The sequence below is a fragment of the Vipera berus genome (genome assembly GCF_964194415.1).
Source record: "Vipera berus genome assembly, chromosome: Z".
Classification (NCBI taxonomy): Eukaryota; Metazoa; Chordata; class Lepidosauria; order Squamata; family Viperidae; genus Vipera; species Vipera berus.
This window is the reverse complement of record NC_138205.1, coordinates 41,258,117-41,402,295: the sequence shown is the minus strand read 5'-3', so window position 1 is coordinate 41,402,295 and position 144,179 is coordinate 41,258,117. Positions and strand designations below refer to the sequence as shown.

Sequence of the window (144,179 nt, the reverse complement as noted above, 5' to 3'; positions counted from 1 at the left end):
AATTTTGATCATCTGACCACAGGGATTCTGCAACAGTGAAAACAGTGGAATGCAGTCATAGGTCACTTTTTTGAGTGCCGTTGTAACTTTGAACAGTTGTTAAATGAATGGTTGTAAGTCAAGGACTACCTGTACTAGCATTAATGGCAGTTTAACATGAATCATTCAATATTAAGCTATCTTTTTAAAAATATTTAATAAAATGGACTGATTAGGATTTGTGTTTCAAATAATGAATTAAAGCACTATACATATATTATTTTGGGTGATAAAACAAAGAAAGCAACAAATCAAAAAAGGAAAATAATTGTACACAAGGGAGCTTTTCACCAACACAAGACTTCTTTCATTGAGACAAGGCCAAATCACATAAATTACCTTCCCAGGCTGTGTCCTTGATAAACTGGGTATTAATGTCTCTCCCCCTGTCATACACAGTTATGTGGACATTGTAGGTAACATTAGGCTTCCTGCCAAAACATGGATAGAAATTTGATTATCATTATAACCTCTGCTTATTATCATTATAACCTTTGCCCTGTACACCGCCCTGAGTCCTTCGGGAGAAGGGCGGTATAAAAATTAAATTAAATTATTATTATTATTATTATTATTATTATTATTATTATTATTATTATTATTATTATTATTATTATTATTATTATTATTATTATTATTATTATTATTATTATTATTATTATCTTTGACCTCAAGGCTGGTGTCTCCTAAATCAAGTTTAAAATCTTTCATATCTAGAAGCAAGTCACTACAGATAGTCTCTAAATTATGACAGTAATTAAGGGTGGAATTCCTGTCCTTAACTTATGCAATCATAAAATGCGACGTCATGTGACCACATTTTTAGCAGCAGCAATCTCCACAATCTCTACTGCTGTCATTAACTGAATCTTAATAGTCATTATGTGAGGACCCACCCTGCTTCATGTCATTCTCAGCTCGTCCCTTTCAGCCATGAACTTTGGTAAGATGAGGGACTGCCTCATCAGCCTCCCCTTTTTTCTCTCCCCCTGCCTATCTTCCCCCCCCCTAACCCTTTTGTACAGTGGCATTCCTTAGTGGTAATAGTGCTGGAGCTGAAGTAGAAGCCTGGGGAGGGTGGAGGTGGCTGGCTGAGACTGCTGAAGGTCCCAGGCCTCTGCCGCACTGCTGCCAAGGAGTGCTGCTGTGCAAGATGGTCAAAAGGCAGAAATGTGTTTATGTGTGGAGGGGAGAGAGGCAGGTGGGAGTACATGAAGTATTCTGCAGGCTGCCAAGCCCTGGAATTTTGATCACATGACTCTGCAGATGCTGCAATGGCCATGCAGGTGACCTGGTGTAAGTGAGATACCAAAGGCTCTCTGGATGAGTTTGGTCTTTAAAAGCTTCTGGAAAGCAGTCAAGAGTAGGGCAAGTCTGACTTATGGATGAAGACAGTTCTATAGAACTGGGGGCCATGAACAGGGTTTTCTGGACTTGACTTCCTTGATATGTGGAGGTGGAGAATCATCAAGTGATTTTCCGCAGTACATCAGTTTTTGAACCATTATTGACTGTTCCTAACCATAAAGACCCAAAGTAATAAATGTAGGGCATTAAGACACAATCCAAACTCTGCCGTTTTTACTTGCATTGCAACACTGCATACAAATAGATAAGGGATAAAGTTTGCATTACAATGCCTTAACACTTGCCCCTTGCCATCTCCTCCTCTTAATTTATATGCTCAACACCTCAGCTTTCATATGTCCCTCCACTATGCACACACACACACACACACACACACAAACACACACACACACACACACACACACACACACACAGCTATATTCATGTACTACACCTCAGTACTGCTTCATCTTTGCAAACCATCATTATTAGGATCACAGACAGGCATAATGACATTTTCTTTCTTTCCTTACCCACTAGGTATATCTTATTATTTCTTTGCTGCCCATCCAAACCTTTATAGTTTTGATCTTGAGAGCTATTGACGCATGCATGCAGAATACATTAACACGCAAATTCCATGAATGGAAATAATAATAAAACCTTTATTGTCAAAGTACAACATGTGTACATTGAGATTAGCTGAGCCTCCCCCCGTGCTCCCTCCCCCCGACACACAGTGACAACAAACCCTCCATCCTACCACACCATGTGAACCAACTACACCACACACCGGCCTCCCAAGTCAATTCTGCATAAGTTCACAGAGATTATATCCCATTCAAAAGCCTAACAGCCCACGGATAAAAGCTGTTTTTCAGCCTGTTAGTACGGCTGGCTATACTCCTATATCTCCTACCCAATTGTAGGAGAGTAAAGAGATACCGTCCAGGGTGTGAGTCATCCCTGAGAATCTTCCTCACTCTTCCAAGGCAATGAGCCCTGGCGATGTCATCCAATGGTGTCAGGGGACAGCCCACAATGTCTTGTGCTGTGCTCACCACAAGACTTTCCTGTCTGCGGCTGTCAGACCAGCATACCAAACCACAATACCATACGAGAGGACGCTCTCTATAGTAGACCGGTAAAAGAGGGTCATAAGCTGTTGTTCTACCCTGTTCTTCCGCAAGACCCTAAGAAAGTTAAGCCTTTGTTGGGCCTTTCTAGCCACCTGGGTTGTATTAACTTTCCAGGTCAGATCTTCACAGAGGTAGACACCCAGAAATTTAAAGGAGGAAACTGTCTCCACACAGTCCTCCCCGATGTAAAGTGGGGCAGGTTTCTCCTTTTTTCACCGGAAGTCTAACACCATCTGTTTCATCTTGCCGATGTTTAGGTGCAAGTTGTTGTTACTACACCATATGAGAGATCATAGAGCCCCAAAACTGAGAAAGCCAAAACAGGGAGAAACAGAAAGAACATCACAGAGGAAAAAATAAATAAAAGGAGGTAGTATGGAGCATAAGCAAGAGGCCACTCACTTGCTCTTTTTTGTTGGCACAGATCGTGAGACATGGCTGTAGAGAGAATAAAAATTATTATTGAGCTGCCACTCACAGTTCATCATTCAAGTACTTTTATGTAGAACATGGAATAACAGGCCCAGAGCAATTACTGTGCCACAATTATTAAACGGCAGCTTTAAAGTTGGTAGTAAATCAAATGTTCGTCTGTCTTTTGACTTAGCGTGTTCTGTGAATCCAACCATTTTGGGTTGTTTTTCTCCCCAGCATTTGTTGGTTAAGCAAATCATGGCATTGCTTGATGTGAAACTCCAACCAATGCATGAAATATGTGAAATATGATTATAGGAGTTTTTGTTGCATGCTTAAAGATGTCTAAGAGAACGAGTAATCCTGCAGGCTACTTTAACTATGCAGATAAAAAAAAATCCTGTTAAGAATTACAGAAATGGCATAGGAACAATTTCAAGGGGGCAGGAGGCTGACTTGAGTTCCTCCTCTTTTCTGTATGCACCACTAATCTTGCAGATTATTGTGCAAAATTAATTATGGAGGAAACATTAAAGAAGGGAAGAAAATTGCCAACCAGGATGTTTTAAAATGAAAAGAAAAAATAGACATACACCAGATACATTGATGAAATTGCAAAATATTTTTGAAGGAAGATTTTTTTCCCACTGATAGAAATTTAAAAAGCAAACAATCCTCCATCCCCTACACATGTTACATTTACTCTCCATATTTACGGTAAATGTTCAAAGGTTTCTCCTTCTGCCAATGAAAATCTGCAGCAGAAAAAGGATTAGGCACAGTAGAAGGAAGAAAGAATGGCTGATTTGGCCCATTACAAGCTGAAAAAGAATTTTTACCTGCCAGAAGAGCTGGCGCTTTTTCTGCGTGAAGGGGACGGTCGGGTTTTGCTTGGAGAAGCTTGCTTTGAAGAGACTTTGGGAACTGTCTTATTCTTATTCTCTTTTTTCTTCTTTTCTACTGAAGTTAGTGGTCTCCTCAACAATGTTTCAAAGGAAGTAGTAATCTGATAGTGAGGACAGCAGGATTGTGATAATGCACGTTACTTTATACACTGTCAACACACATAGTATAGTAGTATAAAGGAAAACTTTTATTGGCACTTGGCCAATAAACATTGTTAACATTGTTAACATTGGTAACATTGTTAAAGATGGAATAGTCTGGTTAACCCGAGATGCCGGTATGCACAGCCACTCAGTCTTGGCAGGATTGAGTCGAAGCCTGTTTCTCCCCATCCAGACCTGGACCGCTTCCAGGCAACGGGACATCACGGCGAGGGCATCACTGGGTTGTTTCGGGGTGGAGAAAAAAAGTTGGGTATCATCAGCGTACTGATGATACCCCACCCCGAAACCACGAATGATCTCGCCCAGCGGCTTCATATAGATGTTGAACAGGAGGGGTGAGAGAAACGACCCCTGAGGAACTCCACAAGCGAGAGGCCTAAGGGCGGACCTCTGCCCTCCCGTCAACACCGACTGCGAGTGGCCCAGGAGATAGGAGGAGAACCACTGCAAAACAGTGCCTCCCACTCCCAACCCCCTGAGATGCCGCAGTAGGATACCATGGTCAATGGTATCGAAAGCCGCTGAGAGATCTAATAGGACTAGGACAGAGGAACAACCCCTGTCCCGAGCCCGCCAGAGATCATTCACCAGCACGACCAATGCCATCTCCGTGCTGTGCCCAGGCCTGAAACCCGATTGGTACGGGTCCAGATAATCAGTTTCATCCAGGAACAGAGGAAGCTGATGCGCCACCACACTCTCAACAACCTTCACCAGAAAGCGAAGGTTGGAGACCGGACGATAGTTATTTAAAACTGCCGGGTTCAGGGCAGGCTTCTTGAGGAGGGGTCTCACCACCGCCTATTTCAGGGTGGCGGGGAAGACACCCTCCTTCAAGGAAGTAGTTATTACTGCCTGGAACCAGCCTCGTGTCTCCTCCCAAGCCGCATAAACCAGCCAGGATGGGCACGGGTCCAACAAACAGGTGGTGGAGCTCAGCCTCCTCATCATCCTGTCCACATCATCAGGGGAAACAGGATCGAACTCAGTCCAGATAACATGCTCAATATTAGAAAGCCCGTGAACTACTTCTGCAAAAGCATTTGCCCATGAGAGGGGCTATGGTAGAAAATAGTTCTTTACATTCGGAATGTTCCTGCATCTTTTCCAAGGCTGTATCAGCACACTAGCCAATCTTTTGGCCCTATTAAGTAATGGAAGGCTGGATCTCACTCTTCTGTGTTATTTTTCTCCTCCTTGTAACAGGAGGTCGAAAGGAAGACTCAAAAGAAAGCAGGCAGGGGCAAAGAACTGGAGACATTATGTGATAGAAACATTCATGGAAACCTAATGGGGAAAACCTTTTCAGAACTGCAGAATCAGTTTAAAGTTTTTGTTCACTTGTAATAAAAAAAGCACTTGTTGGAGTTAGAAAACCAGTGGGTGGAAAGTTCTTCAAAGATAATTTATCCAAGGAGTTGTTTTAGGAAGACAACCACTTTGCACACATGGATAAGAGAGTCCTCACCTGGGTGTCTTTATCTTTGGTTTGTGTGCTTGTTCTTGGGGTGGTGACTTTCGGAGGGGACGGCTTCCTAAGTGGTGTCAGGCGTCGCATGAGCATCTTATTACACTGTCCAATTCAAAATAAATGTCAGTTCCAAAGTGGAAAAATAGTACCAAAATACACCTCATTGTTTAACATGGGAAGAGCATTGCTACTTGGTTTTAATCTCTCAGTCTTTCCCATGACTATTATGTGTTTTGAGGGTAAAGTCAATATTGCATTATTTATTTCTTAAATTTATTATCCTTCAGGAGCTCAAAGCAACATATACAGCAACCCATCTACCCCCCCTTGCCTGTTTTCTCAAAGCAATTCTGAAAGGTCAGGTGGGCTGAGAGAGAATTCTGCCCCAAAGTCACCCAGTAAGCATTCATGCCTGAGGGTAGACTTCATCCGGGGTATTCTCCAAATCATTGTTTATCAAATTTGGCAACTTTTAAGATTTTTAGACTATCAGCTCCCAGAATTCCACAGCCAGTAATTCTGAGTTGGTCCGGGCATCTTAAATTTGCCAAGTGTGAAAAAACACTGCCCTAGATCATATGTACAAACGTGTTCATCTAAAGGAATTCCACTATGAATTCTACTAGAAATAATTTAGAAATATTCCCAGCAGATTTCACAGTGGCATGAAACTAGCAATGTTACTCAGTCTACATCCATTTACTTTTCCCCAAATAAAAACATCTCTGCCCCCTGAAAGACAGAAAAAATATTATTAACAAATAATGTTTTTGGAAATAATTTAATATATCTTAATGAATCAATTCATTAAAGTAGCTGCATCTTTACAACTACTTAGTAAAGCACCTGTGCTTTTTATAGGTTTTCATAAAAAACTGGAAAAAAATGTGGTTACTTTAAAGAGGGGCTATACATATGCCCTAGCACATTCCAAATAGTCTTTTAAATTTTGTAGCATCCGTAGCCTAGAAAAGAATAAAATCTCTAATATTTAATAGCCATTGTTACGCTTATGTTCCACAGAATCTTAAATTATTATCTGAGTCACAAAGTAAAGGTTTGAAATTGGCCAATGTCACAGAAGTATGACTACTGAAAGGAATGTTTTCCTATAAACCTTTTCATAGTAACATGTGAGAAAATAAGGCTTGTTTATACATCTGAATAAACTTGTTCCTGTACCTGTTTATGCTTAAATACATCCAGATTTCCAAATCATTTATGCAAAATACTTCCAATATTGCTTGCAGGGAACACAGGCAAAAGACTGGATGCTTTGTGGAGTTATCTGTCTGTTACTGTGAGAAGGTCATGTGAGACTAAGTTTAGCATGACTCTTTCAAAATTCTCAGTGTTTATGTAAACCTGAATGTTTCTGCAAGCACATTCAGATAAGGATTAAACGAAAACCGCATTTAATTTATTCATGATTCTTTTTACTTTTACCTAAAGTTGCCCTAAAATTCAATGTTGCTAATTGCAGTTGGTGTTCAGTGAACATTCAGTGATATTTCAGAATCATTATTTTTTCTTTATTTACATTGATCCCTCTGGTTTAATTTCTTTAATTGTGAGGACATTGTGATGCCATTCATTGCTATAGAACAACTGTCCTCAAAGCATATGCTATGTATTGATGATGTATGGACCTATGTGCAGTGGCTAAAGACACTGAGCTTGTCAGCTGATTCAAGTGCTGTGCAACAGGGTGAGCTCCTGTTCTTACCCCAGTTCCTGCCTGGTTTGAAAACATGCAAATGTGAAATAAGTATTACTTTGGTGGGAAGGTAACAGCATTACATGCACCTTGGTGTACAATCATGCTGGCCACATACAGTAACCATGGAAATGTCTTTGGACAATGCTGGCTCCCTTGGCTAATAAACAGAGATGAGCACTGCCCTCTAGAGTCGGACATGACTGGATTGGGGAAATCTTTACCTTTAATCTTACTGCAAAGATCATGATTCTCACCTGAATTGCTTTATCAGATGTTTGAGGCAGGGTAATTCTGGGAACCACTGGCCTATAGGAAATAAAGAAGGCAATCCATGAGATCATGACCTCTGTCCACCTTTTTGTGCAATAAATTGAATTCTTTCAAGAATAACTCCAATAAAGTAATTAAATAGCTAGCTGAGAAAATGAATAGATATTTGAGACTGGGGAGCTTCCAAGACTGAGAATACATTGTTGAGGCAGCCCTAATTATGAATGCTGGGCAACTGGACCTAGCCACAATTTAATCTCCAGCAGGCTTGTAATAAATGGGCAATCCTCCATTCCCAATTCCTTCTTTTCCCCACATTAAGAAACAGAGACTCTAAGTGGATATAAAAGCAGAGCTACATGTCTGGAGGCGATAAAGATGCTGAAGTGTGACCCTGAAATCTTTAAGGGAATTTGCAGGAGCTAAACCAAAATAGTCATAAAGCTTTATTTGAAGATTTTAGCCTAGGGGAGTCAGGGGAGAAATTCATTTTCTGAGAGGTAAACTTTCTAGAAGATATTTTGCCCAGCATCCTTCATATATGGAGGCCACCATCCTTAGATGTTTATACTGGATATACATATTGAAATGAGCAACCTGCTGTGTACAAGACACAAGGTATCCTAAGATTATGATACCAAAAGATGTTAATTTTCAGTGATACTCTTATTTTGTTACAATACATCCTAAAAGAGGACCTCATGTAAGTTTAATGAAGCTATTTTGTATAGCACTTCCCCAAACTCAGAAAACATCGCCATCATATTCTGAGGATTTTTTGTAAGTTCCTGTCTATAAAAAGGTAAGTCATGTTTGGTTTTCATTTCTATGCCAGTTTGTCAACAGGAATCTTTAGTTTCAAATATATCACATTGTGGAATTCATCTAGTAGCCTAACTCTAGTTTTATGACAAGGGCAGACAGATAAGTGGAGAGTCTTTTGGTCTTTTGTACCCAGTGCTTTTTTTGTAAAAGAAAAAGGTGCCGGAACTCACACATGTTATACAACCCGCCTACCCTACCCTATAAGGTTCTATCCAAAAAAGGTGCCGGAACTCCGTTCTGAGCGTTCTATGACAAAAAAAGCCCTGTTTGTACCAAATGCTAGCAAGAAGCCCATGGTACCGGCCCATGTTGTGACCTCAATCAGAATGTCGCATATTCAGAGATGGGAAAGAGGCTTTATAATTTGAAGCCAAAAGTCCTATTAATACAAGTGATAGCTGATGGCTCACATTACTATTATGTCCCTCAAGTGAATATAAATTCTATTTCGTGTATCCCAAACTCAATATTTTCCAGATTTGAGATTACAGTTCCTATGATTCCTACCCAGTACCATCATTGGATAGGTTGTTATATTCAGTTGCGGTAATGTAGCTGTTCGTACACTTGATAAAGAGAGTTCAGGGACAAAAGCTTGCTTGCTTGTTATTTAGTCTGTTATACTGTACTTAAAGTATATCCCACCTTTTCTTCAAGAACTCCAAGTGTCTTACAAGGCAGGTTCTGTTCATTTTATTACCACCGCAACAGCTCCGTGAGATATGATAGATTGAAATAGTGTAGCTAGCCAACTGAGTTTCCATACCTGAGAGTGGATTTGACCCTGAATTTCCCCACTGCCACTAGGTGTTGATGACGGGGGAGATACTGAGTCCAAAACTCTGCTTTGAAGTGGGGCTACAGGGCTGTCCCCATTTCTAACATTTATATGAAGCCACTGGATGAAATCATCAGACTTCATGTGAAGCATTATAGGTCTTGTCTCAATTTCTACAAGGGTCTGAACAGAAAAGAAGAAGCTTCACCGTAACCTCAGCAAGACTGGAATGGCTTTAGATTTTTAGGGACTCCTAAATCCATCTTTTCTGGATAGGTAAACAATTTTGGAGTCCTCCTGACTCCTCTTTGAAGAGTTGGTGACATGACCAGGAAAACCTTTGCACTTCAACATGTGTGCCTGTTGCTTTTTTCCTGCACTGGGAAGCTCTGCTCATGGTCAGCCATGTTTTAATCACCTCTGAAGTGAATTACTGCATTGCGCTCTATATGGGCTACCCTTGAAGAGAATCCAGAAGCTACAGCTGGTGAAGAATGCAATGATGCTGGCAGTTATGAATATTAACAAGTTGTTGCAGTTCCACAAACTGCATTGGCTTCCAGGAACGTCAGCGTGCACCTCAAAATACTATTTGTTACCCATAAGGTGCTTTATGGCTTAGGGCAGGCCTCTTCCTGATTACTGGGATATAAGAGAGAAGGAAAGTAAAGCATAATTAGGCTTGCAAGTTTTATTATTATTATAGCCTATCTCATTAAAATATAGTTCTAGGCTTCCTTCTAGTCTGGTCTACCCTGAAGGCTGGCATAATTTTAGAAGGAGAATATGCTGTGGATCCTGTCAATAAAGGAGGTTATCTTGCAGAACCCAGGAAGTGCGCCTTTGTCCTTGCTCTGTAGAACACTGTTTCCATGAGATTAGATGGGTCCCTATCCTGCTGGCCTTTGAAAGGGATGTGTGCTCACCTTGGATGGTGATCAGAGAGTTAGTTCAGGAATCTTGGTGTGCTTTTTGTTTCAACTGGTTTCGTTCTCAGCTGCTGCATCTGCTGCTGATGCCAGCATCCCAAGGAATACCAGACCATGAACACAACTCCAGACAAAGGCTCAAATTACTATTGAGATTGACTGGAATAGCAGAACTTGCAAGTCTAACAGGGAGTATAAGTAAGAGAGGCATCTGTCTTAGCTGTTTCTAAATGTTATCTGAAATAATAAACAAATAATAGCTCCTTTTGCTAGACATTGATTCCTTGACATGTATCTATCAAGGCCATCTCCCGTACTCTCTATGCCTGTGTTTTATATTATGTTTTGTACTGTTTTAAAATGTAAGCTATCCATGTATGCTATTGTGAAATGAGCAGCCATATAAATCAAATCAATGAATAAACTATCCAACCTGAAGTCAGTTTTCATAATGAACAAGAAACTACATACTGAGGATGCTTAACAAAGAGCCAGCATCTTCAACAAACCCTTCGCAAACATTATTATCTTAATTGACAAGATGCTTGTATGCTGTCTCACATGTAATCTGCCTCTGCATAATTATCCCAATTGAAATCCTCTACCAAACCTCTCCATTGCATCTAATGAAATGAGTTGCTGCTCTTGAAAGCACATACCTTTTAATAAAATTGGTTAGTTTGAAAATTTGCTACTGGATTCCTTCTGATTTCTGAGCTTCACTGGGAAGCCATCTTAACTCAAAACTCATTTGTTTGCTTGCTTACTTGGTATGGTGATAGTAACTTCTGGGAATAGGAGTACAGCTTTCACTTTTAGTAGTAACAGATTTCCTTTTGGGTTTTAGTGATGAAGTTTCAATGGCAGGTTGATAATGCTCCCTCTCCTTAGTTATTTCTGAGAAAATCTTACTTCTCTCAATTTTCTTTATATCTTGGATTTTGCTGTCTGTTCTTTCAAGTCGAGTACTAGTGTAAGAGAGGAACAAATCATTTTTCAGAGGGGGCAATAATATATTTAGAAAATATATAAAAAGAAATCTAAATACACTATATTAAACAAGTATCTTATACTTTAAAATGTTCTTTTTCAAGTTGTTTTGCTTTCCTTTTCAAAACATTGCAAATGATGTAATTATTTAATACCATCCAATGCTGAAGATGAATTCTTCACTCCACCCAGGCTAATTATCTGAGAAAGAGTTTAAATATAATATATGCATCAATCTATCCATATACTGCAAGCTTTCAAATTCACTTGTATTTTAGGACTGAGCCTTTAAAAAAAATAAAAATCAAAGAACAACATTCTACCTGACTTCTGAAGGGAGGAGAAAAACAAAAATTTACTTCAATAAATTTCCTTTAAGCCAGAAGTGGGCAGCATGCAGTTCTACAAATTTTGTTAAATTTTCTCTCTCAGATTCCCTCCACATTGGCTATGTTGGTTAAACGTATGGATGGTGTTATGTATGGGGTTTAATAACACTGCTAGCAACGGCTCTACCGATACCACCAGGTGGCGCTCGGCCAAAACTGCTGTGGCCGGGGAGCAGCGTTTTGGCAGGAAAGCCAGGTTTAAATCTATTGGCTGGAAGTGTACCTGGACTCTCGGCAAGAAAGCCAGGTTTAAATCTATTGGCTGGAAGTGTACCTGGACAGGTACAAATAGGGCTCAGGTAACCCCTATTTCCCCAGTACAATCTACCTCCTAATAAAGACGGTTATGCTGTACTCCTGTGCCTGGCATCATCCATGCATTCCAGAACCCACTACACAATAGATGGACTTCAGTCTTATGCCTTAAAATATGCTTCAATGGGACAGTTCCAAAACCACTCCTTGCATTTCTATGTGCAAAACCTGGCTAGTGTTAAGCTTAGTCAGGTGGTTTTCTTTTGGTGGTTTAGTGTCTCAGGTGAATACAATACCAGACTTTGCTGAATTGCTTCAGTACATTAGATAAATGAGTTAATTCAGGAACCAAGTTAAATATGTTCTTTTTAAAAAGTCAATCTTTACTATATCATTACCAGAAAACATGAAGAGGAATAAATGAAATATTTTGAAACAAGGTTAAGAAAATTTTGGATGAATAAATTAAAGTGGGAGGTTGCACTGAAAACTTGAGTACATGTTCTCCCTCAGCTGTAGAAATTCATTCAGCAACCTTCTCTCCACCAATCTGTTGTATTCCACAGAGCTCCTAGAGCATGGTTGGCTGGAAAATTCTGGGAGTTGAAGTCTTTAAAGTTTCTGAGACTGAGAAACACTTTTCTGGAGAAGAGGTAGGATATAAAAGTTATTACCTATCTCTCTCTTTCCCTCTGCCCCCACCTATCTATCCATGCACCATAGGGGGGGGGGGAAATGAAAACAGAAGTAGGTAAACACTTTTCAAAAGATCATGGACCAGAGTGGTAAGTGGGAAGACATTTTAGTATTGCATTAACTATCCTACTGACTACCAAGCTCCATGAATAAATAATTCTTTATTTTTGCTTTTTGCTTGTCCCTCTGCCTGTCTATGAAATTGCTAATTTCAGGCTACTTGCTTTTGTTTTTGTTCTCAAGCAGACGTGCACAGAGTTTTTACTTTCTGATTCTTTCTCATAGGGTATGGTCAGCTCAGGCTTTGCTTATTCCTATCAAGTATTTTCTTAATTAATCCCCCTTCTGTTACACTTATAAAATCTCTTTCATTACAGTAGTGATCAGTTAGATTTTCTCTCCAGGTTTGCTTATATCAGAGGTCCCCAACCTTTTGGGCACCAGGGACCAGTTCCATGGAGAAAAGTTTTCCCACAGACTGGAGAGTGTGTGGGTTTGTGTGCAGCCTGCATTCCATGGATGGGGCTTTGCTTGTTTGTGTGGACCAGTTGCTGGCATGCTGCAGCCCCGTACCAGTCCATGGACCGGGCATTGGGGATCTCTGACTTATATGCATCCACAAATGCCATTCTTTCTTCTTAGCAACCAGATATTAAGGCTAAAATCTTAATTTTGCAATGCCAGAGGATTACTTACATATCTAATATGGATTCTGGGGCAGCTGATCTGCCCTGTTCATCCTGCCTTCCAGTAATAGAAATAGCTAGGTAATCAATAAAAGAGGGTGGGGCTGGCTGATCATAAGGGATTGTCTGTTCTTGTAGCCTTATTGGTTCCACAGCCAAATATGTGAACTCTTGGGGCTCATTGTCCTTGACTTGCTCACTTAAATCTTCTACTTTGCTACTTTCATCTAGCTCACTTATATCTGAAGGCTTGCCCTCTTCATCTGTCTCACTCAGTTCTTGAAGTTGATTGTCTTCAGTTGTTTCACTCAATTCCTCAAGTTGTTTCTCTTCAACCTGCTGTCTTTGTCCTTGAAATTGGCTCTCTTCACCCTGCTCACTCAGGTCTTGAAGTTGGTTTTCCTCACTCTGCTCAGTCAGGTCTTGAAGTTGGCTTTCCTCACCCTGCTCAGTCAGGTCTTGAAGTTGGCTTTCCTCACCCTGCTCAGTCAGGTCTTGAAGTTGGCTTTCCTCACCCTGCTCAGTCAGGTCTTGAAGTTGGTTTTCCTCACCCTGTTCAGTCAGATCTTGAAGTTGGTTTTCCTCATCCTGCTCGCTCAGGTCTTGAAGTTGGCTTCCTTCACTCAGTTCACTTAGCTCTTGGGGTTGGTTCTTTTCCTCTTGCTCTGTTAGTTTTTCAGTTATGCTATCGCTAAGCGGCTCATCTGGGCCTTGGTTTTCATTTTCCTCAGTTTGTTCATTTGGGCCTTGGAGATGGATGATCTCTTCAGCCTGCTCATTTAAGTCTTCGACTGTGTTGTTATCAGGTTGTTCATCTGGGCCTGTAGGCGTGATGTTTTCAGCCTGCACAATCTCATTTTTGGATTCTCTATGAGAAAGTAAGCATAGCGCAGATTCAGAAGAAAATACAACAAATAGATAATAATAGAGGCATCTTTGTTTCTCTTATAGGAAATGTAAATAAATAAATAGGTACAAATAAATGAATTGATAAAAACATGGTTTAGAAATGCACAGGATGCTTCAATTATCCTTTAAATTTTTAGTTTATTTATTCATTTCTTTAGAGTAACAGCTCAACAGCTTTAATAACTCAAAGTGCCTTACAAAAATACAATTAAAAAAGGAAGTAATTAAAACAAAACCTAAATAATAATAAAGCAAAAAAATACCTTTGTGATTTAAAATGTTAAATACGAAGACAGATAAACTGAAATTAAAAACCTGGGTTTTAAAAAAGTACAATTTGAACTTTTTCCACAAATCTTTTGTTTATTCCGGAATATGGATCTTGAACAGAGAAGGCAGAATTAATTGTAGATGTCAAATATACACATACTGTATTTCAATATCTATATATTATACCTATCATCTATCTATCTATCTATCTATCTATCTATCTATCTATCTATCTATCTATCTATCTATCTATCTATCTATCTATCTATCTATATGTCAAATAAAAAGGTAAATGTTCCCCCACACATGCGTGCTAGTCGTTTCCAACTCTAGGGGCCGGTGCTTATCTCCGTTTCAAAGCCGAAGAGCCAGTGTTTGTCCAAGGACATCTCCGTGGTCATGTGGCCGGCATGACTAGACACCAAAGGCGCATGAAACGCTGTTACCTTCCCACTGCAGTGGTCCCTATTTTTCTACTTGCATTTTTACGTCCTTTTGAACTGCTAGGTTGGCAGAAGCTGGGACGAGTAACAGGTGCTCACTCTGTTACGCGGCACTCGGGATTCGACCCGCCAAACTGCCAAACTTCTGATCGACAAGCTCAGTGTCCTAACCCACTGAGCCACATCAAATATAACTCACTAGCAGTAACTGTAAAAGGGATCTAGATGTCTTAGTGGACAACCACCTAAATACCCTTACTCAATAGAGGGAATAGTATTAATAGTATTAAGATCTGGCAAGACCACACTTGGAGTATTCTGTTCAGTTCTGGTGACCACAATGCTAAAAGATGTTGACTCTAGAAATAGTGCAGAGATGAGCAACAAAGATGATTTAGGGGACTGGAGGCTAAAGTGCATAATAAACGATTGTAGAAACTAGGTATGTCTAACCTACCAAAGAGAAGGATTAGGGGTGACATGATAGCAGTTTCCCATATTTGGGGGCTGTCACAGAGAAGAGAGAGTTGACCTACTCTCCAAATCAGCTGAGGGCAGGACAAGAAGTAATGGATGAAAGGTTATCAAAGAGAGATCCAACAAAGTATTATGGAGAAACCTCTTGGCAGTGAGAACAATTAATCAATGGAATAGTTTGCCTCCAGAAATTGGAGGCAACAGGCCTATAAAAAGCATCACACTGTTTCTTTCATATAACTTTCCACTAGGGTATTCTACATATGGGCAGAAGAACTTGCTTCTGCTGGCTCCAATCTTTAAATACAAGGAAGGATGGACATCTTCCTTGCAACATCTTCCTAGCAACTGTTTCCATGAAGAATAACTTATGGGTAGTCAGCAACTTTCAGGCAATTAAAAAAAATGATAGGGACAGTGGCAAGCAATGTAGAGTGCAACACCTCTGTATTTATTTATTCAGATCAGCTATAAAATGACTTGAATCTTGGATTTCAATTGATAAACCCAGTTAAGAGTCTGTGCTTTTGAGAAACTTCTTAATCATCTGGGCAAAATTTAGATTACCTTCCAAGTTCGTCCTCCATTTCTCAAGAATTGCAAGTGAGATTCACTCTTTCCATAAGAGCACAGGTGCAAACGTCAAGAAGATTGCATAAAGATCCTTGCTGGAAGAGGGAAAGAAATAATGCTAACAACCGATCAAACAGAGCCGTGCCCTCCCAGCTGAGGGAAAAGAATACGAAAAGATGCCCAACAGTGCCTTGCTCTTTTTCTAAACCCCTTCCCTGTATGACTCATTTATGACGCTGTAGGGACCAGCAGTACAGTTGGCAATGCCAGAGGACCTGGGATGAAATAGCCAGGCTGGGAGAAGGCGCAGCTAGAATCACAAACATAGAGAAGGACAATCGTTCAGGACTTCCATTTTTTCAGCTGAGCCACAGAAACAGCTGTTGTTTTAGATCTGCTAAGGGGAGGGCTTCAGTTGTTAGGAGAGGGGGAAATGGTTCTCAGGTGAATTGAAGAACCATCTCTTCCCTTTGCCGGGGTCTTCCTCCTCTGCCTGGATAGCGATTGTTGTATGAGAAGTTCCAGCTTGATGATGTCACAGAGCAGCTGGTGATTCTAAACAAAGATTACACTGTAGAAAACAACTCCCCACACCCGCCCCAAAGGTGCAGGTTTCTGCCAAGATGCCGATTACCATCCTGGGAAACAAAGCAGTACAGAGGGACCAAATAGGGCCTCCTCCGCTGTCTGACAAGGCCAGCATTGTTACTTGATCCCACACATTAACACACGTGCCTGTTCTAACCAAAAACATTAGTGGACCTTAAAATAAATGAAAAAGCTTGGGACCAATGAGAAGAAAACAGCTAGCAATGAAATTGTAATTTAATTAATTGTTCTCATTCTCAACATCTTTCAGGATCTTTGTAATAGCAGTGGCAGAACAACTCCTAGCATTTAATTAACAAAGAATGTCACACTGGATGTCTTTGAAGGTTGCAACCTAGTGGAACTTTTGCCTGGATAGATTTCTGGCAACTACAATTATTATAACTGTGACTAAAGTTCAGTAAAGGATAAACATATGTGTCACATGGAGGTCGGAACAACTGCAACACAGCGTTTAAGAATTTTGGGCAGAAAACAAAATATCTCTGCAACTGTGATTTGAATCTCCTCCTACATGCTCCCCTTCCCCATCTGTAGTGCAATTATGCAGCAGAAAACAGTAGCTTAGCTTTTTCTAATTTAGGACTTACATATATGCTAAGACTTTGACGCCCATTATTCTCAACTAACACATCTAAGAAGGATATAGGTTCCAATTTACGTGAGGTCAGTAGGTTGGAAAAACTCTGCATACCAGTATATGGTGGGATGCTCTATGTACGTCAGTTCTTCAATTTTAATATTTTTTAAGTGCCCAAAATAAAACTACGTGGTTCTTTTCTGTAATGATCCAGCTGAGGCCTGGGTTTCCCCTTTTTCATCTCTAACTCAAAGGCAAGGATCTGGGCATTGTTATAGAACAACCATAATGTTATATTTGGAGCCCATTTATTGCCAAGCATGTGTACAGTATGCCCCACACGCTTATATTTTTGTTTAATATTGATCATGCAATGTACCTTTTATATCCTGAATCTGATCTTTAAATAAGTTCTGTAGCACTCATCTTTCCATTGCATTTTCATGTTACGCAGGTTGCTGCACTTCCAATTGTTCTTAAGTTTTCCATTTTATAGACATAGGTCATTGCTGGTACCCTACAACTATGGTGTTGAAAACACTGCTCTAGCTTTGACATTTCCCATGTGCTGTGGTAGCTACCTATATTTTTGATGTAGTCCTAAAAAGGGCCTCTAGATGTCACTGTCCACCCAGCACTAGATGTTTAAAAATCTATCTGGCTTCAGCTAACAGCCGGTGCTTGCTAAAAGAAGGCATCTGAAATGCTATGAAAAAGGGGCCCATGTAAGAAATGAGCTAAGTTTCATGCTGATCTTTAATCACTTTATGACTGCCATGGAGAACATGGGTTGTGTGTTCTGTGGGAGTGGGGCATTTATTTCCTTTGATAGCTATCAGTTCAGATTTCTTTCTAGGTTTATATTACAGTACAGGGAAGTCATAGGGAAAACAAAGAAGTACATACAAAAATTGATGATATATTCCTGCCACCTTTAATCATTGTGCTAAAAGAAATGATTTGATCAGGGCATCATATCAAGAAGAAAAGGAAAAAATAAAATGTATTTCAAAAAAGTCCTTCTCCTAGATAGCTGTAACATGCAAAGGATTGCCCTCTCTTTCTGTAGCTGGCTGACTCTTCCATGTAAACAATAATACAGGATTACTTTCTAATTTCAGCTAGGGAATCTCACCATTTCATGTAACAAATTTTGTAAATATATGCCATAAATAAATTTTCCAGTATAAAAAAAATGCTGAATGTTTCTACTAAATAAGCCCAAGTTCTAGTATTATAAGAAGGAAAAAATACTCATTATTTGTACAAAAAACATATATGGATTCAGGCTTTATTTCTCATTTTTCTCTAATACAGGCAAATCAGTCCATGTTCTAGAGCAGACATGTCAAACTTGCGACATCATGTGATGTGCAACATATCGGGACAGTTTTGCTATTGCTGGCAATGGGATGGGTGTGGCTTCCGGATGATGCATCCGGCCCACAGGCCGGCAGTTTGACATCCCTGTTCTAGAGCAAGGGTCTCCAAACTTGGCAACTTTAAGACTTGTGGACTTCAAGTCCCAGAATTCCACAGCCAGCCACACTGCCTGAGCAATTCTGGGAATTGAAGTCCACAAGTCTTAAAGTTGACAAGTTTGAAGACCCCTGTTCTAGAGGGATAATAGAGGGGCAAGCGGCTAAATTGAGGCTCAGTCCAGACAAGGCAGAGATATTGCCTATGTGTGGCTCATCAGTCCAACTCAGTAGTGTCCATTCTGTTCTGGAATGATGCTAACACAAAATTAGCACCAGAAAATTAAGAGGCCTTGTTGAGTGCTTAAGCTGACCTTACCTTGACAAAGGTATCTTATAACCATTATTCATGCTCTGGTAAAGAAATTTAGAACTCATCCTGGGAAAAATCTGAGGGGGTGGAGAGGGAATGGGGGAAGGTGTAAGATGTTAATGTACGCTTGAATGAGTCCAGGCGTAGAAGGAAGCCTGTGAGGCAAACTAATCCCATCCCGATTTTTGTTGTTGTTAGCACAAGATGGAATATAAAGAAAATGAAAAAGGTTTTTCAAGATTGATGTCTACATTTCGAAGTATACCAGATCACAGGAATTCCAGAAATACTGCCTTGTTGTAGATTATGAGAGAATCTTGAAAGCCTGTTGAATCTTTTTCTCCGCCACATTTTTACAGTAAACAAAAGAAAGGTATATTTAGAGTTTGTTTCTCATGCTCCTTCAGTCCCTCCTTAACAGCTGACTCCCTATTGCACCACCCCCATGGTTCTCACTCCATCCCCAAGGTCAGCCCCATGTTCCTTTACTGATGATCTCCCATTGGATTACTGTAATGAATTAGAGAAATATTTCCTTTGGAAAATGATTTGGACAATTTAGATAGTTCACAATAGACAGATAGGCCATTGGGTTTCACCAGTCCAAGAGTATTTGGCCAACAGGCTATCAGACCAGTTTCAGGCCTAATTTAAAATATGGGTACAGTCTATGACACACAAATGACTTGGGGAGAGGTCACTCAAAGGAACATCTCCTCAGGTATTATCCTACTTTGATTCTGAAATGTTCAGCAGAGGCAATCATTCAATCTCCTCTTGAATGGTTACCCCCCCAAAAAAGGGGGGGGTGTCTTTTTGGTGATGGCAGCACTAGGAACCTTAGAAGTAATTAACTGCTGTTATTAATGATGATTTTATATTGAATATGCTATGCTATTCTCTGTGTTAGTGTTAGTATTATTTAAATCATTTCCCTCCATGATTTATATAGTTTTTATATTTTAACTGAACTAAAATAAAACTTCTATCATTTTTACAATAAAGTAAAAGCAAATACTACGATGAAGTAAAAGCAAATACAATAAATATAAAACTGAGAAAGATTAATTAAACAAGTCAAATAAGTTAGTGAGACTCTTTATTTGTATGTGCCAAAGGCACTCTTTTACTTATACAAATGGCCACATTGGCCTTACTTTTAACCAACACTACTCAAAATAATTCTGTCCTTCATTATGATCTCAGTTCAGGAAAGAGTAGCCTCACTTCTTGACCTCTTTCCTTTTTTTTCTTTTTTTGAATCAACATAGTTAGGATTCAACAACTTTGGAGACGAGAATACATTGACTTTGGGATAAGGGAACTAGAAGAATGACTGGAGAAAATAATAAAAGGAATACCTCAGAGTTGGTTCAGTGCAAATCACCATTCCAGAGAATATCTTAAGAAAAAGTCTTTTTACGAAAATCTTTCTAGTATTTCTAGCAACAAATTTGTTTTCAACACTTATTAATAGGAGAATGAAATCTCATTTTCTTAATTGTGGAAGCACCTATTTCTAATGGAAAAGTGCTACTCTTCAGCAGACAGATCTATGGATGCTATGCATATCTATAGGAAGTGTTAGAGCAGTGAAGGTCCTAACACAGTTGCAGAAAACAAAAGAGAAAGGAAAGGCACATTTATATTATTCTGCTCCTGAGTTTAGATATGGCCATGAGTCTCTAGATGGAAAAATCCACAAGATGGAGTGAGCCGCTGAAAGTCAGATATGACAATACTTCATCCTGCCAAATATCTTCCATGCTTTACCTACATTAGAGACTCTATGATACAAAACCCCTTCATGGATTACTGCCTTGTCGTGGCGAAGGGGCTTGCGTAATTCAATGAAGCTATGAGCTATGCCGTGCAGGGCCACCCAAGACGGACAGGTCATAGCTGAGAGTTCTGACAAAACGTGATCCACTGGAGAAGGAAATGGCAAACCACTCCAGTATCTTTGCCATGAAAACCCTATGGACAGTACCAAAAGGCAAAACGATATGACGCTGGAAGATGAGCCCCTCAGGTTGGAAGGCGTCCAATATGCTACTGGGGAAGAGCAGAGGGCTAGTACTAGTAGCGCCAGAAAGAATGAAGCGACTGGGCCAAAGCCGAAAGGACGCTCAGCTGTGGATGTGTCTGGTGGTGAAAGGAAAGTCCGATGCTGTAAAGATTTTTTCTCCATAGGAACCTGGAATGTAAGATCCATGAATCAAGGAAAGCTGGACGTGGTCAAACAAGAGATGACAAGACTGAACATCGACATCTTAGGTATCAGCGAACTAAAATGGACAGGAATGGGTGAATTTAATTCAGATGACCACCAGGTATACTACTGCGGGCAAGAATCCCTCAGAAGAAATGGAGTAGCCTTCATAGTCAATAAAAGAGTAGGAAAATCAATACTGGGATACAATCCTCAAAATGACAGAATGATCTCAGTTTGAATCCAAGGCAAACCATTCAATATCACAGTAGTCCAAGTCTATGCCCCAACCACCAGTGCTGAAGAGGATGAAATTGACCGGTTCTATGAAGCCCTACAGCACCTTATAGAACTAACACCAAAAAATGATGTCCTTATCATCATGGGGGATTGGAATGCTAAAGTAGGAAGCCAAAAGACAACTGGAATAACAGGCAAGTTTGGCCTTGGAGTACAAAATGAAGCAGGGCACAGGCTGATAGAATTTTGTCAAGAGAATACGATGGTCATAGCAAACACACTTTTCCAACAACCCAAGAGACGGCTCTACACATGGACATCACCAGACGGTCATCACAAAAATCAGATTGACTATATGCTCTGCAGCCAAAGATGGAGAAGCTCTATACAGTCAGTAAAAACAAGACCAGGAGCTGACTGTGGCTCAGACCATGAGCTTCTCCTTGCAAAGTTTAAGCTTAAACTGAAGAAAGTAGGGAAAAGCACTAGGCCACTCAGGTATGAATTAAATCATATCCCTGTTGAATATACAGTAGAGGTGACAAATAGATTTAAGGAATTAGATCTGATAGACAGAGTGCCTGAAGAACTATGGACAGAGGTTCGCGACATTGTACAACAGGTAGCAACCAAAACCATCCCAAAGAAAAAGAAATGCAAGAAAGCAAAATGGCTGTCTGAGGAAGCTTTGCAAATAGCTAAGGAAAGGAGGGAAGTGAAAGGCAAGGGAGAAAAACATAGATATGCCCAATTGAATGCAGAATTCCAGAGAATAGCTAGAAGAGATAAGAATGCCTTCTTAAATGAACAGTGCAAAGAAATAGAAGAAAACCATAGAATAGGGAGGACCAGAGATCTTTTCAAGAAAATTGGAGAGATGAAGGGAACGTTTCATGCAAAAATGGGCATGATAAAGGACCAAAATGGCAGGGACCTAACAGAGGCAGAAGAGATTAAGAAGAGGTGGCAAAATTACACAGAAGAACTATACAAGAATGAGCTTAATGTCCCTGATAATCACAATGAGGTGGTCACTGACCTCGAGCCAGACATCCTAGAATGTGAAGTGAAGTGGGCCTTAAAAAAGCTGAGCAACAACAAAGCTAGTGGAGGTGACAGTATTCCAGCTGAGCTATTCAAAATCTTAAAAGACAGTGCAGTAAAAGTGCTACACTCAATTTGCCAGCAAATTTGGAAAACTCAACAGTGGCCACAGGATTGGAAAAGATCAGTTTACATTCCAATTCCAAAGAAAGGCAGTGCCAAAGAATGTTCAAACTATCGCACCATTGCACTCATTTCTCATGCTAGTAAAGTCATGCTTAAAATCCTACAAGCTAGACTTCAGCAGTATGTGGATCGAGAACTACCAGAAGTACAGGCAGGATTTCGAAGAGGCAGAGGAACTAGAGATCAAATTGCCAACATATGCTGGATCATGGAGAAAGCTAGGGAGTTCCAGAAAAACATCTACTTCTGCTTCATTGACTATGCTAAAGCCTTTGATTGTGTGGATCATAACAAACTGTGGCAAGTTCTTAAAGAGATGGGAGTACCAGACCATCTTATTTGTCTCTTGAGAAACCTATATGCGGGCCAAGAAGCAACAGTGAGAACTGGACACGGAACCACTGATTGGTTCAAAATTGGGAAAGGAGTCCGGCAAGGCTGTATACTGTCGCCCTGCCTATTTAACTTATATGCAGAGCACATCATGAGAAAGGCAGGGCTAGATGAATCAAAAGTTGGAATTAAGATTGCCGGAAGAAATATCAACAACCTAAGATACACAGATGATACCACTCTAATGGCAGAAAGTGAAGAAGAACTAAAGAGCCTCTTGTTGCGGGTGAAGAAGGAGAGTGCAAAACTTGGGTTGAAACTTAACATTAAGAAAACCAAGATCATGGCATCTGGCCCTCTCAATTCCTGGCAAATAGATGGGGAAGAAATGGAGGTAGTGACAGATTTTATTTTCCTGGGCTCCAAGATCAATGCAGATGGGGACTGTAGCCAAGAAATTAAAAGACGCTTGCTCCTGGGGAGGAAAGCCATGACAAATCTAGACAGCACACTAAAAAGCAGAGACATCACCCTGTCAACAAAAGTGCGTATAGTCAAGGCTATGGTCTTCCCAGTTGCAATGTATGGCAGTGAAAGTTGGACCATAAGAAAGGCTGAGCGCCAAAGAATTGAGGCCTTTGAACTATGGTGCTGGAGAAGACTCCTGCGAGTCCCTTGGACTGCAAGGCGATCAAACCGGTCAGTCCTAGAGGAGATCAATCCTGACTGCTCTTTAGAAGGCCAGATCCTGAAGCTAAAACTCAAATACTTTGGCCACCTAATGAGAAGGAAGGACTCACTGGAGAAAAGCCTAATGCTGGGAAAGTTCGAGGGCAATAGAAGAAGGGGACGACAGAGAATGAGGTGGCTGGATGGAGTCACTGAAGCAGTAGGCGTGAGCTTAAATGGACTCCAGAAGATGGTAGAGGACAGAAAGGCCTGGAGAAATGTTGTCCATGGGGTCGCGATGGGTCGGACACGACTTCGCAGCTAACAACAACAACAATGATACAAAAGGTCTCAAGAATTTAATCAGGTTGTTTCAGCAAGTCCCCCCTGCTTCAGAAAACTTGAGGGAGTGTTTTCTGGTCATCTAGGACACTTACCTAGGTGAACATTGATTCCCTGAGTGAAGAGCAGGACCTGAGAAGAACTTATCCCAAAGCTTAGGGTGAAGCATTGTTAAGCAAGTGGCAAATCCTAGCTAATATGTCATTTACTGATGAGGAGATTTCTGGGTTACCTTGCACTGTACTTGTAGGCAGCAATGTTCAAAGGGCTCACTCTTGCTGGACAACAGATTTCTAGACTGACATGCTGGGGATTAAACATGGGACCTCTGGTACGTAAAGCATATGTTTCTTCCTCAGCCTCCCCCAAGAAGATCAAGTACTTATATACTCATGCACTCAGGTGCTGAAGTCCACATGTTGCAGTAAGGATTTTAAAATTACGGTTTGTTGACCAGAAGCATAGGCTATAAAGTGTGAAAGGCCCTTTGGACATCATCTAGTGCAACTCCCTATCCAGTGCTATTTCTATAGAAAAGATTAAATTACAGCGGCCAGTTTATATACAATATCAATAGAGTGAATGGATTTGTACATGACGCTAAGCCAATAATAAAAATTCTACACTAGAGCTTGTTATCATGTGTGAACCTACCAAGGTATTAATGTTATGCGAAATATTATCTAGGAGGAACATAATCTGAGCTAGAGGCCTAGAAATATGTGAAGTCAGCATGCAAAAGAGATTAATACTGAGTGCTTTTTTTTCACTAGCGAAAGCAAATCAACTATACACACTAGGAACTCTTTCCTTCTAAAAAATTAAACACAAGCAATTTATTATATCATAATCTTGGGATAAATATAACAAAAAGAATAGTCTAAAAATATTGGATATAATATATAAAATGTTGGATTTCAAAATGTATTTTTCTTTAAGCCTCCAACAGAACATGCCTTATTTCTGAATTCATTTGGAAGTTCAAGTTCGCAATTGCAGTGACAGTAAAAATAGAACTGGACAGGTTCCTAAGCCTCATAATGAACTCCCTTTCCTGTAGTCCCTTCCCCCAAGCTATCTTTATTAGGAGCAGTGCTTTTTTTGTAAAAGAAAAAGGTGCCAGAACTCACACATGTCATACAACCCGCCTTGCCAACCCTACAAGGTTCCATCCAAAAAAGGTGCTGGAACTCCGTTCTGAGCGTTCTATGACAAAAAAAGCCCTGATTAGGAGCAAGGATTTTTGAAGAAAGTATCTCTCTTGCTTCCTTGCACTATCCATGTTAGACAGCAGTGTGCAAAGTGTAATGAAAGACCTTCAGCACACTGCTCCCTTGACCAACCCAACCAGTGCCTTGTATGTTTGGAAAGTTAAAGGAAAGGGGCAGTAGCAGCAGCACCAGCAACCACCTGAAACTCTGCCTGGGTGAGGGACTTTGGGTTCAGCTTGCAATAGGCTTAGCTAACATGAATCTTTCAAAGCTCCTCTACCCCAAATTTCACTAGTTCACATCTGAGTTAGATTATAAAGCTCAATAATTATGACCCCTGATTTTGTTCAAATAGAATCTTCTTTTAACTCTGGATTTATGCATTGCTGTTCATACTGAAGAGCAAGTCCTGCTTTCTTCTTCAGTATATGCGTCCAGGCCATAGCTCTGGGTGAGCTGAGGTAAAAAAGAGAGTCTTGGAAGAATCACAGTGCAGATATTTTCTTGTGACAGCAGAACAATGAAGGCTCTTGAGCAATGGCTGTTTTGTTTGTTTTTTTGTTTTTGTTTTTTTAAAAAAATCTCTCACACCCATAACAGAGACTGTTCTGTAAACATGAATGGAGAAGACCTTGGAAGACTGTAATCTCATGAATTCCCACGGTATGTAATGTTGGTAAAGGTGGAAGTAGCTCCTTTGTACAGGGGATTGTTGGCCTAAAAGACAAAACAGAGTGTAAAAATATCAAGAAGAATAATTGTACCTGTTACTTAATAGATACATGGTGATGCGTGTATACTTGGCAACTGATTTAACAGTTGCCAAGGCATCCTCGTAACTCAAAGTAGGATTCTTTAACAGGTAGGGGATTCCTGGTGCTCTCAAAAGACATAACTCCAGGATTATTTAAGAAATTGCAACAGTCATACAGGTCCATGGTGAAATTGTATATTTCCTAGGAAGATGTAAAAAAAGACATTTCTCCATAGTGTGTGTGTGTGTGTGTTTCCATAATCACTTCTGTGCAACCATTAACCAATAAAGCAAGAAGAGGGCAGGAAAATGCTGATGCAATGACATTCAGACATCAGGTTTTTTTTAAATTAACAACATACTATTGGGAGAATGCTAACAACACACTCTCAACAACACACATTATAAAACTGATATATATTGTAGTACGGATGATTCAGAGTCAACAATAAGCTGCTATGTCAGGGAAATAATAAGTCATTGCAACCTCCCCTCCTCTTAGAATGAAGCAAAATATTTGCTCTTTCTGTCCCATCACACCACTATAATATTTCTTACCGTGTCCCATCTAGCCTTGGCTCGCTCTTCTTCAAATTTGGCAAATTCTCGTCGGTCATGGATGGTAATAAGCAGTTTCCAGATGAGCAAAGCAGCCAAGCCAATAAGTAAGATGGCTCCAGTTACCGAAAGGAGAACTACCAAGACATCAGGTCCCTTGGGGCAATCTGTAGAAAACATCATAAAACAGAACTGCAAAGCTATAAATTACTGCTCTGACCATTAAATTCTTAACTTTAGTTCACCTAAAGACATTCACCCATGCATTTGATCAAGCTGCTGTGCCAAAGGAAATCCCTACTAAGTGGTTGTTGTTGTTGTTAGTTGCGAAGTTGTGTCCGACCCATCGCGACCCTATGGACAATGTTCCTCCAGGCTTTCCTGTCCTCCACCATCTTCTGGAGTCCATCTAAGCTCACGCCTACTGCTTCAGTGACTCCATCCAGCCACCTAATTCTCTGTCGTCCCATTCTTCTGTTGCCCTCAATCTTTCCCAACATTAGGCTCTTCTCCAGTGAGTCCTTCCTTCTCATTAGGTGGCCAAAGTATTTGAGTTTTAGCTTCAGGATCTGGCCTTCTAAAGAGCAGTCAGGGTTGATCTCCTCTAGGACTGACCGGTTTGATTGCCTTGCAGTCCAAGGAACTCGCAGGAGTCTTCTCCAGCACCATAGTTCAAAGGCTTCAATTCTTTGGCGCTCAGCCTTTCTTATGGTCCAGCTTTCACTGCCATACATTGCAACTGGGAAGACCATAGCCTTGACTATACGCACTTTTGTTGACAGGGTGATGTCTCTGCTTTTTAGTGTGCTGTCTAGATTTGCCATGGCTTTCCTCCCAAGGAGCAAGCGTCTTTTAATTTCTTGGCTAGAGTCCCCATCTGCAGTGATCTTGGAGCCCAGGAAAATAAAATCTGTCACTACCTCCATTTCTTCCCCATCTATTTGCCAGGAATTGAGAGGGCCAGATGCCATGATCTTGGTTTTCTTAATGTTTAGTTTCAACCCAAGTTTTGCACTCTCCTTCTTCACCCGCAACAAGAGGCTCTTTAGTTCTTCTTCACTTTCTGCCATTAGAGTGGTATCATCTGCATATCTTAGGTTGTTGATGTTTCTTCCGGCAATCTTAATTCCAACTTTTGATTCATCTAGCCCTGCCTTTCTCATGAAGTGCTCTGCATATAAGTTAAATAGGCAGGGCGACAGTATACAGCCTTGCCGGACTCCTTTCCCAATTTTGAACCAATCAGTGGTTCCGTGTCCAGTTCTCACTGTTGCTTCTTGGCCCGCATATAGATTTCTCAAGAGGCAAATAAGATGGTCTGGTATGCCCATTTCTTTAAGGACTTGCCAGAGTTTGTTATGATCCACACAATCAAAGGCTTTAGCATAGTCAATGAAGCAGAAGTAGATGTTTTTCTGGAACTCTCTAGCTTTCTCCATGATCCAGCGTATGTTAGCAATTTGATCTCTAGTTCCTCTGCCTCTTCAAAATCCTGCCTGTACTTCTGGTAGTTCTCGATCCACATACTGCTGGAGTCTAGCTTGTAGAATTTTAAGCATAACTTTACTAGCATGAGAAATGAGTGCAATGGTGCAATAGTTTGAACATTCTTTGGCACTGCCTTTCTTTGGAATTGGAATGTAAACTGATCTTTTCCAAACCTGTGGCCACTGTTGATTTTTCCAAATTTGCTGGCAAATTGAGTGTAGCACTTTTATTGCATCGTCTTTTAAGATTTTGAATAGCTCAGCTGGAATACTGTCACCTCCACTAGCTTTGTTGTTGCTCAGCTTTTCTAAGGCCCACTTCACTTCACATTCTAGGATGTCTGGCTCGAGGTCAGTGACCACCTCATTGTGATTATCAGGGACGTTAAGCTCATTCTTGTATAGTTCTTCTGTGTAATTTTGCCACCTCTTCTTAATCTCTTCTGCCTCTGTTAGGTCCCTGCCATTTTGGTCCTTTATCATGCCCATTTTTGCATGCAACGTTCCTTTCATCTCTCCAATTTTCTTAAAAAGATCTCTGGTCCTCCCTATTCTATTGTTTTCTTCTATTTCTTTGCATTGTTCATTTAAGAAGGCATTCTTATCTCTTCTAGCTATTCTTTGGAATTCTGCATTTAATTGGGCATATCTTTCTTTTTCTCCCTTGCCTTTCGCTTCCCTCCTTTCCTCAGCTATTTGCAAAGCTTCCTCAGACAGCCATTTTGCTTTCTTGCATTTCTTTTTCTTTGGGATGGTTTTGCTTGCTACCTGTTGTACAATGTTGCGAACCTCTGTCCATAGTTCTTCAGGCACTCTATCTATCAGATCTAATTCCTTAAATCTATTTGTCACCTCTACTGTATATTCAACAGGGATATGATTTAATTCATACCTGACTGGCCTAGCGCTTTTCCCTACTTTCTTTAATTTAAGCCTAAACTTTGCAACAAGAAGCTCCTGGTCTGAGCCACAGTCAGCTCCTGGTCTTGTTTTTACTGACTGTATAGAGCTTCTCCATCTTTGGCTGCAGAGCATATAGTCAATCTGATTTCTGTGTTGACCGTCTGGTGATGTCCATGTGTAAAGCCATCTCTTGGGTTGTTGGAAAAGAGTGTTTGCTATGACCATCGTATTCTCTTGACAAAATTCTATCAGCCTGTGCCCTGCTTCATTTTGTACTCCAAGGCCAAACTTGCCTGTTATTCCAGTTATCTTTTGGCTTCCTACTTTAGCATTCCAATCCCCCATGATGATAAGGACATCATTTATGGGTGTTAGTTCTATAAGGTGCTGTAGGGCTTCATAAAACCGGTCAATTTCATCCTCTTCAGCACCGGTGGTTGGGGCATAGACTTGGACTACTGTGATATTGAATGGTTTGCCTTGGATTCGAACTGAGATCATTCTGTCATTTTGAGGATTGTATCCCAGTATTGCTTTTCCTATTTTTTTATTGACTATGAAGGCTACTCCATTTCTTCTGAGGGATTCTTGCCCGCAGTGGTATACCTGATGGTCATCTGAATTAAATTCACCCATTCCTGTCCATTTTAGTTCGCTGATACCTAAGATGTCAATGTTTAGTCTTGTCATTTCTTGTTTGACCACGTCCAGCTTTCCTTGATTCATGGATCTTACATTCCAGGTTCCTATGGAGAAAAAAATCTTTACAGCATTGGACTTTCCTTTCACCACCAGACACATCCACAGCTGAGCGTCCTTTCGGCTTTGGCCCAGTCGCTTCATTCTTTCTGGCGCTACTAGTACTAGCCCTCTGCTCTTCCCCAGTAGCATATTGGATGCCTTCCGACCTGAGGGGCTCATCTTCCAGCGTCATATCGTTTTGCCTTTTGGTACTGTCCATAGGGTTTTCATGGCAAAGATACTGGAGTGGTTTGCCATTTCCTTCTCCAGTGGATCACGTTTTGTCAGAACTCTCTGCTATGACCTTTCCGTCTTGGGTGGCCCTGCACGGCATAGCTCATAGCTTCATTGAATTACGTAAGCCCCTTCGCCACGACAAGGCAGTAATCCATGAAGGGGTCCCTACTAAGTAGCAGCAGTCAAAGATTACTGTTGGATTTATGAGCATATAACTAGTCAGAAACAACCAGAGGAGTTATTTTGCAAGCATCTTTTTGGAGCACTTGTTCTCTAATTAGTGCCATGAATACCTGACACATAATTGTTATTGTGGAAAGATGGATGTTTCGTAGCAACAATGAATCATTTATAAAAATTCTTTGTGTTCAGCTTACATGTCAGAACTTTCTTCATGCTAAGTGCCACCTAATAGGAATAACAGCTGCACAATTATTCAGGAGATAGCCACTATAAGATGTACAATTTAAGTACATTAGTTTTAACATCTTTTTTTAATGAAATGTTATTCTAGAGCCATCTGCTCTTCAGCCTAAAGAGACCCTTATAGAGTAGTTTGACAAAAGAGAGCATATCTTTGATCTGATCCTCAAAACACAGTTGGAGAAAACTTCCAATTTTGATATTAGCAAACTCTTTCTGACAGCAAAGTCAATACAACAACAGAAAAAAAATATGTCCAAGATGACAGCAGCACATACTTCTTGTGAGAATTTAAAGCCGAGTTGGGAAAATCATAAAGTTTCAATGACCCAGGACGTTTTCAGGTCCTAACAGTTTGGATCCTGTCAAACAAGTTTTGACAAATCAATTTCTTCCACCACTTCATTTCCAGAATTTTTTTCCTAGTTTCTGAAATATCTCCTACTCTCCTAATTACATCATTCTTTTTAATATTCGCTTTAGAGAGGGATTAAAGGCCTTAGGCTGTGATAAGAAGTGTGGCAGCTTTTATGGTTCCCCATGAGGTATTAGCTGGATTCAAATTGCTGTCCAAGGAGGTCTGGGTAAGGTCCTTCAAAATCTGCCTGATACTCCATTGTTGTCAACCTTTTAAGTGCAGTCTGAGTCATCGGCCAAGTTAATACTCTGTGGTGAGGGTATATCATTTATTGCATGCTTTTGGCAACTAATGAGAGCTTTATCACCCTCTTTGGGTTTAGAACACACTCTTTGAAGGTTTCTAGTGTCCCCTTCATGCTCCCAAGCATGCAGAAAGAAATATTGTCTTATTGGGGTTTATGGCAGAGTCAGTGTCTGCGGTCCTGTTTGCTCATCTCTCAGCAAGTAGAGACAGGACCCGCATTTAGTCACTTAAGTCAAATATCAAAGCAGACAAATCCAGCAGCCTGCTTAAATCCATGAATAACAAATGATATTTTTAAGTCTGAACTGAATGTTGCCAGATTGAATCACTGCTCTTTAGTCAGAACCATATTCACTAATATAGTGAACTAAAAAAATGTTGCAATAAGAAATACAGAATCCTGCCATCTTTATGAATTTTTAAATCAGACGTGTTGCTTAGGTAAATCTTGTTTAAAACATCCAGTAATTCAGATTTTTTTCAATATGAGTTCAGGTTGGGGAATGAGATTGCCTCATTGCCATTAATTTACCTTGATGTCCTAGGCTAAGGGAAAATATCTCTTCCAAAAAAATCTAGCAATGATCTCTTTCTGAATTGATTGTCTACAATTAAGAATGATTGGATCTGTCTCTTCTTAATCCTTTTGTTCTGCATATATTAATTCATGAACCATTCTTATATTGCTCTCACATGATTATGTACTTTGCCAAAAAAATAATCTGAATGTGAGTTTACTGATTTCTAATGAGATAGCAAGGAAAATGGCGGGAGAAAACTCATTATATAAAGAAATAACTGCCCATAATAAAGATGAGTAGTTTTCTTTTTCATCCCTAAAAATCTCTAAAGTTCCTCCTCCAGTGAAAATGGGGGATGGGTCTGGTGAAAGTTGGGGCTGAAGAAAGGAAGGAGCTAGCTCTTATCTTATTATAACATGAACCACTTTCAGTTTTTGTATTCATATTGAGCTTGTACAGTTATGTCCATAATTAGTCTTGAAGGTACTTCCAGCATCCCGTGTCTCAAAATATGGGTTTTTTCCATAACCATATACTGTTCTCAAATAATGTACCTCTAAACATGAATTTAAGAACCTCACCTTGTCACTGTAATTATGATCGTCTCTCATACATTCCAAATTAATATGGAATACCTAGCATTTCTCATCCTGCAAAGTATCAACTGGTCATCCAAAATGAAGACTTATTTTAGTGGCCCTTGACCCTCACCTGGTTCCTCAATAACATAGAGAATAGATTTGCCACTGGAGTCCTCGTAATATTGGAAGTACACTACACAGTCATTCTCATCCTTGTATGTACAGTTCACAGCATCTTTCCCCTTGTCTCCTGCACAAGAGGACAAAGGAAAGAACATTTAGTTCCCTGACACTATTCAAGAAATTGTTAGCATTTAGAAATGTCACCAGGGGTGTTAAAAAACAGGGTGACTCTGACAAATCTCACCACCTATGTAAAGACTGTTTTGCCAGACATGTGTCCATTATCATTGATCCATGCGGCACAACACATTTTGCATCTGCTATTCTCAAAAGAAGTGAGAAAATACCGATTTTTTTAAAAACTCCTTCTCATGTTGCAGATCTTCAGCCATCATTCACTTCTCCCAAGGCGATGGGCCCATTAGGATGCTTCACCCATAGGCCAATTAAATCCAATGTATTCCTGTGTGCTATTGGAACAGTCAACATTATAGGTACTAATATCAAAGCTCCAGTTTTGCTACAAAATATGAAGCTGAATTAATAGGATTAGCCTGAATTTCTTCTTGTGTTCTGCAAAGCTAGGATAGCTTTCTGGTTTTCCAAAATGCAGACTGAAAATGAAAGAAGTTAAGAGTAGATCGAAATTCTCAGGAAATTATATTCATTATATAGTTTACTTTCCAGCAACAATAATTGTGAATGCTTCACCGACATCCTTTCCTTCTTACACAGTAATATTTTCTAATAGTGTTTTCTCAATAATTTTGCCCTTACTCTGGGTAGATAGAGTAAGGTATTATTAAGAAACCTTCAATAAGTGGGCAGTGACATGTATGAAGAAAAAAATCATGCATATCTGCCGCATCGGACCTCCGAACTTTCCGTCGTGGCCTGAAGACCCATTTGTTTGAATTGGCCGGTCTGGCCTGATGGGGGAGCTGGGTTTTAAATTGTCATTTTAGATTGCATTATTGTTTTTTTTAATTGGGCACTGATTTAATCTTTGTTTTAACTTTTGTATAGTACTGTATTTTTATTTATATGCCCTGTGAACCGCCCTGAGTCCCTAGGGAGAAGGGCGGTATATAAATTAAATAAAACTAAACTAAACTAAACAAGCAAAATGTAACACCATTATTTATTTAATCCAATAGTATGTCTAGAACATAAACATTTCACCCTTTGTGGGGTTATTTATTTTATTCTTGGTTGCTACAGCACTGTGGCCTAATTCCTGACTTTTAAAACCTTTCTTGACTAATTACATGTAGCTGAAGGGGACTGGTTGACTGCTTCCAACAGGCAGTTAAAATGCCTGTAAATTTATTTCTTGAAACAGCCTCCCTTTATTTTAATGTTCATCAGCTAATGTGTACTGTTTTATTTTTAGTAAACTTCTCAGGCATTTTCTTGTAGACTAGACCATTTATCTGGATCCATTACCAGTTGGCTTCAGGCTGGATTCTAGCATGAAAGTTGCTGGAGTTGTCTTAATGAATAACCTTTTGTTGGAAGATAACAAAAATGTATTTGGGTGGGTGCCAGTTCCATGTTTCAGCCTCCTATGCATTGGATTTCAGGTGGTTCTGGGTTCTGCTGCTGCTTTTTAATGCCAAGTCAGCCTGTAATAAAGCCTAGCCCATTCACAACTTAATCACAGAAGGGAGCCAACTTGGTAAGTTCTACAAAGATCTATTTGTTGGACATGAGGAGCCGGGATCTTCTTCTCTGAAATGCGCCCAGCTAGTTTTGGGTAAGGCATCAGCCATTGGCACCTTTGAGGGGCAGGCCAGATAGGAAACACACAGCCAGATGAGCTAATTATATTTTATTGTAAAGCTATATTAACAGAATCTTGCAAGTCTGAAAGTACATCCCCCCCTCCCAAGCCCACTGAGAGTGAATTCTACTCAACGTGGAGAAAAGCCTTTATTGATAGCTTCAGGGCAATGGAGAGAGTGAAACTGAGTATTTCTTCACCCTTATTGTTTCCCCATATTACTGGGTGGTGACCAATTTATTGCTAGGGAGGGAGGGAGTAGGAAGCACCTGCAAAGCCATGAGGTCTATTCCAGGCATCATTCAGATAAAATTGCTCTGAGAGTCAGGCAGCCTATTAATCAATCAAATAAATAAATAAATTGGGGAGCCATCTCTCCCAGTCAACTTTGCCCATCTCATGAGGCTACACAGGCTTGGCATACTCTGGTTCCCTCTCTGACCTAGGAGGCATGCCTTCCCTGTTGTGGCATCTGATCTTTGGAGTGAGCTTCACCCACGGTTCTAATAGTACTACGTGTCTTTTGGCCTTTGGTACATCTGTAAAGACCTGGCTCTCCTTTGCATTTGGGCCAGGATGGTAGATGAGCCTGTTCTGTTACATGTGTGCATATTTTTATTGTGGGCCTCAATCAGGGTCTTATGTTTTTGATTTAGTTGTTTTGGGGATAGCTTATCATTGTATTTATTCTTTTTTAAAATGAATTACCTTTTGCATTTCACCCAGAGGTCACAAATTATGAGAAAGGCACCTTTATAAATCTTTTGATTATTTTTTAAAAAAATAATAACTCCTGTTGAGTCTGCTCAGTTTTCAGTGATCTCTGCTACTATATATTATGTTATCCTTCTGAATAGGTTCTGGAGGTGGGAACTGATGGAATAATGACTCTCAAACTAGCTATGAAGTCCGAAGATAAAAGACTGTAAGATCATTTTAAAAATCCTTATTTCTGATGCAATTTAATATCTCTATGGGGAGCTGATGTGACATTACTGTTCTATTTTTCCTTAATTATGAACAAGGAAGAAAGACACGCTGGTGAGAGTTTTCTAATATTAATAAAAGAAACAGTGGTTGCCAAAACAAGCTACATATGGAAAATGCCCCTCCTTCATGAAAAAAGACAAACCTCTTCCTTTATTATGTAAAAAAGCAAAGGGAAACAGACCAAGCTCTGCTGAGATAGTTTGCCTATTTATAGGTGTCTCATTTAAAATAGAGTTCTTGTTTGAATTCTTGTTTTAAAAAACTTTAATTTTCTATAATGATAAATTTTCTGAGATTAACTGCTTCCAGATCCAGATAAAACAGAAGCCTGGCATATGCATGGTTTATTGTTGGGTAGATGGTACTGAATCTATGTTGAACACTACAGATAGTCTTCAACGTACAACCACAATTGGGATAAAAGTTCCATTGTTAAGTGATGTAGTTTTTAAGTGAGTCCTCATGTGACCATGCCTGATTTTACAACTCTGTTTTGCCGTGGTGATTAAACAAATAATTTGGTTGTTAAGCAAATCTGGCTCCCCTCCCTCCAATGACTTTGGTTGTTGGAAGCTAGTTGGGAAGGTCAAAAGTATCAATCATGTGATCTTGGGACACTGCAGCCCCCATAAATACATGCCACTTGCCAACCACCTGAATTGTGATCATGTTGTCATGGGAACATTGGGTCAGTTGTAAGTCCAAAGACTGGTCAGAACTCAGTTTTTTCAGCATGATTGTACCTTAGAACAGTCATTAATCAAATGACTGTAAGTTGATGACTACCTGTATCTCAAGCAGGCAATATTCACAGATTAGACTTGGCTTTGTCATTGGGGATCTAAATGCTCTCAGTGATAAGAGTGCATTCCTTTAACTTAGCAAATGAATCATCTGGAAAGTTTCTAAATCAGAAAAGGGAGGAGGAGGAAGATGAGTTTAGAAAAAAAACAACAGTTCTTGCAAAAAAACAAAACACCCACCATTACTCTTACATACCAAGTTCCTGAACCAACTCAATTTCATCCCGGCAATTGCGGTTGCAGGTGTCTTGTTCTATCAGGATTCCTCTCTCAAATTTCTTACATTCTACACATTCCCTGTGCAAAAGAAAGAGTCAAGAAAAGGGAGATATAGTGATTATTGCTGCCATGCCCTATCCCTATAAAACCAGGAATGTGATGTCTTCTCTTTAGCCTAGATTTACTCCTCTCACAACTCTATCATGTCTTACTCTGTTACCTGCTAGTTTCCTGGTTCCACATGACTAGGTGGGCATGCATTTTATTTTATTGACGATGCACTCTTTATTTGAAGGGTAACCCAATCAAACCTGGTTAAAGAACTTTTTGAAAGAACACAAGAAATCACTGGGTTACATTCCAATAGCATTTGCACAGCAGTAGCCACATTTTCTCTCTTTCTCAGTATGGTTAGATGTAGTTACAGTACAGTTAAGTCATTACTTCTGAATGTGCACCATATATATAGTTCAAATTGTTATTGTTGTTGTTCCATGATTCTTAGGCTATTGGCTAGATATTTTCAATTATCCCAATTTAAAAATTGTGATATCTAATTCAACAGTAATAAAAATATAGAGTTCCTGCTACACTTGACTAATTTGCCTCATTTTTTCTGGTGAGGTAGCATCTATTTAGTTTTATCATTGCAAAATCTGGGAGAGAAGCAGCGTATTGAAATGAAGATGGGAAATACAAGTAATAGCCACATAAAGAATGGCTACCAAATTTAAAAAAAGAATTACGGCACAGAAAGCTCAGAACTAGATGCTCTGAGCCACTCAGAACAAAGGAATTGTTTCATTTAGAATGAAAAATGAGTTGCAGCTTTTTTATTTGTGAACAGTTTGCACTACTAGACTGGGATGGTGAAAAGCCATCATTCCTGAAGAATGAAGAACAACAAATGAAGACAATATCCATTGGTTAAACTCAGATTTTTTGGCTTAACACTGTTTATTAACATTGTTATCTCACTTTTTCACCAACCCAAAAACACTGATAACAAAATAGATGAGTTTGTGGGGAAAACATACTGGAGGATAAATTATAGGAGAATGAGAATTATAGCTAATATAATGAAAAGATCTGACCTGGGGAAATCTAGGTTGGGAATAAAAAAAGTTACCAATAAAGAATGAAAACAATTATCCCACAATGTCTCTTCTGATACTCAAAGATTGCAATTCACATTCCTGAAATGAGTATGTAAATATCAGAATAAAGTAACTCTAAATGCTGCATTCGAACAGCATCAAACTACAGATTGTCAAATTTCAGGTATTAATAAGGTCAAATTGCACAATAAATTTGCATTAACAAACAGGTAGTCTTGTTTAAAGACCTTTCAAAGTTAGGGTGGTGTCTAAAAAGTAATTTTACAACTGGTTATTAAAACACTTGCAGCACCTCTGAGGTTTGTGAATGTTGTTTGCACTCTTCATAGCCAGCTTCTGACCAGCAGAGTCCATGAAGAAGCAGGCAGAAAGCCATAAGCCATGTTCATGGGATGTCTCCAGGGCTTTTTTTCTCATAGAACACTCAGAACGGAGTTCCGGCACCTTTTTTGGATGGAACCTTGTAGGGTAGGCAAGATGGGCTGTATGACATGTGTGAGTTCCATCACCTTTTTCTTTTACAAAAAAAGCACTGGATGTCTCCATTAATGACTGTGAATGATTTGCTTAATCATCATGAGGTCGTGAGTTCTTTATGGTCATGTCTTGTTTAACAATTTTGTCACTTTGTGACAAGGTTATCAGTCCCAATTGTAGTTATTAAGTGAGGACCCTCTTTATCATGGTTATCATGCCAATTTATCATGGTTATCCGAGAGGAATGCCTTGGCTTCCCATAGAGTCCATTAAAGAATTGTATTAACTTTTAAATGTCCTCCTCTACCATTGAGGTTGCTTGTTTCCTAAGGGGATTGGCAGATAACTATATACTTTCTTTTATTGAAGCATGAAAGTGGTGGAGATGACATATGAAACAATAAATGATATCTTATCAGGTTGAGTTAAGATATGGGCTATAGTCACCCTCAAGGTCATATAAATAGAAGCCTGAACAGAAAAGGAAGGGGTAAGAAGAAGCAAAAGAAACAGATGAAAATCCACTTTCAAAATTCTTTCCCACTTTGAACAGGAACAATAATAAAAAAATCTTCGTGAGTAGAGGCACTAAAAATTATGCTGACTCTAGTTGCAACTGCAACAAAATCATTCTAAAAATTTTGTAGCAACAAGAAAAGAAATAAATCAGTGACAACACTCAATGATTATTAAAACTCTGAGTCAGCATGCAGGATATGGCTTCCTTCAATTAAAAGGAGCAGATAATATCCCAATGCAATCCAGTGGAGAACTTGACAAAGGGCAGACAGACATGGAACAGGAAATAGAACAGAAAATAATGAGCATTCAGATTCATCCAGAGGATGTTGTTAGTTGCGAAGTCGTGTCCGACCCATCGCGACCCTATGGACAATGTTCCTCCAGGCCTTCCTGTCCTCTACCATCTTCTGAGTCCATTTAAGCTCACGCCTACTGCTTCAATGACTCCATCCAGCCACCTCATTCTCTGTCATCCCCTTCTTCTCTTGCCCTCGATCTTTCCCAGCATTAGGCTCTTCTCCAGTGAGTCCTTCCTTCTCATTAGATGGCCAAAGTATTTGAGTTTTAGCTTCAGGATCTGGCCTTCTAAAGAGCAGTCAGGGTTGATCTCCTCTAGGACTGACCGGTTTGATCGCCTTGCAGTCCAAGGAACTCGCAGGAGTCTTCTCCAGCACCACAGTTCAAAGGCTTCAATTCTTTGGCGCCACAAGATAATGATTCTGATTCAGCAGCCATAATTAAGGGATGGGAAAACCCAGGTAAGAATCAGGTGATGTGATCAGACCCCATTTGTCATACAATTTGACTAGTTATGCAGCCAGCTCAAGTCCTATGAAAGGGCAGTCGATATGGTAGTAACGCACTGAGGCACCAATTACTTGGAGAACAGATCTGCATGCATGGAGCAAGAAAGCCTAACAGACAATCCTAACCAAGATGAGAATGAGGATAAGAGCAGCAGGTTACCAGTGTACCTACTGAAGCGCACTGCTGCAGCCACATGTCCAGCAAACAAGCCAATCTCTGTTTAAGTTACAACTGACACATGTAACATATGGATTTAAACTTTCTGAATTTAAACATCCAGTCCAGAGATGAATTATGAAGATCTTATACTTACCATCAAGAATGGTTCTGTATCATAAAACATTACTGAAATAAACTTTGATAATAATTTCATTTAGGCAAGCATCCCCCTCCCCCACACACTTTGATCAACAAAAGTAACAAAATCATTGACTGACTGAAGAGGGATGGGCTGCCACTGCTCACCAATTTTCGTCTCCTCCCCCAGCCTCGGGACAGCCCAGCTGCCGATCAAGCAGCAGAAGCCAGGGAGAGAGAGGGACAAAATTTCTATTTTAGAGCTTAATAGTCTCAGCCACAGAATGAACAGACAGAATAAACAGATTGTTTAAACAGAATAAACAGAAACCAAAACGCCCAGGGAATAAAAGTAAACTAGCCAGAAATAATCAAGTAGAAAAAGTGACTGAATAGTAAAGACTCTGATGGAGTAGAAATAGAAAATGGAAAAGATAAAAGATAATTTGAACTCCATACAGCTTTGTAGAAAGTGACAATAGAGATACCATTCAGAGCTGATTATATCAGAGAGAGAGAGAGAGAGAGAGAGAGAGAGAGAGAGAGAGAGAGAGAGAGAGAGACAGACAGACAGACAGACAGACAGACAGACAGACAGACAGACAGACAGACAGACAGACAGACAGACAGTGATCCCTTTAAAAACTAAACAGTTTGAACCATGGGGCTCAGGTTTATGATGAAATCTTTTATCAACTTTATTTTTTTCCCCCCAGCAGAAACCAACAATTGTTCCTCCATGGGGACAAAGTAATTGCAGACTGTATTATTTCAGGACATTTCCAAAAGTTCCTATCTTTCTCTGCTTTCAGCAGAACTTCCTGTTTCCATGTGTAGCAAGACAGTGTAAGGATTACAAAAAAAAAACACAAAACCCCAAAACCAAAAAAACACCAAAAAACCGTTTAACCTATTTAACTTAACATTGCTAATTTTCTCTAAATTGTGTGTTGAGCAAAAACAGAAAAGCCAAAAAAGAGCTTTTGCCAGCTATAATTATAGTGACCTCACACAATTTCCCCCCCAAAACGTTTTTCCTTTATTTTGGTCATTTAACTTATACTGTAGATAGAAACCACAATGCACATCCTTTCACACTCAGATGAAAAATATAGAAATTGAATTGTATTTTAAAAAATATTTACCTATACTTTCTGAGATTAGATATCCATTTTATATATTTTTTTCTTGGTTTTGCTCCAGAATTTTCCTTTGTAAAGCATTGCCGGAGACGGCATTGGTCGCTCTGGTGAATGATCTCTGGAGGGCCCGGGACAGGGGATATTCCTCTGTCCTAGTCCTATTAGACCTCTCAGCGGCTTTCGATACCATCGACCATGGTATCCTGCTGCGGCGTCTCAGGGGATTGGGAGTGGGAGGCACAGTTTTTCAGTGGTTCTCCTCCTATCTCCTGGGACGTTCGCAGTCGGTGTTGGCAGGGGGGCAGAGGTCGACCTCGAGGTCTCTCGTTTGTGGAGTTCCTCAGGGGTCGGTCCTCTCGCCTCTCCTGTTCAACATCTATATGAAACTGCTGGGTGAGATCATTCGTGGTTTTGGAGTTGGGTATCATCAGCATACTGATGATACCCAGCTTTTCATTTTGACCCCAAACCACCCGTGATGCCCTCGACGTGATGTCCCGTTGCCTGGAAGCGGTTCGGGTCTGGATGGGGAGGAACAGACTTCAACTCAACCCCGACAAGACTGAGTGGCTGTGCATACTGGCATCCCAGGATATTCAGAATATTCCACCTCTTTCCATGGGGGGTGAGTTATTACCCCCCGTAGATAGGGCTCGCAACTTGGGAGTCCTCCTAGATTCACGGCTTACTTTGGAAGACCATATAGTGGCGGTGACTAGGGGGGCCTTCGCCCAGGTTCGCCTGGTGCACCAGTTGCGGCCCTATCTAGACCGGGATGCCCTGTGTACGGTCACTCATGCGCTCGTGACCTCTCGTCTGGACTACTGCAACGCTCTCTACATGGGGCTTCCCTTGAAGACCACTCGGAGGCTCCAACTGGTACAGAATGCAGCCGCGAGAGTTGTCTTGGGAGTCTCCCGATACTCCCATGTTACACCTCTTCTCCGCAAGCTGCATTGGCTACCAGTTGTCTTCCGAGTGAGATTCAAGGTTTTGGTAATGGTTTTCAAGGCCCTACATGGCATGGGTCCGGAGTACCTCGGGGATCACCTGCTGCCGGCGTCAACTTCCCTCCACCCTGTACTTTCTCACAGAGAGGGCCTCCTCAGGGTGCCACCGGTCAGAGAATGTCGTCTGGTGGCCCCCAGGGGGAGGGCCTTCTCTGTGGGTGCCCCGGACTTATGGAATCAGTTGCTGGTTGAGCTCCGGACGGCGCCTGACCTTCGCTCCTTCCGACGCGATCTGAAGACCTATTTATTTGAACAAGCCGGCCTGGCCTGATGGGGGATGTGTTGGGGTTTTTATTGCGGTTTTTTATACTATTATTTATTGTTTTAGCTCGGGCTTATATTTAATTCTCTTTTAACTTTTGTACTTTGTATTTTATATGTGCCCTGTTCACTGCCCTGAGTCCTTCGGGAGTAGGGCGGTATACAAATATAATAAACTTAAACTTAATCATAAAGAAACAGTTTAAAATTTTGATTCTTTGAGATTTGCCCCCTTTTCATTTCCCCCCCCCTTTATTTTTTGCCAAGAAAATATGGTCATCATAGCTTGTTAGGCATGTGTAAAGAACACAAGAATAACGTACTACCTGCTCAGAATCTTCTTAAGTAAAACAAAAAGCTATTTAAAAAATTGCTTCACTGCTAGGAAAGAAATACTATGAAACACAATTGGCACAGAACTTTTTCAGACAGTCAGACAAAATTCCCAGCCCTATTTTAGTACCTCACTATAGAAAATCTGGGTTATGGGTGACAAAGACAGTTTCATTGTTATATAGTCATTTTACAGTGAGATGGGTGGCAAACAAATTTAATATCAAATTATATTACCAGAAACTTGAGGAAGACATTTCAGTTAATTCTACAAGGAGGAGATGCTGACTTATGAATGTTCCTGGTAGGATTTAGACAACTTTCCTGAGTGGCCACTAGTAATGTCATCACAGGCTAGGAATTTAATTAAGATTGTTAAGACTTTGGAAGGCTCCTGGGATATGATCTAACCCGATTTGAGCAGATAAAACACAATTCACAAAGTGCACTCCAATTTGTCCTTGCTGTTCACAAATATTGACATTCACAAGCATGGCCAGATCCTTGATGATTTGGAAATAGCAGTCATTGTTTTAAAAAGATCTAAGGGATGACCCTACAGATTTTATTCCCATTGGCCTGTCAAGTACAGGCAGCGAGCTTCATCCCAGGCACTCGTATGTCAAATTTAGGGAGAGGTGTAAACACAATCTTTTAGCAGAACAGGTCAGTTTTAGGGCAAATTGATACACCATTAATCAGCACCTTGTTCTCCAATTTTTGACAAATATTCTAGAGCACCACAGTTTCCTTAAATGCAGATTTTGGAGACGATGACAGGAATTCATTTTATTTGCTCAGTCACCTTATGGAAAAAGTTAAAAGTCTCCACAACTTGCTATTATGCATTTAACCTACAGCTCACTATTGCCACATTTAAAGGAAGAAGAAGAGGTACAGAATGAAAGCGGTATTGCATCATTGCAATGCAAAGCCAGTATTTGGTTTTTTTGCACACATGTTTGCATCTATGTATGATAAGGTTTGACTTGCAGCCTAACTGTGCAACATTGCTTTCCTCATTTTGACAAAAGCACCAAGATGCTACAGATTCCATGTGTCAATACAGTATATCCTTGAAAATCAGACACAATCTTCAAAGAGGTCTATTAACTGCCATTTTAACTTATAACGGTTATCCTGGGAAGGTACTTGATCTTATTAAATGCTGATATTACTAACCCGTGGGTGCATCACTGTTCCTGATTCTGAAAAGAATTATTGCTAAAAGATCAGAAAGAAGTTTTCTGTGCTCACTTCAGCAGCACACACACTAAAATAAGAAACAGGCTTGTAACCCACATCTCATCAGACAATGCATAATATTTAGGACTTTGCAGCTATAGGACATGTGAAAATTTGAATTTCAAGGAGTTTTGCTGGCCATGCATCATCATTTATTATATCACTGCCACTGGATTTCTCCCTTCCTGATTTTGAACTGTCAGTGGAGAGGGGGAAAAAAGTGAAGAGGAATGCAGGTACCATTTACCGAGGATTATGAATAATTAACCCAAGATTCAGGAGTGGAAGTAGATCCTATGGCTCAGACCCCCCCAAGAACTGGCTTCTTTCTCATGAAACCAAATAGGAATTTGGCACTCACTTTTTGATGGTGCAGGCATCAGGGCAGGTTGGGCACTTCTCACAGGTATCTCCAAAAGAGCCAGGCTGAGTACAGACACATTTCCCACAGGCACAGTATCCTCGGCCTTGCCCGCTGCACACCAGCCCATTGCTGGACATGCAGGTGTCTGTCCGAGTTGTACAGTTACAATACGTTCCAGTCCAGTCAGGGTTGCAGGCACAGTCCCCACAGATGCATTTCCCATGTCCTACAGGCAAACAATTGTAAGAAAATAGGTCTTTATTTTTAATGCTAAGATGTCAATTTTAGCATTAAAGGAGCCAGTCCCCTTCTACCTTCTCAATCTCTCTCGCCAAACACATGGAAAACAAATACAAAGGTTAAACAGGGTAACATATTTTCTGGAGATCACTGGCTGATTTTAGGGAAGTGGTTCTTATTTTCTGATCCCCTTTTGTCATTCAAATGTTAATAACCAGAAAGTTTTCATACTTTGTATTACTTTATTATAGGCGATTTCTCCCCATTTTCTCCAAAGAACTCAAGGCTTCTTCCAAAGATTGGCTTCAAAGCCTGTGGGAATTCCCTTCAGACATTCCAAGCAGGACCGAACAAGTTTCCCCAGGGATCTGGAGAAAGATTTCTGGTATTTCACCAACTCCTCTTCATTTTATGCATATAGTTACATCAGAGTCATACTGTATGTATATATGCACAATTAATTAAAAATTCAAAAAGGCTGAAAAGTCAGATTCTCAAATTTATAGGGGAGACCTCATTGGAGACTCACCAGACCACAAGATATGACTGTCAACTTCTACTCACCAAAACATCTGTAATGATACAATAAGATCACTTCTTTTAACAGTTCTGATACCATCCCAGAAAGGTTGAAATGTAATTGTTAATTTAACCATTGTAGATAGCACAGATGGTGTCTCTAGAACAGTGTTTCATAACTTCCTCAGCAATTTTAAAATGTGCAGACTTCAGATCCCAGAATTCATCAGCCAGCACACTGTTCTAGGATAAGGAAAGCTAAAGGCAACGAAGTTTCTGCTCTTAATACTTTACTTCAATGTAACCAAATAACTAGGACTTGTCCTTGCATACACTTTGTTCAGATGTGCACTGACCCTTGAAACTACTGGAGCAGTGAAGTCATTAGAATCTGATGATTGTTGCCTTATGAGAGAAAAGCTTAGTGGCCTCAAAAAAGCTGCCATGGAAATAACCAGCAGATGTATTTTTCTATAGTATTGACCTACCTTCTAATACAAATTCATGAACAGAGGGGAGGGAGGGAGAGACATATAGACAAATAGACAGACAGACAGCAGCCCCTTTTGCAGAGGATGAATGATAATGAAGACTAGTTGAGAAATTCCAGTGAATCATGGGGGTGATGAGCTGCATGAGGAGCTGGCTGGAACAAAATCTCTAGCAATACCAGGAAAATATATACAATATTAGGAAACAGTTTGTGAATTTGTCACATGGCTAAGAAATAATTACTTGTCTGGAAAAAACAAGTAATGGCTTCATCAAAGGGTATTGAAGGGGATGGCTGGAGTAAGTAGAACAACAAAAAAAGAAATGGTTCTTGGAACAATTACAGATGTCCGATTAGATTTTGGATCTTCATGCTAAACTCCACATCTCAGAATTAATTTGCAAGCCATCTCATCTCATACACAACATTAATTAAAGTCCCATGTCACAAAGAAATGTAATATGGTAGGGAAATCTTCCCAATTCCTTGTTGAGGAACATCTTCATCTGGATGTCAGGTTACTCTTAGAAGTATACAGTAACAGCAGGGCCAGTAAGGGATATGGCAAAACTATTCAGAATACACATTCACTTTTGAGCAGATTCCACTTCCTACTAGTACTGGTGATGTTATCTAGTTGGGTAATGAAATGTTTGCAGGAAAACAAACAAGTTCTGAGAGCATTAAGAACCCCACATTCATTTTTTAATCATATTTCTATGACAACTAGTGCCCTTTAGCATCTTTGTCAGAGCAAGTTAGAAATGGTTGCACAAAGAGTTCTCGAGAAAAGCAACTACCTTCCTTCCCCTTATAGTACCAAGTTGAAATCCTGAAATTACTGTGTATAAAACTGTGCCCTCTAGTTGCGTCCTGGCTGTTTATTATTAAGCAGAAGCAGCCACATCTGTGTTTCTCAAGTGGAAAATTAGGCCAAATGAGAAGATTGCAATCCAGATTAATTCTAACTATCCTGGTGGCCACTGAACAGAACAATAGCAGTACAATAAGTTTTTTTTAAGAAAAAACACAGTGATTCAGTTGTGTGATGAGTACCTGGCTAGCTTGTTTTATCAATGTTTCAGGAACATCCTGACATCCCACATTGCACAATAGTTGTATTTTGTAGCACGTACAGAAATTTCCCTGGAATTGAATGAGTTGTTGTTCTAGACACAAGCAAGTACAATTCCTCCACTTCTCATAATCAAATCACAGCAATTGTTTCCTTTAATACTGAGTCACACACACACAGCAGTCATGAGGTCCTTACAGATAGCTGCTCCTAAACTTTTCTCCTCTTTCATGAAAGTGAATTGAGTCCTATTTGGACTCAAGTTAATGGTTAATGGTTATATTGTAGGAAAGTGTTTAACTGTTCTTTTTCCTAAGCAGCAAGTTTTAGCTTGCTTTTGGAGGCATGCAAATACAAATGCTTATTGCTTACTATACCACGGTTGTGATTTAATTCTTTCCTAAAGAACAGATTTTTCAGTTCTTGCTCCAGCAGTTTTAGTAAAGCACAAGCTTGACAAATTATACATGTTTATAGTTATTCCAACTTGCTCTGGCAAACATAAATAACTTTGCATCTGTATGTTTACAATTCCAATGGTAATTAAATATATGAGTTAACCTTTAGCCAGAAGGAGAATGAATAATCTGTGATATATTTACACTCCTGCACTGACTCACAGCCTAGACAAAAATAGAGAAATAACAAGATAGCACCTTCCCTTATTTTTTAAACCACATATGATTATGCCATAAAACACCTGAAATATACCCCAGAAATGAAGCACTTTAGTGCTCCAAATGTTGCTGAATTATCCCTCTCAGCAGTTGTTATGAATTGGTTATATTAGCTGCTGAGGATGCTGTGAGAGATTGCTGTTCCTTAATAAAAATGTAAGTGCCTATGTATTGGAAAGGTGTAATATTTTTCCCCTTTATGCTATCTTATCTTTAAAGATAAATTATTATATTTAAAGATTATATTGTCGTCTTCTTCTTCTTCTTCTTCTTCTTCTTCTTCTTCTTCTTCTTCTTCTTCTTCTTCTTCTTCTTCTTCTTCTTCTTCTTCTTCTTCTTCTTCTTCTTCTTCTTGTTATTGGTTTTTTTTTAAACATTCCAGTTTTTTTTAAAGAATGGAGACAGAAAGGGGAGTTGCATTCCCTGAAATAATCATTCTTCTTTGCAGGTATGTACAGCTCTTAGAAGGCCATCTCACTCCCTCTGGCTGATACCACTCACCTGAGCATAATTCTCCTTTGTAGCGAACACAGGAGAAGTCATCGCATTCACAGTATTTGCCTGATATCTTGCCAAAGTCACTGGTGTAGCAAACACATTGGCCACAGATGCATTCTCCCCGCTGGCTGCAAAGGGGTTGTCCCTGACCTGGGCTGCAATTGTCTTGGTGGGAGGGGCCATATTCTTCCTCAGAGCACTCGCACTGGGAACCTAGCCGGCCTGGGTAGCAACGGCAAACTCCACATTCAAAAGTGCCATTCCCATTGTTACATTTATTGCTGTAAGGATCAGCATCCTTCTGGCAAACACAGTCACAGTCGAAGTTCAACAGGACAGTCAGGCTGTCTTCAAAGCCTACTGGCTTAATGGTGAAAGAGGTCTGCTGGTTCTTTGGACAACCGCGGACCTTTGCTTCCACACTGAAGCTCACCTGGAAAGAGAGTTAAGAGGAAGAATTGCTCAGGTTAAGGAAATATCCGAAATATGTCACATTCAGTTTAGATGCATACATAGAGAAAGAGAGAGAAAAACCAATCAGAATAATGTATAACTGTTTGGTAGATTTACTGGTTGCAAAATCAGCATGGGGATAGTTTCCTTGTAATGCCGATGTACCTGCAGCAGGCAATAGTATGTATCAGTTTGGATTATCTGTGCAGGGTTAAACCTGCACAGTATTTTAATGAGAGACCACTAAGAAATCTAGGGCTGCAGGCTATACAGTAAAGTTCAGAAACAACAACAAATCCTCAAGAAACAATTCCACACTATTGCAAAGATAACTATATGGATATCTTCACAGGTTTGTCTTTAATTAACCTAGTAATAATAAAAAGGGAGAGATATAATCATTAATTTCAGGGGGGAAATTTGTAGATGGAAGAAAAATGTTCAACTATTGTTCATCTTCCTCAAATCATTTTCAATTTCTTTTTCATCTTTTTTCCTAAGTTGGTCTCCAAGATCATAAACAACCTGGGTTGAGATAATGAGGAAACTGGCTTTAGTAAAGGGTTATGTAGTGGAGAGCAAAAAACTAACATAAAAACCCCGTTAAATATTTCTATTCCTGTAATAAGCACTGATTTATTTTATTTTGTAAATTTAGACACTACCCATCTCACTATCCAAGTGACTCTGGGTTGTTTACAAATACAAACCATAAAACCAATTAAAAGTGACATAATTAAAAGCAATATTAAAAACAAGTAAAGAACAAAATAAAAACAAAGTTTAAAAGGCAATCTAAAAGGTGGAGGGAGTATCCTTAGGCTAGCAACCAACCCCAAATTTACCTGCTATTCTTTAATCCTTGCACTGATTGACAGAGCCAATTGTGTCTCTTTCAGAATGCCAAAAGAGTGGGGGCCAACCTCATTTCTGGGAGAAGATATTAATTAAATGTATTTACTGCCCATCTCACTATCAAGTGATTCTAGGTAGTTTACAATGTGATACAAACATTAAAACGTTAAATATTAAATTTTAAATGAACAAAAATTAGCTAACGTAGGAACCAGTATACAATGGGATAGAGATGAATCTTTTTCTTAATCCGCTAGCCACCTCCGGTATGGAATTCCCTCATTGGAGGCCCAGGCCAATCAAAAGAGCCAGGTTTCAAGAGCCTTTCAGAAGGCCAAGAGCTGGGGGCAGCAGCAGAGAACACTTTCTTCTTAGATGTTGCCAATTCTTTTTTTAAAAAACAAGTTTTATTGGTTTTTCAGTTAAAATCTACATGTTTAGAAAGCATCATGATGACTGGGTAATCAGAGATTCAGTAACAGAGTTTTCAGTACATAATTCAGGTTATATTATCAAAACATCCTTCTCAATTTCCCTTAACATTTCATACAACCAGTTTAAACTAGTAAATTTCTAGAAATAGCATGGTCAGTTGAAAAATTTGTCAAATCAATTTCATTGAAATATATCTATGTCCTGTTATTAAAGTTTACCTAATTTTAATTTTAATTATATTATTCGAATTTAGCCTTTAACATCCCAAATAATATTCACAACCCAAATTTCCCTTATTTCATTACAGCAAAAACTATAGCATCTAACATGTTGTTGTTGTTGTTAGCTGCGAAGTTGTGTCCGACCCATCGCGACCCTATGGACAACGTTCCTCCAGGCTTTCCTGTCCTCTACCATCTTCTGGAGTCCATTTAAGCTCACGCCTACTGCTTCAGTGACTACATCCAGCCACCTAATTCTCTGTCTTCCCCTTCTTCTATTGCCCTCAATCTTTCCCAGCATTAGGCTCTTCTCCAGTGAGTCCTTCCTTCTCATTAGGTGACCAAAGTATTTGAGTTTTAGCTTCAGGATCTGGCCTTCTAAAGAGCAGTTAGGGTTGATCTCCTCTAGGACTGACCGTTTTGATCGCCTTTCAGTCCAAGTGACTCGCAGGAGTCTTCTCCAGCACCATAGTTCAAAGGCTTCAATTCTTTGGCGCTCAGCCTTTCTTATGGTCCAGCTTTCACTGCCATACATTGCAACTGGGAAGACCATAGCCTTGACTGTACACACTTTTGTTGACAGCGTGATGTCTCTGCTTTTTAGTGTGCTGTCTAGATTTGCCATGGCTTTCCTCCCAAGGAGCAAGTGTCTTTTAATTTCTTGGCTACAGTCACCATCTGCAGTGATCTTGGAGCCCAGGAAAATAAAATCTGTCACTGCCTCCAATTCTTCCCCATCTATTTGCCAGGAATTGAGAGGGCCAGATGCCATGATCTTGGTTTTCTTAATGTTAAGTTTCAACCCAACTTTTGCACTCTCCTTCTTCACTCGCAACAAGAGGCTCTTTAATTCTTCTTCACTTTCTGCCATTAGAGTGGTATCATCTGTATTCCTTAGGTTGTTGATATTTCTTCCGGCAATCTTAATTCCAATTTTTGATTCATCTAGCCCTGCCTTTCTCATGATGTGCTCTGCATATAAGTTAAATAGGCAGGGTGACAGTATACAGCCTTGGCGGACTCCTTTCCCAATTTTGAACCAATCAGTGGTTCCGTGTCCAGTTCTCACTTTTGCTTCTTGGCCCACATATAGGTTTCTCAAGAGACAAATAAGATGGTCTGGTACGCCCATCTCTTTAAGAACTTGCCACAGTTTGTTATGATCCACACAATCAAAGGCTTTAACATAGTCAATGAAGCAGAAGTAGATGTTTTTCTGGAACTCTCTAGCTTTCTCCATGATCCAGAGTATGTTGGCAATTTGATCTCTAGTTCCTCTGCCTCTTCGAAATCCTGCCTGTACTTCTGGTAGTTCTTGATCCACATACTGCTGGAGTCTAGCTTGTAGGATTTTAAGCATAACTTTACTAGCATGAGAAATGAGTGCAATGGTGCGATAGTCTGAACATTCTTTGGCACTGCCTTTCTTTGGAATTGGAATGTAAACTGATCTTTTCCAATCCTGTGGCCATCTAACATGTACACAGTGGCTGAGTAGCTATGTTCTACCTAATAAACATCATCTGTTTCACATCCTAATACATCACACGTTACTGACAGGACCACAGCCTATGTTTATCAATCTACAACTATTTATACACAACCAGATTCTGTTTTAAATTTTAGCTAATTCTTAATTCTTAAATAGAATAATCAAATGTCTATAAACCAAATTTCCATTATGTCAGTGCACAAATTATAATGTCTAAAATAAGCCTAATAGATACATAAACACGTTCTAGTTCTATCTCATAAACATTTTCTAGTTTAGATCCTAATAGATCACTGTTTACTAAAAGGATAACCTTTAATGGTTCTCTAAGAACTCACTTTTTAAATCTAACTTTGGGTTTCTTTTTTTTGCCAATCAGGTTTCCAAACCAAGGCCTTTGAATTGCCAGATTGGTCTCCCCTTGCTCCAATACATATTATTTGAATCGAAGGAGGCCATCTAGCCATCAGTGATCCACAAAAACCAAACCATTTGTAATCATGTTATTGCCCTGTTAGTTCTAGTCTGTATTTGCTCTAAAAACTTTATCTTCTGTTCGGTCTGTATTCCTCTTCCATCTGGGTTCATCTGCTTTAAGTAGAGTCTTATCCAATTTTGTAATTAATGCTTGGCTATCCAGGCTTTCAGGAAACTGTCTTTGTTGATCTTCCACATCCTCTATGTTAGCATCACTATCTTGTACATAGTGTACTTCTAAAGTTATAGGCTCTTTTGATGGAGTCAAAAGTTGAATATTGAGTTTTCCCATAGTTTGTTGTTGGTCCTTAAGGTTATTTGACATAGTGATAGTTCCTTGTACTTTTAGAGTTGTCAGTTCTTTGGATAGTTGTTGCTTATATTTCCTCTGTCTCAATAGTAATATCTTCCAATTTTGTTATATTCTGAAGTATAAATTCTTTAGTTGCAGTCTGGGTTTCAATTTGTGACTTAAGGTTGGCATGTAAATTATTAAATCTGGAGATAGACATCCCAGTGACTCTGTAGATTGTTTCAAGTATGAGGTTATAATCAAGCAAGGTTTGTGGCTGATCCTTCTCCATTTTGTAATAATTATAGATAGTCCTTGGTGGAGGCTATGTTTCAAACAAAAATCAGTAAGTGTCCACCTCCACAAGTCTAAGCCAAATTTATCTCCAGCTGTTTCAGGTTTTTATCTTAATGCCAAGGTCAGTCCAAAATGTAAGCAAGCTTGTTTGCCAATAGTATTCACTAGATGTCTCCAGAATACTTCAACCTTTTCAGACAGTATCTTTTTATTTATTTCTTTTTTGTCCCCTTTTTAGACTAATAGGTAGAATAGTCCATTTCTGTAAATATAGGAACTTTGGACCAAAAGTAGAAAGGCAGTAAGTCCAATAAATCAGTATAATTTAGTAGAAGGCTCCCTTCCCTGTCTCCTCACAGTGGGAAGCAAATTCAAGAAGCTTTTGACAGGGAAAGTAGACAATTAGGAAAACAAGAAGGTAATTCTCACCCAGTTTTCAACTGCTTTCAAGTGCTTTGTTGTGCTTTTGGCTTCAGCAGGAAACGGCTAAATGATGGGCCATGGGAGTGGCCGATCTTTTCTTCTTCGGTTCAGAGAGTAGCTCCAGGCTGACAGGAAGGCTGCTGTCCTTCTACCAGCAACTGGAGAGATCTCTCCCCCACTCATCACCCCTCCAGGGTGACTTTTGACCCCTTTACAGGGGGCCCCCAATGAAGAAATCCAGGTGACATGAGGAGCGATTCCCTCACGCGTCTGGGAGCACCGAAAGTCCAAAACTGGAAGCACCAATGGAAATTCTTTAACCAGCACTGTCCATACATAACTTCCCTGCCTGACTGGGTGAGATGGATTAATGTAATTGGAACAGCACAGTTTCTCAGGTAGTCTGGTTCCACGCCATGAAGGGCTTTAAATTCAATATTTTGAATTGGACCCAGAACCAAACTGGCATCCAATGCAGCACATCCAGCAAAGGTATCTTCAGAGTGTGCAAAATTGTTAGTGTGGCCATATTCTGCGCCAGCTGCAACTTCCAGCTACTCTCCAACTATCTGTCCCATTGTAGAACATCTTGCAGTAGCCCATGTGGGAAATGATCAGGGTATGAGTGACTGAGAGAAGGGCCTTCTAAGCCATGATTGCCACCTGCTCCTTGAGCAGGATTCATGAGTACAATGGTGAATTCTAAGGGACCCCCAAATTACTCACTGGCTCCATATGTGGCAGCACAACCCCTTCCAAGACCAAACATGGTAAACTGTCAGATACAGAGAAGCAGCCCCACATAGCCAATCTATCTTATCAGGATTCAATTGATGCCAGTTGTTCCTCATCCAGAACTCCCCCATCCAGACTCCCAGAGCCTCTGGACACTGCAAAAAACATCCACAATGTCATTTAATTCACCTGAAATGTGGATGTACAACTGGTATCATCTGCATAGTGTTGATATTCATCCCTTGGTGATAGATGATCTCATCCAGTAATTTCATGTAGATGCTAAGCAAGAGCAGAGAGAACCTTTAGCCTTGTGGCATCCCACAAAGCTAGACCTCTTGCTCATGACTAAGATTGGGACTGGCCTTAGAGGAAGGAAATGAACCAGCAGAAAACTATGCCTCCATACCGCTAGTTCCCTAAACTGACTACAAAAGATACCATGACTAATGGTATAAAAGAGGTAAAAAAGAGTAACTATGGACACATGAATGGGACGCGGTGGCTCAGTGGGTTAGGACACTGAGCTTGTCGATCTGAAGGTCGGCAGTTTGGCGGGTCGAATCCCGAGTGCTGTGTAACAGAGTGAGTGCCTGTTACTTGTCCCAGCTTCTGCCAACCTAGCAGTTCGAAAGCATGTAAAAATGCAAGTAGAAAAATAGGGACCACTACGGTGGGAAGGTAATGTTTTGCTAATGCTTTTGCAGTCGGGATTTTTTGGCAAGGTATGAAATGTACTTGCTTAGAGAACAGATCTGTGACAGTCCAGACTACGGTGTTTCCATTACTTTCTGGCAGTTCTACAATAAAATCCATGGCTATTTCTTTCCATGGGGCTGAGGGGTTTGCCACCGGTTGTAACAGACCTGGCGGTTTCCCTTGCAGTCTTTTGGCCATTGCGCAAATTTGACAGCTACCCACATAGCTTTCTATGTCCTTTTTCATAGATGGCCACCAAAATTGCCTTTTAGTTAAGTGTAAGGTTTTTACAAAGCCAAAGTGTCCTGCTGATTTTGTATCATGGCACAGTTGCATGAAATTGATTCTCTGTGTGGCAGGTATATATAGCTTCTCCCCCACCCACGGCAGTCCATCTTTAATTGTGCACACATGTTTATTTTTCTGGAACCATTCATCACTTTCCAAAGATTTCCTGAATTCTATTCCAGTTTGGCTATCTACCTTCGGCTTCATTTTTTCTTATGCCCTGGTGGTGACTGGTGCTGCCAGTTGTTGTTCCGGTACAAGTGGTTTAAAGTCAGTAACTCTTGTGCTGTTATATTGGGGCATGCGGGATAATGCATCTGCCAGGAAGTTCTTTCCCCCCGGTAAGTGTTTGAGAGTGAAATTGAATCGGTGAAAATGTTGGGACCAGCGGGCTTGCTTAGAAGTGAGCTTCCTGGGTGTTAGTGCTTCCAAATTTTTGTGGTCTGTCCAGACCTGGAAAGGTATTTTATTTCCTTCTAAAAATTGGCGCCATGTTAGTAATGCCCACCTCAACGAGAATGCCTCTTTTTCCCATATTGGCCAGCGTTGTTCTGTTTCTGTGAGTTTTCTGGATGTGTATGCGCATGGTTGCAATGTCCCCCCATCATTTTCTTGTAATAGTACGGCTCCTACCGCTACATCACTCGCATCTGCCTGTATTACAAAAGGTTTGTCGGGATCTGGGTGTTTTAGGACAGGTTCAGCAGAAAAAAGTCACTTTAGCCTCTCAAATGCTGCTTGACATTCCATTGACCATTTCAGAGGCTGGCTGGATTTCACAGGTGACCCCCCCTTCGTTTTCAACAAATTTGTGAGGGGCATGGCTATTTGGCCAAATGCGGGGATGAATTGGCGGTAGAAGTTTGCAAACCCCAGGAAACTTTGCAATTGCTTCCGTGTGCGGGGGGGTGCCCACTCTAGTACTGCCCTGACCTTCTCAGGGTCCATTTCGATGCCCTCTGGAGATATGTGATATCCCAGGTAGTCGATTTTTTCCTGATGGAATTCACACTTCGATAATTTAGCATATAAGTGGGCAGCTCGCAACTTCTTCAGGACTGCTCTGACTAGTTTGATATGTTCCTCTTTGGTTTCTGTGAAGATAAGGATGTCATCGAGGTAAACCAGGACCCCCTTATATAGGTGCTCTCTCAGCACGTCATTAATTAATTGCATAAAGACTGCGGGGGCCCCTTGCAGTCCGAATGGCAATACTTTGAATTGATAGCACCCCATTGGGCAGTTGAATGCAGTCTTCCATTCGTCTCCTTCCTTAATCCTAATACGGTAATATGCTTCCCTCAGGTCTAGTTTGGTAAAAATCTTTCCTTTTGATAGGTGGGATAACATATCCTTCATTAGGGGAAGGGGGTACAGATTACATTCACTAATTGTGTTCAAATTTCTATAGTCCACAACCAAACGAAAGGACCCATCCTTCTTCTCCCTGAACAGAACCGGGGCGGCCACTTTGGGTTTGGCAGGCTCAATAAATCCTCTTTCTAAGTTTTTCTTTATGAATCTCTCCATTTGTGCCATTTCCCTTGGGCTCATGGCATACATCCTGGGTTTTGGGAGTTTTGCCCCAGGTTTGAATTCTATGGTGCAGTCTGTGGGGCGGTGGGGGGGAAGCTCATCTGCTCTTTCCTCACTGAAAACCTCAGTCAGGTCCCTGTATTCCTCCGGTATCTCTGGTAATCCCTTCTCTTTCCCCACTGCTGCTGTCTCCTCCCTCTGGGTTGGGGGGGTACTTTTGGAGTCTAAGTTCTTCTGCCCCCCCTTTGGGAAATTGAGTTCTGCTGTCCTCCAGTTTATCCCGGGGTTCCATTTCTTCAGCCATTCCAGTCCTAGGATCATTGGGCATTCCATGCCTGGGGCCACTATAAACGTTATGTCCTCCTCATGGGGCCCCAGTGATAGGTGGATTGGTAAAGTGGCTAGGGTGGCTGGTCCTCCCCCTGCTATTGTCCCATCTAATTGACTAAAAGAGATTGGTTGTTTTAGCCTCCTCACTGGGATGCTCAATCTCTCCACCAGCGTTGGGCTGATAAGGCAGCGGATGCACCCAGAGTCTATCAGAGCTTTTATTTTGGCTGCTTCAGGCATAGGGGAAGCTAATATAGTCACTGTCTTAAGTATGGGTGGAAGGGGTCCACTTACCAATGGTTCTCCCTCTGAGCTGTCTTCCGAGTTGTCCACCGTCCCTGCGGTGCAGGCCGGAGTCCAGTCCCAGTTCCTGGCAGGAATTGTGGACTCTACAGCCTCTGTCCCCTTCATGGAAGATTCTTTTGTGTTGCCTTGGGGCTTCCCCGGCTTCTTGGAGGATGATGCCTCTGGTTTTCGTGGGGGGGCTTTTGAACGACATTCTGCAGCACGGTGGCCCTCTCTCCCGCAGTTGAAGCAACTTGTTGATTTTTTGGCTGTGGCTGGTGGTTTTTCCCCCTCGCGTGTTTGCTCGGGTGGCAGGCGGCCCCATGGTTTTCCTCTGCGGTGTCTCTTCAGTAGGTCTATTTCCACTTCCTCTGCCAGGATGTACCAGTCGTCGAGGTGGGGTGGGTCTCCTCGAGGCAGGCAAGCATCATACAGGTCGTAGTTCAGACCGTCTTTGAAGTGGCTAAGGAGGATGTCTTCTGGCCAGTTCAGCTTGCTGGCAATGGCTCAGAATTCTTGGGTATAATCAGCCACTGCTCGCCTGCCCTGCCTCACCGTTTTGATTCTCTCCCGGGCCTTACGGTCAGCCAAAGGATCCTTGAACCGTCGCCTCAAAGATGACATGAATCGGTTGAAGTCATTGAGTTCTGGGGCGTTGGAGTCATGCAAGTTCACCACCCAGTCTGCAGCCGTCCCCTCCAGGGCAGATTGCACAATTCGGATGCGTGTTTTGTCACTGGGGATGTCCCGTCCGTACTCTTCCATGCAGCTGAGGACTTGGGTTAGGAAAAATCCCAGTCGTGATGGCTCCCCCTTGAATTTGACTTCCAGGGGCGGGAGTCTTTGGCTGGAGCATTGTCTGCGCCGTGGCCGGTATCGCTCCTCATCCTGGTCCCCATCTGTGATTCTGGGGGTGGGTGGGTACTGCTGAGGCAGCAATTCCTGTTCCATTGGATGGCCCCAGGGTTTCAGGTGTTGGATCCCCTCCGTTACCTTTCCAGTTGCGTCCCCAGGCGCTGCCTCGGTTGCGATTTTCAGCTCTCTCCTCCCTCAGTGAACTCAGGGTTGCTTTCATCAGATCAATGGCCTTTTCCAGGATCCGCTCCTCCTCGCTGGCGTGCAGGGAACTCTCCATCTCTTGCCTCCATTCCGGTTGGTGGTTACTACGCCTCAGGGTCGTTTCTCCCGAAGCCTTTTCCCACTCACTTTTCCTTCCAACGCCCATCGACCACCGGGGTTTTCGGTCGTACTGCTCCACCGCTTCTTCCCCGGGGGAATATGCTGCTTCAGCTTCCCATTGTCTCTGGGATTCCATTTGGGGGGAAGACTCCCCCTCCATGGGGCTTCCCTCCTCTCTTGCTTCGTCGCCAGACATTGTATTTGTTGCAAAGTCCCCCGGTAAGGTTTTCCCTTCCAGGTTGACTCTTAAAGCAGATTCCGTCTACTGTCAGGACCCACCCCAATCCACATCTTAGGAAATAAGAACTCTTGGATGCAAGTTTAGTCCAAAAGGAAAATGTTTACTAGGATGGAATCGATTGTGGGAATACAAGACGGAATCTGACAAATGTTACATTTCAATCCTATATAAACCATTCCCATTTCAGCCCCTCCCCTCATCCATTTGGTCAGGCTGTCGTCAGTTGCTAGGTGTCAGGTCCTTCCATGGGAAAGGGAACTCTCCTTGGTTTTATGGTTATTGCTTTCCTTTTCAGTTGTAAATGAAGATACAATCCAGACCTGTCTGTCCCCCCTCCCTTCCCCAGTAAAACATCCCCTGTTGTTTGAAAATCACTTTAGTAACCATCCTCTCCCCCCCCCCTCGGAGAGATGGCAGAATCCCCAGAAATAGCACGTTGTTCTACCTATACAATTATGAAATGTGATATAAATGGATTCTGACATTCGGCTCTCCTTTCAGAAAAGGAGACTAGACGCCTTTGGCGTCTAGTCATGCCGGCCACATGACCACGGAGACGTCCTCGGACAAGTGCTGGCTCTTCGGCTTTGAAACGGAGATGAGCACCGGCCCCTAGAGTCGGAAACGACTAGCACGCATGTGCGGGGGAACCTTTACCTTTACCTTATGGACACATGATCCCTATCCTGCTCCTGCCAGAGATAATCCAAAACCATGACCAATGTTGTTTTTGTTCCGTATCTGGGCCTGAAACCTGACTGAATGGGGTCCAAATAGTTTATTTTATTCAGGATTCTCAGCAGCTGCAGACCCTCCACCTTCTCAACTATTTTTTCTAAAAAGAGGGAAAGATGAGAGATTGAATGAAAAGCACCTAGTATGATGGTAGGTGACAACTTCTTAAAGAGAGGACACACCACAACTGCATTAAAAACTGCTGGCAACACCCCTCTGTCAAGAATTAATTAACAATCGTTAAGACTCAGCCATATGTCACCTTCCAAGTAATCATGAAACAGCCAGGAAGGGGCATGGATCTAGTTCACAGTTGGTCATGGTTACTGCCTTGAGTACCCTGTCCAATTCCTTGGGTACAACAGGATCAAACTGTTCCCAGGTGACCTGGTAAGTCCACACCACAGGACTGCACTACACTCTACATCCAAATGGGAACATAATGTTGCATTTATTCCCATTACTCACTTCAATCCATAGAAATTAGTGAATAAATATGTGCTGGGTAATATGAAATCTTGGCTTTTCTTCTGCTATAGCCACTTTCTACTACTGCTATCTTTGTCTAGCATAGCTCAGACAGAGACAATGTACAGAATTTCTGAATTTGCAGAAAAGAATTTTCTCTTCACTATCTGCCCACAGCAAACTTTTCCTCTCACTTTGTGTCCCACAGGTGTCCCAAGGCAAAAGCCACATACTGAAGGAGAAACTAAGATGCTACTGACACAAGTGAATGTCTTTTCTCTAGCATAATTCAACCTCTCCAACAGGAAGAGATTGGATTCTTAAAGTGTGCATTCACCCTTGGAAGAAGAGACAACATGCCGAGGAATTTAAGATTCATATAGCTCATTCAAACAACAAATGCTTATTCATTTTAGCTTTGACCACTACACAGACAAGAGTCTTTGTGGAAATAGATTATTTGGCTGCCCAAGCCCAAAATGGCCATGAGGGGCACTACTAGTGCATAGAAGGCAGCCTAAAGTAACCAACAGGAGCTAGGCAGATCACAGTTGGACATTGGCGTATCACCAGCCTCATTGTCAATGAAACACCCTACATTCTTTCCAATAACAATTGTGTCAGGAGAAGAAAGAAACTGCTTTAAAACTAAAGTAGCTACATATTACTTTAGGCTGCCTTGAGTGTAAAGGAGAGGAGATGAAGGCACAAACAAACATTCAAAGTATGTTTTAAATTGCCCAGATTCGAAGTCCATTCTATATACAACTTTTCCAGAAATGAATATATTGTGGGTCTAATTGTGCTCCTCTCAAATCTCTGAATTAAAAAAGTTACCTTGTGGGTCTTCTTGCAAAACTTCAGAAATGTCAAAGTATTATTGGTTCTTTAAAAACAGGTTGTTCATAAAGAAAGAAGGAAACAGGTGTATTTTAATTGTTGTAATAAAAGAAAGTACTGTCCTATAATTGAGATCTTTTTGACCCATGATTCCTTGGCACTTATTTCTATTTTTTGCTTCTTCCTTGTGTCTATTTTGTGTGACTGCAAGAGTTGAAATGGTGCTTCTTGTTATAGAAGTACATTATAGTGACACATTTGCTGCCTAGTCATCTAGAAAAACATGAATTTTCAGATTGGTGACTCAGGAAATAGAGACAAAAACCCAGCTTGAAAATGGAAAGATGTATATTCTATTCAGGAAAGGTTCCTTTAAAAAATACCGTGGAGCAAAGCTTTTAATAAATGTTTCTCAAAGCTGTTGTGGAGTTAGTATTTAACCCTATAGCACAGACATGTCAAACACAAGGCCCGGGGGCCGGATCCGGCCCGCGAAGTGGTTTCATGTGGCCCCCGAAGCCATCCTGGAAACAGTGAGGGAACGGCCCCCGCTGCCTTGGCCCTGGCCCAGAGACCCTCCTCCTGCCAGAGACCCCCAGATCTGTCCCACTCCTGCCCAGGCCCCCATAGGCACCCTTGATGCCAATGATGTAGAGCTGGCCATGCCCACCTAGTAGGCCATACGCACTCTAGCCACACCCACCCAGTAGGCCACGCCCACCCTGGCCATACCCACCTGGCCCTCCAAGGGCAACCACAATGCTGATGTGGCCCTCAATAAAATTGAGTTTGACACCCCTGCGATAGCATGTTTGCTGTACTGGTAGTAGAATGTGACATTCCTTTTAAAAGTGATGGGAAACCACCATATTAATTGTAGCTTTAATTGCAACTCTCTATGATTATTTTTGCCTTAATATGGAACCCCCATAACTTACTGTATCGCCGATTTTGAGTCCAACACAAGACTTAACTCCAGGAATGACTTCATTATTCAGGCAGGTGGCATTAAATGAGAGGGACAATTCCTCTGGGAGATTACGGACTTCTAGTTCAACTTTGGAACGGATTTTCTGAGGAAGGACAGGAAGAAAAAGAAAATCAGCCTCCATCCAGTTGTGGAGTGGCACCTCATCTAAAAACCCAACTAATCTTCCCAATTTAAATTTCTCAGGCTCCAACTCACTTTAAAATAATAATAATAATAATAATAATAATAATAATAATAATAATAATAATAATAATAATAATAATAATAATAATAATAATAATAATAATAATAATAATAATAATAATAATAATAATAATAATAATAATAATAATAGTTCCAGTATCTCCTTCAATCTACCTAAATTAGTTAGAGTCAATGTAGATCAGTTAGGAAGAGTGGTTCAGTTGAGCTTGAATCTAAGAAAAAATTAATAGCATTCCACGGCAGGAAAAGCTAATGGGAAAAGCAATTAAATATGGATGGGGGTTTCTAAAATAAGGCAGTAACAAGTCCAGTGAGAAAAATACTGGGGACAGTAGAAAAATCCTGGTATGGTAAAAGAATGGAAAACAAGAGTGGCATCTAAGTGGCCCAGAACTGTAGACATGGACTTGAGGAGATTAAAGCTCAGCAGGATATTGGCAAAGGATGCTAAGAATAACAAAAAGAGCTTCTTCAATATACTCACAAGAAAAGAATTAGTACAACAGCTGCTCAGTAAAGAATGCAAAATGCTAACAAATAGCAAAGAAAAGGCAGAACTACTCAATTACTATTTTGGTTCAGTGAAAAACATCTTGGAATAGAAGTTGTTTATAAACTGAATATGTGTCAGCAGTGTAACGTTGCTGCAAAAAAAAAAAGGCAACTGCAATTTAATACTGCATTAACAGAAGGAGTATTTCCAAATCACAGGAGACAATAAAGGTAAAGGTAAAGGTAAAGGTTCCCCTGCACATGCGCATGTGCTAGTTGTTTCCGACTCTAGGGGCCGGTGCTCATCTCTGTTTCAAAGCCAAAGAGCCAGCGCTTGTCTGAGGACGTCTCCGTGGTCATGTGGCCGGCATGACTAGACGCCAAAGGCGCACGGAACGCTGTTACCTTCCCACCGTAGTGGTCCCTATTTTTCTACTTGCATTTTTACGTGCTTTTGAATAGCTTTCCCTTAACCTATGACAATCAAACCCTTAATACAGTGTTCCATTCTGAGTAGATGGAGTGGGATTGAGATGGGGGATGGGATGAATAGGTAGCATATGGGGCAAGGAAAGCCAAATGACATGTGTATCATGTTATAATGCAATGGCATGACACCTATTAGCAGTCAGAGGGAATAACATGATTGACAGAATCACATTATTGTTTCCTTTGCTTAGTGATGTCATGATGCACATGTTATCATTTTGTGGCCATCATGGCTTATAGCAGAGCCTTATGGTTCAGTCAAACTCTAGAATGGATTCAGTGAAAAGCACTGAGGGATGGTCAGCGGTCTGAGAACTAAGTCTCGTGAATAGAGACGGAAGTCAATGGGGATATATGACCTTGAGAAGAGAAGGCTGAGGATATATATGATAGCGTTCTTTCAAAGGCCTTACAAGATTTCAAAGAAGAGTCTGTTGAAAAGTCTGCTCAGAGCATAGAACAATGAATAATAGATTTATATTACTGGGGATACAGATTATATCTGAATGTAAGGAAAATCTTTCTACCAATAAAAACATTTCAGCATGGAACCAATTATCCAAAGACATGCTAGACTGCTCTTCACTGAATATGTTGAAATAGATTGCTAGTTATCTGCTCAGGATGTTTTGAATTCCTGTACTAAGTAGGGATTGGATTCATTACCTAAATGGCTCCTTCCAGTTCTATGTTCTTATGAAATCAGGGATCAGATTGCTCAGCCATAAAGTTCCTAATGTAACTTTCTGTAAGTATCTGTCAGCTGACCACTAAGGGATAGGAATCTTAACTATTAAAAGAAACAGTTCAGTTGATTCACTCAATGTAAAACAAACAAAGAAAAAACAGTTTTTTGATTAAAGCATCAGCTAGAACTCAGGAAAATGTGAGTTCTAGTCCTGCCATAGGCACAAAGCCAGCTGGATGAGCTTGTACCAGTCACGCTCTTTCTCTCAACCTAGGAAGAAGGCAATGACAAACCACTTCTGAAATCTTGCCACGAAAACTGCATAGGCATGCCAGCCAGTTGCCAGGAGTCCAAAGGAACTCAAAGACACTCTCCAAAGCAAGAGATGGATTCAATGCTAATAGAAAAGATAACAAATATAAAGGACAGCTTTGCTTTGAAAGCTTTAATGTGAAACTAGGTTTTTATGCTAACTGCAACTATATATTTAGACTCAGATTGGCCTAAATAAATGAATAGCCATGAGAGCTGCTGCTATACTCAAAAGAAAGCAATGCCAGAAGTTTTGTTGAAGGAAAACAACCCAAAGCCCTTAATAAGACTTCATTGTCCACAGTAGATATATTGGTAACATAATTTTGTTTTAGCAAATAAATTTAAGAAGGCCACAATTCAGGAACAGAGGAAGAGAATGCATGGGGGACAATGCAAGAAAAAAGAAAGAAAGAAAGAAAGAAAGAAAGAAAGAAAGAAAGAAAGAAAGAAAGAAAGAAAGAAAGAAAGAAAGAAAGGAAGGAAGGAAGGAAGGAAGGAAGGAAGGAAGGAAGAAAGAAAGAAAGAAAGAAAGAAAGAAAGAAAGAAAGAAAGAAAGAAAGAAAGAAAGAAAGAAAGAAAGAAAGAAAACCAAGCCCCAAGTGCAGTGATTTATCTATTATTTGATCTGGTTTTTCTTTTAAAAAAATTCCAAATAAAATTATTTCAGTTTTTCAGAAATTAACCCCCTATTTGCACCTCCATTCATCCTCTAAATTAGAAAGCTCTATGTTGTATCTTTGGTACATGACAAATGTTAGTCAAGCAGTGGGCTGAGAAGTACAAGCTATTGCTTTAAATTCCTAGTTATGGCTAAGAACATGTCAAAAAGGTCAAAAAATTCAAGATGGTATCTGTGATCATGTGATCAAAGTTGCCATTCTTTTTCATGTATATCACAATTATAATACTCATCAAATAAGCAGGGTTTCAGTTACATAGTTGTGCTCCTTCCCCATAGGCATTCTTTTTAACCACCCCCCCTCCCCACCAATTTGATATTTTGGTATCTACAGAAGTTACCTTTTGCATTTAGTGTCATACAAATTCTCACAATAACCTGGTGAAACTTTTAGACATTCCTATTCATGGACTCACCCCATAGGAATCCAAAATGAGCTGTAAAACATTGCTTGAGTCCTTTGACAAGGTCCCTACGGTAGTGCCTGGGAGCAGCTCGCTGTAGTTCTGAAAAGAAAACAGCACAGATTTCCCTTAAATGGACAAATACAAGCTAAGAAAATTGGGATACAGTTTTTCTACGTCAGACTGATTTTTAATTTTTTTTAAAGAGAGCCAGCACTACTCTCTTCATATCTCTGGTTTAGTTCTTTGATTTCTTTTTCTAATAAAGAACACCAAATGGGAAACAGCAACCCAACATCTAGACAAACTTTTTTTTGTTTCGACTTTCCAGTCCCACAATATTCCCTATACATAATGTCGAACCATGTGGCTTCTTACCTGGTAGAGACCAACTATGTTCTGAGTCACTGCAAAAATCAAGTTAATGTTTTTCTGTGAGAGTTTGTCTGTCAACAGACCAAGGGATGGATAATCCTTGGGAAGAAAAATCAAGAGAGGCAAATGAATAATCTGCTTGCCTATACTGCATAGGGGAAAAAATCATAGCTTATAATTGATTGAACATAAAAATATGCCACTTACTAGTTATTTTATGTACTGTACCTAATTAAAACATTGGAATCTCATCTTTCTTCCAAATCTTCAAGACATTTACAGTAAACCTACCAGCATGCTAAAGATATTCCCATAAATGTTATCTATGAAAAAGCCAGATCTCAAGACCTCTTTCCAATCTACAATTGCCTTTTACAATATTATAAGCACATCAGAGTATCTAGGATGGTGCTACAGGAATTAAGGGATTTGGAAAGAATTATTAGGAACAGAACATACTGTAAATAAGACTACATCTAGCATTGTTTTTAGGCACACCACCTTTACTTTCTTCCAAATTAGTGTAAAAATGCAATTTATTCCAAATGGGAAATTACAGCTCTTGAGAACATTGTTAAAGTTAGGGCAAAGCTTTCTTTCTTCATGGGACAATGAATGATCTAGTCTCAATTACAGGGTACCTACACTGAGGGTGCAGTGCACAATATACACTTCAGAAAAAAGCTTCAGACTGTAACATTGTTCAGAATTTGCTGAGAACCTAGGCCAGCACTGGACCAGCATCTCACTTTCATTAGAGAATCTAGGGGTCTTGGGTGCTGTCTGAGCTTGATGGTTTTCTTGTAGACATTTCATTGCCCAAATTATGTAACATCATCAGTGATAGTAAGGAGTGGGGTTTGCTCTCAATTTATATTATGTACTAATGAATTTTGTTCTGGCAGAGCAAGCCACTAGGACAGGGGTAGGCAACCTTGGCTCTTTTATGACTCATGGACTTCAGCTCCCAGAATTCCTGAGCCAGCATGGCTCAGCTTGGCAACCTCTCCCTTTCCCCTCAGCACAGCTGGCTCAGGAATTCTGGGAGTTGAAGTCCACAAGTCATAATAGAGCCAAGGTTGCCTACCCCTGCACTAGAATATAAACTGAGAGCAAACCCCATTCTTTACCAACATTGATTATGTTACCTAGTTTGGGTAATGAAACAAAGAAAACAAACAAATCCAGGCAGCACCAAGGACCCCTCATTTCAAACCCAAGCTACAAATATCCTCCTTTATTGGTACAGAAAATCTAAGAAGGCCAAAAGCAGTGGGAAGAGTCTGGGATTTACATGTCCTTTTCTTTCAAATTACAGAGCCCCACTGACTACCTAAACACTCTGCATTCTCATGCTATCTTTCTTTTCATCTTCCTCTCCTTCACTAATGCTGTTGTCCTTCTGAAAGCCCAAAACACCCTAAGCCAAATTTTCTTTATCATCACTGGGAGAAAAAAAGCTAAAGGAGCATGTACTTTGGGGTAGCTAATGAAGGAGGAACAGCAATACCTTTACTGAGTAAGAATTAATTAATTAATTAATTAATTAATTAATTAATTATGCTGCTTCACTCATCAATAAGATGACTCTGACTGAAAGTTCAGATAGTTCAGTTGAAAGTTATTCAAAATGGCAAAAGCGCCATTGTTTAACAGGACTAAACACATGGACAAACATGGAGTCACATTATTTCAGCACTTGTAATCTAGCTTATCTGGAGGACACCAGGCTAGGGAAGGCTAAACTAACTTTTAACTTAGATAACATGGAGAAAGTAAACCTAAAGTTCATGGAATTCTAGCCATGTGTATCATTAGCTATAATGGAACAATTTTTGTAGCTATATTAATCCTAATCCTGTGGTTACGACATGAAATACACTCACCAGTGTGGTAGAAGCTTCATAATAGTTATTGCTATTCATGTGGCAATTCCCATCATTGGGTATTACAATTCCAGCCAGTCTCCCATCTAAAGCAATATGTGTCTTGGCATCTGTAGTGAAGACCAACAAGTGGGAGGCATCAGGTCTCCAGCCAATTTTGTCCTGTAAGAAAATAGTCTCCATTATATGTTCAAAACAAAATCAAAACCTCATAAAGAAGTCCACAAAGATATTCACAGCACCAATCAGAGGAAATTAGTTAACTCTTTTTGTTGTTAGCTGCGAAGTCGTGTCCGACCCATCGCGACCCTATGGACAACATTCCTCCAGGCCTTCCTGTCCTCTACCATCTTCTGGAGTCCATTTAAGCTCACGCCTACTGCTTCAGTGACTCCATCCAGCCACCTCATTCTCTGTCGTCCCCTTCTTCTATTGCCCTCGATCTTTCCCAGCATTAGGCTCTTCTCCAGTGAGTCCTTCCTTCTCATTAGGTGGCCAAAGTATTTGAGTTTTAGCTTCAGGATCTGGCCTTCTAAAGAGCAGTCAGGATTGATCTCCTCTAGGACTGACTGGTTTGATCGCCTTGCAGTCCAAGGGACTCGCAGGAGTCTTCTCCAGCACCATAGTTCAAAGGCCTCAATTCTTTGGCGCTCAGCCTTTCTTATGGTCCAGCTTTCACTGCCATACATTGCAACTGGGAAGACCATAGCCTTGACTATATGCACTTTTGTTGACAGGGTGATGTCTCTGCTTTTTAGTGTGTTGTCTAGATTTGCCATGGCTTTCCTCCCAAGGAGCAAGTGTCTTTTAATTTCTTGGCTACAGTCCCCATCTGCAGTGATCTTGGAGCCCAGGAAAATAAAATCTGTCACTACCTCCATTTCTTCCCCATCTATTTGCCAGGAATTGAGAGGGCCAGATGCCATGATCTTGGTTTTCTTAATGTTAAGTTTCAACCCAAGTTTTGCACTCTCCTTCTTCACCTGCAACAAGAGGCTCTTTAGTTCTTCTTCACTTTCTGCCATTAGAGTGGTATCATCTGCGTATCTTAGGTTGTTGATATTTCTTCCGGCAATCTTAATTCCAACTTTTGATTCATCTAGCCCTGCCTTTCTCATGATGTGCTCTGCATATAAGTTAAATAGGCAGGGCGACAGTATACAGCCTTGCCGGACTCCTTTCCCAATTTTGAACCAATCAGTGGTTCCGTGTCCAGTTCTCACTGTTGCTTCTTGACCCGCATATAGGTTTCTCAAGAGACAAATAAGATGGTCTGGTACTCCCATCTCTTTAAGAACTTGCCACAGTTTGTTATGATCCACACAATCAAAGGCTTTAGCATAGTCAATGAAGCAGAAGTAGATGTTTTTCTGGAACTCTCTAGCTTTCTCCATGATCCAGCGTATGTTGGCAATTTGATCTCTAGTTCCTCTGCCTCTTCGAAATCCTGCCTGTACTTCTGGTAGTTCTCGATCCACATACTGCTGAAGTCTAGCTTGTAGGATTTTAAGCATGACTTTGCTAGCATGAGAAATGAGTGCAATGGTGCGATAGTTTGAACATTCTTTGGCATTGCCTTTTTTTGGAATTGGAATGTAAACTGATCTTTTCCAATCCTGTGGCCACTGTTGAGTTTTCCAAATTTGCTGGCAAATTGAGTGTAGCACTTTTACTGCATTGTCTTTTAAGATTTTGAATAGCTCAGCTGGAATACTGTCACCTCCACTAGCTTTGTTGTTGCTCAGCTTTTCTAAGGCCCACTTCACTTCACATTCTAGGATGTCTGGCTCGAGGTCAGTGACCACCTCATTGTGATTATCAGGGACGTTAAGCTCATTCTTGTATAGTTCTTCTGTGTAATTTTGCCACCTCTTCTTAATCTCTTCTGCCTCTGTTAGGTTCCTGCCATTTTGGTCCTTTATCATGCCCATTTTTGCATTAAACGTTCCCTTCATCTCTCCAATTTTCTTGAAAAGATCTCTGGTCCTCCCTATTCTATTGTTTTCTTCTATTTCTTTGCACTGTTCATTTAAGAAGGCATTCTTATCTCTTCTAGCTATTCTCTGGAATTCTGCATTCAATTGGGCGTATCTTTCTTTTTCTCCCTTGCCTTTCGCTTCCCTCCTTTTCTCAGCTATTTGCAAAGCTTCCTCAGACAGCCATTTTGCTTTCTTGCATTTCTTTTTCTTTGGGATGGTTTTGGTTGCTACCTGTTGTACAATGTCGCGAACCTCTGTCCATAGTTCTTCAGGCACTCTGTCTATCAGATCTAATTCCTTAAATCTATTTGTCACCTCTACTGTATATTCGACAGGGATATGATTTAATTCATACCTGAGTGGCCTAGTGCTTTTCCCTACTTTCTTCAGTTTAAGCCTAAACTTTGCAAGGAGAAGCTCCTGGTCTGAGCCACAGTCAGCTCCTGGTCTTGTTTTTACTGACTGTATAGAGCTTCTCCATCTTTGGCTGCAGAGCATATAGTCAATCTGATTTCTGTGTTGACCGTCTGGTGATGTCCATGTGTAGAGCCGTCTCTTGGGTTGTTGGAAAAGAGTGTTTGCTATGACCAGTTAACTCTTTAAGGATGAAATATAAATGGTGGAAAAGAAGTGGTGTGCAAGTAATCCTCAAGTTACATCTACAATTGAGCCCAAAGTTTATGTTGCTAAGTGAAACATGTATTAAGTGAGGTTTTTTTTTACTTTTCTTGCCAAATTATTAAGTGGATCATTGCATTTGTTAAGTTAGTAACTCGGTTGTTAAGTGAATTTGGATCCCCCATTGATTTTGCTTGTCAGAAGTGTGCAAAAGCTGACCCTGTGTCACCAGGACATTGCGACCATCATAAATATGAACCAGCTGCCAAGCATCTGAATTTTGATCATGTGACCCATGGGGATGCTGCAATGGTCGTAAGTGTGAAAAATGGTCATAAGTCACTTTTCCAGTGCCATTGTAACTTTGAACGCTCATTTAAATGAACTGTTGTAAGTCGAGGACTACCTGTATGGGGCTGACTCATGCCTTTTTTTTAAAAAAAAAATTATTATTAAATTCAATAGTAAAAATCAGTAAGCGTCATTTACAATAAAACAGAATGTAAAAAATCACAATGCAAAATAGCAACATAAATATATATATATAAATGGTGGGAGAAAATAAAAAGAAGAAACTCATCCAACAGGTCACCCAACCCCATACTCAATAACTGAGAAAAAAAAAATCTACAAGTGTTTAAAGGCCAATTGATTCTTGGGTTAGGGGATGTTCCTTCTATCCCTTTAATAACTATATATGGCAACCGAAGAATGGTTGATTTCTGAAAACATAAAGTTGACCTTTGCCCACTTAATTAGCACCAGAGTAATGATTTGTTGAGAAATGGATTTTTCTCCTAAGATACTCTTAAATTTCTAAAAAGCTGTCAAACAATAACAAATTTATAACAATAACAATAACAAAATTATGTTGAATCCCCCATAATAGAGATGGCCTCTTACATCACAGACAACTGCTTGGATGATGGCATCAAATCCTCCTTCAGGTGCATCTCGATTCTTAGACACACTTTGCTTCTTCACCTCCTCATTGAAACGCTTGACCTTATCTGTGAGAGCTAGGACATGCTTGTAGCCAAACATTGGCAGGCAGTGATCATTTGGTGGTTTCAAGCTAAACGATAGCATATAAAGCTTAGGAAAGGTAACAGGAAACTAAAAATCCAAGTCCACAGAATTTAGCACAGCTATTGGCCTCAAGTTACACACCCCCTCAGCTAAACAACCCAATCAATTAAAGAGTCCTTAACCCAACTCTTCCCCTTTGTCACAGTAGATTCCAAAAACATATATGGAAGTTTGGCAGTGCTCTCATTAGATACATTAGCTGTTTAGTGCCATTAGAGTCAAGAATAAGTAGTTGAAATTGCTAAGGAAGAACCCAGTTACTACTCATTCCTGGAGTTACTTAGTCTATATAACACCACTACTTTGTGAGCCAATATGGTTCTAGACATAATTAAAGGCACTGGTTGACACCTTTACAGCCCTTCTGCCAACGCTGCTAACATTGGATGTTCTTGTTTTGACAAAAGATGAAGAAGCAGCTATTTTATATTTCTACTTGTGTATCACTTTTAGAGTTAAAGTTAGATGAAGATGGGAGGGGGAAGGAAGAATATGCATGGGGGATTAGTTAGACATAATAACATAGCAGCAGAGCATTTTCAAGGTTGTATGTAATAAGAGGCGATAAGAACTGGGGGTTAAGCTAAGGAGGAAAAACTTACCTTTCAAACTAATTGTACAATGTGAATTATGACGGCAACTAAAGAAGGGAACTATGCTTTAATATTATTGTGCTCAGGGGAGGGGAATCCAGATTTCGGCTTTAACCAAGTATTGCCGGTGTTATATTGCTCTAATAAAGACTTTCAAGGACTGGGTTACTTGAGTGATCACCTCACCCTAGTTTTTTCTATCTGCCTGATGCAGTTTGGCAGGATGGGCGTGCTTTGGATCCCATTGGCTAAAGACTGTTTGTTGGCAGGGTCCAGAAGGTGTCCCTTTGTGTTATAGTGCCCACCCTATGAAACCTTCTCCCACTGGAGACAAGAAGGCCCCAACCCTCCTGGCTTTTCATAACGTTCTGAAGGCCTGGTTCTGTGTCTGGATCTAGATCCCTGAGTGTGTGAAGGAATCTATCTCCTAGGATCTAGCTGTATTAATGCTATACACTATGATGTTTTCCTTGGCTGCTATGCCTTTTTAATTTTTGTATTTGTGGTTGTAACTGTTTTATTTTTATTTGATATTTTTTTTTGCTGCCTAGAGCTACTTGTTAAGATGGGCAGCTATACAAATGAATAAAATGAAATAAAACTCATGAAATTCACTAGATTTTTTACATGATATTAAAAAAGATTATTGACTATGCTAAAGCCTTTGATTGTATGGATCACAACAAACTGTGGCAAGTTCTTAAAGAGATGGGAGTACCAGATCATCTTATTTGTCTCTTGAGAAACCTATATGCGGGTCAAGAAGCAACAGTGAGAACTGGACACAGAACCCCTGATTGGTTCAAAATTGGGAAAGGAGTCTGGCAAGGCTGTATACTGTCACCCTGCCTATTTAACTTATATGCAGAGCACATCATGAGAAAGGCAGGGCTAGATGAATCAAAAGTTGGAATTAAGATTGCCGGGGGAAATATCAACAACCTAAGGAATGCAGATGACACCATTCTAATGGCAGAAAGTAAACTAAAGAGCCTCTTCTTGCGGGTGAAGAAGGAGAATGCAAAAGTTGGGTTGAAACTTAACATTAAGAAAACCAAGATCATGGCATCCGGCCCTCTCAATTCCTGGCAAATAGATGGGGAAGAAATGGAGGTAGTGACATATTTCCAAGATCACCGCAGATGGGGACTGCAGCCAAGAAATTAAAAGACGCTTGCTCCTGGGGAGGAAAGCCATGGCAAATCTAGACAACACACTAAAAAGCAGAGACATCACCCTATAGTCAAGGCTATGGTCTTCCCAGTTGCAATGTATGGCTGTGAAAGTTGGACCATAAGAAAGACTGACCGCCAAAGAATTAAGGCCTTTGAACTATGGTGCTGGAGAAGACTCCTGCGAGTCCCTTGGACTGCAAGGTGATCAAACCGGTCAGTTCTAGAGGAGATCAATCCTGACTGCTCTTTAGAAGGTAGATCCTGAAGTTGAAACTCAAATACTTTGGCCACCTAATGAGAAGGAAGGACTCACTGGAGAAGAGCCTAATGCTGGGAAAGATTGAGGGCAATAGAAGAAGGGAACGACAGAGAATGAGGTGGCTGGATGGAGTCACTGAAGCAGTAGGCGTGAGCTTAAATGGACTCCAGAAGATGGTAGAGGACAGGAAGGCCTGGAGGAATGTTGTCCATGGGGTCGTGATGGGTCAGACATGACTTTGCAACTAACAACAACGACAATTAAGAAAGAAATATATCATTCTGTCTGCACATATTTAAGATGAAGAGGGAACAGGAATGCACATTTAGCAATCTTTAGAACTACAGTTTATAAATTTTAGCATTAGAGATAGGGGATCTGAGGTGTTTGAGATGCTTCTAGGCTGTCACACCCTTCATCTCTGATTTTTGGCCAAGTTGGCCCAGGATGATAGGAGTTAACCTCAGTTGCAGCTAGGGAACTCAGGTTTGTTTAACAAGATTGAACTTTTAGTGTTTCTTCTGACTAGAGAACTTACTCATAGCATGGGTTTTCAATGGCCTCTGGAGGAGAAATGTACATGTAAGGGGACAGGGGTTTGTCCACAAAAGCTCCAAAGCCAATCCTCAGGTTGCTGGTCACTTTGCGCATTTCCATGGCTAGCTTGGTACCTAAGTTCTGGATATTGCGGAGGTCATCCTTCATGGAGTTAGACAAATCCATTAGATAGTAGATGTCCACGGGATAATCTTCCACCTGGCGCACTTGTATTGAGAAAGTTTGGGAGTCATCTGAAATAGCAAAATTAGATAAGGGCTGAAAGACTAAAGATGAGGGATGTTTTTCCAAAGATTTCAACTTAGTCTACTCTTTCCAAATGCTTGATTTACTAAAGTCACATTGTTACAGGCTTCGGTTATCATAAATGAACCCAAATATGCACCATTCTTTTTCCCATGATTGATATTTCTGGCCATTCCAGATCAGAACAAATCAATTTGATGACGAAGCAGAAAGATCTCTCTCTTTTTTGTCACTGCCAGACTTCTAGCTTCAGCCAATGTCTTTTCTTTCTCTTTGTATTTTAATAAAAATCAGTGTGGTAAGTTGACATGAAATAGTGCAATCTCACATTATTTCTCATTACAACCATACACTCCAGATTTTTATTTGCATATTGACTTACAATATTCAAATACATAATTACAAATAATTAAAAAAGACATATAACAAGGCAAGGCAGCAAGAATGGTTCTAAATACAAGTTAAATCTCATAGGCATTCCTGTGAAATAAAAATAATGGGTGGCTGCTACCAAATGCTTTACCAAGAAGTATGTCCACGTTCTTAACAACAACCTTGTTTATGTCTGCTTTTTGGCCTTGAAAGCCAAAAAGCAGTAGGCCTTTCTAGTAAATGAAGGTTTAAAGACTGGACATGTCCAGTATAGTAGACATTTTTTAAATAGCAGCTGCAATTTTTTTTAAAAAATCCCATTTATATCCCGCCCTTCTCCGAAGACTCAGGGCGGCTTACAATCTAAAGCACAAATCAATGTGCTTAGCAATAGCCTTCATTCTATGTATATGCCTGCTTATTAGGACTTTCGCCTCCCCCCAGTATGCCCATAAGATCTCAAAAGTTGACTACCATTGCTAGAGGGTAATATGTCCATCCTGAATAAATAGCTAATTGTCAACGTAGCTCTGAAGCTATCATAGGACAACTCTGAAACTATCAGGCTATCATCATATTGTCTCTGACTATTAGACCATGTTTGCAGCATTATCAGTTCAAGTGAAGCAGTCCTTCAAACTCTTAGTAGATGCTTTCTTCTCTATTTCTTACTGTTTCTCTAGAGATGGTGAGGAATTAATGCAAGGCTTTCTGTGGGTAAATCAAGTAGTGTGTCTGATTTTACCTGGACGCAGGTGGAGTTCAATCTTCTGTGGAGTCATTTGGGTGATGTCACTCCCTGATCCTTTGGCACTGAGAGGTCTGGCCTCCAGTATGAAGGTGTGGCTGACTGGATACTCTATAAAATCATTTGTGCAACCATTCTGAAGGAGATTTTCCATTAAGTCACAGCGAGAGAAAGCATTTGGAATATCCTGTTGGAGGGTGAACTGAAAGAACAATAAGATTTTGGAATTGAGAAGTTCTCAAAGTCCAATCTAATGATGTTGATGCTAAATATTATTTTTTAAAATAATATTTGACAAAGTAGACCACAACCTGCTGCTTAGTAAGCTAGAAAAAGGTGGGATAGATAACACCACCACCAGATGGATTTGTAGCTGGCTGACAAACTATACTCAGTGAGTAGTCCTCAATGGTACTACATCCACGTGGAGATAAGTAAGCAGCGGGGTACCACAAGGCTACATCTTAGGCCCAGTACTCTTCAATATCTTTATCAATGACTTAGATGAGGGAATAGAAAGGGAACTCATCAAATTTGCAGATGACACTAAACTGGCAGCAATAGCCAACACCCCAGAAGATAAGCTCAGGATCCAAAAAGATCTTGACAAACTTGAACAATGGGCCCTATCCAACAAAATGAGTTTTAATGTGGAGAAAAGCAAAGTTTTACATTTAGGCAGGAAAAAAATCAAAGGTACAAGTACAGATTAGGTGAGACCTGGACCAAAAACAGTAACTGTGAGAGGGACTTTGGAGTCCTAGTGGACAATCACTTGAATATTTATTATTTATTTATTATTTATTTATTAATTTAATTTATATACCGCCCTTCTCCCTAGGGACTCAGGGCGGTGAACAGGGCAATACATAAAAACTAGATACAAAAATTAAGATTATTAAAACATAATTAAACAATGCCCATAAAATTAATACAAATTTAAGATTAAAATTCATTAATTAAAAATCCCACCCCGTCCCATCAGGCCAGGCCAGCTTGTTTAAAGAGATGGGTTTTAAGATCGCGCCGGAAGGAGCGGAGATCGGGCGCCATCCGGAGCTCAACCGGAAGATGGTTCCATAAATCCGGTGCACCCACAGAGAACGCCCTCCCCCTGGGGGCCACCAGTCGGCATTCTTTGACCGGTGGCACCCTGAGGAGGCCCTCTCTGTGGGAGCGTACTGGGCGGAGGGAAGTTGACGCCGGCTGCAGGTGCTCCCCAAGGTATTCCGGACCCATGCCATGAAGGGCTTTGTAGGTCATTACCAACACCTTGAACCTCACCTGGAAGACAACTGGCAACCAATGCAGCTCGCGGAGCAAAGGTGTGACATGGGAGTATCGGGAAACTCCCAGTACAACTCTCACGGCTGCATTCTGTACCAGTTGGAGCCTCCGAGTGGTCTTCAAGGGTAGCCCCATGTAGAGAGCGTTGCAGTAATCAAGACGAGAGGTCACGAGCGCATGAGTGACCGTACGTAAGGCATCCCGGTCTAGATAGGGCCGCAACTGGTGCACCAGGCGAACCTGGGCGAAGGCCCCCCTAGTCACAGCTACAATATGGTCTTCTAAGGAGAGTTGTGAATCTAGGAGGACTCCCAAGTTGCGAGCCCTATCTACAGGAGGTAATGACTCACCCCCCATAGTGAGCGGTGGGATATCCTGAATATCCCGAGATGCCGGTATGCACAGCCACTCAGTCTTGTCAGGGTTGAGTCGAAGCCTGTTCCTCCCCATCCAGACCCGGACCGCCTCCAGGCACCGGGACATCACGTCGAGGGCATCACTGGGGTGGTTTGGGGTCGAAATGAAAAGTTGGGTATCATCGGCATACTGATGATACCCAACTCCAAAACCACGAATGATCTCACCCAGCGGTTTCATGTAGATGTTGAACAGGAGAGGCGAGAGGACCGACCCCTGAGGGACTCCACAAACGAGAGGCCTCGCGGTCGACCTCTGCCCCCCTGCCAACACCGACTGCGAGCGTCCCAGGAGATAGGAGGAGAACCACTGAAGAACCGTGCCTCCCACTCCCAATCCCCTGAGACGCCGCAGCAGGATACCATGGTCGATGGTATCGAAAGCCGCTGAAAGGTCTAATAGGACTAGGACAGAGGAATATCCCTTGTCCCGAGCCCTCCAGAGATCATTCACCAGCGCGACCAATGCCGTCTCCGTGCTGTACCCGGGCCTGAAGCCCGATTGGTACGGGTCTAGATAATCCGCTTCATCCAGGACCAGAGGGAGCTGATGCACCACCACACTCTCAACAACCTTCGCAAGAAAGCGAAGGTTGGAGACCGGACGAAAGTTATTCAAAACAGCCTCTTTCAAGGCGGCGGGAAAACTACCCTCACTCAGAGAGGCCGATATATGAGCCAGCAGTGTGCAGCTGCAGCCAAAAATGCTAATACAATCCTGGGTTGTATAAACAGAGGCATAGAATCAAGATCATGCAAAGTAATAGTACCGCTTTATAAAACCCTGCAACCAATTTTGGTCACCATACTACAAAAAAGCCCCTTCCTGGATTACTGCCTTGTCGTGGCGAAGGGGCTTGCGTAATTCAATGAAGCTATGAGCTATGCCGTGCAGGACCACCCAAGACGGACAGGTCATAGCTGAGAGTTCTGACAAAACGTGATCCACTGGAGAAGGAAATGGCAACCCACTCCAGTATCTTTGCCATGAAAACCCTATGGACAGTACCAAAAGGCAAAACGATATGACGCTGGAAAATGAGCCCCTCAGGTCGGAAGGCGTCCAATATGCTACTGGGGAAGAGCAGAGGGCTAGTACTAGTAGCGCCAGAAAGAATGAAGCGACTGGGCCAAAGCCGAAAGGACGCTCAGCTGTGGATATGTCTGGTGGTGAAAGGAAAGTCCGATGCTGTAAAGATTTTTTCTCCATAGGAACCTGGAATGTAAGATCCATGAATCAAGGAAAGCTGGACGTGGTCAAACAAGAGATGACAAGACTGAACATCGACATCTTAGGTATCAGCGAACTAAAATGGACAGGAATGGGTGAATTTAATTCAGATGACCATCAGGTATACTACTGCGGGCAAGAATCCCTCAGAAGAAATGGAGTAGCCTTCATAGTCAATAAAAGAGTAGGAAAATCAATACTGGGATACAATCCTCAAAATGACACAATGATCTCAGTTCGAATCCAAGGCAAACCATTCAAAATCACAGTAGTCCAAGTCTATGCCCCAACCACCAGTGCTGAAGAGGATGAAATTGACCGGTTCTATGAAGCCCTACAGCACCTTATAGAAGTAACACCAAAAAATGATGTCCTTATCATCATGGGGGATTGGAATGCTAAAGTAGGAAGCCAAAAGATAACTGGAATAACAGGCAAGTTTGGCCTTGGAGTACAAAATGAAGCAGGGCACAGGCTGATAGAATTTTGTCAAGAGAATACGATGGTCATAGCAAACACTCTTTTCCAACAACCCAAGAGACGGCTCTACACATGGACATCACCAGACGGTCAACACAGAAATCAGATTGACTATATGCTCTGCAGCCAAAGATGGAGAAGCTCTATACAGTCGGTAAAAACAAGACCAGGAGCTGACTGTGGCTCAGACCATGAGCTTCTCCTTGCAAAGTTTAGGCTTAAACTGAAGAAAGTAGGGAAAAGCACTAGGCCACTCAGGTATGAATTAAATCATATCTCTGTTGAATATACAGTAGAGGTGACAAATAGATTTAAGGAATTAGATCTGATAGACAGAGTGCCTGAAGAACTATGGACAGAGGTTCGCGACATTGTAAAACAGGTAGCAACCAAAACCATCCCAAAGAAAAAGAAATGCAAGAAAGCAAAATGGCTGTCTGAGGAAGCTTTGCAAATAGCTGAGGAAAGGAGGGAAGCAAAAGGCAAGGGAGAAAAAGAAAGATACGCCCAATTGAATGCAGAATTCCAGAGAATAGCTAGAAGAGATAAGAATGCCTTCTTAAATGAACAGTGCAAAGAAATAGAAGAAAACAATAGAATAGGGAGGACCAGAGATCTTTTCAAGAAAATTGGAGAGATGAAGGGAACGTTTAATGCAAAAATGGGCATGATAAAGGACCAAAATGGCAGGGACCTAACAGAGGCAGAAGAGATTAAGAAGAGGTGGCAAAATTACACAGAAGAACTATACAAGAATGAGCTTAACGTCCCAGATAATCACAATGAGGTGGTCACTGACCTCGAGCCAGACATCCTAGAATGTGAGGTGAAGTGGGCCTTAGAAAAGCTGAGCAACAACAAAGCTAGTGGAGGTGACAGTATTCCAGCTGAGCTATTCAAAATCTTAAAAGACAGTGCAGTAAAAGTGCTACACTCAATTTGCCAGCAAATTTGGAAAACTCAACAGTGGCCACAGGATTGGAAAAGATCAGTTTACATTCCAATTCCAAAGAAAGGCAGTGCCAAAGAATGTTCAAACTATCGCACCATTGCACTCATTTCTCATGCTAGTAAAGTCATGCTTAAAATCCTACAAGCTAGACTTCAGCAGTATGTGGATCGAGAACTACCAGAAGTACAGGCAGGATTTCGAAGAGGCAGAGGAACTAGAGATCAAATTGCCAACATACGCTGGATCATGGAGAAAGCTAGGGAGTTCCAGAAAAACATATACTTCTGCTTCATTGACTATGCTAAAGCCTTTGATTGTGTGGATCATAACAAACTGTGGCAAGTTCTTAAAGAGATGGGAGTACCAGACCATCTTATTTGTCTCTTGAGAAACCTATATGCGGGTCAAGAAGCAACAGTGAGAACTGGACACGGAACCACTGATTGGTTCAAAATTGGGAAAGGAGTCCGGCAAGGCTGTATACTGTCACCCTGCCTATTTAACTTATATGCAGAGCACATCATGAGAAAGGCAGGGCTAGATGAATCAAAAGTTGGAATTAAGATTGCCGGAAGAAATATCAACAACCTAAGATACGCAGATGATACCACTCTAATGGCAGAAAGTGAAGAAGAACTAAAGAGCCTCTTGTTGCGGGTGAAGAAGGAGAGTGCAAAACTTGGGTTGAAACTTAACATTAAGAAAACCAAGATCATGGCATCTGGCCCTCTCAATTCCTGGCAAATAGATGGGGAAGAAATGGAGGTAGTGACAGATTTTGTTTTCCTGGGCTCCAAGATCACTGCAGATGGGGACTGTAGCCAAGAAATTAAAAGACGCTTGCTCCTTGGGAGGAAAGCCATGGCAAATCTAGACAGCACACTAAAAAGCAGAGACATCACCCTGTCAACAAAAGTGCGTATAGTCAAGGCTATGGTCTTCCCAGTTGCAATGTATGGCAGTGAAAGTTGGACCATAAGAAAGGCTGAGCGCCAAAGAATTGAGGCCTTTGAACTATGGTGCTGGAGAAGACTCCTGCGAGTCCCTTGGACTGCAAGGCGATCAAACCGGTCAGTCCTAGAGGAGATCAACCCCGACTGCTCTTTAGAAGGCCAGATCCTGAAGTTGAAACTCAAATACTTTGGCCACCTAATGAGAAGGAAGGACTCACTGGAGAAGAGCCTAATGCTGGGAAAGATTGAGGGCAATAGAAGAAGGGGACGACAGAGAATGAGGTGGCTGGATGGAGTCACTGAAGCAGTAGGCGTGAGCTTAAATGGACTCCAGAAGATGGTAGAAGACAGGAAGGCCTGGAGGAATGTTGTCCATAGGGTCGCGATGGGTCGGACACGACTTCGCAGCTAACAACAACTACAAAAAAGATGTTGAGACCTTGGAAAAGGTTCAGAGAAGAGCAACTAAAATGATCAAAGGTCAGGAGACTAAAACATATGAAGAATGGCTGCAGTAATCAGGTTTGGCTAGTCTAAAGAAAAGAAGTAATAGGGGAGAGATGATGGCAGTATTCAAGTATTTAAGGGGTATTCAAGAAGAGGGCATCAAACTATTCTCCAAAGCATCAGAGGGCAAGACAAGAAACAATGGTTGGAAACTGACCAAACAGAGAAGCAATCTGGAATTAAGGAGAATCTTCCTAACAGTGAGGACAATCAACCAGTGGAACAGCTTGCTTCCGGAAATTGTGGGTGCTCCATCACTGGAGATTTTAAAGAAGAGACTAGACAGTCACTTGCCTGAAATGGTATAGGTTCTCCTGCTTGAGCAGGGGGCTGGACTAGAAGACCTCCAAAGTCTATTCTATTCTATTCTATTCTATTCTATTCTATTCTATTCTATTCTATTCTATTCTATTCTATTCTATTCTATTCTATTCTATTCTATTCTATTCTGCAGATAAACCCAGAAAAACAGCTGGAAAGCCCAATTTTCAGAGTTGATTATCATCCTTTCTTTGCTTAATTACTAACTTTGTTATTTGTATACTATAATTTTGTAATAAAAAGTAAAAATATAGAGCAAATATTTTTAAAACATTAACAAGTATGCATTTATTGTAAAATAAAACCACAAATAATTCAAATGAATAAACCATTTCTTGGAAAATTATAACGGAATCAAATAACTGTTTCAATTTTTTTATGAAGTAAGATAAATGATAGTACTTAAGGCGCATGAGATAAATAAATTTTGGATTAAATATAAAAAGAGCTATATTCCTTAGTTTATGGGATCTGCAGTAGGTCTTTTCTGCCATAATGAATGGGGCAGGTCAATCCCATTGGGAAAAGATGGTTCCTCAGATATCCTGGACTCAGGCTATGGAGGGCTTTAAATTCAACACTTTGAATTGGATTTGGAAACTGACTGGCAAGTCAACACCAACTTGATAGCATATAATGAATTAATCCTTTGAAAACAGACATTATATACAAGATAATCTAAAACTTAGTCATCAGTAGACGATAGATAGATAGATAGATAGATAGATAGATAGATAGATAGATAGATAGATAGATGATAGATAGATAGATAGATAGATAGATGATAGATAGATAGATAGATAGATAAGCAAACAGACACACAAAATGAATGAATGAAACCTAAAGAGGGGCAAGATTTAACTTCAACAAGAAATTAAAAACCAATATCACTATTGAATAGTGATTTATTTATTTATTTAGCGTATGGCTGGTCACACACAGAATTAAAAGCACTTCATATTTACAAGTTAGAACAGTTAAAACAATTTTTTAAAAAAAGAAGCAATTATAAAACCTAAGAGGAAAACAGAAATAACATTTCAGAGTTTAATGTCTAAGTTTCTATGTATAAGCCCTAATAAGCAGGCTTATACATAGAATGAAGGCTACTGCTAAGTTTGTAAGCCGCCCTGAGTCTTCGGAGAAGGGCGGGATATAAATGGAATTTTTTAAAAAAATGTCGAGTTTGGAGATCCAGTCAGTAGCTGCCGTTGTTACGCAGAGGAAGTCCTTAAAATCTCCTGGGTATCTTCTATTAGTGCATTCCCTCACTATATGTTGGATAGTCTGTCGGGGAGCCCCGCAATCACATTGTGCTGAAGGTGTCTTTCCCTATTTATACAGAGAATAAATGGGGCAAAGAGAATAAATGGGGGGCAAAGTTACTCGCGTCCGTGGCAAACCTTAAACCACACGTGCCTCCTGGGTGGTGCTAAATGAGCAACAGACGGACTGGTAGCCAGACATCTGCGAGGATCTCCTGGCTTCACACACAACTCCACAGTCCTTTTAAGGACTAAAAAATAGCAGAAATAACAGAAATAACAGATTGAATAGTGATTATAAGTTACTTATAATGTCTTAAGCAGATTGTAAATAATTCTGAAGAATTTATTAATGAAGATCAATGTATATTTTACAGTTAAAAATAATGCCAGAAAGGTGATTGACATTATAGAACACTGGGAACAGCATAATGAAAAACAAGATGAATTATTTTTTTTAGATGGAAAGAAAGGTTTTGACAATTTAAATTGACTTTTTTATTTAAAGTTTTTGAATTTGGAGAGAATTTTATAAAATGGGTAAAATCAACTTATACATCACAGAAAGCAGAAACAATTTTTGTTAATAGAGATCTAAGAAAACCTTGTGAGAGACAAAACGGAACTACATAAGGTTATCCATTATTTCCGTTTTTGAAGTTTTAAATGGAAATATAAGGTACAATGAAAGTGCATAGGAAAATAGATGTAAAAAAATTAAAAAAATACAAGTTGAGAGCTTTTACAGATGATTTAATGCTGGTTTTGGAAAATACTTTAAAGGTGATTGAATTATTAATGAGAAAATTAAAAGAATTTGTTGCTTCAGGTGCTTTTAAAATTAATAAACAGAAGATGGTAACAAATATATGAAGAGGTAAGATCTAGCTGAATTGATGAACAAGATGTGTTTTAAGATTGAAAAAAATAAAAAAAATATTTGTTTATTAATTTGACAAATATGAATTATATGTTGTTACAAAATAATTATGTTAAAATATGAAATGAAGTTTAAAAAATTACATTAAGAAAGGAAAAATTAGATTGTCATTATTAGGAAGAATTTCTGTGATTAAGATGAATATTCTACCCAGAATGGTGTTTTTTTTTTAGACCATACCTGTTTTAACAATTAATGTATTTAAATAATGGCAGAAAGAAAGAAAAATTGCATAAGGGTAAAAAGAGTGAGTTTGATCTAAGGTATTACAAGATGCTAATGAAAAATGAAATTTGGATATATCTAATTTGAAATTATATTTTGCAGTTTGTTGATTAATTTATATGAAAGATTAATGTATATAATAGATGCTGAGAAATAGAAAATTATTGGGAGTTAGAAGGAGATGATTTGAGGTTTGTCAATGTAGTTTTTAAAGATCACTTTGTTAGACATGCCATATTGAGGAAATGGAATATATATAAATCCAGAAAGTAGTTTTCATTACAGGAAGCATATTGTAGAAGAGAAATGATAATTAAATATAGTTATTTTATAATAACACAGTAATATTTTCATAGGGAGAGGTCAAAATAAAATCAGAAGATCTGACCATAAGAGGTATTATTATTAGAAAGATTTAAAGAAGATAAAAAGAAGTTTTGATTTTGAACAGTGTAAGAATTAATCCGAAACTGAATTATCTATAAATGATGAATATGTTATTGCTAAGTGAATGCTGTTCTAATTTTCAAAGGATTATTGTCTATACTAGACATTCAACCCCAATAGTTTACACTGGAAAGAAAACCAGCTTAATTTCAATCTTAATTAAGAAAATTTCTCTAATTAAGGAGAACATTTGGAATAGAAATTTAGAGAGAGACTTCGGAATACTCTTATCACAATAATAATATTCATTTGTGCATCAGGTTCTAAAAGAGCTTCTCACAAGCTGACAAGGAGTGTGGTGGCTCACATGGTAGGCCACTGGGTTGGAGATTAGGAGGCCCACATTTGAGACCCAAGTGCTGTTGCATGTTAGGGTGAGCTCCTGTCACTTGCTTCGGCTCCTTGATGGGGACATGAAAGGAGCCACCAAGGGCATCCCCTAGGCCAGGGGTAGGCAACCTTGGCTCTCTTATGACTCGTGGATTTCAACTCCCAGAATTCCTGAGCCAGCCATACTGGCTCAGGAATTCTGGGAGTTGAAGTTCACGGGTCATAAAAGAGCCAAGGTTCCTACTCCTGCCGTAGGCAATGGTGATGTCACTAGCTAATCTTTTCAACCCAGAATTACCTTAAACAGTACTTCTAACACAAACGCATACAACCTGATAAGATAATCCTTGACTTATGATTGCAATTATATCAATAATTTCAGTCAAAAGTCATGACTGGACCCAATTTTACGACTGTTTTTATGTGTTCACTAAGTGAATCATATAATCATTAAGTCCAAATCCATTCTCCTGAATGGGTGATTTTTGTCAGAAACTGGCAAAAAAACCTCACAATGTGTGGTCATATGACCATATGATGCTACGACCAGTCATAAATGTGAGCCAGTTACCAAGTGTCTAAAATACAGTCATGTGACTATGGGGGAAGGGGGGATGGAATGACATTTTACAATTGCCAGAAATGCTTTATGGGTTGAAAAGCACCCTTTTCTAAGGTCATTGTAATTCCAAACAGTTGGTAAATAATCAGATGTAAGTCAAGGATTACCTATATCTTCCTGATGTGTTCACCACTTATTCCATTGGGTATGTAGGATAGGGAATAATCAGGGCTTTTTTCCTCATAGAACGCTCAGAACGGCGTTCCGGAACCTTTTTTTGAAAAAAAAAACCAACCAACCAACCAAACAAACAAACAACCTAGCTCCCTTATTGGTTTTCCTAAGCCTATTGCAGGGCTAGCAATCTTGGCTCTTTTTTATGACTCGTGGACTTCAACTCCCAGAAATCCTGAGCCAGCCATGCTGAGGGGAAAGGGAGAGGTTTCCAAGCTGAGGCATGGTGGTTCAGGAATTCTGGGAGGTGAAGTCCTTGAGTCATAAAAGAGCCTGCACTAGAGGAGGACATTAAAATTATTTACAAGGTTACTTCTTTAGGAACTAAACTTTTAGAATCCAAAACAGCTAATTCAGAAAAGCCAACAGGAAAGAACCTCACATTTTTCATCTGGTTCTGTCTTTTGGAAGGAAAAATTAGATAACAAAATAATCTATTTCTTATGTTAACATCTCTGCAACGAAATCAAAGGTAACAGGAAAGAAATGAGAAACATTTTTCTCAATGTAATATGTCTAATTTAGCTGATTCTAGAAAAAATAGTATCTTTTGTACACTCTTGAAAACTATTTTGAATCTAAACAATTCTTAAGAATGAAATATTCTTAATTTGGACTTTACTTTTACTGTTTGGACTGTTGTGTGTTTTGAAAAATAGATTATTTAGAATCTAGTTATGTTGCACTTCAGTCTTTAAATAATTAACCTAGTATATACATAAAAATATATGATGTTTTCCCTGGTGAGTTTAACATCAATAACAATATTTATTAAAAAGGCTAAAATAATTTCTGGGGGTATTATCTGTATAGTAAAATTTTGGACAAGCAGTGATCATGTTAATATGTGCATAAGCATAGTCAGTAGCATATGCCTTTTTAAAAATATCAAACATGCAAAGAAACAAAAATAAGTCCAAAATATCTGTATTACATCCAGAAATGCCAACTTTGCAACCAATATTTCTCATCCATAACTCTGGCACCCTAAGTATACCTGCATACATGAAATGTTTCTCTGGGATCAGTAACGCAACAGGGATTGCCTTTTCCTTCCAGTAACATATACAATACCTAAAACCAGTTTATTGCATTTGGCAATTGTACTAAAAAAATCTCATTCATTTAATTTGAAATCAAGTAAAAAATTGATTTAAATTATTTTATTAAAACAAATTAATGGCAATTCTTTTATAAAAAGTTGCTTCAAACAAAATGAGTTTGACATGCCTGCTCTAGATAGTTGAATGCTCCAAAATAAATGCTAGACCAGGCCTGTACATGTAGCCTACCAAGCACCCTTGGACAGACCACAGACTTTTTTTTAAAGTAATAAAATCACCACCACTGCCCTGAAAGTCATGTTGCCTAGTGCCTCCATGGCTTACCATGACAACAAGCTCCAACACTGTAGATGCTCCTCTAGTCACCAAATCATTGATTAGCCCACCAGCATTCCTTTGCAGACCGCAAAGATTTTTAATTTATCAGTGTGGGTCTTTCCTTTCTACAAGATGATAATAATAATAATAATAATAATAATAATAATAATAATAATAATAATAATAATAATAATAATAATAATAATAATAATAAGAAGAAGAAGAAGAAGAAGAAGAAGAAGAAGAAGAAGAAGAAGAAGAAGAAGAAGAAGAAGAAGAAGAAGAAGAAGAAGAAGAAGAAGAAGAAGAAGAAGAAGAAGAAGAAGAAGAAGAAGAAGAAGAAGAAGAAGAAGAAGAAGAAGAAGTTGGAAGGGACCTTGCAGGTCATCTACTCCAACCCCCTGCTCAGGCAGGAAACCCTATACCATTTCAGACAAATGGCTGGCCAGTCTCTTCTTAAAAACTTCCAGTGTTGGAGCATTCACCACTTCTGGAGGCAGGTTGTTCCACTGGTTAGTTGTTCTAACTGTCAGGAAATTTCTCCTTAGTTCTAGGTTGCTTCTCTCCTTGACTAGTTTCCATCCGTTGCATTTGATTTTTCCTGCCTAAATGTAGAACCTTACTTTTTTCACAATTGAATTTCATTTTGTTAGATAGTGCCCAGTGTTCGAGTCTGTCTAGATCCTCCTGTATCTTAAGCCTATCTTCTGGAGTATTGGCTATTCCTGCCAGCTTGGTGTTGTCTGCAAATTTGATGAGTTCCCCATCTATCCCCTCATCCAAATCGTTGATGAAGATGTTGAAGAGCTGCACAGACCTCTTCTAGATTTTCCTCTTGCCTTTCCGAGTTAACTCATTGGTCTGTCATTGAGCAAGAATTGACTTTGTAGGGAAGCATATTATCATTTGATGTATATTTAACATATATTCTACCTTTATCTACCAATTATATAATATTTGTATGCAATCCACATGGTGAGGTTTGGGGAAACTTACAATAGAAAAAATATATTTTTAAAATCAGACTAAAACATCGCCTGGCCCGCACCTCCTCCGTTGCCCACATTGCGCAGCCCCGCCATATAGAGTAGGCTCTGCTGCTCCCACATTACCAGCTGTGCAGGCTCCGGCCCCAGGGAGAGGAGCCCACCGCCAACACCTTTCACACCTGTGACTGCAGCAGCACCGCCCCCCCCACCCCCCCGCCTCCTGCGCCCACCAAGATGAGAGTTCCGGCACCTTTTTTTTTTCTTCAGAAAAAAAGCACTGGGAATAATAAAGGTTGTAGTCCAACATATGTGGAAAATACCATTATCCAATCTATGCTGTAGAACAAGATCAGGGAAGTGAGAACTAGGCAGACTTTGTGTATGTTCATTGCACGTTTTGGAATAAAGAATCTTTGTAGGAGGTATTTCCAACTATCATTAATATTGAGTTCACGAGCATAGATTCTTTTGGAATGATTTGAAATTCTTCTTTCCAGATTTCTTACAATAACACGAATGGAAAAGCCGGTATTAGAAAATAATTCACACATTAATTAAATTAAAATCAATTTGATTTTATTAAAAATGGCCATTTCTGCAGGCATAAAAATCATAAAAAAGCGAAACATAGGATTGGCTGAAATGTATTCAAATACAAAATTATGTCTGCATCCCGATCTGAATCTCTGTGCTCTAGTTATAAAGCATGTTGTAACTTCTTCCCCCCCTGCCACAGACACACTTTTTTTTGCAGCCTTTAATAAACTATACTGACTTGCTGCATCCTATTAACCTCTAAAAAAATGCCAGGAAATTTTGCTTTTTTTTTTTTGGAGGCAAAATTCCCTAAACCTGTATACTGCAGTGCTTAGTCACCATTCCAAAACGCTGGCTCAAAAGAGAAAACTGTCTCGCCCAAAGACTTATCATTTCCTTCAGCACAGAAGGGAGAGAACATAAGACCAAAAAAGGAATAAGCACCAGAATGCAGCAAGGCAGATACTATGGAAAGGAAAGCAGAAAAGCAGAGGACACGGAAAGGAAATACAGAATCAACCTGAGACTTAGAGATATTGGTGTGGTTCCTCAGGGGAAAAAAAAACACATCATCCACGTTTTCAATGACATTTTTCCAAGAATAGACTTACACTAAAATAGGTTTTGAATGGCCATATTTAGTTTTAAGGAAATAAACATCTTGGTACATTTAGTACAGGGATCAGCAACCTGAAACAGTGAAAGAGCCACTCGGAACCGGTTCCCTCACAAAAGGAAAAACTGGGAGCCGCAAAAAATGTGTGCACATGCACGTGCATGCGTGCATGCGCAGAACAGGGTTTGACTGAAGAGTGGAGCCAAGGCGAGATATGCACCTACCCTGCATATTTGAATTGATTGGTTGAACTTTTTTGGTCCCACTTTTTTTGGGGAGGACTGCACATGGCAGAGGACTAGGAGCCACAGGAGCCCCGGAGCCGCGGGTTGCAGACCTGTGATTTAGTAGATTTCACTTGTGCACTAGGAACTGAGGAAGCTCAAGGCGTGAAGAATGAGCCAGACTGTATTGAGGTGGGGATGTTCCTGCTTTTGCCCCACTGATCCCTCCAGGCAAAATTACAGCATCTAGATCAAGATTGCTGACGGGATGGAAGGAGAAAGAGTTTATTCTAGTCTTTCCTCATAGGTTCATGCAGATAATGGTGTAGGAATGAGCTGAGTATGAACTGTATTCTGGCCCAGTCTATGACTCTTCAGCAAAAATTCTGAATTCCTGGAATTCCTTCACTCGGAAAAGGTTACTCTTTTACTCTTCCTGAGGATAGGTAGTCCTTGACTTACAACAATTCGTTTAGTGACCATTCAAAGTTACAATGGCACTGAAAAAAGTGACTTATGACCATTACAACATCCCCTTCATCATGTGATTAAAATTCAGGTGCTTAGGCAACTGACTCACATTCATGAGGGTTGCAGTGTCCCAGGGTCATGTGATCCCCTTTTGTGACCTTCTGACGAGCAAAGTCAATAGGGAAGCCATATTCACTTAACAACCACGTTACTAACTTAACCACTGCAGTGATTCACTTAACACTTGTGGCAAGAAAGGTCATAAAATGGGGTGAAACTCACTTAACAACTGTCTTGCTTAGCAACAAAAATTTTGGGCTCAATTGTGGTAGTAAGTTGAAGACTACCTGTATCGGGATATCGACTGCTTGTCCCTTCTTAAAGGGTACATTTTTGTATTTTAAAACCTTTAAGGTAAAGATTTCAGCAGGTAGGTTCAAAAACTATTACAATGAGTGGTCTTCAAGGATTTTTAGGCCATAGGCTAGGGAATTGCAATAGATCTCAGAAGAGAGCAGTGGGAATTCACTTCTATATTATTGTCAAGAAAATTACATGGACGTGTCCATGAAGCACCAGGAGTCAAATTTAACTGAAAATAACTTTAGGATAAAGATTGAGAATTCTGGCTATGGGCCAAATATTGCTTTTGAAGAATTCTGTTAAAGAACACATTAAATGCACATTTTACATAAATTAGGGACATATTTACAAAGGTCATTCTTTTTTCCTCTGTTTGTGGTCTCCTGACTAGAAAAATGACATTTAAGCTGTGGCTAGGTTATTGAGTGGTTGCAATCTAATGTTTTGTTTCTTTTTTTAATAAAAAAATTATTAAACATTATGATTGAAAGCATAAAAATGAGTTCAAATTAAAAGATAAAATAAACCTGTACAAAACAAAAATAGCAAAGAAAGAATATAGTAAAGAAAAAAGAGAAATACATAAAAAATTACTTCCATCTTCATTACATCAATGTAAACAATTTTAGCAAGATGTCATCTTCTCTTAAAGTACAAAAAATGATATCAATTTCTGATATCTCTTTTCTATAAAGAAATCCTTAAAAACCTCATTGTTCATTCATGATCAGTAAAAATTCACTAGAGATAACAATGTATAGTATTTAATTTAACCTTGATCAAATAAACCAACTTTATATTCCTCCCTTTTACTTTTAACAATTTTTATTTTAATCCCTTCAAATAATATTCTAAACTTGATTTCTTTTCATTTTTTCTTCATTCCTTCTCACAAAATTCTTCGAAATTTTAACAACTCTCTTTTGTAAATCCAATAGAGAAAAGGTATTCAGATCAATCTTTTGGTATGTTCTTTGTATATTCCTTTCAATTATTAAGACATCAACTAGTTACATTTATATACTCAGTATAGATTTTCCCCTATATCACTCTTGTAGCCTGTCATTTTTAAATCCACTCTGGGTCGGGGTTCGGAACAGCTCTGGGTGGGGGCTCAGTACGGGCCATGGCGTGGCAACTGCAGGGAGGGGAATCCCCATGGCGGCTGTGGGGAGAGGAATCCCTGCGGCATGTGGCTCCGAGCCGCAGGGGTGTGGGTGCAAAGGACGGGTGGCAATGCCGTAGCAAGACACCAGCATCGCTCCCAGTGACAGCACCTCTGAGTTCCAGCACCTTTTTTTTTTAGAAAAAAAGCACTGATTAGAACAAATTGATTTTGGAATGTTACAAATAGAATAAGGAGTCACATGGACTGGAGATAAGATTTTGAAACTAATTCTAAGAATGCTTCCTGTGGGTTGCTTTATATATATAAAGATTTTAAATCTAAGGGTAAGAAAACTTTTCAGTGGAAAATGCGGATTAGAGAAAAACATGGTCAGAGGAGACCTTGAAGGCCGGTCCCTAGAGGCAACAAGAAAGAACTAAACAGTGTAATAAAGGAGGAGAAAAACATTAATACAGGATAGGAAAAAATATCTTAACTGGAAGAATTCAAAGATACTTGGCAACAATGTACTCAGAACTTTCTCTTAAGATCATCTGCTACTGTAAAATGGGTTTTAAAAATGAGATAGAAGAGGATATAACTAAGAATCAGGCTGCTTTGGATATGGATTTAAAAATGACAGACTACAAGAATACAAGGACAAAGATGTTTTATATGACTTACAAATGAAACCAGCTAATGTTTTAATAGCTAAAAGAGACACACACAGATAATAAATCCCAAGAGTGAGTTGGGTATGTGGATTTCAACTCAGAAGATTTACCGGGACATCTTTTTTTATCTTGGACTTACAAAAGTGATATGTTATACTTATGAAGGGATTCCTGGGAATAGATAAAGACAAAATGAAAAGAAATCAGCTTTTGAGACATTGCTTTAAAGGAATAATAAACATCAACATACTGAAAGACAAAAAAAAAGAATATAAAGTTGTCTTTATCATTATTTATTTTTTTCCTAGTAGCTTTTAATGAGCTTTTGTTGACAGGGACTGAATGACAGGGCTCTAAAGATTTGTTTATAGATAAGACATGAGAAGAAGAGATTTTTTTCTGTATTTTTAAAGAACGCGATAAGCTGCGGTGTTAAAACTCAAAGAATGAGTTAATCATGCAAAGGAGTTTCTGAGAGGAGATGAAGAGAACACGATAAGAGATTGACTTGTGGGATAATATTTGACGGGCTACTAAAGATCAAGATTTTCAGTGTGTTGTTTCTGATAGCTCTAACACATTTTTTCTTGATTAAGTTTTAAGGTTTTATTTATAGATATAAGATATGGAAAGAAGTGATTTTCTCTTGTTTTTTTAGAGAAAATGATAAGTCATTGTGTAAAATAAAGAAATATGAAATTGATTTAGAGAACTATATATGTCTGTTTGTGTACTTATATGTGTGTGCATGTATATGTGTTTTTTTTCTTTTAATGGACTTGCTGATTAAGATTGATTGATGAGGATTTATTTGTTAATAGATAAAAGATGAGATATGGGATGAAGATATCTTTGGCTGAAATGTTAGAAAAGGTAATAAGTTACTGAAATTGTGAATGACTGAAAGGAGAAGTCATTTCTTTATATATCTTTTTTCTTTATATTTTCCCTTCTCTTTTTCTTCTCTCCACACGTTTAACTTTTCTTTTTCTTTTATATATATTTCTTTGTATTTTTTTACATTTGTATTTTAAATTTTAATAAAAATATTGCCATAAATCATAGTTTGTACACATATTTAATAAAATCCACAAATATTGTATATGAGCCTAAACTTCACACTAAGATAGACCTTTGTTTATAAATTTTAGCAATTGGATTCACATAGGACCTTAATCCCAAATCAAACAGATTACAATTCAGTTTAGCATAATCTGAGAATCCAACCATCAAGTGTGTGTTTCTGCAGAATTATTTGCAAATATGTTTGGTTATTGTTTATTTCAACAATAAATATGTTTACATATTTATATAAAATATTGTTATGATTGGTGGTCAAAACAATAAACATACTGATTGATTGACAAGGAAAAATAAAATCACAAATGCTAAAATATTCTGTAGAGAAACACACTAAGAGCACTTCTGAGGAACTTTTCTGAGATTAGTGGTTCAAATACTTCTACAATTGCTATCTCATTATTTTGTAAAGCAAAGTTTTTCAAACATTAGACTGCTGTTTCTTTTACATTTTTATGTCTCAATTGCAAAAATACCTTAGCACATCAGATGAGTTTCTGCATATCTTAGTCACAAAGTGCATTGTGGGACTTCATTACAGCCTTGCATAAATTGAGAATGCAACAGAATATGCTTTGGGTATTTCCAGATAAAAAGCTCCTAGTATTATTGCATTATTTCCTTTTTAAAAAAAAATAATGGTAAAAGAAAATGGAAGGCGCCCCAGGGAACTACAGGAGAGTTACAAATGGAAAACAACATGGTCAACTTCCTTTGTAAAATCATGTGAGCAAGAGCAGACAATTACACAGGAAAATTATCATCTGGAAACACTTCTGTGCAACTGAACATTGCAAACAAAGCCATTCAGAGCTAAATAGCCATTTCTTGTCTGCCACTGAGGAACATGCTTGCAAGGAAATTGAGTGTTCCCAGATACCTCATGAAATCCAGAATTCATTGTCAGATCTTGCTCTTACTACTTAGCCTGCTCAGATCAATTCAGTTAAAAATCTTTCCAAGAGAGAATTTATTTTTCTATGGTCTCTGCCCTAGTATGAGCATGCCCTTTTCCTATTTTTATCTCCATATCTTATTATTATGTTTGGTTTTAATTCTAACATTTGAGAAAATGTGTGTTGTAAATGAAAAGCAGCAAATCCTGTTCATCCCCTCATTCTTTATTTTAAAATGTTAGCAATAGCACTTTTATTGGAATGATTTTATTAGGAAAAAAATATGGAAAAAGAAGGGGAAAATCTCATTTGTTAAATTAAATCAACATGTTAGGAAATTGCTTGGCTAATAGGTTTTGCACTTGGAAGGGCCTGGTTTTTGGCAAGAAGCAGGAGATGCCTCTGTTAATTCTTACATCTCTTCAGTGAACTGTCTCGGGACCCAGCCAGAAAAATATTGCCATTTTTGGAAGCTTTCTCAGAGGTAAAACAATTCTGTAGCCATAGCTGCTGTCTAGGAAAATGGAAAATGGAACCAGCTGGCAGAGTAGGCAGAAGTGTTGACGTATTGGCCTGAGTTAGTCACCTTTTTTTTTTTTTTTTAAAAAAGAACATCTCCAACATGTTATATAGTAAACTGGCAAGTAATTCTGGCATAAAGCCTTGCGGTCCAGCCATCACAAACCGACAAATATCTCTTCTTGTGAACAACAGCCAGAATGTCTCACAAGCTCTATTAAACCCACGAGATGCTCAAATTCAAATTTATTTATTACAGCCCTGAATAATATATAATAATTTTAAATTATATTTTAAATAATAATAATAAATTTATTATTCAAGATATTGAACAAAAGAAATACTATATCCTTCTATGTACAGTATATGTACCTGTTTATGAGAAAAAACAATATGTATAATTGAGTCTAAAACTAAGTGAAAATACAAGAACTAAAATAAATCCAAATAAAATAGCATTGTAAGAGGTTCTAATCCTAAGTAATGCTATGGCATATCATATGAATGGTAGCAGAGAACTGGGTGATGTAAGAGGATATTTTTGAGTCGTCTGAGTGTAATAGCATTAAATCATACTCCTTACCTGGAAATGTCTTCAAAATAGAATGTATAAGAGTTTGCTAGAATTATATAGGTAACAGTCTAGAGATGGTCTAGAGATTCTGTTGAACTATCACCACATGATCCTAATCAAAGATGCATAGGAATACCCTTAAAACATCCAAGAAGGACTGCTAAAAGCATAATATCCAAACTTGCTAAAGTGAAGGCCGCATGAAATTTTAAAATTGGAAGGGGTAATAAACATGTGGCTGGTAAGGATCCTTTCAGAAGCAAATAATAAATATTGGGGTGTGATACTTTACTTAGACCTGTTTGGAGATCTGTATTTCAGATTTATTGCCTAAGGGCAGTTCTAGCGTTATTAAAGTCTAATATACACAGACTTTCCATAAAGAAGTCCAGCAACCAAATTTTACCTAGGGCTTTTAAAGCTATGATTATTTTAAATGATCTCTAAATATCAAAGGGGCCAAACCTATAAGGAGTAAAAAATACTTTAGCCAGAAATTAAATAGGAGAAAACATGCCCTGGCACCATTGAAACTATGCCTGTTTCCACTTGATAATATTTGAAACCATCAAAATGGCTCCAATAAATATATTTTGAATTATTTCAATAATATTAAGCTTTGCAGGGGGTGGGATTTGGGAGCTATAGAGAAACTGTGGAATTATCATGGTTTGAAAGACATTGCAGGCTGCAGGAACATAATACCTTTTGAATGGTAAAATCTTACAATAGTTGTACAAAAAAAGATAGACCTTTGTTTATAAGGAAGTGTGAAATTGTACTCCAATAAATGCCATTTATTTGGCATTTGTAGATTTTATGATATTGTTGGGCAAAAACTATGACTGTGGTTTTTAAATAATTTGTTAATAATTTTTAACTCTGTAGAATAAAGCTAATGCTCTAATTGTTTTTCATATTCCCACTTATGAAGCAGTCATAATAACAATTGTTGTTGTTAGCTGCGAAGTCGTGTCCGACCCATCGTGACCCTATGAACAACATTCCTCCAGGCCTTCCTGTCCTCTACCATCTTCTGGAGTCCATTTAAGCTCACGCCTACTGCTTCAGTGACTCCATCCAGCCACCTCATTCTCTGTCGTCCCCTTCTTCTATTGCCCTCGATCTTTCCCAGCATTAGGCTCTTCTCCAGTGAGTCCTTCCTTCTCATTAGGTGGCCAAAGTATTTGAGTTTTAGCTTCAGGATCTGGCCTTCTAAAGAGCAGTCAGGATTGATCTCCTCTAGGACTGACCAGTTTGATCGCCTTGCAGTCCAAGGGACTCGCAGGAGTCTTCTCCAGCACCATAGTTCAAAGGCCTCAATTCTTTGGTGCTCAGCCTTTCTTATGGTCCAACTTTCACTGCCATACATTGCAACTGGGAAGACCATAGCCTTGACTATACGCACTTTTGTTGACAGGGTGATGTCTCTGCTTTTTAGTGTGCTGTCTAGATTTGCCATGGCTTTCCTCCCGAAGAGCAAGCGTCTTTTAATTTCTTGGCTACAGTCCCCATCTGCAGTGATCTTGGAGCCCAGGAAAATAAAATCTGTCACTACCTCCATTTCTTCCCCATCTATTTGCTAGGAATTGAGAGGGCCAGATGCCATGATCTTGGTTTTCTTAATGCTAAGTTTCAACCCAGGTTTTGCACTCTCCTTCTTCACCCGCAACAAGAGGCTCTTTAGTTCTTCTTCACTTTCTGCCATTAGAGTGGTATCATCTGCGTATCTTAGGTTGTTGATATTTCTTCCGGCAATCTTAATTCCAACTTTTGATTCATCTAGCCCTGCCTTTCTCATGATATATAAGTTAAATAGGCAGGGCGACAGTATACAGCCTTGCCGGACTCCTTTCCCAATTTTGAACCAATCAGTGGTTCCGTGTCCAGTTCTCACTGTTGCTTCTTGACCCGCATATAGGTTTCTCAAGAGACAAATAAGATGGTCTGGTACTCCCATCTCTTTAAGAACTTGCCACAGTTTGTTATGATCCACACAATCAAAGGCTTTAGCATAGTCAATGAAGCAGAAGTAGATGTTTTTCTGGAACTCCCTAGCTTTATCCATGATCCAGCGTATGTTGGCAATTTGATCTCTAGTTCCTCTGCCTCTTCGAAATCCTGCCTGTACTTCTGGTAGTTCTCGATCCACATAGTGCTGAAGTCTAGCTTGTAGGATTTTAAGCATGACTTTACTAGCATGAGAAATCAGTGCAATGGTGCGATAGTTTGAACATTCTTTGGCACTGCCTTTCTTTGGAATTGGAATGTAGACTGATCTTTTCCAATCCTGTGGCCACTGTTGAGTTTTCCAAATTTGCTGGCAAATTGAGTGTAGCACTTTTACTGCATCATCTTTTAAGATTTTGAATAGCTCAGCTGGAATACTGTCACCTCCACTAGCTTTGTTGTTGCTCAGCTTTTCTAAGGCCCGCTTCACTTCACATTCTAGGATGTCTGGCTCGAGGTCAGTGACCACCTCATTGTGATTATCTGGGACGTTAAGCTCATTCTTGTATAGTTCTTCTGTGTAATTTTGCCACCTCTTCTTAATCTCTTCTGCCTCTGTTAGGTCCCTGCCATTTTGGTCCTTTATCATGCCCATTTTTGCATTAAACGTTCCCTTCATCTCTCCAATTTTCTTGAAAAAATGAAGCGACTGGGCCAAAGCCGAAAGGACGCTCAGCTAAAGTTCGAAATGATCATCTTAGCCTCCCAAATTCTTTATTAGCAATTTGAATAATTTGCACAAATAATGAGCTGTCATAAGTTGACTATGTCCTGTGGATAAGCCCTGAGTTGGGCCAAAACAGGAATGAAAGAGTTAATTAGCAAGGTCCATTCAAAAAGCCTTGACAAATACTTATATATATATATATATATATATATATATATATATATATATATATATATATGTGTGTGTGTGTGTGTGTGTGTGTGTGTGTGTGTGTGTGTGTGTGTGTGTAAATTACTAACAAAGAATTAAAGGGAAACTGAGATGCATTTCTGACTCCTTAGTCGTCATCAGTCAGCTATACCCTTCTGAGATAGGCTGAAAACAGGAAATAAAGATTTGCCCCATGTTTGGGGCCTAGCAAGGTAATCTAAATAGTTAACACTTGAAATATATATATATATATATATATATATATATATATATATATATATATATATATGCAGGTTATTAATATATGTATAAAAAGAATTTGAGTTTTACAGTACATACTATATTATTTTTTCAAAAGTTAATGAGTTTCCCAAGAAAATGTGCTGTCAGGAAAAAACAATATGAAAATGTTAAATTTATCATTTTAGGATACTGATAGGATAATTTAAACTATTCACAAATGGACAAAGTTGGGATTTTATTGTTGTTTTAAATATATTTACTTATTGTTTTAGCTTGGGCATTTTGTTTAATTCTTTTTTAACTTATGTATCTTTGTACTTTTATATGTTTGCCCTGTTCACCGCCCTGAGTCCTTCGGGAGAAGGGCGGTATACAAATAAAATTATTATTATTATTATTATTAATAATAATAATAATAATAATAATAATAATAATAATAATTATTATTATTATTATTATTATTATTATTATTATTATTATTATTATTATTATTATTATTTATGTATATCAAGTTAAAGCACCAAAATGCACATGCATAAAGCACCAGAAACTAGTTTTAAAGTAACAATTCTGTTTTTGAGTATCTTTACCAAGAATAGCACAATGCTTGGTAAATAACATTTGTCTGGTAAATAAAAGTTTGCTGGTTTGAAATCTGACAGAAACTTTTTCATTAAAAAAAATACATGAGACATACTATATATATATATATATATGTATGTATGTACTGTATGTATGTATGTATGTATGTATGTATGTATGTATGTATGTAATACTGTAGTAACGCAATGGCATATGTTTTCCTATATGTTGAAACCTAGCAGAATCATTTTTGTTTAATTATTACATCTTTCTCTAAAGATAGAACAATGCATCGCTGGATTTAATTTAACAAAAGTCCAAAGAAGAGCAGCTAATTCAGGGAAAGATGTAATAATTAAACAAAAAATGTTTCTGATGGGTTCCAAGCCAGCAATCTTCAATATGTAGGGCAAACATATAGCCATTGTGTTATTACAGCATTCCTTTTAAAGGAAATTTTAAAAGACATCAGAAAGGTTGGTAACTATTGATTCACTTGAGGTGGCATTCCTGCTTCTGGGAAGTAGCCAATGAACTTCTGGCCATAGTCTGTAACAAAAAATGTATATCACCAAAATGAGTGAACATTCAGGGTGACATAAGGGAGGCGAGAAGAGCAATTTACAATTTCAGCAGGAAAATTCACCTGGTGGTGCTTTGCAATGGGAGGAATATGAGTGCAGAGCAACAGGATCCATTCCTGGTTCCTTGTTCATTCCATCAATGTGGCAACAGGACAGTGGGGAGTGAGTTATTTATTTATATTTATATTTATTTATTAAATATATATGCTGCCCCTTTCACTGTGCAGAGGATTAGTGGATTAGATGACAGACAGACAGACATGGCCATGGATGGTAGTTGTGCTGAGCATTTAGAGCAGAGGTGGGGAACAATGTTTGTGGACCAACTCTCAGAATTCCTCAGCCAGCAGGAATTCCTGGCTGGGTCAGAAATTCTGGACGTTGATGTCCATAAGTCATAAAAGGGCCATCGTTCCCCACCCCTGATTTAGAGGATGCTGTGATCAGGGAAAGAGTCCAGGTAAGACTGGTGGTTCAAAACAAAGACGATGGGCTTCAGATTTTATTTCTTTTCCTACTAAACCCAAGAAAGAGATTTAAATTCTAAAACTACTGGTGACATGAATCCAACAGTTTTAGTACCTTAGTACCTACAATTTACAAGAGGAGAGAGAAATAAGGTTTTATTCTATGTACCATTTTTGTTTCTCATTCTGCTATTCTAAGAGATGAGTAATCTCAGGTCATATTTCCAGGCTGAGGAATACTCATGCACTATCATGGTAGACCAGGACAAGAAATAGATACTGGAATGATGCTTTATTGCTGCCATGCATTATAATAGAATTTTGACTTTGAATCACTTTCCCAACTCCCCTCAATGATTCTTTCATAATTTCCCCAAGTCAATTCTAAATTTACATTTGCACTTGGACATGATTCAGCCTGTAGCAAAAACTTCAGATCTGCTGCAGGTCTGAGAGGTGGCAGCCTGGACTGAGCCTTGGTCTGGGAAACCCCTATCCTTTAACCAGACTCCTAATTAATAATGCCACATACTCCTCACCTGGGCAGTCTGCATATTTGGTTTACATATTGGCATCCTCCATCCACAAGTAAATTGCAATTCATTTCCACATTTATTATTAAGAAACCTATAATTTTAAGATTAAATTGTGAGGTTTCCAGGGTCGACAGCAGTACATTTCTAATTTATGGAATCTACCAATTCTACTTATTAATTATAAAATGATTGTGTCTTCTTCCTTTGTCAATAGACACTAATCTCTTTAGAAATCTTCTCCGTGGAATCTTGTCTTTAAAGAATTTTGAAGATTTTCCAGAGATTATGAGACCATAATCTTTCTTTATTTGGGTCATCATTCAGTAATCTATAAGCCTTAACACCAGGAAATAGAACCAGAAAATACACGTATTCACAGGAAGGAAAATTGTATGATAAATACCAAGTTTGCCTGATTGCTTCTCAGTGTTGAAGAAATACTAACAAATGCATTTTTTGCCTCCCAAATGATACCAAACAGCTTTTTGGAGTTCACTAGTGGCTTCTGAAATCGCCTATGTTTTCTGGCTGCTCATAAAGAATGAGTGCATTTTAGGGGTCATTGTGTATGATTCTTTTAATATCTCACTAGTGGGATATGCTTGCCAAATGCTCTTCAAACTCTGTGTTCTGTACAATATCACTGAGCTTTTATTCCATGGTGTTTAATCTTGGGTCGAAAACAACAATAAAGCTACTTGGTGAAGCAACTTACAATTATTTGAGCAATAAAGAAACTTTCAATGAGAAGACATGTTTTTTTAAACTGAAAAAATTCTGGGAACATAATCAAAAGGCTCAGAGAAATAGGTAGGGGGCACTTTGCTTCTGTTTTAAAATCTTCTCCTATTCCTGGCAGATTAGAGCCAAAAGTCCTTGCCTCTTGGGATTTAACAGCCATGGAAAAGCATTCTTTAAATACTTTAAGAGGACTCCACTGTTAATTGGGTTTTCATGATTTAAAAGAAATGCTTTCTTCAGATTTTTTTTTACATGTAGCATTTCACTCTCCTTTACCATGTATTTCTGAGAGTTATTCAACCATAATTCTTCTACTGCAAACTACAAGACAGCTGCAACTAATTTGTTATATTTTTCCCAGTGTAGACTTTCTGTAATATTCCATTAATACTGTAGCTTGTTAAATTGCCACAGTGTAAGGAAAAGGAAGATAAAATCTGGATGCTTGGGTAATTTAAAAATGTTTTATTTATTTGTGACATATTTTAATCAAAAGAGTCGGAAACGACTAGCACACATGTGCGGGGGAACCTTTACCTTTACCTTTACCTTAATCAAAAGAACAAGAAGATTGGTAATTGGAACAAAGATCAGGAAATACTGTACACTAGTGCACCAATATATTAATATATGTTAAGCATGGCTGAAGTATTTTACCATTGTAACTGAAAAAATAATGAAAGTCTGATAAAATGGTGCATTCCAGATTAATTAATAATATAGAACACTAGCTGATGATAGGTGTTGTAAGGTCACTATGGTATATATAACAACTGAGCTATAATGGAAAAGAAAATAGCTAGGCTCTACATGTGAATTTATTTATATATCAAATGTACATAGCTATCTATTTTACAAGAATATTCTAGGTGATCCACATTAAGCAAAACAATTAGAATGCATCTTGAAATCACCCCCCCCAAAAATAAGAAACATGCATCCAACATGGGAAATGCATGTTGTTTTAATTCAGGCAGTAAAAACTCAAACATAATAGAACCATCTCATGGGGCCCCTTTTCCCAAAGTTTCCTGGAAAAAACCCACATCTTAAAGACATTTCTAATTTGACCTAGAGGGGAATGTTCCAAAGTGCGGGTGCTGTGTCAGAAAAGGCATGCATCCTGAGTCCCATCAAATGGCATTCCCACCTGACCTTGGTAGATATAATCAGGAAGAGGCAGTCCCTCAAATACATTGGCTTTGGGGTTATGTAGAGCTTTGAATGTCAAGACCAGTACCTTGAATTGCACTCCATAACAAAATGGCAACTAATGCAGTTCACAGATATGTGCCACTCTAGGGGCACCCATAACTATCCGCTCTGCTACATTTTGTACCAGTTGAAGTTTCTAGATACTCTTCAAGGGCAACCGCATTTAGAGTGTGTTACAATAGTCCATTCAAGCAATGACCCGGGCATGAATAACTATTAGCAAAGGCTACCCAATTATGGATGATTCAAAAACAATATTGATGAAATACATTCTTCCACAATCTCTAGGCATCTGAAATATAAGCTTTCTGAGATGTCATTTTCTTGTCCTTAGAAATACCGACAAAGGCCTTGTATGGTAACTCTCCAATAACATTTGAATATTTTAATCTGCCCAATGTTTTTATCTGGTTTCTCTATCCTATGGGTTTTATCTATTACTCTGTTACTTAAATATATAATTTACTACACAGTTGGACTGCAAGTTTCACTACAGATAGCTGAATCTGGGCATGCTTCCATACAAGGATTTTATTGTGCAGCAACCTGCCAGAAAATTCATATTTTTTATCAGAGGTCTAGATGGTGCAATATTTCACCAGTATCTCTCTTATTTCCCCACTCTTTCTTTGGCACTTTTTCCTCCATAAAAGAATCTGAGGCAAAGGCTATAGGACAGCATTTTTCAAACTTGGCTACACCCTGCTTTGTTACTGGTAGCAGTAATTCAAAGCCCTTGTGTCTGTTCTGTGTACAAAAAAATAATAAACTTGCATTGAAATATATTTTAAATATTTGATGACAAGTGCTTATAATGCTATAGTATAGGTTTGGTTTTGACTCACTTCCTGGAAACACCAAGCACAACGTGGATTTACAGTCAGGCACTGTTGACATGAACTCGCTCCTCTTGTGGTACAGATATTGTTACCTGAAATACAATACACAAAAAATGACCCATAGGCCTCAAAAGCATTTTCCTTAGTCCCTGGTAATAAAGCAGCTGACATAAATAGCTCTTCATTGGTTTTGGGTTTGAAATTTACTGGCAATTTGCTATTAGCTGCCCTAATTAAAAGTTCAGCCATCTGCCATTTGGTTTTCAAAGTGTTAAAAAATTTTTTTTCCTGATACCTACCCAGCCAATATAACACACAGTGTTTGTTCTCCACCTCTGTTCTTTCCATGTGACAATGGAGATTTATTAATTCTGCTTGCTGTTGGTTCTTAATACTTTTGTGCATTTAAATGAACATAAACAGGAAATATGCAGACCATTAAGCAATCTGAATAAGCAGACAGAATCCAGAGAGACAAACTGAAAAACTCTGCAGTACTTGCTTTTAAAATAAGGCTGATCAGCTAGGGATTGGGGCAGAGTCTATTCACACACCCAAAAGTTCCACATTTCTGATTTGCATCTGCTAATCGACAGTTCAAATGACAAAGCAACAAATCTGAAACTGTAATATCTAATTCTATTTCTGAGTAGATTTTTTTTCTTTGGAAAGTGGAATTAATCTCTGAAGTCAGAGCTGACTCCTGAATTCAAGACACACAACTACCTATATCAAAATGTGTACAGGTTTGGTGCAATATGAAAAAAATTGACATATAAGGATATTTTGCATATTGAAGGGAAAATAAAATCTAAACAAGAGTTTTTAGACCAGGGCATTGAATTATCATGGTGGCCTCAATTGCAAATGCAACCAAGATATGATAAAGTTGTGAAAATATATGGTTTTTATAAAGAACAGACAATATTTGATCAGATATTGTTGACTCTGATGAAAAACTAAGAAACTATATAACTTTCTATTAAATTTGAAAATGGAGGATGAACAAGTGAAAGATACAATGATACAATGGGCAAAAAACTTTGGATATAATATAGAATTAGAGAAATAGCAAAATCTTTGGGAAAGAAATTATAAATTGACAATGCAACTTATAAAGAAAACTTATATGTTTTATAGATGGCATTTACACCTGTTAGATTAGCAAAAATATTTAAAAATATGTCTAGTAAATTCTGGAAATGTAACAAAAAATCTGGCACATATTATTGTTTGTGGTGGACCTGTGTTAAAGCAAAAAAAAAAATTGGACAAAAATGCACATTTGGTTAGAAAAGGTGTTAGGAAAACATGTAGATTTTAAACCTGAAAAAATAATACCAGAAACATCTGATAAGCAAAGTGCATATTTAACATTGCATGTATTAACAGAAGCGAGGATTGTATTTGCTCAGCACTGGAAGAATGAAGAAACACCACTAGATGAAGAGATAATCAAGAAGATATTGGACTGTGCTGAAATGGACAGGCTTACATTGAGAATCAAAGAGAAAGAAGATACAGATTATTTTCAAACATGGAATTTATTTTATCAATGGTTGAAAAAAAGAGGTAGAGATAAGAATGTAAATTGTATTACTAAGCAAACAGATTAACCCAGACAACATAAGCACTAATCAAATGTAATAATAGAAAATTAATAAAAAATATAAAAAAATATGTACAAGTTTTATTTGAAAGAGCTATTTAATATAATTATTTTTAACAAGTAGATAATAATAATAATAATAATAATAATAATAATAAGAAGAAGAAGAAGAAGAAGAAGAAGAAGAAGAAGAAGAAGAAGAAGAAGAAGAAGTTGGAAGGGACCTTGGAGGTCATCTAGTCCAACCCCCTGCTCAAGCAGGAAACCCTATACCATTTCAGACAAATGGCTGTCCAGTCTCTTCTTAAAAACTTCCAGTGTTGGAGCATTCACCACTTCTGGAGGCAGGTTGTTCCACTGGTTAATTGTTCTAACTGTCAGGAAGTTTCTCCTTAGTTCTAGGTTGCTTCTCTCCTTGACTAGTTTCCATCCATTGCTTCTTTTCCTGCTTTCAGGTGCTTTGGAGAATAGCTTGACTCCCTCTTCTTTGTGGCAGCCCGAGATATTGGAACACTGCTATCATGTCACCCCTCACCCTTCTCTTCGTTAAACTACACATACCCAATTCCAGCAACCGTTCCCTATATGTTTTAGCCTCCAGTCCCCCAATCATCTTTGTTGCTCTTTTCTGTACCCTTTCTAGAGTCTCGACATCTTTTTTACATCGTTGTGACTAAAACTGGATGCAGTATTCCAGGTGTGGCCTTACCAAATCATTGTAAAGTGGTATTAGTACTTCACGTGATCTTGATTCTATCCCTCTGTTAATGCAGCCTAGCACTGTGTTGGCTTTTTTGGCAGCTGCAGCACACTGCTGGCTCATATTGAAGTGATTGTCCACTAGGACTCCGAGATCCCTCTCACAGTTACTACTATTGAGCAAGGTACCACCTATGCTATACCTGTGCATTTGATTTTTCCTGCCTAAATGTAGAACCTTACTTTTTTCACCATTGAATTTGATTTTGTTAGATAGTGCCCAGTGTTCGAGTCTGTCCAGATCCTCCTGTATCTTAAGCCTATCTTCTGGAGTATTGGCTATTCCTGCCAGCTGGGTGTCGTCTGCAAATTTGATGAGTTTCCCATCTATCCCCTCATCCAAATCATTAATGAAGATGTTGAAGAGCACTGGGCCCAGAACAGAGCCCTGGGGCACCCCACTACACACTTCCTTCTGTGTAGATGCAGTTCCATTGAGGACCACACGCTGAGTACAGCCTGTCAGCCAGCTATGAATCCATCTCGTGGTGATGCTATCTAACCCACATTTTTCTATCTTATCAAGTAGTAGGTTGTGATCTACTTTATCAAATGTCTTACTGAAGTCCAAGTAAATTATATCTACAGCATTCCTCTGGTCCACTAATTTTGTCACTTGGTCAAAGAATGTAATAAGATTTGTCTGGCATGATATGTGTGGTAGCAAAAGAAAAGAAGCCCAGCCCTATTTTGCTCAGTGTCATCTTTATAGGCATAAAATAAGCAATATAGACTCCATCCATCCAGCCACCTCATTCTCTGTCGTCCCCTTCTTCTATTGCCCTCAACCTTTCCCAGTATTGGGCTCTTCTCCAGTGAGTCCTTCCTTCTCATTAGGTGGCCAAAGTATTTGAGTTTCAACTTCAGGATCTGGCCTTCCAAAGAGCAGTCAGGGTCGATCTCCTCTAGGACTGACCGGTTTGATCGCCTTGCAGTCCAAGGGACTTGCAGGAGTCACTGAATCAGTAGGCGTGAGCTTAAATGGACTCTAGAAGATGGTAGAGGACAGGAAGGCCTGGAGGAACATTGTCCATAGGGTCGCGATGGGTCGGACACGACTTCGCAGCTAACAACAACAATATAGAATGCACTGTAGGAATAATTTTTATTAGATGCTGGCAAGTAATAAGTCAGAATCTCCAATTGTCAAATACCAAATAGAAAAAAATGTGCCCCAAATATTAATTTCTGATCCAAATACAAAAATATCCAGTTTTTGAATCAGACAATGTTTAAATTGTGCAGTGTCTTCTACTGCTCCATTTTACAAGACTGATCTAACAAAAATATTCAAGGGTTAAAAGTAAAAATGCTAAATACTGCTCTCTGAAGATTTACACAGAACTTCAGAATAGCTAATGCCTACATTCCTTAAGGAATTATCAGCAATATCTTTACAGCAATGCAAAAGAAATGAAATGTATTAACACTGTTAACCTCTCTTAGTTAAATAACATCTCTTAAATATAAAGGGAAATGATTTTATATACTGGGTTGAAACCTATGTTTGCCTTAAGTACACAATTACAATATGTAATAAGAATTACATACACATATACATTTTCATATACACATTCACATATGTCTACATATACACATATACATATGCCTTCAAGTCAGCTATGACTCCTGGCAACGATTTCATATCTAATGCAAGTATCTCCCGGTTTTTCACTCTTCATTCGGTACCTTAGTCACTGGGCCAAACTAGCTCTCACTGGGGACATTGCCAAATCACAGATGAGCTGTGCTTCTATAATTCTCTGCTAACAAGAAGAGTTGGTTCCTTTCTCCTGTGTATGAATGCCAAATCAAGGAAATGATTAGGTCACTCTGGCAGCTGCCACACTCTCAAAGAAAATAAAAGCTAGACTATATGTGCTGTCTCAGGCAGTTGGATACTGGCCACAATGTCATGGCAGACAGGTGATAGGATACAGACCTGTGTATATTGGCTAGGAGCAGAAGATCAAACATATCCTATTTTGGACTGTGAGTGGAATCTGCATTTCCAGGTTTTCTCCTTTTTTGTGGCTTTAATTTTAAGTGTGTGATAGTGTTAAAACTAAACAAAGCCTAGTGTGCAATGTTCCCCTCACCACCTGATCTCTATTTGTGCAAAAAGAAGTTGGAGGTTGTCAGCTTCTGCTTTAAATAGAGCTGGTCTCTGCATTGTAACTAGCCTCCTGCTCTCTGCTACCGTCTGTACTTTGCCATTGTGAAGGCTGAACTACATAGATGAAGACAGACAGACAGATAGATGGGGGGCAGGGAGGGAGAGAGAAATGTTTGCACAATGCAGGCAGTAAAAACAAGTCTAGGTTGAAATGTGTTGGTGGCCTGACAGCAATTAAAACAAAAACACTTCCTTTTGCAGGAACTCTAGGTGCCTACGCTCTTGTTTCTGTATTTCCCAAGAGACAAATAGAAGAAAAACTGAATCCAATAAAATCTGCACATATAATCTTGGAAAAAGTACGTATGGTTCTCTCACACAACCATCAGGCTGTTCTTCATCTAATACCTTAGAGATACAGTGGAAAATTTGCAAAGATAGATGTTAAGTTCTGACAGACGAATGACTCAGTGAGGTTTAACAGCAAACAAGGTTTATTAATACACAATGGTCAACTGTCAACTGTCAAAATAACTCCGGCTTTTATACTCGAGCCGTTTGAACTGTATCCAATCCAAACCCCCGGGCTTCCCACCGTTACAACGTTAGCCAATAATTGCACCCCGGCTTCCCGCTTCAAAGGAACCTTCTTTGCACTAAAGCTACTGACATAACACCCCTTCCCCCCCAGTTGATGTTATTTGTTGACGTAATCACTCAAGTATTTGGGTGGCCTATGGACCCTAGATGGGTATCTATTGGACTTGCCACTTACGTCATTGTTGGCTGACTGGCTGCTTGTTAAGGGTTACTTTTAAATTTTGGCTGCTTGTTAAGGGTTACTTTTAAATTTTGGGTTACTGGCTCTGAAATTTCCCTACTAACTGATTGTAATTGTTGTTGTGGCTGTTGTTGTTGTTGTTCTGGTACTGCTGGCCTGTCCAAAGGAAACAGCTCCCAATCACTTTGACAAGGCTGTGGGGTTCCAACAGCTACATAGGGTTGCGTTTCCACTTCTCCACCACTATCTGGAAGGTCATTCTGATTATGCCAAGATGCAGTATTACCCCTGTGTTCAATTTGACCCTCATTGACTGACACACTTTCGGGAACCCTCTTCCTTAGTTGATCAATATGTCTTTTACTTACTCTATTCCCTTCCCCCTCAATGGTGTAAGACAACGGCCCCATTATGTCAGTGACTACCCCAGGAACCCATTTGTCCCCCGGTCCATAGTTCCTGGCCCAAACTAAGTCTCCAATCTTGAAGGACCTATTAGGAATGTCCGGTTCAGCATTGGAGGGTAGTCTGTCAGGGTGTAACCGGTCCAGTTTAGTGGTTATCCGTCTGCCCCACCTCATTTCTGCAGGGCTTTTCCCGGTAGCCGTGCAAGGGGTTGTGTGTTGAGTCAGCAAAAAGTCTGCAAGTCTTTGGTGCCAGTCGCCTCGGATGATTCGCTTCAATGCATCTTTGGTGGTTCTCACGTTTCGTTCAGCCAAGCCATTGGTGGACGGGTGGAAGGGTGCTGATGTTGCATGTGTAATCGAGTTGGCCTTGAGGAAACCCTGAAATTCAGCAGAGGTGAATTGGGGCCCATTATCAGATACTATCACATCAGGTAACCCGTGAGTGGCAAAGAGGCCCCTTAAAACCTGTATTGTTCTACCAGATGACATTGAAGTAACAGGCACAACCTCCAGCCACCGAGAGAAGCTGTCCACCACAACTAGGAAAGTTAGGCCTTGAAATGGCCCTGCAAAATCAATGTGAATCCTAGACCAAGGATTCCTGGCCAATTCCCACTTATGCATGTGTGCATGTGCCTGCTCAGGCCTAGATCGCTGACACAGATAACACCCTGAAACACATTCTTCTATAGACTTGTCTAACCCCGGCCACCACAAATGACTTCTGGCTAATGCCTTCATTCGGACAATCCCAGGGTGACCTTCATGTAGTTCCGTTAAAATTGTATTCCTGTGAAGTTCAGGAATAACAACACGGTTACCCCACAATATACACCCCAAATGGGATGATAGTTCATCTTTTCTCCTAAAATATGGAGTGTACTTGGAGTCAGGGTTACTACTTGGCCAACCCCCTAGTACCCAGGTCATAATCCTATTGAGAATATGGTCTTTTTTAGTGGCCGCAGCTATTTCTCTAGCTGTTAAGGGGCATTCAGGAATTTCATGTAGTGACATAATTTGTCCTACCGGTGCAGGGTCTTCCTTGGTGTTGGTTAGAGGCAGTCTGCTAAGGGCATCCGCATGGCCCATTTCCTTACCAGGTCTATGTTGCAACGAAAATGAATATGCTGAGAGGAAAATTGACCACCTCAGCATCCTGGGAGACATTATTTGGGGTGTCTGTTTATCAGTGGTAAACAGTCCCAGTAACGGTTTGTGGTCAGTGAGTATGGTAAAGTTCCTACCATAAAGGTAATCATGGAACTTTTTTACTCCTGCCACAATAGCTAATGCCTCTCTATCAATTTGTGCATAATTCCGTTCAGCTTTGGTAAGCGTCCTGGAATAGTATGCAATTGGCTTTTGAATGCCCTGACAATCCATGTGGCTGATGACAGCCCCCACACCATAAGGCGAAGCATCACAAGCTAAATAGATCGGTTTGTTCTCAATAAAATGAGTAACTGTGGACTGGCTAGAAAGAATATCTTTTAAGGTTTGAAAACTGACTCTATGTTTTTCTTGCCACTGCCATGGGGTTTTTCTATCTAATAGTCTGTGTAATGGTTCCGCGATGGCAGCTTTATGTGGCAAGAATGTGTGATAGAAATTGACTAATCCTAAAAAGGCTTGTAATTCAGCCTTATTTTTTTGTTCAGGAGCCAATTTAATTGCTTTAATTTTTTCAGCTGTAGGGTGTATTCCTTTTTCATCTACTCTAAATCCTAAAAATTCAGTGGATTTAACTCCAATACAGCATTTTTCCCTTTTTAATTTAAGTCCAGCCTCCCTGAATCTTCCCAGTACCTTTTCCAGACGCTCAGCTAAAATTTCTTCATTTCTTCCAGCTATTAGGACATCATCAAAGTAAGGGCATACACCAGGTATGCCCTTTAAAGTCCTCTCCATCACCTCCTGGAAGATGCCTGGAGCTGCTGCAATACCAAATTGCAGTCTGTGGACTCGGAACGCCCCCTTGTGGGTGACAATAGTTTGAGCTTCAGCAGCTTCCCTGGAAACAGTAAGTTGTAAATACGCCTGCGCCAAGTCGAGCTTGGCAAATATGGCGCCGTCCTGGATCGTGGCGAGGACCTGTTTCACCGTCGGGACCGGGTAAGCATGCTTTTTCATTCCGAGGTTCAGGGTGGCTTTGTAATCAGCACAAATCCTCACATCCCCATTTGGTTTAAGGGGTGTGACGATTGGTGTTTCCCACAAGCCACCCTCGACCGGTTCTAATACGCCTTGGCCTACATGCTTATCGAGCTCGGCCTCGATTTTTTGCTTCAGGGCAAAAGGCACCCGACGGGCCTTAAGCCTGATGGGCTTAACTGACGGGTCTAGGTTAAAGTTAATTGGGGGCCCCTTATATTTCCCTAAAGATCCGTCAAATACGTCTGCGAATTCATCGCAGACAGATTTGAGGGTCTTTTTATTATTAATGGTATTTATTCCCCCAACCCAAATTCCCAGAGCTGGGAACCAATTAAGTCCAATTAAACTGGTTCTATGGCCTTCGGTGACTAATAAGTCTAAGAAGCCATTAAACCCCTTATACTTAACTTTTAAACTGACCTTCCCTTTAATATTTATTGGGGTTTTTTGGAAGTCAGCTAATTGAATTTTTGTTGGACTGAGTGGAATTCTTTGGCCACTCTTACGTTCGATAATTTTAAGGGTCTCGTTGGAAATTATTGATACCGAGGCCCCGGAATCAACTTCAATTTTGCAAGGAATTCCTTGCAATTGGACTAAGATTTTTAATTTTGGCCTTAGAATATGATTTATTTTAGGCTTTCCAATGTGGTTGACTTGTGCCACCTCCCCGCGGTTGGGGTCCTGTGCCAAAGGTTTAGGGGTCTCATTGCCACTATAGCAAGGGGTTACCTTACCTTCAGCCCAAACGTCGATTTCGTGTAGACGATTGTCGCGTGAACGACCCCGGCAAATGGCTTGAATGTGGCCGGTCTTTCCGCACAATCTGCATTTAGCAGAGCGGAATCTGCATGTTGCTCTGGGGTGGTTGCCCCCACAGCTTCCACATCTGATGTCACTGTCGCGCGGTCTTATTGGATTGTCTCTCGGTTGACGTTGCGGTGCTGTTGTTTGGAATCGGCGACTCGGTTCAGGTCCTTCGCTGCGGAATGGTTTTGCCGCCATTTTTCCAAACCTTCTGGTGACTTCGGCTATGTCGGCTTCCCATTGTTGGTCCACCTCCCCACTGTCCACACGGCTTTCTAAGTTTATTTCGGATGAAGTAGCCATGCTATTGCGGGGGGGGTCTCGGTTTCCAGTGGATTCATACGTCAAAAGTTCGTCAAGGACTTCTTGCAAGTCGCCAGTGGGCTTAGCGATGATACGATTTTGTAACTGTTCGTCTCGCAAGCCCAGCACCACTCTATCCCGAATCCTTATTTCTAGATTGTCATATTTACATCGTAACGCTGCTTCTCTGACCGCAGCAACGAATTTTTGGATTGACTCGCCCGGTCTCTGATTGCGTTTTTCAAAAATGCGCCGCCAAAAGAGTTCTGATCTTTTCGGCATAAAATGTACTTTTAATTTGGCCAGTAAGTCAGCGTACGGAACGCTTGATACTGGCAACGGTTGACAGAGTCCCACGGCAACCCGGTACACGGGTGTGCCACTGATAGTTAATAAGGCAGCCGCCTTCTTACGGTCGTCAGTTACGCCGTTCATCCAACATATTCTTCCCAGTCCTCTGGGTAGTTTGGATCAAATTCTTTTAAAGAGCCGAGTTGCGCCATTCGGAGGTTTGTTGATTCCGCCGCGGCCGCTTGCGGTTGACTGTGTATTTTAAATTTACCGCCTTACGCTCAGCTGTTTGACGCCGATCCTTCACTAGTCGCCGTCTATCCCACCTTCGTCGCCACTTGTTAAGTTCTGACAGACGAATGACTCAGTGAGGTTTAACAGCAAACAAGGTTTATTAATACACAATGGTCAACTGTCAACTGTCAAAATAACTCCGGCTTTTATACTCGAGCCGTTTGAACTGTATCCAATCCAAACCCCCGGGCTTCCCGCCGTTACAACGTTAGCCAATAATTGCACCCCGGCTTCCCGCTTCAAAGGAACCTTCTTTGCACTAAAGCTACTGACATAACAATAGAAGCAGACTGTCCTCACCCAAAGAGCTTACTAAAAAATAGCAAGACAAAACATGACCAAACTCTCTAATCAGCCTTCTTTCACATAGCAAAAAGTCTACGTAGATAAATCCCACTTCCTTGCAGAGTTTTTACAATGTCATATTTGAGTTTGGGTCCTTATATGTTATTTTTGATAGAGAGAAATAAAGTTCACAACAGAAGACTAATTTGTTTTGAAAATCCTTTGAAGCTCTGGCCAGCCCCAACAAAGAACAACTATTTACACAAAGAGAATACATTTTGATTACATTTATAACTCCTGCAAAGATGATTGAATGTTCTATTTATTGATACATCAGTTTCAGGAATGCCCATCTCCCTCAAAGAGTGACTTTGGGCAATAGAAAATTATACAAACTATGTTTAAATATTATAATGTAAAACTGTTAAAGATAAGAATAAAATTTAAAAGGTGGGGAAGGGGCTTCAGGGCGCTAACCAGCCCCATGGCTGCATGCATCTCTGAAGGCCCAAAGCAAGTTGACATAGCCAGGTCTTTAAAGGCCAGGAAAGTGGGGGGGCTGCCTCACCACTGGGGGCAGAATGCTCCAAACGGCATTGGCAATGGCAGAGAAGCCTCTTTTCCTGCTCTCTGCTAGTCGGAATTCTTTACTGACAGGGTCTGCAACATACGAGTGGAATAAAAAGGTAAAGGTAAAGGTTCCCCCGCACATGCGTGCTAGTCGTTTCCAACTCTAGGGGCCGGTGCTCATCTCCGTTTCAAAGCCGAAGAGCCAGCGCTTGTCTGAGAACGTCTCCGTGGTCATGTGGCCGGCATGACTAGACGCCAAAGGCGCACGGAATGCTGTTACCTTCCCACCGTAGTGGTCCCTATTTTTCTACTTGCATTTTTACATGCTTTCGAACTGCTAGGTTGGCAGAAGCTGGGACGAGTAACAGGTGCTCACTCTGTTACATGCCACTCGGGATTCGACCCGCCAAACTGCCGACCTTCTGATCGACAAGCTCAGCGTCCTAACCCACTGAGCCTTACGAGTGGAATGGACCAATGTAATTTGTAAAATGGCTCCACAAGGTAAATTGGCCCCTACATGCCATGCAGGGCTTTAAAGATCATAACCAATGCCTTGCACTGGACACAGAAGCAAACCGGCACCCAATAAAGCTTGTGCAACAGAGATGTTACGTGTGCCATCCTTTGGGTGCTCACCTAGCTGCATTCTATAGTAGCTTCCAGGTATTTTTCAAGGATTGCTCCATGTATAGTGCCTTTGGTATTTTTTCTTTTTCCCTTTTTTCTTTTCTTTTCTCTTTCATTTGTTTATTCTTGTCTCATCGCTTTTATTTTATTATTCTTCCTCAATTTTTATTTTATATTTTTTTTAAAAGTAAAAATTAATTTTAAAAAATAGCAGCAGTTCCCTTTTACAAGCATGCCCTACTGTGTGACTCCAGTAACTTCTGCACCACCAGTTCTGATATTAGATGCAAAACCGATGCACTGTCACCTTACAGAGGGAGAAAAAAAATTCTCCTTGAACAGGAATCAGATCTAAGGGCCTGAGAGATCAGGCTTGCAAAAAATGCAGGTGGTAGCTTTCTACACCTCTTTCCTCATATTAGTAGTTGTGTGGATTATTGCACTACAAGGAATTTCTCCATAGCACATTATTGTCACCAGTGGACATTGCCTACAATGATGAGCAACACGTTTCGGTCTACTTTAATGTGGGAGGAAGGTAGCCTTCCATCTAGAGTTGCTGTAGCCCCTTCTGCAGCTCTGTAATTTCTTCTCCTCCCTTGCTAGTACACCCTCTCTAATAACCACATTGTTTTGCTGATTCACAGGCTGCGGCTTTTGCAGCTCCTAAAAGCTCGGAGAAACTGTTGATTAACCTTCCTGGGTTATTATTAACTCGATAGGGGCTTGTACATGGGAGCTGTCTTTCCTATTCTTCCTGGAATGTTTTTGTCTTTGTGAGTTGGCAAAAAAGTTGGTCATCAGTTTCGGCAAAGTCCTCTCCCTACCCCCCCCCCAGCCCTCACCCCCAACTATCTTTTTGCTCATAGCTTGGGAGATGATAAATGGTTGAGGGTCTTTATGCCTTATCAGAAGATAAGCAGGATTGAGCTTCTTTTGATAGTTGACAGGACAGGTTTGCTAACAGGAAACCATTTACAAATAAGAATGAGGACATATTTGATAGTCATTCATGTCCTGGGCACCTCGTGATTAGACTACTGCAATGCAATCTACATGGGAGTGCCCTTGAAGACCATCTGGAAGTTACAGCTGGTTCAAAATAAGCAGTAACTGGCAATTCTCCTTTTGCTTAGTGTCAGTATTGCTACTTGAACCACATCAGTTGCCAGTTAGCTTCCAGGTGCAACTTAAGATGCTGGCTATTGCCTTTTTCCTCTGTTATTGAAGCCATTTCTGACTTAAGATCTGGTTATCTGAAGGACAATCTACTCTCATTGTTTCTGCATGTCCAGTAGATTCAGACAAGTGGGTACAATCTTCTATTAAATTTTGTCATCTTACAGGACTGAGCAAACATGTTTTCTGTGCCATGGACCTCACCCTCTGAAACAGCATCCCTCAGATGTGGACTAGGCCCTTTTCTCCCTGGGTTCTGCAAAGTTATTTAAACCTGGCTAATCCTAATTTTACAATAGGGGATTAATAAAAATCTATTCATCTATATCCATTGTCCGAAGGAATTGTCACCAAAAAGCAGTTTTCTAATAGTTTGGACTTTTATTTCCTGCTGCTGTAATACATTGTAGAATGCAATATCTGGTGCAGTTTTATCACCTTCTAACATTTAGTTCCTTTCTTAGCATTTACATTCTCTGAGGGCATGGAATTAAACTTATTTATGTTTTGTTCATTGCTAGATACAAATAAAGACATTTGCACAATATAAATATATTTTACTTAATGATAATTACACATTATGCCAAAATTGCAAAATAGCAATAGCATTTAGACTTATATACCATTTATATACAAGACTATAAACTGACCATAAATAGTCATATTTGTTATATTGACCTTTTCTTTTAAAAGAAAAAGAAATCAAGTGGTATATGTCTTATTTCATTTATGTCACTTGCCTTATTACATTTTCATAATCTTGTTTGCATGATTGTAAGATATGCCTGAAGGCATATGGGTTGATCAAGTAATTTTAAGGAGAAGCATTAAATCTCCAAAATGTGATTCAATTCACACATTATATTAAGTCAAAGTGAGGGGACGGCTGCAGCATCCCTTTCTTGGTGCTTCTCCCAAGAACGATAGGGCCAAAATATCCCCAAAAGGAAAAAAAAAAAGATCAAGGAATAAAACAGCTATTTTAAATCCCAAATCCCTAGAAAAAAATTAGACTATATTTGGAATGTGGACTCAATGTGCTATGAATTTTGGGTAGTCCTCAAGTTGACAGAAGGTGTTTACGTCTGCATTGGGCCACAATATAATCTCTTCAGTATTGGTTTACTACATTGATTGACCATTGTGCAAAACCTTGCTTATCACTTGGTGGGGTATGTGAACTTAACCAATTGTGGCTTGGTCAATAACTCATAGTTAAATACGATATGTGAACCAGACTGTTACTCTGGTTTAAACTAATCTTTCTCAGAAATGCTGTCAACAGACATTTTCTTTTTTGTAAGAGTGATAAATCAGGAGAACACTTACCTGATACTGTGACACTAGGCTGCCCAGAAAATGGCCAACATCTGTACTGCTTTTGTCCTGTCTCTTTAAGCCCTCTCCCCAGCCAGCACAGCAATTGTGGCTATAAAAGCTGTGCTTTGGATGTGGATGGAGGAAGAAAAGAAGAGGGAAGGAGGTTTTGTGTTCATGTGTGGAAGTAAAGCAACTGGCAAGAGAATTTTGTACAGAAGAACTTACAAAGAATAGGAGTAGTAACACTTACAAGGAGTAGTAGCTGGAATAGCCATAGTAGCAATAGGTTATTGTTGTTGGCTCATTTGTGTTTAGAGCCCACTGAATTGGGTATACTGAAAAAAATCTATGACAAAATGGTGGTAGCTGTGGTGTATCTGAAATCAGGTAGGATAGCCAACAAAGGGAAGCTACCATGCAAATGAAGGTGGCTTAAACTCAAGGAGTTCATTAAAGATTCTGTGAAGAGAAACCAAGCCCCAGCTTCAAAAGGAAAGGAGTTTTGTCCTCACAGGGGCAGACCTTGCAGGAAAAAGCTAAAATTCAGACCTCTTACCAAAACCTACACCAAACAAACAGACAGGGAAAAATTAGAAAAGACATGCTCCCTGAAAAGAGACCACTACTTTGCTAAGATATGGGCGTCCGTCATAGATCTGTAGTTAAGTCAAAGAAAAAGATAGCCCAGCTAGAAAATGGGCTAGGCTCAGATACTGGGCCAATACCATAGAAATGTTAAAGTGGCAACAAGAGGAAAGATTTTGACTTTTGAGGAAAAAAGAAAAGGAAAAAGAGTGGTTTGGAGGGAAAGATAGGCAAGAACAAGAGTTTAGGGAATTGGTAGCCTTAAAGGGATCCAGCCACCTCTGATGTTTTTCAGAATGTCTAGCAAGCAGAACTAGTCCCAAAGATATAAAAATCCCTAAGTTGTCAGAGAAAGAATTCATAGAAGCCTGTTGTATCATGTTTGAAAGCATTGTTATCTCTTGTAAATGGCCTGAGAGTGAATGGGTAGCCAGAATAGCCCCATGTTTAATGGAAAGGGCTTTGAGCACTTACAGTTGTCTTCTGGCAAGAGAAGCAATGGATTATTCCTATGTCCTGTACAGGTTTGATGCAACCCTTATACCTACAGGCAGAGATTTAGGAGATACGCCTACAACAAACATGAAGGGGTGTGTGAACTGGGAGCAAGACTGGTAGACAAGACTGGGTCAATATAAAACAGAGAAAAATGGCACTGCCGTAGATATGTACTATTGGCCACCCAACCAAACAGAGGAAATAGATGAGCATTTTGCTAGTCAGTTAACTAAGGTATGTAGGAAGCACGTCACAATAGTAATGGGAGACTTTAATTAACCTGACATCAATTGAGAGACAAATTATGCACCAAGTGGAAGATCAAACAGATTCCTGACAAACCTGGCAGACAACTTTGTCTCCCCAAAAATATAGAAGGGAACTAGGGGATCAGCCATATTGGACTTAATGCTCACTAACAGAGATGAAATGATAGAAGATGTTGAAGCTACAGGAACCTTGGGCAGGGGAGTGATCATGCAATATTGGAATTCAACATTATACAATAGAACATAGTCAAACTAAAGTCTTGGACTTTAAGAGAGCTAATTTCAATAAACTTAGAGAGAGCTTGGGAAGGATTCCATGGATGAGAATCATCAAAGGGAAAACAACTCAACCCCCTTTTTTGGTTTGTTTCTTTGACACAATCTTGCCTAGGCTCAGGCACAACACTTGCCCAAAACCATGAAGGAATGGACTATCCTGTGATCTACCTCTCAAAGAGACTTCTCCAAAAGAGCAAAAGTACAGCACCACTGAATAAGAAGCCTATACATTAAAATGGGCAATCTGTAAATATGTGGGGCCAGGAATTAACAGTCAACCATCAACTGCTCACCTGGTTGTAACAAATGAAAGATACCACCAATTCATGGTTAACCAGATAGTTAGCATTGCAACTGTACCATCTCATTATAGATAGAGTGGGGAAGCAAAGTGTCATAGCTGATTCCCTACTACAATATGGGAAAGACACAGAAATGGCATTAGTCTCATAAAAAGAAAAATAATAAAACACTGTTGTTTTTTTACCAAAAGGGCTAAGATATGTGAGGGAGCAGGCCCCCCAGAAAATGGCTAAGATATGTGCTGCTGTTGTCCTGTCTTTTTAAGACTTCTCACCAGCCAACACAGCTACTGTGGCTATAAAAGCTGTGTTGAGAGACAACTGGTGTGGTAGTGTTGGTGGATAAGAGATAGAAGAGGGAAGGATGTGTATATTCATGTGTGAAAGGAAAGCAGCCTGAATCAGCTAGAAAGAGATAATTTTCCCTAGCAGAATTCACAAGGAATAGGAGTAGTAGAACTCAAGGAATAGTTGAAGTAGTAATAGTAGCAGTGGACAAGAATGGAGTAGGGGTGAGTAGTGCATACCGTAATAGCTTGTGGATGTTTGTGCGCATGTGTTGTCTAGGGACCGGTGTTGTTGCCATGCTTTTGTTTGGAGCCCATTGAATTTAGTATAATGAAAAGAATTCAGAACAGATCCAAAATCTCTTTGGAAGGCACGTTATAGGGATTTGTGGCCATTATGGGGTATCATAAAACAGAGATAAACTGGCAGTTTAAAGGGGGTGTGATGGCTCAGCAGTTAAAGACACTGAGCTTGTCAGTTGGAAAGCTGACAGTCTGGGTTTGAGACCCAAGTTGTATGTGATGGGGTGAGCTCTCATTACTTGCCTCATCTCCTGCCATCTTAGCAGTTTAAAAGCATGCAAATGCAAGTAGAAAAATAGATGCCACTTCCGTAACAGTGTTCTCTGCTACTCAGCGTATAGTCATGCTGGTCACATGAGGACAGAAGCATCTTCAGACAATGCTGGCTCCCTTGACTAAGAAATACTAATGAGCACTGCCTCTTAGAGTCAGACACAACTGGACCGGGGGAAACCTTTACTTTTACCTTTAGATAAAGTTGTATTTAAGTGGAGTTAGGGGGTTTCTGATCCTGTTTTCCTTGTTAAAGAGAGACAATAATTTTATTGTTTAGGTTCCTATGTATTGTGTCCTCTACATACCATGCAATAATTGCCAAGATTTTTGACAATTATTCTCAGTTATACAACATCTCATAGAACATTGAATTTTATTCATGAGTAAGAAAATCAGCATTCTTCAAACTGGCCTGCTGTACTAGGGTGTACTGAAGAGGTGTTGACTATAGTTTCCAAAATTTCAATTCAGTATATCCAGTGGAATTTGTAGTCCAATGCATATGGAGGTGGTTGCTGCAAACAGTCTCTCCATTATATGAAAGCAGCCCATTTGAATCTGTTTACATATTTTTTGTGCACTTCTCATTCTGCTAGTCTGTGAGTAAAAATGCAACTAGGCAAAGTATTGGAGTTTCCTCCCAATAAATAACTAGAAATCCTAATGAGGAATTTATAGCAAATCTATAGAATACAGAGAGAGGAAAATCACTCCACTTGTTGTCCACAAGTGAGCAACCCCTTGTCCACCAGAAATCACTTAAACAGAACAGGGATATGATCAGTGTAATGTAAAAGGTAAAGGTAAAGGTTCCCCTGCACATGCGTGCTAGTCGTTTCTGGCTCTAGGGGCCAGTGCTCATCTCCTTTTCAAAGCCGAAGAGCCAGCGCTTGTCCGAGGACGTCTCCGTGGTCATGTGGCCGGCATGACTAGACGCCAAAGGCGCACGGAACGCTGTTACCTTCCCACCGTAGTGGTCCCTATTTTTCTACTTGCGTTTTTACGTGCTTTCAAACTGCTAGGTTGGCAGAAGCTGGGACAAGTAATAGGCGCTCACTCTGTTACGCGGCACTTGGGATTCGACCCACCAAACTGCTGACCTTCTGATCGACAAGCTCAGTGTCCTAACCCACTGTTTATTTCGTATTTGAAAATATTACTATGGGGAGAGCTGGTTCAAGGGACTTTTGGAATGTTGATTTAAACAAATTTATTAAGCTGCCTAATCAGTGGTGTAGTGGTGGGATTCAAACATGTGAACAACTGGTTCTCTGTGTAGATGCCACTTCCAGAAGTCCATTCTGGGCCTGGGCAACAAAAAATTAGCTACCGGTTCTGCTGAAGTGGTGTGAACTGGCTGAATCCCACCACTGTGCCTAATGCATCCAAAACTTTCTTTAAAAATGAGAGGGCCAAACCAGAATAAAAAGAAAAAAAAGCCTGTTCCTGCAAAAACATCCAGTGAGAAGAATATTTTATCCTACAGCCTGGGGAAGAGAGCTACAACTTCAAGCTCACTTAAAGGATGACAGGGTCAGGGCCACACAAATTCCTGGGGTTATACCATTGTAGAAGGCAGATGCTTCTCCAGAGAAGGCATGCTTCCTGATATCCGTTACATATTGTTTCAAGGAACATGCTCACTTTGCCAGGTCTGCCAGTGGGCAATGATAAAGGGAGAAGGTGGGTCTCTTGAGTAACCAGGTCCTACACATGAAGGGTTTTATAGGTCACCATCAACATCTCAAATTGCACACAAGTAGCCATTACAGCTTAGGAAGCATAAGTGTCACATAAGTCTGCTTTCTGGACTAATCACAGATTCCAAATGGTTTTCAAAGGCAACCTCTTTGAAAGATGCATTGACAAAGTCTAAATGTGAAGTGTTTAAGTGTATAAGTGGTAACTTTGAGAAGGGATGCCCAGTCCAGGAGGTATATAACTGACGCAAAAGATGAATCTGGAAGGCCTTCCTGATCACAGCTGTCACTTGATCTTTAAACAGGAGCGGGTAATGAAGGAGAACCTTAAAACTGCATATCAGTTCTGTGCAACACCATCCAGAATTAAAGACAGATCTCTGTCTAGATCTTCAAAGTCTCAAAGCACTGAGACATGACATTAACAACATCCCTTGGCCAGTTCAGGGTTGAGATGTATGGCTGAGTATCCTCAGCATACTGAAGAAGCAGACATTGTGCTGGCTATTGACCTCACTCAGAAATTTTATCTAGATGTTAAAACAGAGGTACGAGTTTCAAGGTCTAGTATACCCCATATGTAAAGGCCAAAGTCTTGACCTCTCCCTCTCCTCAAACCACTAACACCAACTGGAACTTACTTAAGAGAAAGGGAAACCAGCACAATCCTACTCCTGGCTCCTACTCCTTATCCCCAAAGATCCCAGTCAATGGTACTGAAAGCAGCTGATATCAAGGAAGGCCTCATCACTACCACCACCACATTACCGTATCCTTAGAAATTGTCCACAAGCATTATCAGTCCTGACTCTGTACTATGTTCCAGCCTGAAAACTTACTGAACTGATAGGTAAGCTTTCTTTAGTTCATATTCAATTAACTCAGATATTGACCAAACAATCTGGCTCCCAAATAATTTCTCCCATTCCTTGCCAGTCAAATTCAAATGCACTCATTGGTCTCTTCCACATGACCAAATCAGAGTAATATTCACCTCCTTGATCCAAGAGAAAAATATGCTGGCATGAATTGTGCTACCCTTACTGCCAATCCTTGTTGTCACATAGCAAGGTCAATGAACTAACTAACCATACTTACTGATTGCAAAGGATTAATAGATTCCACTGGCTTCATTTTTCCTCTCACCAAACATTCCATCCACAGGAAAATAAACACTAATGCCTAACGTAGATTGAGCAAATTTGGAAAGATGCACCAAGTGGTAGCTTTAGTCATTTGATTATCAAGGACAGAGAACACAGAGTGAAGCAGAAAGGAATCAAAATGGTACTTCTAGATGGTGCAATTTTTGTTCCATGTCTCTTACCTATTAGGCTATTTCTGAATATGGGTATAGTGATTTTCTGAAAGAATGTTGAATTTGTGTTTACAAATAGCCTGACCCACAAATAACAGGTGTAGAAAGTATGTAGGCTGCAGCAAGAGGGAACAATCATTTACTGTCAACAAATACTAAGGAATGTTGTCCACTTCCCCCTCACTTGTGGGGTGGGGAGACAGAAATTGCATCGTCATTTTGCTGATTCTGAGACAACAATCCCACCAAGCTGCAGCACTCTAGCTGCTTCCTCAGAGATAATTAACAATAATACAAGGATTCAAAAGAGCAGGCATGCAAATCCCTTCATTGGCAGAAGCAACAAAAAACCTGAAATGAATCCAATGATGACAGAACTAGTAGCATGCAATTGGCACCATCCAATTTTCTTTCCTGAATAAAAGTGCTCTTCTGGTAGTACAGGCCTAACATTCTTTCAAAGCAACAATAACCCTGTGTTAAAAAGACAGGTCCAATGCTTTTTCAAAAAGCATTAAAGATTTGTTTATAAGAGGCTCACGTAAATTCCATAACAAGGGTTATGGAAAGTGATGAGCAGGCATGACATGGGCAAATGCCTATGGAATCCAACTATTGGTCTCTCCTACTGTACTGTGATGGGCTGTGAAAATAACCATGAGTAAACAGGGGGAAGAGCAGTCTAATAAGAGAAATCTGGATCCAAAGAAGGAAGGGTGTGGAAACATCCTCTCAGATGATACCCTCCCTAGTTTTCTGGAGAGTAAAAATAAGTGAGGGGAAAGGTGCTTTCAGACCTGCAAAGTTCTATCAAGTTACAATAAAGATAGGATTATTCAGGGCTTTTTTTCTCATAGAACGCTCAGAACGGCGTTCCGGCACTTTTGTTTTTGCAAAAAAAAAAAAAAAAGCTCCTTCTATTGGCTTTAGGAGTAGGCAATCTTGGCTCTTTTTTATGACTCGTGGACTTCAACTCCCAGAATTACTGAGCCAGCCACGCTGAGGGGAAAGAGAGAGGTTTCCAAGCTGAGCCATACTGGCTCAGGAATTCTGGGAGTTGAAGTCCTTAAGTCATAAAAGAGCCAAGGTTGCCTACTCTGCACTAGAGGAGGACATTAAAATTATTTACAAGGTTACTTCTTTAGGAACTAAAATTTTAGAATCTAAAACAGCTAATTCAAAAAAGCCAACAGGAAAGAATCTCACATTTTTCATCTGCTTCTGTCTTTTGGAAGGTAAAATTAGATAACAAAATAATCTATTTCCTATGTTAACATCTCTGCAATGAAATCAATAAAGGTAATGTAATATGTCTAATTTAGCTGATGCTAGAAAAAAATAATATCTTTTGTACACTCTTGAAAACTATTTTGAATCTATAACCATCTATTACAACTAAACCAGTTTAAATTAAACAATTCTTAAGAATGAAATATTCTTAATTTGGACTTTACTTTTACTGTTTGGACTGTTGTGTGTTTTGAAAAATAGATTATTTAGAATCTAGTTATGTTGCATTTCAGTCTTTAAATAATTAACCTAGTATATACATAATAATATATGATGTTTTCCATGGTGAGCTTAACATCAATAAGAACATTTATTAAAAAGGCTAAAATAATTTCTGGTGGTATTATCTGTACATTAAAATTTTGTTTAGTCACAATCTTTTACTTTTCACATTCTGGACAAGCAGTGGTCATGTATCCTAGCAAAAGATGTTACATATGTGCATAAGTGTAGTCAGTAGCATATGCCTTTTTAAAAATATCAAACATGCAAAGAAACAAAAATAAGTCCAAAATATTAGCCCACTGCTCCTTGGTGGAGCAGTGGGCTAATGCCTGCTTAAGTAACACCAGCTGCCTGCAATTAGTGCAGGTTCGCATCCCACCAGGCTCAAGGTTGACTCAGCCTTCCATCCTTCCGAGGTAGGTAAAATGAGGACCCAGATTGTTGGGGGCAATTAAGCTGACTTTGTAATAATGCCGCTTGGGGTGTGTGTGAAAGCCCTAATAAGCAGGCATATACATAGAATGAAGGCTACTGCTAAGCTTGTAAGCCGCCCTGAGTCTTCAGAGAAGGGCGGGATATAAATGGAATAAAAAATAAATAAAAAAATAAATAAATCTGTATTACATCCAGAAATGCCAACTTTGCAACCAATATTTCTCATCCATAACTATGGCACCCTAAGGATACCTGCATACATGCAAATGCTTCTTTGGGATCAGTAACACAGCAGGGATTGCTTTTTCCTTCCACTAACAGATTGCTGGGAAATACCAAACATGGCCTTGAGAATTCCAATGTTTGTTATAAATTTTTATGGATATGGTTGGAAAGAGGCTGTTTGGTGCCGGAGACCACTGCCACTTGCTCGCTCATTCACTTACTGCATTTGGAAGCAACGGGGCAGTAAGTGAACGAGTGCCGGTGCTGCAGGCCATCAGCTGTTTGGTGCCAAAGACCACTGCCATGAGGAGCACACCTCTGGGTCAGGGTTTGAAGCAGCTCCGGGTGGGGGCTCAGCAGGGGCTGCGGGGTGGCAACTGTGGGGAGGGGAATCCCCATGGTGGCTGTGGGGAGGGGAATCCCTGCAGCATGTGGCTCCGAGCTGTAGGGGTGGGGGTGCAAAGGATGGGCAGGGACACCGTAGCAAGACACCGGCATTGCTCCCAGTGACAGCTCCTCTGAGTTCCAGCACCTTTTTTTTTTAGAAAAAAAGCACTGGGATTAATACTTCAAAGGGCTGACCTCTGCAACTTCATACTAGAGGCCACAGAGAATGGTGTCCAGCAATCAGACCTAAGAGGCCATGTTTGTAGCAGCCTGAAGATTGCAGCAGATAGATTCCAAACTTTAACAGCATCACCTACGAAATGATGTAAAATATACCAGAACATAGCTGTAAGACAAGAAGTAAAACAATGCTTTGAAAATCAGAAGAGCTAAATACAACTTTACGCTTCCTTAGAGATGGACTGGGTATGAGATGAAAACCCTTTTACAATTATTGACTCTTGGTTTGCATCTCTATGTATGTGTTTGTGAGAGAGATTTAATCTATTGTGTTATCACTTTTTTTCTTCCTAAAAAAACTCCTGGTTTTATTATATATGACTACTGACTTTGAATGTGCAGAGTTTGGAAACATGCTAATACATAGCGAGCAGGATGAGGGGAGAAATCGAAATCTCTCCTTCCTAGCTCTTCTCTGTGACTTTTTATACACACAGACACACACACTCACACGCATTTAATTTTCCCAAAGGCATTATATCCCTTCTTTTTGTTCATTTCCATGACTTGATGTAGCACCAACTAGGAAAGTGAAGTAGAAGTTAAGTGAATAGGTAGACAAAATGAATGTTTTGGACTGAAATCTGAATACAAGAGGAATTTGGAAGGCTAAGACATAGACTGCATTTCTGCAAGCAAGGTAAACCACTGGGATTTCTATTTCCAGTCCCAGAAACTTGATGGTTTGGATTTCGTGGTTTTGGCCTTAGTAGTGTGAACCTAACCAATTGCGGTTAATTATGTCAATTGTTACTCCGGAGAAGATTAAACGCCAACATATTTTGAATAAAATTAAAGGAACTTTAAAGATCACATTATGTCCATACTTGCTGTAGAGAGGAATATACTATTTACATACCTACTGGTATCTATCTACAAGAATAGAGGCAATAACTCTATTGTATTAATTTCTGTCCTCCACTAAAGCCCCAGCCCAAATCTGGACAGGCCAATCGTGTATTTTTTTTTTACCTGCATTGTTAAGGCGAAAAAAAATCAGTTTGGAAAAATGGAAAGTCATCCAGAGCAGCTCCAATAGTTATAAAACTAGGATTAGAATAACGTAGAAAAAAAGCTAGCAACCTCTTTTAGAGGCTGGTAGTTCCCCATCCTGCTATCTATGCATATCTCTGGATGGGGCAGCATTCTAGTTTGAACTACGGTGGGAATCTTTCCCAAGTTTTCAGATTTGAGTTTATTATTGTATATTATCAAATTTGGGACGGGAAGAACCAGATATGGATGTTACTTGGAAAAAAACTTGTCCTGTTATATTTTAAATATCATGTATGAAAGGCAGGCTTTCGTTTCAGAAGGTAAAAATATTCCCAATCCCTTCAGTATAGGAAAGCAATCGTCGGCACACACCGACCTGAACATAAGGAGCATTGAACACAAAACAAGCCTTCTTTTGCGTACTGTAGTGTATGAAAGCATAAAATTTCACCGTGCCTCAAGTTGTCCTGGAAAGTAAGGAAAAAAGTGACGCTTGAGAGGTTTTTCATTAAGTTTCCAACTTCCCTTTCGCAGCCAGCAGACGCTTTCTTTCAACCGGGGAAGGGGGAGGCGGAGGGAGGCGGAAAGGCTGCAGTCCATCCGAGGCTCTCGGCAGCTGAACCGTGGAGGGGAGTGACGGGTGTTCCCAACTTACCGCAGACTCCGTCGGAGAGCAGGAGCAGGCTAAAGACCAGAAGCACAGGAGAAGCAGATTTGCCCATCCTGGTCTCAACTTAACAAAACTGCGGAGCGGAGCGGAGCAGTCTGTTTCCGAAAGGTCCGCCCCGAAGATCGGCCAAGCCGTGTCACCGAGAGATCCGAAGAGCGGGCAGACGCGGCCGGAGAGAGGAAACAGCTGTCAAATGGGAGTCACGGAGTGCCCCAGCCGGTCGCCGAGGTCGCAGCTTCGTAGGATCCTTTTCTCCACCCCTCCCAGAAAGAGGGGGGACTCGGCAGGGGAGGAGACAACCTCTGCCAGCCACTGCTGTACACCCTTTATCCCTGGCAAAGATTTCCTCCCCCAGTGCCTAAATTTATTGGCCACTATTTTTTTCCTTTTAGTGGCGGAATGAACTCTGAACGTCTTTACTCCTCCTGCGTCTAATTCTCTTTATTGTAGCGGAGCTACTATAAGAAAACTACACGAATCAAACAACGTGAGCCCCCCTCCTTTAAACCTACTTGACCCTTGGTTTAATGACAAATTTAAAGAAACAGCAGCAATCATCCCATTCAAACTGGCGCCAATTCCTAACCGCAAACTATTTCTTTACTTCCCTTCCCTTCCCTTCTCTTTTCTTTTCTTTTGGATCGGTATCTTGATCATTGTCTCAATTGATTCAGAAAATAGGAACCGTAGCTCTGAGAAAAGAGAAGAACTTTAGAGAGGCTGTGGCATTTTCCTCCCAATCCCAGCCACCACCCACCACCCCATTACCTGCCTGGAGAAAGGTTTAGCCTTAGTCCAGCAAGTTATACCTTGGCCTTGCCCACCTTTGTATCATCTCCCATCATCCCCTACAAATGTACAAATGGCAAAAATCTCTTAGAAGTGTATAATCCTTGGCTAAATATTTACATAAATGCTCTTCTTTTGAAGCTGATTTTAGACAGGGTATTTTGTATATCCACCTAGAGCTTTGCATAACCCTCCTGGAACTTTATCTAAGCATTTGTATAGCAATCATTTCTCTGCAGAGCAGTTTTTAAGTGGCCAAGAAGTATCAGATACAAATTCAGAGATTTACGGTTGAATAAAGTTAAATTCTTTATGAAGCATAGTATAAATAAGGTGTGATATATATAACATTACATCATGCTTTAAAAATTGCATCCTGCCGTTCTAATTTAGAAAAACTGAATTCCACTATCAGTATAAATCATATAAACTAAATCAAATTTAAACCTATTATAGAATTTTATTGGCTACTTCTGGTTTAGTTAAACATGGGAAACAACTGTTCCCCTTATCCCTTCCTTCTGAGATTTCAGCAGACATTCCTTACAACTTTCCAAATCAAGGCAAAAGGACTAGATGTTAACCAAGACTGAAGACATTTAAACAAGGAGGTGTGGGAGGGGCTAATATTTCATCAAATTCTGGATGATGACCTGAAAGATTTTTAGTCTACAAGGATGTCATCTGAATGCCTTATCACTGGAAAAGAGAATGCAAGCAAAAATTCCTGGTGCTTGCTACCTATTTAATTAAATGAGATACACTCAATACATTATCCAAAAAAGGCATAATTTATTTATTTTTATTTTATTTTAATCCCATTTATATCCCGCCCTTCTCTGAAGACTCAGGGCGGCTTACAATTTAAAGCACAAACCAATGTGCTTAGCAATAGCAATAATGGGATGGGAAAACAGTATGTCAGGAATCTCTTGGAAAAAGGAGTTTCAAAACCGACTGAAAGCACTTGAGCTTCTTTAATGTACACACGGATGGATGAGTTTTTTTCACTCACATGTAGCCTGCCTTGATCTCATTTGGTCTCTGTTGTCTTGCTGCCCTCTTGCGTGCAAAAATAAAATCCACATATTCAGGTAAAGCCATTTTTCTAGCTACTTTTTTTAAACATACAACTGATACTGAGAAAAATTGAACTGATTGTGGGTGTTCTAACACTTTTAATTCTAATTCCTAACTTGAACACGTTGGCAACTATTCCAAAATCATACCACCTGATTGCTAATAATAATAATAATAATAATAATAATAATAATAATAATAATAATAATAATAATAATAATAATAATAATAATAATAATAATAATAATAATAATAATAATTTTATTTGTATTTGTATACCGCCCTTCTCCCGAAGGACTCAGGGCGGTGAACAGGGCAAACATATAAAAATACAAAGATACAAAAGTTAAAAAAGAATTAAACACAATGCCCAAGCTAAAACAATAAATAGATATATTAAAAACAACAATAAAATCCCAACCCATCCCCCATCAGGCCAGGCCGGCTTGTTCGAACAAGTGAGTCTTCAGATCGCGTCGGAAGGAGCGAAGGTCGGGTGCCATCCGGAGCTCAACCGGCAACCGATTCCATAAATCCGGGGCGCCCACAGAGAAGGACCTCCCCCTGGGGGCCACCAGACGACATTCTCTGACCGGTGGCACCCTGAGGAGGCCCTCTCTGTGTGAACGCACAGGGCGGAGGGAAGTTGATGTTGAAGTTGAAGTTATAGTGGACCAAGGTCCAAGCAATAAAAGATTTTTATTCAATGTGTCTACACTCTTGTAAGTATCTCTATACTCTTGTATAGTATAGTATCTTTGGCAACAAGGTTCATCTAAGGACTTCAAAACAGGAGTCTCCTGGGGAGTGGAAAGGCTACTTGAGAGCTTCAGTTTTCTTTGTGAGCAGGACAATTTGGAATATAGTGGATTAATTACAGCTGAGCCTTAAGTGGATTCTGGCTATAAAGACATGCATGAGAATTGCTACTATGGACTCAGGGAAGTGCTAAAGAAATAGATTTATTGAAGGTCTATAGATTTGGGATATGACTCCTTCCTTGAGGCCATTTGTTTCTTCAGCATTTTTCTACCTCAACATTGCCTGTTGGCCCATCAGGATTCTCATCTCTCCATTATTTAGCATAATTAAACTGTATATTCTAAATGTGTCCACACCAGTATTAGATGAGTACACTTTCCATTATAATTACCCATCATAACAACTTGTTCTTGCAGAATGAAGATTGAATGAGATTTAGTCCAATGCATACAGGATCCACCAGGCGAGAAAAGGTTGGTCTTTAGCTTTTTTTATTTTAAGATTTCAGGATTATTTATTCCATTCAAATAATCCCAGAAGCTCTGAAGGATTACTTTCTCCCACGTACAATACTGAATTATGAGGCCCTCTTTAGAGGAGCTGTTTCAGATGTCTCAGCAAGTGAAGGGTGGGACAAAATTATTAGAGGCAAAGTCCTGTAGTGGTGACATAAGGAATAGTATTCCTTTTCTAGAAAATGCTTTCCTGTAGCTAGGCATTTTGGCACTAAAATGTTATTTTAAAACATTTTAATGCTTTAAAAACATCAACGTATACTCTTCTGAACACTATGTTGCATACTTGGTCATTGATTTAATTCAGGGGTCTTCAAACTTGGCCCTTTTATGACTTGTGGACTTCAACTCCCAGAATTCCTCAGCCAGGCACACTGGCTGAGGAATTCTGGGAGTTGAAGTCCACAAGTCATAAAAGGGCCAAGTTTGAAGACCCCTGATTTAATTTTACCAAGAACTATTTACGTATAACACCCCCCCCAAAAAAAAAATTACGGCCCACATTATGATATTAAGAATTTTACATTGTAAGAACGTAAGAAGAACTCTGTTGATCCTGGATCAGATGACAAACAATCTAATCTACATTCTGTTTCTATAATGGTCCCAATTGTCTCTGGGAAGTCCAAAAGCAGCATACAAATGACAGCACATAGCCTGATTACTCTTCTGCAATTATAGATCTACTGCAGGGGTGTCAAACTCAATTTCATTGAGGGCCGCATCAGCATTGCGGTTGCCCTCAAGGGGCCGGGTGGGTATGGCCTGGGTGGGTGTGGCCTACTGGGTGGGCGTGGCTAGAGTGCGTATGGCCTACTGGGTGGGCATAGCCAGCTCTACATCATTCACATCAAGGGTGCCTATGGGGGCCTGGGCAGGAGTGGGACAGATCTGAGGGTCTCTGGCAGGAGGAGGGTCTCTGGGCCAGGGCCAAGGCAGTGGGGGCCGTTCCCTCACTGTTTCCAGGATGGCTTCGCGGGCCGCATGAAACCACTTTGCGGGCCGGATCTGGCCCCCGGGCCTTGTGTTTGACATGTCTGATCTACTGGAATACTGCTTGGATTTAGTCGTACTACTATAGTACAGTAGTTGTCTCCTGTAGGGTAAAAATAGCCCAGAAAATAATTTTCTTAGGCTTTCCATAAACATAACAGATGAATAAAACTAAAGCAATCACCTACAAAGGTAGTGCTAGCTTAGGAAAAGTACCTGAACCTCATTCTAAACAGAGGCAATATTTGGGGAAAGCACTTTTTTATGATGCATAAGAAATGTGGATAAATTCTTTGCATACTGTGCTTATAACCTGGGGTGGACTTTGATGAAAGAATCCTCAGATCAGCTTTCCACCCTTTCCACAGTCCACAGCAAGGAAAAATGCTTGCAAATATCCATTAGAGAATAGACTAATATTGAAACTAGACCAGGCTATGAAAAAAAACACATTTCTTTTTAAAGACTAGAAAAAGGCTGACCGGGCGATCTTTGATCCCTCTCAACAAAGTGTGTGAGAAAGAAACTTCTCAGGCTCAAAACCCATGCAGGGTCTTTCCTTTTAAAATGGCAAGGAAAGGTATTCTTTGCTAATCTCAGGGAGAACAGTTGTCAACTAGAATTGCAGCTGATAAGCTAGTGATTAGATACAGCAAAAGAATGGATTTATACACAGCATCTCAGGAGCTCTTTGGAGAAAAGATTTCTATGCATTTGGTAATGCTAGTGCATCCTATCAGCACATACTCTTTGGATAGAGAAGGACTGTTAGCAGACTGGCAGCTCTCTGCCTGTAGTGGTGGATGAAGGTGGTGCTTAGGATCAGTTCGGGGTGGAGTTTTTTCCCCCTGCAAGTTGTTTTTATCATGCTGCTTAGAGACTTTACTGTACAATGCAACGTGCATCTCCTGAGATTCCAGCGTGTTTGACAGCACATGCTCCCAGCTGCTTGGAAATCTGACATTTGGAATTGCCCTGTTTCTCTTAAAGATTGGATGGTGTGGTGTTGGTGGAACTGTTTCCTTGTCCTTCTACAGCTGTCTACTTTCTTGTGCTGACAGTGCCTTTGTGCAAGAAGATCAAGGAGCCTTGCTGACTACTGAAGAGGGTCACAAAGGGGGAAAAAAGCTCATTGTTCTCATTTTTCTGGAACTTCCCTAGGATTGAGATACAGAATGAATGGGACCTTATTTAACCAAACACTGTTGGAAGAAGGGATGTACTCCAATCGATCCCAAGATCTGGGGGGTTTGATTGGCTGCTGCAATGGGACAGGAACAGTGGTGGCCAGCGATGGAGGGGCATCCGTCCTGCTTCCAGATGAAAGGAACCTCTTCATCACCCGATTGGTCCAGATTGCTGTTCTTTGTGTTCTCTCATTGACTGTCATCTTTGGGGTGTTCTTTTTAGGCTGTAACCTGCTCATCAAATCAGAGAGCATGATCAACTTTTTGGTCAAAGATCGCCGGCCATCCAAAGATGTTGGCATTGCAATCATGGGACTCTACTGAGCACAGATTGTGGAGCATTTCTCAGTGGGTGACTCAAGTAATAGCTTTCTCACTGCAAGTATAGGATGGTAATATTGTTGTGGCTAGAGGAAGGGGAGCCCATAGTGGCATGTTGCTAGATGAAGTTACAAAAAAAGAAAAGGGGGGTGGGAGGGAGGGAGAAGGGAGGAGATGGAGAGCAAGTAAAAAAAATCTATGTGTATTACAGATGTAAGAGAGGAGGAGAGAGAAATATTCTTACAGTAAGTTTTGTGCAAATTTTAAATTTCTGCCTGTAGAAATGTCATATTGTTTGCATGACCAGTCTATGTACTTGGATAAGAAGCAAGTGAAGATGTCCAAGTCTTTTACATTGTTTCCCTTGGACATAAGTTTACAAAGACATAAATAACTGGACATAAGCTTTTGTTATATGAGCTGGACATTCATATCTAAAGACACAATGTAAAGTCAAAACTGTTCAAGACAAAGCTACTCTAAGTTCCTCAAAGTGATAAGTAATGTGATGTTTTGTTTTGTCACTCAATGGGTGCTTTCAGGGAAAGTTTTTACTGAATCAACATACAGTCTCATAGGAGGGTTCAAATATTGTTTTCGCTTAAATGTAACCCACCCCTATCTTCATTTTTCTTATCTCAGAAGTCTACAAGGGACATTGCCTTTGATCAACAATGCTAGGAATAGTATGTTTGAAAACATCCATAGTCAAAGCATGTGCTTTTTAAAAATATTATAGTACAAGATCTTTTTCAGATGCAATGTGATGTTAGTTTCTTGCAATAAGGAAAAGGTGGTGGTGGGGATATTTAGGGGGAAAAATACGTGTTTTTAAAAGCCGCTGTGTTTTTGATATTTCACCGTTGCAAAAATTTATTACTTATTGCCCTAACAAACTTTAAAAAAAGGTTTTCCTCTGCTTTTTAAAAAGATATGCCAATTATAAAGCAACAAGAAACATGAGGAAGTAGCTCTGTTAACATGCTAATAATCAGAGATTCAAAAAGTATCTCAAAATAAACAGTCCACTTAATTTTCTGCAGATTTAAAACACTGTTTTAGGATATGACTGAACATAGCAAATTAAACATCTTAGTCTCTTTTTATATTGCCATCCACTTGTTGGATGGAAAAAATTAATATATGTTTTGGCTCTTCTGTTACATAATTGTTGAGACAGAGAAAAAGGAATGAAGGAACTAAGCCTTTGCTAAACAGAAATAGGATGCTGCAGAATGGTGAGATATACAAACCAAGCAATTACAATTAGATATATGTTCATATCCCACTACATAAAAGAAGTGGCACCTGTTTTGAAGAAAGAGCACCTACTGATGCATATATTACACTTTTGGACTTCTCATTTGCATAAAGCTCCTTAAGGTGCAAAATTATCATTTTTTTTTACATTTGTATATTGCCCTTTGTCCAAGAAGCTTGAAAGAATATATTCCCTGTAGCCTTAAAATCCTTGTAAAAGATTCACAAAGGAAGAACAATTTTGTCTAAACTCATTTTGTGAACTTAAAGTGAAGATTTATTGGTTAAAAATCAGGTTGAAAACTTCATTCAGTTATGATGAACAAACTTATCTCCTTGGACTTTCCTTCTTAAGAGGAAATTTGGGTCTTTATATTTCATTTTTGAAAAATATATTTAAATCCATTTTGGTATACAATCAGCTGAACTCTTATATTGTTTTGTATTTGTTTTATATTGCAGTATTGTCTGACATTTCTGACTGAACATTGTTTTGAGATAGTTTTTATTTCATTTCATTTATTTTTTTTAGACATGCACAATGAATTCAACAGTCTTATAGCTCCTCACTTTTACTTTGAATTCCTAAATATATAAATTATGGTCCATGAGACTTATCTCTAAACAGACATGTATAGCATTGTGTTATAAGGCAAATCTTAGTCCAACTATCTGGCAAATTGACTGTGTAACCTCAGTGTTGCTTTTGGGAAGAAAACTAATGGGTATATAACCATTCCATGAAATTGAATTCAATTGTATTCTATTTGAAGAAAATAATTTTATTTCCCAGTATTATTAACGTGTCATCTCCCCTTCCCTACTTTGACCACATCTTCTAATTATATGATCTCCTTCTATGTTATCCATCTCAAGTATGGTTGCACAAATCTCATGGCCTAACTAGAATTGTTAAACTCATTCTTGAAATCATCAAGGTGAGTGATCAGAACTCCGGTTATTGAGATATTGATATTAACATCATCCCAAGCTCAGTGATTAAACTATTCCCAAGTCCTACTTTCCCTATGAAGACCCTTCTGAACTGCATGCTACTCTTATAATTTCTAGCCAAGGTGAAAAACTGAACTCCTAGGAGACCTAAAATATTTACTCTAGCCCAGGAGCGCCATCAAAGATTGATATTGAGCTGTAATTTCAGAAGGCAGAAATTATTCACAGGTAGAAGCTATTCATAAGAAGCAATCATATTAACAGTTTGTATTTAATTTAAACTGTATTGATTCTCATCTACTCTTTAGTGCTGGCCTTACCTTAGACAAATTATAAACACTTTCCCTAATTCATTATCAGCATTGCTCATATCCTAAGTCTACTTCTATTTTAGAGAAACCTGAGCACAAAGAGTAAATGTGCACGGTGAACACTACTAACCTCTCATGCAATTTTACTAACTTAATCTCAAATATTTTCATTTAAGGCTGAAGAACAAAAGTCCCTGTATCTTCAAGATAGAATTTTGGAGCACAAGATCTAAATTATTCCCTAAAGGATCAGTAGGGCAGCCTTCTTCATTTAGTATATAGGTAAACTGAGGAATCAGGAACATAAGATAAAGTGATGGCCAGCAGCTTAGATAACTGAGTTCTGTATGTCTCAGGTGATGTGCTATTGGCCAGAAATTGGATGGGACAGTAGAAAAACTAAACTGCTATAATTGAAATTCAGATTGAATCCAAACTGAATGTTAACAAATCAAAATATTTAATATGACTCCCGTGAGACAAGCTTCATCCTTGATTTTATGAAGAGATCCATGTAACATTCTAGGTAACAATATGGAAAGGAAACAATATGTCATTCTCTTCTTCAGAGACATTTTTCCATTTCTCACATAAGAGTTTAGCCAGAGATTTTCCTGATAGCCTCCAATCCAGTTAAAAACCAAACCACACTTAGTTGCCTAAATGATTTCAACTGATGACAATCTGTAGACTGACCAGGTTTTGGAGAACTACCCAGGCAGAGAATGAAGGTTCCATAGAACCCAGTCAAGTTATTTAACTGATTAAAAGCCAGAAGTTCCTCATGTCTTCTCTATATTAGAAGCTGATGACTCTTATAGTATTGTGCTCATAATAAGAAATTGCTTCAGTGTGATCCCATTTGACTTCATTCAGCCATTAAAAGATATGATGCCATCCAGGTGTATCCACAGGAAGGGGTTAAAAAACTTAAGATGGCCCTCCCTTTTGTGTGTGTCTGTGCATGTTGCTACACGCATAAAAAGGAATGGTGCTTTAATTGCATAATTGTAGTCACTTTTTTGGCACCTCTGCAGGCTATATCTAGTTCTGGCTATATCAGAAGTACAAGCAGAGTACTTGTAAAAAAGATGCTTACAAGGTATCATTGTATAATGGAAAAAAACCATAATCAAAATCAACCATAATCATCCAGATCAGCTTTCCAGAGAAGAATTCCTTCCATATATTTTCTAACTCCATGATACTACTGAGAGACCTAAAATAGGGGTCTAGAAACCCACCCCCCACCCCCCCCACACACACACACCTTTCCCCCATAGGTGGCTATTTTAATGTACATGTAGTCAGTGTAGCTTAATGTAACATCTAATTTTGCTTTAATACCAGATATTTGGGATTGTAGAGATGGCTTAAATAAAGGGAGAATCCAAAGAAGCCAAGGTTCCTCTGCTCTGGAAAAAAAAGTGCTTGCTTCTAATGAAAGAAGTACATAAGACCTAGGATTTCCTTTCCTCTCATAGCAAATGATGATGTTATATTGCAATATATATAGAAGATCTTATTTGTAAATCTTATATGAAGAAAAAAGTGATTAGAAATATATTGTCAAGCAGTTAATTTCCAAATTAAGAAAGGACAATATTCAAATAATAAGAGGATATTTTTTTACTTTGGAGTCTTTTTTCATTAAGCAAGAAAAAGATATTACTATTAAACTGGACTAGAGGTAATAGATGACGGGGTAATAAATGCAAGAGGACATCTGTAATTCTTAGCTAGTTAACAGCAGGGATTAAAAATTCAGGCTTGTCATGTTGCATTTATAGCTTGAAAAAGAAGGAAGGAGCCACCAGAGAAAACACAGTGGCCAAATTGACAGTCTTTCCATAAGACATATGAGGCTATTCACATCAGTGTCATTCACTTGTTTATAGTAGAATTCAGAAATCTGAATTTCGTGCCAAGAAAAGTTAGATTTGGCTATATAAATTATGCATCTCCAACATGTTTGATCATTTCTTTTGTTTTATGTTGCAATGTCTCCCACTTTGCAATGTTTTTCTAGAGAGAGAGGGAGAAAGATACTGAGAAGTACATGTTAAAACAAACTAGCAGTTCACAGTCAGAATCTATGGTTTGTTTCTATTTTTCCATATAGCTCTTTCTGTAGCAAACATTTACAAAAGTAAATAATTGAGCAAACAAAATTCTTTAAAACGCTGGGGAAAAATCTTTTTAAAAAATTAAGTATAGCCAGGAGAATCAGCTGTACCTAGAGGATACCTAGGGATGATACTTAGTGATAACTAGATGATGCATGTATGTCTTCAATGACTTGTGAAAAATATTTATATTTATGTATTTTGTGTTTCCCTAAAGGTTCTCATCATTCATTTGAACATTTTAATCATAATACTGTGGACAAAAAAAAGCTGAATTGTTTTGCTAAACAATACCCCAGAACTTTCAGTGCTCATTCTTTAACTATCAAAGATCTATTTGCTTTGCTATGATTTCAGCTGCTTTTAAATTGTTTTGTAGCTGTGCAATCTTATAAAAATGGTATGGTGATTCCTCGGTTCCCTATGAGTGGTCATTGTAAGCTTCTGCATGGAACATATTTAATTTCAGTTAGTGTGACAGTCAAGGCAAAAGTTCTACATTTTTGTTTCCTTTCAAAAGTTTTTCCTGACTAAGAATACAATATTTTTTTTGTCATTAAATTGTCTACTGCAGTGCTTTTCCACCTTCTCTTTACCACCATGACTGCCTTTAAATACCTTTGGGGGCAATGGGAGACTCCCCCCCCAGCCAAGGCTTAATTCAAGATTGAAACCATAACATTACTTCAAGACTTCGCAGACCCCCTGTGATGAGATTGTGCTCCCTGAAGGGTCCATGGACCACAGATTGAGAACTATTGGTCTATTGTATTCCTCTTAAGTTTTGTCAGGAGCTAACCAAGCCACATCACCATCAAAGCTACACCTTCACTGTTAGTTGCATTTAGATTTTCAGACAGAAACAGGAATTCCCATGTGGGATAGTTAGGTTCGTCAGAGGGCAAAGCTTCTGAACAAGGTTCTATCAGCACTTCTGTCATTTTGTATACTTGTGCAATTTCTCAGTTTCAATGAAGTCTGCCTATCAAGATTTCATCTTCTGACCTAAAGATCATGAACATTAAGAAGGGACTGCAGGACCTGGAAAAAAAAACATCTACAGTTTCCATCTGGATAGTGGATCGTGTAAGCATGTAGGTTATCTGGCCACAATTTTCTTCGCTATAGTAAGAAACATGTTCTTTTTGTTTAAGCTGCAGCCTTCAATATTCCAAGAAAGTATTCTATTTGAAGAACAGATAGCAAAATCATGATTTGATGGGATTGGATGGGAAACTTTTGCCTCTCCAACTTTTCTCCTCTGAAACCAGTGGTGGGATTCAACATGTTTGCACCTCTTCAGCAGAACCGGTAGTTAATCTTTTGTTGCCCAGGCCCAAAATGTACTTCCAGAAGTGGCATCCACACAGAGAACCAGTTGTTCACATATTTGAATCCCACCACTGTCTGAAACCAACTCTTTCCCCCAATGCCCAAATTTTAGAAAGAAATGCATTGCCAACTCTGTTGAACATTATCTTGCAGCATTTCCAATGCACTGATTTGCCCTTTGCTGCTCCTGAGCAGAAAAGTGTAGCTCAGCTTCCTTTTGCAATAGATAGCAATAGGGTGAAGTGGGAGAGAGAAGAAAAAGAAATGGGCAGGTGGCTCTTCACAACCACAAATTTTGTGGCTGCTAAATGTTTCTGATGCCTGAGCAGGATTTATAGTCAAAGGAGTATGTGACTTCATATAGAAAATAATTATTCTCTTCTCTTCTCTTCTCTTCTCTTCTCTTCTCTTCTCTTCTCTTCTCTTCTCTTCTCTTCTCTTCTCTTCTCTTCTCTTCTCTTCTCTCCTCTCCTCTCCTCTCCTCTCCTCTCCTCTCCTCTCCTCTCCTCTCCTCTCCTCTCCTCTCCTCTCCTCTCCTCTCCTCTCCCCTCTCCTCTCCTCTCCTCTCCTCTCCTCTCCTCTCCTCTCCTCTCCCCTCCCCTCTCCTCTCCTCTCCTAGTCAAAGGAGTATGTGACTTCATATAAAAAATAATTATTCTCTTCTCTTCTCTTCTCTTCTCTTCTCTTCTCTTCTCTTCTCTTCTCTTCTCTTCTCTTCTCTTCTCTTCTCTTCTCTTCTCTTCTCTTCTCTTCTCTTCTCTTCTCTTCTCTCCTCTCCTCTCCTCTCCTCTCCTCTCCTCTCCTCTCCTCTCCTCTCCTCTCCTCTCCTCTCTCCTCTTCAAAATTCTTTTTGCTTAGAACAAACTTTTTTCTTTTGGACAAAATATAAAACTATCAGGAAACTGTCATCTCTCTCATTACATGGTTATTTTAGTCCTGACAGACATGCAGAAGCAGAGAATCTTCAAACCAAATGCAATACTTTCAGAACTGATTGCTGTTCTGTGAGATAGGATGGAAAGGACCAAAAACTTCCTGAAGCAAAACAAGTGGGCAAGTCATGCAAACAAAACTGCAATTTTGGACACATGATGGTAAATTCCTGATAGTTCACAAAATAAAATTGGAAACAAATAGAGGAGAGGAACACGCTTCTTACATTTATCAGCAAAGACTGACTGGTATAATTGGGTCCCCTCTCCCACAAAGTCCTCATGACAGTGAGAAAGAGATTGTCAAGGTAAGCTGAAAACAGGCATACAAATGGAAACTAGATTCTTTAATGAAGGGTTCGCTTTGGCCAAACAGGTTGCAAATCAACAAAGACTCAATAATTCCAGAGGCATCAGAACACTATATGTTGTAAATCTTTTTTACACTCACATAAATGTTCGGAAAAATTGTGCTAACATCACCAGAGATACAGGCAAACTTGCAGTTCTAGCACAATGAAAATGTAGTCACAGGAAGCCATAAAATGTGGCATATGCACCTAAATCCATTTTATTAAATAAAGGAAGACATCAAATTCCACAACAAAAATCAAGATTCATACATATTATCCCAGGTTAAGTCAAGTAAAAGATCATCATCATTATCATCGTGCAAATAAACAAAAGTTGCCTTTCCATCGCATTAAAAAAATAATAATCAGAAGCCTTCCTTGGCCATCTTATCATGTTTCTTGAGAGCCTAATCTGAAAGAACAAGAGTCTTCCAGTCTTAGGAACTGGAAGCTGGTAGCAAGGAGCAGATCCTTCTGGGATATGGGTAGAAATTAATGATGCCAAGCAGTGCTTTTTTTGTAAAAGTAAAAGGTGCCGGAACTCACACATGTCATACAACCCGCCTTGCCTTTGCTACAAGGTTCCATACAAAAAAGGTGCCGGAACTCCGTTCTGAGCGTTCTATGAGAAAAAAAAGCCCTGATGCCAAGTATGAAAATACAATATTCTGCCAGCCTGATTATTTTCTGGTGTCTCAGGAATATAGTCTGTTACACCCACGGTTGTGCTCAGGAGCACAGTACCAGCTTTGTATGCAGAAGACTCTAAAGTTCAATTCCTTGCATCTTCATGCCTGAAACCAGTGGTTTTCAGTCAGGGGGTCTGGGCTAGCTGGACTCATGACTTCATTCACAACTATCTGCATTTGCCTATCGAATGGTAAGGCCTCTCAGGTTAGGCAGAAAATAGAGTTATCTTATCCTTCCTTCTGTTTCTTTCCTCTGATTCTAAAATTCTAGGCTCTTTTTTTTTCTTGGAAGCTCTGAGAAGAGGATTAGAAACTTAGGTTATTGCTTGTGAGAAGGTGGACTCTCAGAAACTTTTGCTGTCTAAGTCTGGGACTCCAATTCCCTTTTGTTTACAGAGCTGTTACATCCATTGGCTGTGCTAGTTAGGTTGATGGGAACCATATTCTAAACCAGGGCTAGGCAACCTTGGCTCTTTTATGACTCGTGGACTTCAACTCCCAGAATTCCTGAGCCAGCTGGCTCAGGAATTCTGGGAGTTGAAGTCCACGAGTCATAAAAGAGTCAAGGTTGCCTAGCCCTGTTCTAAACCATAGGGAAGCAGAAGCAGCAAGCTTTCCTGGAAGTACTTTCGAAAGCACACTGTTAATGAAAACAATACAATATTTTTATCATTTCTAAGAGACCCATGCAAGGCTTCCAATAAGAAAAGAAGGCATTCCTGCTTCTTTTCATATGCAATTAAACAGGCATTGTTGTAGGAATGTCACGGGGAGTATTCATACAGTTAATATAAAATAAAAGTGGCTATTTGTCTTAGATCTGTGATTCTGCAGCAAATAAATACATACAACTAATGTCAATATAGCTCCAAACAAATGGACCATCAAACAAAACAACCTAAGGTTCTCGTTGGAGGAACAAATGATTAGGCTCAAATCATCCTATTTTGGACACACAGTGCAAAGACCCAGCTCTTTGGAGAAGGCTCTAATGCTGGGAAAGAAAAGAGAAGAAGAGAATGACCAGAACAAAATGGCTGGCGGTGGGGATACATTGGAAGGCTTGAAGGATCAGATTAGGCCTAGCTCATCTATCTATGTGGTTGCTAAAAGCCAACAACAAGTTGATGAAGATGGTCAATCGATCAGTCATGTAGCTCAGTTTGTTTTCATATTGGTAAAATCATCTAATTTGAATTATATTGCAAAGATAAAGATTTATCTTTCGAAGATAAATCCTAGCCTTCCCCTTCCTTTTCTCACCATTGCCTGAAAAATCCACTGGGTGCCATGTTTGCAGAATTAAGGCAAGGATTCAGGCAAGCCCTGATGAGAGCTAATGAGTGATTAATTAGCTCATTCAGAGAAGAATTATTTTCAGTAAACAAGTCTGAAAAAAGCCGCACAGAGAGAGATCAGCTGGCAAAGCGGAAGAGATGAGAGCAAGAGATGATTACTTTAACTGTAAAAAATAAATGATAAACCTGTATATGGACTTATAGCCAGTGGTGGGATTCAAATATGTGAACAACCAGTTCTCTGTGTGGATGCCACTTCCAGAAGTCCATTCTGGGCCTGGGCAACAAAAAAAATTAGCTACCAGTTCTACTGAACTGGTGCGAACCGGCTGAATCCCACCACTGCTTATAGCTATAAAAAGTCCAGTCAATAGACTCAACATCATGCACTGGCTGTACACAGTTAGAATGCATCCAGGCCTGCATTGCAGGGACTTTTCACAGCCTTCCCAAAATTAAAGCTGACACTTTCCCATTGCCTTTTTTTCTTCTTTCAAACCAAACTAAATAAAATTAAGAAAAAAGTCACAGTGATGCAAATATTGTCCAAATAGATTCAAAGGCTCATCCATCTCTGATCTTTTTCATCTCTCTCCCATGTGGCTGCAATGGCAGTGACAACTAAAATGAGCATTGAGAGATGCTAGAAAGTCTCTATTTTTATAGGACCCTCTAGGATTTTGACTCAAATTCTCAGTGGGAGTTAAACTCTATATAAGACTGGGTTTCTTTAAATCTAACTCTAACCTCTTGAAGTTTGCTTGCTGGAATAAACATACACATTCTGGAGTTTCCATGACACACTTTCTTCTTCTCCCATTAAATACTTTGTGGGAACAAAGCCATTTACCTGGGCCATCTGTAGGAATTACCTCTTAGAAGTGACCTGTTGCGTGGTTGGTTCTTGTAGGCAATGACCAGACCGAACTGATGCAACATGATTTATTGCATGAATAACAGAACTCGATTGAAATGGCAGACTGACAGATATTTATACATGCCATCACTAGATAGTGGCCCTGACACCTTTGTCACAATAGCAACTGCCCAAGCTGCCCACTTCCCATAGTTTCTTGTCCAAACAGGCTCACCCAAATGTAAATTCCTCGGAGGCTTGGATTGTGATGTTTCTGCAGCTGCTCTGTCAGGATGGAGACGGTCCAACTTTGTCATTAGTTGATGACCCCATCTCAGCTTGGCTGGGCTGCAACCTGTAGCAGCGCTTGGCATCATGTGCTGGCATAAAAGGAAGTCTGCCAGGCGATGGTTCCAGTCTCCCGTCATTAGTCTTTTCAGGGCCTCTTTTGTACATCTCACCATCCGTTCAGCTTGGCCTTTGGAAGCTGGGTGAAATGGAGCTGAAGTGGTGTGTCTAATCATGTTGGCCTTGAGGAAAGACTGGAACTCTGCTGCCATAAATTGTGCCCCATTGTCAGACACAATGACGTCCAGCAGGCCGTGCATAGCAGTCTGTGCAGTTCCTGGATGGTCCTGGCAGTATTCATAGATTGGACAGGTACTACCTCTAGCCATTTTGAATAGCTATCCACGACAATGAGGAAGACCTGTCCCTGAAATGGTCTTGCAAAGTCTATATGCACACAAGACCATGGCATTTGCGTGGTCTCCCAACAGTGCACTGGTGCTTGAGGCATTTCTGGCCGAGTTTGTTGGCAGACCCTACAGCTCCTTACTGTTATAATTAGCTTCTTGCAAGTGCCTTCTGTCATAATTAGCTTCTTTCAAGTGCCTTCTGTCAAGCAAGAACATCCAATGTTAGCAGTATTTCTTGGAACTATGACACCTTCATGCCAGGATGCCCCTCATGCAGAGATTCTAATACTCTGGCTTGCATTGTGGGCAGAACAATCACCCTGCTTCCCCATAATATACAACCCTTGTGGGTTGACAGCTCATCCCTTTTGTTGTCCTAACTCTGGAACTCTGGACTTGGCCTGTTTTCTGGCCACCCCTTCAACACCCAGTTCAAAATGCAACTGAATGTTTTGTCAGTGGCAGTTTTGGAGGCCACATCTCCCACGTGTAGGGGCATTTCAGGAAGATCCTGGATTGCCAGGATGCAAGCTGCTGGAGCTGGGTCTGGATAACTGTTTGACAAAAAGGCAGTAGGCTGAGTGCATCAGCATGGCCCATTTCCTTGCCAGGTTTGTGGACTAGTCTGTATGAGTAGACAGCCATAAAAATTGACCAACGCAGCATCCTTGGTGATATGATCTGCGGAGTCTGCTTGCCTGCTGTAAAGAGGCTAAGCAATGGCTTGTGATCAGTGAAAATGGTGAAGGGCCACCCGTATAGGAAGTCATGGAATTTTTAAATTCTTGCTACAATAATGAGAGCTTCCTTGTCAATCTGCGCATAATTCCTTTCTGCTGTAGATAGTGTTCTAGAGTAATAAGCTATAGGAGCTTCATGCCCATCTGCCATTTTATGGCTTAGAACTGCCCTGATGAGATACAGTGATGCATCACATGCTAAAATCATGGGTAGTTTCTCATTAAAATGTGCTAACACGGAGTTAGACAATAGCAGTGATTTGACTGCTCTGAATGCTTTATTGTGGGTACTTGCCCACACCCAGGGTGCTTTTTTGTCTAGAAGACAATGGAGTGGCTTGGCCAATGCTGCTTTGTGTGGCAGAAATGAGTGATAAAAATTTAAAAGTCCCAGGAATGCCTGTAACTTCCCTTTGGACTTAGGTCTTGGAGCTTGTTGGATAGCTTTAAGCTTAGCTTCTGATGGGTGGATCCCAGTGGAATCTATTCGAAATCCCAAGAACTCAGTAGAGTTCACTCCAATCTGATACTTTTCTTTCTTTAACTTCAACCCTGCTTTGCGAAAACATTGAAGCACTGCTCTGAGGTGATCTGCAAGTACTGCCACAGATTCACCTACAATCAGGATGTCACCAAAATAAGGGCAGATGCCTGGTATATTTTTAAGTGTCTATTCCATAACACTTTGGAGTAGTCCTGGGGCAGCACTTACCATAAACTGCAGGCGACAAACTCTGAATGCTCCTCTGTGAGTGACGATTGTCTGTGCCTCAGTTGTGGCATCGTCTACAGGCAGCTGTTGGTAGGCTTGTGCAAGATCGAGTTTGGAGAACAAACGACCCCCTTGAAGTGATGCAAGGATGTGACTAACCATTGGCACTTGGTAAGCGTGTTGCTGTAATGCCTTGTTGATTGTGCACTTGTAGTCTGCACAGATTCTGACATCCCCATTAGACTTCACTGGGGTCACTATGGGAGCCTCCCATATGCTACTGTCCACTGGTTGAAGCACTCCCTGTTGAACTAATTTGCCCAATTCTGCATCAATTTTTGGTTTAAGCACAAATGGCACTCTGTGGTTTTATCCTGATTGGCGTGACAACTGGATCAAGATGAAGGGATATGGGTACCCCTTTATATTGTCCTAAGTTAGGACTAAACACATCAGCATACTCCTGGCAAACTGCAGCCAGGTCAGCCATCTGGGTTTGATTTATGCCAGTCACTCGGATGCCCAGGGCCTCGAACCAGTCTAGTCCAATTAGACTTGTACATTGTCTTTGAATGACCACAATGTTGAGGGGACCCTCAAACTCTTTGAACCTGACTCTCATGATGGCTTTGCCTTTTACCACGACGTGGCAATTTTGAAAATCTGTCAGAAAAAGGCTTGACGGTCTGAGTTGAACTTGCTTCTTGCCTTGTGTGCAGATATAACTGAAAGTCTTATACAAAATAATAGACAGAGCTGACCCTGTGTCAAGCTCCATGGAGCAGGGAACCCCTTGTATTTTTACTTGCAGCCAAAGCTTCTCTTTAAGAGGGCATTGGGCTTCCATCTGCATTTACCTCTCTGCTGTGCATCTGCAGTCTGAGCATCTCTGTGGTGACCTCAACAGACTCTGGCAATGTGGCCTTGCTTCCCACAGGTGCAGCACACTGCTGTGCAAAACCTGCATTCAGTCCTTTTGTGTTGGCCCCCACAGCTTGCACAACTTTGAGGACTAGTTGCTTGCACTGTATGATGATGCTGTCTAATGGTTTCCCTTTGTAACTGGTCGATCTCACCATCCTTTACAGGATCTTCCAGCTCAATGGACTCTTGGTGCACAGCCATCTGGTTGGGGGGGTGTCCTTTGAGGCCGTAGTCTTCATTGCTCTACTGGCGGTCTCGTCTGCCATGATCCCTTTCAAGGCACCTTGGAAGGACAGTTTTCCATTATGAATAGGCGCTGCTGCAACTGCCTGTTCAACAGCCCACATACAAGCCTGTCCCTGAGTCAATCTTCCAGGTCAGGAAAATTGCAATGGCATGAAGCTTGCCTGAGTGCGGCCACGAATTCAGCTACCAACTCCCCTGCCTTTTGCTCTCTCTGTTTGAAGGTTATTACACCAAGCTATTACAGACAGCTTGGGTTCAAAATGCTCCTTCAATTTTTTTTAAAATCAGCATACATTACTGATTTGATGCTGGCTGGCGCCACCAGGTTTTCTGCGATGTCGTATGTGGCTGTCCACACACTCAGAGCAGGGTCACTGCTTTCAAGCCACCCTTGCCAACCTAGTTGGCCTGCAAGTAG

General features: G+C 39.9%; 2 protein-coding genes and 1 long non-coding RNA gene across 3 annotated transcripts; 1 reads left to right on the top strand and 2 right to left on the bottom strand.

Moving 5' to 3' along the window:
• Positions 1–393: 393 nt before the first annotated feature.
• Positions 394–3,855, bottom strand: LOC308677103. The gene is made up of 3 exons (XR_014028421.1): positions 3,779–3,855; positions 2,928–2,963; positions 394–470 (listed from the first exon to the last, which is right to left on the bottom strand). It is a non-coding gene; the product is annotated as an uncharacterized lncRNA (long non-coding RNA).
• Positions 3,856–23,925: 20,070 nt separating this feature from the next.
• Positions 23,926–124,746, bottom strand: ITGB3 (integrin subunit beta 3). Its single transcript, XM_081343812.1, has 15 exons — positions 124,669–124,746; positions 100,897–100,982; positions 73,211–73,415; positions 71,828–72,080; positions 69,077–69,248; positions 65,577–65,738; positions 63,694–63,789; positions 63,328–63,417; positions 59,992–60,126; positions 46,776–47,205; positions 43,268–43,496; positions 35,672–35,772; positions 31,907–32,026; positions 26,220–26,386; positions 23,926–25,624 (listed from the first exon to the last, which is right to left on the bottom strand). Exons 1-15 carry the CDS (start codon positions 124,733–124,735, stop codon positions 25,556–25,558), a joined length of 2,382 nt encoding a protein of 793 aa, XP_081199938.1. The 5' UTR covers positions 124,736–124,746; the 3' UTR covers positions 23,926–25,555.
• Positions 124,747–129,997: 5,251 nt separating this feature from the next.
• On the top strand, positions 129,998–130,333 carry RPRML (reprimo like; the record flags this gene model as incomplete). The annotated part of the gene is made up of 1 exon (XM_081346191.1): positions 129,998–130,333. One exon carries the CDS (start codon positions 129,998–130,000, stop codon positions 130,331–130,333), a length of 336 nt encoding a protein of 111 aa, XP_081202317.1.
• Between the last annotated feature and the right edge of the window lie 13,846 nt (positions 130,334–144,179).

What these genes read in the sequence shown, in the direction of transcription:
- ITGB3 (XM_081343812.1), bottom strand. Translation starts at nt 124,735, where the DNA reads ATGGGCAAATCTGCTTCTCCTGTGCTTCTGGTCTTTAGCCTGCTCCTG. An exon ending in TCCAAGCAGTTGTCTGTGAT is followed by an intron (nt 65,739 to 69,076) that starts GTAAGAGGCCAT and finishes ATTTTCTTACAG; the next exon opens with GACAAAATTGGCTGGAGACC. An exon ending in GACTCAAAATCGGCGATACA is followed by an intron (nt 47,206 to 59,991) that starts GTAAGTTATGGG and finishes CTCTCTTTCCAG; the next exon opens with GTGAGCTTCAGTGTGGAAGC.